Source organism: Somniosus microcephalus, chromosome 12 (genome assembly GCF_052327205.1).
Source record: "Somniosus microcephalus isolate GS21.2 chromosome 12, FLI_Smic_1.0, whole genome shotgun sequence".
In the NCBI taxonomy this organism is placed as follows: domain Eukaryota; kingdom Metazoa; phylum Chordata; class Chondrichthyes; order Squaliformes; family Somniosidae; genus Somniosus; species Somniosus microcephalus.
Genome location: NC_140998.1, coordinates 163,258,641 through 163,364,284, shown reverse-complemented (window position 1 = coordinate 163,364,284; position 105,644 = coordinate 163,258,641). Strand labels below are relative to the sequence as shown.

At 49.5% G+C, this 105,644-nt stretch overlaps 1 protein-coding gene across 1 annotated transcript; it reads left to right on the top strand.

Annotated features, from left to right (window-relative positions):
* The first annotated feature begins 19,420 nt into the window (after positions 1-19,420).
* Positions 19,421-74,789, top strand: LOC147109672 (pleckstrin homology domain-containing family D member 1-like). The gene is made up of 6 exons (XM_086003758.1): positions 19,421-19,752; positions 28,423-28,516; positions 58,554-58,643; positions 69,440-69,516; positions 72,666-72,757; positions 74,657-74,789. Exons 1-6 carry the CDS (start codon positions 19,604-19,606, stop codon positions 74,761-74,763), a joined length of 609 nt encoding a protein of 202 aa, XP_085859884.1. The 5' UTR covers positions 19,421-19,603; the 3' UTR covers positions 74,764-74,789.
* Positions 74,790-105,644: the final 30,855 nt, after the last annotated feature.

Sequence of the window (105,644 nt, the reverse complement as noted above, 5' to 3'; positions counted from 1 at the left end):
CAGATATTGCGGGGCATCAGGGATGGGGAGAGTTACCTGGACACTGATCCAGGAGGCAGTCACACCCCTTGGGTTAGGTAGTGATTAGGGACAGGAGGGTATGACTGCGAGTCAGGCAGGTAAGCAGTGCTGGAGGAACCTCTGCCTTTGCCCTTATCCAACAGGGATGAGGTTCTTGCTGCCTGTGGATGAGGGCAAAGTCTACAAGGTGGATGAGCAAACTGACCATGGCACTGTGGTACAGGAGGCTATTCAAGTGGCAGGAGTGAAAAGGAATGTGGTGGTGGTAAGGGACAGTATAGTCAGGGGATAGATACTGTTCTCTGCAGCTGTGAACGGGAGTTATGAAGGTTATGTTGCCTGCCCGATGCCGGGGTTAAGGACATCTCGTGGCTACAGAAGAATTTGGAGTGGGGGGGGAGGATCCAGTTGTGGTCCATGTAGGACCAGCGACATAGATAGAATGAGGAATGAGGTTCTGTTCAGAGAGTTTGAGGAGCTAGGATTGAAATTAAAACGCAGAACCTCACAGGTAATAATCTCTGGATTGTTACCTGAGCCACACGCAAATTGGCACAGGGACAAACGGATCAGAAGGTTAAATGAGTGGCTGAAGGAATGATGTGGGAGAAAGGGGTTCTGATTCATGGGGCACTGGCAGCAGAAAAAGGGAAAGAGGGAGTTGTTCAATTGGGATGGGTTCCACTTGGGACCAGTGCCCTGGCGAATCGAATAACTAGGGCGGTAGATAGGGCTTTAAACTAATGAATTGGGCATGGGAGGATTCAGGAAAAGGTCAATTCAAAAGCAGTAAGAGAAAAATCAAGGCTGTAGAGCAGAGTGGCGATTTGGGTAAAAATAATCATCGTGGGTCAGGAAGGGACAGCGAAATTAACAAAGGTAATAAGGCATTAGAGATTAAGGTGACATAAGGGAAAATAGGAAAACAGCTAAAGGCACTATATCTACGCGAAGCATTCACAACAAAATAGATGAATTAATAGCACAGATAGAAATAAATGGGTTTGATCTAATAGCCATTGCAGAGACGTGGTTACAGAGTGACCAAGGTTGGGAACTAAATATTCCAGGATACTTGACTTTTAGAAGAGATGGGCAGAATGGAAAAGGAGGAGGGGTAGCCCTGATAATAAAGGATGGGATAAAGACAGTCAAGAGAAGGCATCGTAGCTCGGAAAATCAAGATGTAGAATCAGTTAGGGTGGAGCTAAGAAACAACAAGGGGCAGAAAACACTGGTGAGTAGTTTATAGGTCCCCAACAATAGTAGTGTTGGGTAGAGTATAAATCAGGAAATTAGAGGTGCATGTAACAAGGGTAATACAGTAATCCATGGAGGGCTTTAATCTTCTTACAGACTGGGCAAAACAAATTTGCAGTAATCGTGTGGAGGACGAGTTTATGGAATGTATTCAAGATCGTTTTCTAGATCAGTATGTCGAGGAACCAACTAGAGGACAGGCTATTTTAGATCTAGCATTGTACAATGAGAAAGGGTTAATTAATAACCTATTGCATTTGAGTGATTTAGTGATGTCCAAAACTAGGGTCATAAATCTGAACAAAGCATACTATAGGAAACTTTGTGCTATCCGGCACCCACGGGACCGAGCTGCTGCCGTTGCCTAAAAAGTGCCGTACTCTCCAGAGTTAATGTTGAGAGATACGGAGATTCTTATCTCCATATTTGACAACAAACACTGCTGCTTAGCAACAGCTTCTAAACACTCGGGTGTGGCCCTAAAGCTCTGTAGCTGAAGCTGTTGCTATAGCTACAGACCTTGCACAGCTTGACTGTTCAAACAAAGCCAAAAAAAAAGAATAAAAAACGGCGGCTGATTTTTGCCGGTGGCTCCAGATTGCCGGATAGCTCACCTCCGGATAGCACAAAGTTTCCTGTACATAGGTATGATGATGGCTAATGTAGATTGGGGAACTAGATTAAAAGATACGACGGTAGATAAGCAATGGCAAACATTTAAAGAATTAGTTCATAATTCGCAACGAATATACATTTCCCTAAGGAATAAAAACCCCATGAGAAAAGCAGTCCAACCGTGGCTAACGAGAGAAATTGAAGATAGTATTAGATTAAAGGAAGAGGCTTATAATGTTACCAAAAAGAGTAGTAAGCCTGAGGATTGGGAGGATTTTAGAATTCAGCAAAGACCAAGAAATTGATGGAGAGAGAAAATAGAACGAGAGTAAACTAGCAAGAGACATAAAAACAGATTGTAAAAGCTTTTATAGCTATGTAAAAAGGAAGAGATTAGCAAAAGCAAACATGGGTCCCTTAGAAGCAGAGACAGGAGAAATTATAATGGGGAGTAAGAAAATGGCAGAGACATTAAACTAATACTTGATATGTCTTCATGGTAGAAGACACAAAAAACATTCCAGAAATAGTGGGCAACCAAGGGTGTAGCGAGAATGAGCAACTTAAAGAAATTAGTTTTAAAAAAATTAAAAAAAATTACTGTAGAATTTAATGGGACTAAAAGTCGACCAATCCTCTGCCACCTGATGGCCTACTTCCTAGGGTTTTGAAAGAGCTGGCTACAGATATAGTGTGGATGTGTCAGTTTTGATCTTCCAGAATTCCCTAGATTCTGGAATGGTCCCCGTGGATTGGAAGGTAGCAAATGTAACCCCGCTATTCAAGAAAGGAGGGAGAGAGAAAACTGGGATATTTAGGCCAGTTAGCCTGACATAAGTGGTAGGGAAAATGCTAGAATCTATTAGGGACGTGGTAACAGGACACTTAGAAAATCATAATATGATTGGGCAGAGTCGACACGGATTTATGAAAGGCAAATCGTGCCTGACAAATCTGTTTGTTTTTTGAGGTTGTAACTAGCAGGGTAGATAAGGGGGAACCAGTGGAGGGGGGGAAGCATTTGATAAGGTGTCACACAAGAGGTTATTACACAAAATTGGGGCTCATGGGATTGGGGTAATATACTAGCATGGATTGAGAATTGGTTAACAGACAGAAAAGAGAGCAGGAATAAATGGGTCATTTTCGGGTTGCCGGGCTGTAACTAGTGGGATACTGGAAGGATTAGTGCTTCGGCCTCAGCTATTTACAATCTGTATTAACAACTTAGATGAGGGGACTGAGTGTACTGTGTCCAAGTTTGCTGACAATACAAAGTTAGATAGGAAAGTAAGCTGTGAGGATGACGCAGAGGCTTCAAGGGGATATAGACAGGTTAAGCGAGTGGGCAAGAACATGGCAGATGGAATATAATGTGGAGAAAGGTGACATCCACTTTGGTAGGGAAAAGAGAAAAGCAAAATATTTTTTAAATGGTGAGACTGGGAAATGTTGGTATTCAGAGAGACCAGGGTGTCCTTGTACACGAATCACAGAAATTTAACATGCAGGTTCAGCAAGCAATTGGTATACTTCAATCCCTTTGTAATAAAGGTTAAGAGTAGGTAAGTCTTACTACAGTTATTTAGGGCCTTGGTGAGACCACACCTGGAGTACTGTGCACAATTTTGGTCTCCTTGCCTAAGGAAGGATATACTTGCCTTAGAGGGAGTGCAACATAGGTTTACTAGACTGATTCCTGGAATGGAGAGATTGAGTAGACTAGGCCTATATTCCCTAGAGTTTAGAAAAATGAGAGGTGATCTAATTGAAACATAAAATTCTTAAGGGGCTTGACAGGGTAGATACTGGAAGGATGTTTCCCCTGGCTGGGGAGTCTAGAACCAGGGGTCACAGTCTCAGAATAAGGGGTCAGCCATTTAGGACCGATGAGAAATTTCTTCACTCAAAGGGTTGTGAATCTTTGGAATTCTCAGCCCCATAGGGCTGTGGAGGCTCAGTCGTTGAGTATATTCAAGACCGAGATCGATAGATTTTTGGATACTAAGGAATATGGGGATAGTGCAGGACGGTGGAGTTGAGGTAGAAGATCAGCCATGATCTTATTGAATGGCGGAGCAGGCTTGAAGGGCTGAATTCCCTACCCCTGCACCTATTTCTTATGTAATTCAACCTAGCACTCATCTCTTCCTCCAACCCAGCTAAACTGGGACTCTTCCCATCCCCCCACTCCTCAGAATTAATGCTCCCTCTCCCTCCTCCAGCACGATTTCCAGCTTCTCTCTCTCATTCTCTTTCTCCACCCCGCCCCCCCCACAAAAGTTTTGATGTCTTTCACTCCCATTCTTTGCCATCCGTTTCCTGCATTCTGCCTTTCCTCTCCTTCATTGCCATCTATGCCCCCTTTCATTGCCCTGCGACCTGCTCCTACCTGAGTTCATTGGTTAATGACCCGGAATAGTTCCTCTCCCTCCCGTGTTCCTACCTACGGAGGCCGCGATCCTGGCCATTAGTGCTAGGAGCATTTCGGAGAGGAGATGGGGATCTGTTCTGGCGCACTTGCTGCAGGACTGAAGGAGAGGGACTGCCTGTTCTGATTTATGACAGAAAATGCTGGGACTTCCCTCCCTAAACCTCTCTACCCCTCTCTCCTCCTTTTCAGACGGTCCTTAAAACCTACCCCATTAACCAAGGTTTCGATCACCTGTCCGAACAGTTCCTTTATGGCTCGGTGTCAATTTCTATCTGCTTACGCTCCTGTGAAGTACCTTGAGGCCTTTTACTAAGTCCGAGGCACCATATAAATGCAAGTTGCTGTTGTCTGCGGGACCCCAAAACACTGGTTGTTGTGTGAAATGCTAACGATTGGCATGTATAAGAATCTCTCGGGATCAACTTCCAGCATCGAGAAGGCATTTTCCAAAATTTCTTCCAAATTGAGGGCAACCCTGCTGCTGAATGGATAGGCATCACCAGTCCTGCTGTCTGAGCTTGAATCACTATCTAAGACCCCACTTGAACACAGTCTACTTTCAGTCCCTTTGTAAGCCAGCCTGGTTTAAATTATGCAAATGAATGCAACCTGCAGGACTAGCTTGGTAAGGGTACTGTACTGGGTTTTGCTTACTCCGTGGGTGAATAGACGTGAGTTGTATGAAGACCCTACCAGATCAGTGATCTTTATTTTTTTTTAACTGTATTCATGCCTTGATTAAATGCACCAACGGGCAGAGTGGGATCTCTGAGGCTTCTCGTCAAAGCTGGTCGCTGGGACATGTGAAAGAGCAGCCAGTAGATGGCGCCTCAGTGGAAGATGAAATCTGTCCCACGTTCTGTGGTGCAGCATCAGTGTTTCTGCAAGGCTGCACTCCCCTAATTATCCCCCTTTTAATGTAACGTTTCCAACATTACACCAGTGACGACACTTCAAAAGTACTTCATTGGCTGTAAAGCAGTTTGGGACGTCAGGTCATGAAAGGTGCTATATAAATGCATTTTTCTCTTCTTTCTTTAATAAAAGTCTTCCTTGCAGCTCCATGGGGACCTCAGTTCAGCTGTCCTAACTGTGGATATCTCCAGTGCTGCAGGCAGTGTGTCTCTGTGGTTGGCCTACTAAGCACTATACATAACTGGCCACTATTTATCCCTCAACCAACATCACTAAAACAGGATTATCTGGCCATTATCACATTGCTGTTTGTGGGAGCTTGCTGTGCACAAATCGGCTGCCGCGATCCCTACATTATAACAGCGGCTGAACTTCAAAATTACTTTATTGGCTATAAGTGCTTTGGGACAGCCTGGGGTCGTGAAAGGCACTACAGGAAACCTTTTTTTTATCCGGGACCGGCATGGTGCCAGTTGATCAAAAAGTCCGGATTACAGAGAGGTATACTTACTAAGGTACGAGAGCCCCATACACGGCCACAGATCCAGGCGTCCCTGTTGCATAGCAACAGGTGCAGAAACCCTGGTTACACGGCCACAGATCCAGGAACCCCGGTTACACGGCCACTAATATGAAGTAAAACTTACCTGAACCTACTCCTGAATTTTGCTGGTTAAGAGATTTCTGGTTATTTAGGTGCCAGTAAAAAGAGAGTTTCCTGTACATCAATACAAATCTTTCTTTATAATCAGTGGAGAATGGACTCCCTTTCCACCCTCCATAATGACACGTGGACATGTCTTAGTGTGATGTTTATCCGTCCCTTCACGCCGGGTGCTGAATGTATTCTACATTAATTAACAAAATCCAGTGGTCAAGAAATTACAGCTAGTGTTGAGCAATTTGGTCTAAAGTGGGGGAGTTAAAATATGTTGCAGACCAGTCCAGTTCCTATTGTATCCCAGAAACATGATCGATAACTGCTGACAACTGTGCAGTCCCCCAAACACTCGGGGTGTTAAACTGAGATGACCTTGCTGAACGAAATTCTGATTCCCTATAATCTATCGAACCTGCCACAGTTAACGTTGGATTGAACGAGCACTGCTGACAACATCCTCCATCACACTACATCCTCATTCTTTCAAGGTCACTTCTATTCTTTACACACTGGTATCTACCCGTTCAACTGCATCTGCTGTTGCTCTGAGGTTCTTTAACGTGCGAAGATCTTGCAAGTTATCAACAAGTAGGTAAGATTCTGTGCGCTTAAACTCTTACAGTGACTGCTTATAACAGGGAGTGGCCCTGGTCATTATCTGAATCTGAGAGAGTCCTTGATGCTTGTGCCAGAGGTGAAGAATAGTTATCTGGTAATCTGACCCCTGGATGTTTAACCTATTGTAAAATAAAGCTTTCAACTGAACATCTTTATTATGTAACACCTATTTCCAATGTGGTGTTAAGTTTAAGAGTACGGAGCACGGTTGCATTTTTTCTTCATTGTTCTTGATGTCCTTCTGTATGTATTGTTCCCAGTTTAGTGGGTAGGAGGGAGCGTGTCGCCCAGCCTCTTATAGGGGATTCATACAAATGGTCCATGGTTACACCGTTACTTCTGTTCTTTTTCATCACTCTCCTGTGGCTTCTACTCTGCTTCTTGCGACAGTGGACTAGCCAATATTGCAAGCTGTTGCATAGGGAATTGGAATAAATCAATCTGACCTAGTGAGTTGGACTGTCAGCAGAACTGTTGATCTCCAGGTCGGGGTAGAAATCAGCCAGGGCTCCTGCTCCTAACTGCTGTCTAGTGCCCCCTGGTGGAGAGTGGAAATCTACAACAACAACTTGCATTTCATGAAGAGAAACATCCAAAAGTGCTCCAGAGTCCTAATCAAAATTAAAATGGGAGGCTGAGCCAAGGAAGGAGCCATTAGGAGGAGTGATCAAAAGCTTGGTCAAAGAGGTGGGTTTTTAAGGATGGTCTTGATGGAGGAGAGAGGGGTAGCGGGCTTTAGGGAGGGTATTCTAGAGCAGAGGGGCCTAAGCAGCTGCTGTCAATGGTGGAGCAAAGGGAGGGGGAAACGAGGTTGGAATCAGGAACAGTGTTTGGGAAGTGGGGTGGGATGGAGAGCCAGAGGAGATGACGGAGAAAGGGAGGTGCAGGACAACAAAGGGATTTAAACAGGAGGGCAAGAATTTTAACATTTGAGGCTTTGGGGGATCGGGAGCCAAGGCAGATCAGCGATGGCGGGGTGAGTGGGACTTGGTGTGGGTTAGGATACGAGCAACAGAGTTTTGGATGAGCTGAAGTTTGCAGAAGGTGACGGATGGGAGGCCGGCCAGGAGAACATTGGAATAGTCGAGTCTGGTGAGGATAGGCTGGTCTGCATTGTAATGTCTTGGTCAAAGAGGCACGACTCTCTGCCTCACACACAGGTGGTCACCTGGGAGAGGTAACAATAGAGTTATTGGCGCTTGTGGAATTATACCTGAGCCTGGATCAGCACATGTAGGAGTGGCAGGGAAAAGTGGGGAATTATCCCCAGTGTGTCCTGGTTATCTCAGGAATACACGGTAAGGGAATTATTCAGCAATTCCGAAGCAGAATTCTAGGAGGATTTGGAGAGATCCCATATCACTAAAATGGATTATTTGTTATTATCACATTGCTGTTTGTGGGAGCTTGCTGTGCACAAATTGGTTGCTGCATTTCCCACACTACAACAGTGACTACACTTCAAAAGTACTTAATTGGTTGTAAAGCGCTTTGCGACGTCCTGAGGTTGGGAAAGGCGCTATAGAAATGCCAGTCTTTTATTGTGCACTTTTGTGTGAACACAAATCCCGTATTGGCTGCTTTGTAGGTTAGCAGTGGGATGATCCTCAGATAAATCTTACTGCACAATTTAAACTGCTCATTGTAGTTCAGGTAGTGGGAACTGTCTCCAGATTATTACGATAGCAAAATACTGCAGATGTTGGAAATCCAAAATAAGGATCAAATCGAGGAACAGCACCTCATCTTCCAATTAGGCACTTTACAGCCTTCCGGACTCAATATTGAGTTCAACAATTTCGGATCATAACCTCGGCCCCCATTACATTTTTACTTATTTTTTATCCACACCTTTGTTTTGACCTTTTTCCCCCCCCCCTTTTTTATTCTCTCCCACATGGCAGCTGTCTCCCATTCTGCCAGCACATTTCACACCTAATCTAGAGCCGTCTTTTGTCTCCACTAGTCCTATCACCATCTCATCTAGTTTTGAATACCTCTTAATGTCTCTTCACTTCTCTTTTGTTCTCTCCCAGCCTGGCCTTCAGTCTTGACAAAGGGTTTGACCCGAAACGTTGACTCTATTTTCTCTCCACGGATGTTGCCTGGCCTGCTGAGTTTTTCCAGCTTTTTCTGTTGTCTCCAGATTATTGTTGTCTTTGGAGTGTAGTCCGTTCCAGGTTGTCCGAAGAGGAAGAGGAGCCATAAGGATGGCTGGTTAGTGTGGGACACGGTCGTGCAGCAGAAATCGCTGACTAGCTACAGGTGTTGTTACAACGACCCCATTTTAGCCGTAGAAAACTCCTGACACACAATCCAGGTAAATGTATTGCACGTGTGTATATTTACTTAACAAACATCTCCCCATTCCGTGACCAAGGAAGTAAAGCAGCCACACCCATCAATAAACACTCGCACACTCTGCTTTTCATCTTACCGTTTTGGCAATAAACGCACAAAGGTTACAAGTTCACATGCACCTTACGTGCGAATGAGGATTGAGATCACATGACTGAAGACTTTTTAAATTTACTAATCAGAAATGCAATTACCCACATCTGGATTCCAAATTAGGCACATGTGGTTGAGACAACACTGGTGTAGGTGATGGAACTGCCCACTACCATTGTTGGGTTAGAGCAGAGTTTGGTTTGCTCAGCCTGTGGTGTGAGAGGCTTGGGATTGTTTGCTACTCCCAGTGAATGATACAAACAGTCCTTCAATCCTCAGCAGTAATGGCCCTCACCGCCATGCCCACAGTGCACAGGATTCACTTCCAAGTCACTGGATTACATTGTGTGAGCCAGCTCTTCTGTTGCGTCACTGGGAGCAAGATAAAAATGATGGCATATTACAAAATAACATATCGGATTGTACTTTGAGGGTGTAGCACATCTTGGGCTAGAGAAAAGGTTGGAACGCGCCTTCGACGTTGCTGTTTTCGTGCAATGTAGCCTTCTGCAGCCCATGTGTGTCTGAAATGTAGCACACTCACAATCTACGTGTTACAGATGTCATTCTTCTTTGGCTTTTGTATTCATTTTCAAAAAAAAGTGGTGAGGTAATTGTGCACCATTTGCAAAGCAGGAATGTGGTAACACAATTGTTGATCAAAAGGATTAAATGGGGCCTCATGCCACAGCCTGCAGATCTGAAGCTACTAATTAACCGAACCTGCTCTAAGCAAGTCAGGGAGTCGAGCACAAGAAGCAGCATAAAATCAGAGGAGTTCTCCCCAGGTGTCCTGGCCAACATTTATCCCTCAACCAACATTACTAAAACACTGCTGTCGGATTGTTGTAAAAAACCAACTGCTGCACTCGTATCTTTTAGGGAAGGAAGCCTGCCATCCTTACCCGGTCTGGCCTATCTGTGACTCCAACCCCACACCAACGTGGTCACCCTCCTCTCTGCTGTGGGTCCACATTGTCCCAACACTGGACAGACTGCCATCGGAAGGGGCCCATCAAGCCCCTCAGTCATATCAAATCACTACCAGCGGTTCAAGAAGAAGACCCACCACCACATTCTCAGGGCAACTAATGGTGGGCAATAAATGCCAGCCTTGCCAGCGATGCCGCCATCCCGAGAATGCTAGCAATGCTGGAGGTCCCTTTATTCTGCCAAATACTTTGGGACATTCATTCACGATATTTCTTTGCTGTCTGTATATGTTGCATTTTGTTGCTTCTCTTGTCCAGCAGGTGGTGTACCAGTTTACCACCTTCCCTCACTAGGCCTTCCCCACAAAAGGCATCGCCTGCAGGGCTAAAAAAATCAATAAAATCTGGTGTAGCCACTCATCATTCAGTACCCCCTTCCACTCAAGAGAAACAAGGCTTTAGGCAGTCATTGCATAAATGCTGCAACAGTCAGTGTTGGGACCGTGTGGACCCACAGCACAGAGGAGAGTGACCACAGTCTGTCCAGTGATGGGACCGTGTGGACCCACAGTCTGTCCAGTGATGGGACCGTGTGGACCCACAGCACAGAGGAGAGTGACCACAGTCTGTCCAGTGATGGAACCGTGTGGACCCACAGTCTGTCCAGTGATGGGACCGTGTGGACCCACAGTCTGTCCAGTGATGGGACCATGTGGACCCACAGTCTGTCCAGTGATGGGACCGTGTGGACCCACAGCACAGAGGAGAGTGACCACAGTCTGTCCAGTGATGGGACCGTGTGGACCCACAGTCTGTCCAGTGATGGGACCGTGTGGACCCACAGCACAGAGGAGAGTGACCACAGTCCGTCCAGTGATGGGACCGTGTGGACCCACAGTCTGTCCAGTGATGGGACCGTGTGGACCCACAGTCTGTCCAGTGATGGGACCGTGTGGACCCACAGTCTGTCCAGTGATGGGACCGTGTGACCCACAGACTGTCCAGTGATGGGACCGTGTGGACCCACAGCACAGAGGAGAGTGACCACAGTCTGTCCAGTGATGGGACCGTGTGGACCCACAGTCTGTCCAATGATGGGACCGTGTGGACCCACAGCACAGAGGAGAGTGACCACAGTCTGTCCAGTGATGGGACCGTGTGGACCCACAGTCTGTCCAGTGATGGGACCGTGTGGACCCACAGCACAGAGGAGAGTGACCACAGTCCGTCCAGTGATGGGACCGTGTGGACCCACAGTCTGTCCAGTGATGGGACCGTGTGGACCCACAGTCTGTCCAGTGATGGGACCGTGTGGACCCACAGTCTGTCCAGTGATGGGACCGTGTGACCCACAGACTGTCCAGTGATGGGACCGTGTGGACCCACAGCACAGAGGAGAGTGACCACAGTCTGTCCAGTGATGGGATCGTGTGGACCCACAGCACAGAGAGCGACCACAGTCTGCCCAGTGATGGGACCGTGTGGACCCACAGCACAGAGGAGAGCGACCACAGTCTGTCCAGTGATGGGATCGTGTGGACCCACAGCACAGAGGAGAGTGACCACAGTCTGTCCAGTGATGGGATCGTGTGGACCCACAGCACAGAGAACGACCACAGTCTGTCCAGTGATGGGATCGTGTGGACCCACAGCACAGAGAGCGACCACAGTCTGTCCAGTGATGGGATCGTGTGGACCCACAGCACAGAGAGCGACCACAGTCTGTCCAATGATGGGATCGTGTGGACCCACAGTCTGTCCAGTGATGGGATCGTGTGGACCCACAGCACAGAGAGCGACCACAGTCTGTCCAGTGATGAGATTGTGTGGACCCACAGCACAGAGGAGAGCGACCACAGTCTGTCCAGTGATGGGATCATGTGGACCCACAGCACAGAGGAGAGCGACCACAGTCTGTCCAATGATGGGATCGCGTGGACCCACAGCACAGAGAGCGACCACAGTCTGTCCAGTGATGGGATCGTGTGGACCCACAGCACAGAGAGCGACCACAGTCTGTCCAGTGATGGGATCGTGTGGACCCACAGCACAGAGAGCGACCACAGTCTGTCCAATGATGGGATCGTGTGGACCCACAGTCTGTCCAGTGATGGGATCGTGTGGACCCACAGCACAGAGAGCGACCACAGTCTGTCCAGTGATGAGATCGTGTGGACCCACAGCACAGAGGAGAGCGACCACAGTCTGTCCAGTGATGGGATCATGTGGACCCACAGCACAGAGAGCGACCACAGTTTGTCCAGTGATGGGATCGTGTGGACCCACAGCACAGAGGAGAGTTTTTTTAAATTCATTGATGGGATGTGGGCGTCGCTGGCTGGCTAGGCCTGCATTTAGTGCCAATCCCTAATTGCCTTTGAGAAGATGGTGGTGAGCCGCCTTCTTGAACCGCTGCAGTCCATATGGTGTAGGTACACCCACAATGCTGTTAGGAAGGGAGTCCCAGGATTTTGGCCCAGTGACAGTGAAGGAACGGCGATACAGGTCCAAGTCAGGATGGTGTGTAAATGTAAGAAGTCACACAACACCAGGTTATAGTCCAACAGCTTTATTTGAAATCACAAGCTTTCGGAGCGCTGCTCCTTCGTCTGATGAAGGAGCAGCGCTCCAAAAGCTTGTGATTTCAAATACAGCTGTTGGACTATAACCTGGTGTTGTGTGACTTCTTACATTTGTCCACCCCAGTCCAACTCCGGCATCTCCACACCATGGCTAGGATGGTGTGTGGCTTGGAGGGGAACTTGTAGATGGTGATGTTACCATGCGCCTGCTGCCCTTGTCCTTCTAAGTGGTAGAGGTCGCGGGTTTGGAAGGTGCTGTTGAAGGAGCTTTGGCGAGTTGCTGCAGTGCATCTTGTAGATGGTGCACACTGCAGCCACAGTGCGCCAGTGGTGGAGGGAGTGAATGTTGAATGTGGATGGTGTGCCAATCAAGCGGGCTGCTTTATCCTGAATGGTGTCGAGCTTCTTGAGTGTTGTTGGAGCTGCACTCATCCAGGCAAGTGGAGAGTATTCCATCACACTCCTGACTTGTGCCTTGTAGATGGTGGAAAGGCTTTGGGGAGTCAGGAGGTGAGACACTCGCCGCAGAATTCCCAGCCTCTGGCCTGCTCTTGTAGCCACAGTATTTATATGGCTGGTCCAGTTCAGTTTCTGATCAATGGTAACCCCCAGGATGTTGATAGTGGGGGATTCAGCGATGGTAATGCCATTGAATGTCAAGGGGAGATGGTTAGAGTCTCGCTTGTTGGAGATGGTCATTGCCTGGCACTTGTGTGGTGTGAATGTTACTTGCCACTTGTCAGCCCAAGTCTGAATGTTGTCCAGGTCTTGCTGCATATGGACACGGACTGCGTCAGTATCTGATGAGTCTCGAATGGTGCTGAACAGTGCAATCATCAGCGAACATCCCCACTTCTGACCTTATGATGGAGGGAAGGTCATTGATGAAACAGCTGAAGATGGTTGGGCCTAGGACACTGCCCTGAGGAACTCCTGCAGTGATGTCATGTGATTGAGATGAATGACCTCCAACAACCACAGCCAACTTCCTTTGTGCTAGGTATGATTCCAACCAATGGAGAGTTTTCCCCTTGATTCCCATTGACTTCAGTTTTGTTAGGGCTCCTTGATGCCACACTTGATCAAATGCTGCCTTGATGTCAAGGGCAGTCACTCTCACCTCACCTCTTGAGTTCAGCTCTTTTGTCCATGTTTGGACCAAGGCTGTAATGAGGTCAGGAGCTGAGTGGCCCTGGCGGAACCCAAACTGGGCGTCAGTTAGCAGGTTATTGCTGAGTAAGTGCCGCTTGATAGCACTGTCGACGACACCTTCCATCACTTTGCTGCTGATTGAGAGTAGACTGATGGGATGGTAATTGGCCGGGTCGGATTTGTCCTGCTTTTTGTAGACAGGACATACTTGGGCAATTTTCCACATTGCTGGGTAGATGCCAGTGTTGTAGCTGTACTGGAACAGCTTGGCTAGGGGCACAGCTAGTTCTGGAGCACAAGTCTTCAGTACTATTGCTGGATTGTTGTCAGGGCCCATAGCCTTTGCAGTATCCCGTGTCTTCAGCCGTTTCTTGACATCACGTGGAGTGAATTGAATGGGCTGAAGACTGGCATCTGTGATGCTGGGGACCTCAGGAGGAGGCCGAGATGGATCATCCACTCGGCACTTCTGGCTGAAGATAGTTGCAAATGCTTCAGCCTTGTCTTTTGCACTCACGTGCTGGGCTCCACCATCATTGAGGATGATGGGGATATTTTTGGAGCCTCCTCCTGTTAACTGTTTAATTGTCCACCACCACTCACGTCTGGATGTGGCAGGACTGCAGAGCTTTGATTTGATCCGATGGTTGTGAGATCGCTTAGCTCTGTCTATCGCATGTTGCTTCCGTTGTTTGGCATGCAAGTAGTCTTTGGCATGCAAGTAGTCCTGTGTTGTAGCCTCACCAGGTTGACACCTCATTTTTCGGTATGCCTGGTGCTGTTCCCGGCATGCTCTCCTGCACTCTTCGTTAAGGGTTGATCTCCCGGCTTGATGGTAATGGTAGAGTGAGGGATATGCCGGGCCATGAGGTTACAGATTGTGGTTGAATTTGGTGTCTCTACCATCATTGAATACAATTCTGCTGCTGCTGATGGCCCACAGCGCCTCATGGATGCCCAGTTTTGAGTTGCCAGATCTGTTCAAAATCTGTCCCATTTAGCACGGTGGTAGTGCCACACAACACAGTGGAGGGTATCCTCAACATGAAGACGGGACTTCGTCTCCACAAGGACTGTGCGGTGGTCACTTCCACCAATGCTGTCATGGACAGATGCATCTGCAACAGGTAGACCACAGTCTGTCCAGTGATGGGATCATGTGGACCCACAGCACAGAGGAGAGTGACCACAGTCTGTCCAGTGATGGGATCGTGTGGACCCACAGCACAGAGAGCAACCACAGTCTGTCCAGTGATGGGACTGTGTGGACCCACAGCACAGAGGAGAGTGACCACAGTCTGTCCAGTGATGGGACCGTGTGGACCCACAGCACAGAGGAGAGTGACCACAGTCTGTCCAGTGATGGGATCGTGTGGACCCACAGCACAGAGGAGAGCGACCACAGTCTGTCCAGTGATGGGATCGTGTGGACCCACAGCACAGAGAGCAACCACAGTCTGTCCAGTGATGGGACCGTGTGGACCCACAGCACAGAGGAGAGCCTTTTAATCTTGAAAAAATCAGGAATTTTGGAATGATACTGGGCTAAAAGTATGATGATATGAGGAGGGGTTGCCACTAGGCTTGTATTCTCTTGAATATAGAAGATTATGGGGTGATCCAATTGAAGTGTTTAAGATGATTAAAGGATTTGATAGGATTGATAGAGAGAAACTATTTGGATTTCCAAAAGGCATTCAATAGGGTGCCACATAAAAGGTTACTGCACAAGATAAGAGCAGGGTGTCGGGGGTAATATATTAGATTGGATAAAGGATTAGCTAACTAACAGAAAACAGAGAGCTGGGATAAATGGGTAATTTTCAGGATGGCAATCTGTAACTAGTGGGGTGCCACAGGGATCAGTGCTGGGGACTCAACTATTTTCAATCTATATTAATGACTTGGATGAAGGGACCGAGTGTAATGTAGCCAAATTTGCTGACGATACAAAGGTAGGTGGGAAAGCAAGTTGTGAGGAGGACATAAAGAGTCTGCAAAGGGATACAGATAGATTAAGTGAGTGGGCAAGAATTTGGCAGATGGAGTACAAATGTGGGAAAATGTGATGTTATCCACTTTGGTAAGAAGAATAGAAAAGAAAAATATTATTTAAATGGAGAAAGACTACAGAATGCGGCGGTACAGAAGGATTTGGGTGTCCTCATACATGAAACACAAAACGTTAGCATGCAGGTGCCGCAAGTAATTAGGAAGGCAAATGGAATGTTGGCCTTTATTTCAAGGGGGATGGAGTATAAAAGTAGGGAAGGCTTGCTACAACTGTACAGGGTGCTGGTGAGACCACAGCTAGAGCACTGTGTACAGTTTTGGTCCCCTTATTTAAGGAGGGATATACTTGCATTGGAGGCAGTTGAGAGAAGGTTCACGAGGTTGATTCCTGGGATGGAAGGGTTGTCTTATGAAGAAAGGTTGAGCAGGTTGGGCCTATAACCATTGGAGTTTAGAAGAATGAGAGGGGATCTTATTGGAACATATAAGATTCTGAAGGGGTTGAACAGGGTAGATGCTGAGAGGATGTTTCCCCTCGTTGGGGAATCTAGAACGAGGGGGCATAGTCTCAGAATAAGGGGTCGCCCATTTAAGACAGAGATGAGGAGGAATTTCTTCTCTCAGAGGGTCGTGAATCTTTGGAATTCTTTACCCCAGAGAGCTGTTGAAGCTGAGTCATTGAATATATTCAAGGCTGAGAGAGACAGATTTTTGAGCAACAGGGGAGTCAAGGGTTATGGGGAGTGGGCGGGGAACATAGAAGATAGGAGCAGGAGTAGGCCATTCGGCCCCTCGAGCCTGCTCCACCATTCAATGAGATCATGGCTGATCATCCAAATTCAGTACCCTGTCCCTGCTTTCTCCCCATATCCCTTGATCCCTTTAGCCTTAAGAAATATATCCAACTCCTTCTTGAATATATTTAATGAATTGGCCTCTACTGCCTTCTATGGTAGAGAATTCCACAGGTTCACCACTCTCTGGGTGAAGAAATTCCTCCTCATTTCTGTCCTAAATGGCTTACCCCTTATCCTTAGACTGTGACCCCTGGTTCTGGACTCCCCGACCATCGGGAACATCCTTCCTGCATCTAGTCTGTCCAGTCCTGTCAGAATTTTATAAGTTTCAATGAGATCCCCTCTCATTCTTCTAAACTCCAGCGAGTACAAGCCCAATCGACCCAATCTCTCCTCATACGTCATACGTCATTCCTGCCATCCCAGGTATCAGCCTGGTGAATCTTCGCTGAACTCCCTCCATGGTAAGAACATCCTTCCTCAGATAAGGTGACCAAAACTGCACACAATACTCAAGATGTGGTCTCACCAAGGCCCTGTACAACTGCAGCAAGACATCCTTCTTCCTGTACTCAAACCCTCTCGCTACGAACGCCAAAGATGTGCGGGTTAGGTTGATTGGCTATGATAAATTGACCCTTAGTGTTAGGGGGATTAAATACGTGGGGTTACGGGGATAGGGTGGGATATGTGTTGGTGCAGGGGTTACGGGGATCGGGTGGGATATGTGTCGGTGCAGGCTTGATGGGCCGAAATGGCCTCTATCTGCACTGTGGGGTTTCTGTGATTTCTGTGAACATACCATTTGCCTTCTTAACCGCCTGCTGCATCTGCATGCTTACCTTCAGCGACTGGTGCACAAGGACACCCAGGTCTCGTTGCACTTCCCCTTCTCCCAATCTATTGCCATTCAGATAATAATCTGCCTTCCTGTTTTTGACACCAAAGTGGATAACCTCGCATTTATCCATTTTATATTGCATCTGCCATGCTTCTGCCCAACCTGTCCAAATCATCCTGGAGTTTCTCGGCATCCTCCTCACAGCACACACGCCTACCCAGCTTTGTGTCGTCTGCAAACTTGGAGATATTACATCTAGTTCCCTCGTCTAGATCATTAATATATATTGTGATTGGTGGGGTCCAAGGACCGATCCCTGCGGTACCCCACTAGTCACTGCCTGCCACTCGGAAAAAGACCCGTTTATTCCAACTCTTTGCTTCCTGTCTGCCAACCAGTTCTCTATCCAAGTCAGTACCTTGCCCCCAATCCCAAAGCGTAGTTGAGGGCAAAATTGGATCAGCCATGATCTCATTAAATGGCGGAGCAGGCTCGAGGGGCCGAATGGCCTACTCTTATTTCTTATGTTCTTATTTCCTCTGGCGGGGGAGTCCAGAACAAGGGGCACAATCTTAAAAATAGAGCTAGACCGTTCAGGGGTGATGTCAGGAAGCACTTCTTCACACAAAGGGGAGTGGAAATCTGGAACTCTCTCTCAAAAAGCTGTTGAGGCTGGGGGTCACTTGAAAATTTCAAATTGAGAGTGACAGATTGTTGTTGGGTAAGGGTTACAGAACCAAGGCGGGTCGATGGAGTTGAGATACAGATCAGTCACATAGAAACATAGAAGATAGGAGCAGGAGTAGGCCATTCGGCCCTTCGAGCCTGCTCCGCCATTCAATGAGATCATGGCTGATCATCCAAATTCAGTACCCTGTCCCTGCCTTCTCCCCATATCCCTTGATCCCTTTAGCCTTAAGAAATATATCCAACTCTTTTTTGAATATATTTAATGAACTGGCCTCCACCACCCTCTGTGGCAGAGAATTCCACAGGTTCACCACTCTCTGGGTGAAGAAATTCCTCCTCATCTCAGTCCTAAATGGCTTACCCCTTATCCTTAGACTATGACCCCTGGTTCTGGACTCCCCGGCCATCAGAAACATCCTTCCTGCATCTAGTCTGTCCAGGCCTGACAGAATTTTATAGGTTTCGATGAGATCCCCTCTCAATCTTCTAAACTCCAGTGAGTATAAGCCCAATCGACACAATCTCTCCTCATACGTCATTCCTGCCATCCCAGGTATCAGCCTGGTGAATCTTCGCTGCACTCCTTCCATGGCAAGAATGTCCTTCCTCAGGTAAGGCGACCAAAACTGCACACAGTACTCAAGGTGCGGTCTCACCAAGGCCCTGTACAACTGTAGCAAGACATCCTTGTTCCTGTACTCGAACCCTCGTGCTACGAAGGCCAACATACCATTTGCCTTCTTAACCGCCTGCTGCACCTGCATGCTTACCTTCAGCGACTGGTGCACAAGAACACCCAGGTCTCTTTGCACTTCCCCTTCTCCCAATCTATTGCCATTCAAATAATAATCTGCCTTCCTGTTTTTGCCACCAAAGTGGATAACCTCACATTTATCCACATTATAGTGCATTTGCCATGTTTCTGCCCAATCTGTCCAGATCGTACTGGAGTTTCACGACATCCTCCTCACAGCTCACCCTCCCACCCAGCTTTGTGTCGTCTGCAAATTTGGAGATATTACATCCAATTCCCTCGTCCAGATCATTAATATATATTGTGAACAGCTGGGGTCCTAGGACCGATCCTTGCGGTACCCCACTAGTCACTGCCTGCCACTCGGAAAATGACCCGTTTATTCCAACTCTTTGCTTTCTGTCCGCCAACCAGTTCTCTATCCAAGTCAATACCTTGCCCCCAATCCCATGTGCCTTAATTTTGCACGCTAATCTCTTATGTGGGACCTTATTGAAAGCCTTCTGAAAGTCCAAATACACCACATCCACTGGTTCTCCCTTATCTATTTTACCACGATCCAATTGAACGGCGGAACAGGCTGGAGGGGCTGAATGACCTCCTCCTGTTCCGATGACGGGGGGTATTCATCTATTTAAATAAAAGCCGCCGGGGATTCAGAGCAAGAGGAAGTAAGGAGGGAGATGGGTTGGAGCCGGGCGGTTGACAGGCTTCCTGCAACTGAGCAGCGAGGGCGTCAGTATCAGGCGGGACTCTGTACCTCCCTCTGTCCAGCCTTTCGGTCCATGTTTACAGGTTACCTCTTCCTCCTCCTGCGGAGCGGCACTGATCTCCACATCCCTCGCCCAAGCCGAGCCGAGCCCGGCTATGTTCAGTTCCAAGTCCTCCGCGATCTTGCCATCCTACTTCAGCGAGTGTAGCGAGGCTGACAAGCTGGATATCAGCACCAAAGTGCAACTGCACGGAATCCTGTGGAAGAGACCGTTCGGGAGACAGTCTGCTAAATGGTCCAAAAGGTGACTTGTTCTGTTCTGTCGTTTACTCTCCTCTCGCCACCCACACACACACAGGCTGAGTGTTTGCAGCATTTTCTGGTTTATTTTCTCTCTTATCTTGCCTTGTTTTTGATTTTTGTTATGTTTTATGTATTTGTTGTTGATGTGTGGGTGCCGGGTGTGTGTGTTTGTCTGTTAGCGGTCAAACTACCCGGTGATTCAGTGCGGCTGAAATCTGCGTTGCTTTGCAGTCGGCATTGGGCGATCTGAGATTTATTTGCCTGGCTCGCCCGGGTTGATTCTGTGTTCAGAGTGTTCTGCCTTTCAAACAATTTACTGCCCCAGAGTTCGCCTATAGCAGAGTTTATTATTTTTTGCGGGGGGTGGGGGGGGACGAGATAGTAAGACCCAACTCCCCTTTTCAGTTATTTTTTTTGTTGTAATCAAATGATTTCCGCACAAGTTTGAATGTAAACGCCCGATAACCGGCTCGATCCGCGGCTCCAGGGCGACGACTTGCCTCAATCCTTCCAGTCAGTCACTCCGTCACCAGCGGAGACCAGCCGGCTGACAAACAACGCCCCTTTTAAAAATAAAAATACGCTGCATGATGTGCGAACTAATTCTACAGCAACTAGATCACAAGCTGAAAGTTAATAGTGTTCCAAAGTTATTCATTTTACAGCTGTAGATATGTCGGGTCAACGCCCGCAACACCCATTTAAAGAGAATGGTTATTAGTGTTAAAGTGTCTGCATGTTTCTACAACAAATAACAGAGATATTTCACGTGTTATTAATGTGGTTAACACAGAGTCCACATAGAGCTGAATGACTGGTAGCCCCGCTAGCTACAAGTGAGACCGAGTGTGAAATGTGTATCTGAACTACGGAGTTGAATTGTTGGACTGCTCAGTATTAGTTAAGGAGGTGTGAAATTTCTCTCCTGTTTTATTAAGGCGATAAATCTTTTATAGTGGAATCTGCTAGACCATCTTGTAGTGATCCCTGGTTGTAGCGATCATCTGGTAGTGATCCCTGCTTGTAGAGATCACTTTTTTTTCGTTCCTGGGATCTGGGCGTCTCTGGCAAGGCCACCATTTATTGCCCGTCCCTAATTGCCCTTGAGAAGGCGGTGGTGAGCCACCTTCTTGAACCGCTGCAGTCCGTGTGGTGAAGGTACTCCCACAGTGCTGTTAGGGAGGGAGTTCCAGGATTTTGACCCAGCGACGATGAAGGATCGACGATATACTTCCAAGCCAGGATGGTGCGAGACTTGGAGGGGAACTGGAGGTGATGGTGTTCCCATGCATCTGCTGCCCTTGTCCTTCTAGGTGGTAGAGGTCGCGGGTTTGGGAGATGCTGTCGAAGAAGCCTTGGCGAGTTGCTGCAGTGCATCTTGTAGATGGTACACACTGCAGCCACTGTGCGCCAGTGGTGGAGGGAGTGAATGTTTAAGGGGCTGGATGGGGTGCCAATCAAGCGGGCTGCTTTGTCCTGGATGGTGTTGAGCTTCTTGAGTGTTGTTGGAGCTGCACTCATCCAGGCAAGTGGCGAGTATTCCATCACACTCCTGACGTGCCTTGTAGATGGTGGAAATGCTTTGGGGAGTCGGGTGGTCAGTCACTCGCAGCAGAATACCCAGCCTCTGACCTGCTTTTATAGCCACAGTGTTTGTGGCTGGTCCAGTTAAGTTTCTGGTCAATGGTGACCCCCAGGATGTTGATGGTGGGGGACTTGGCGATTGTAATGCGGTGGTTAAACTCTCTCTTGTTGGAGGTATTCATTGCCTGACACTTGAGTGGTGCGAATGTTACCTGCCACGTGTCAGCCCAAGCCTGAATGTCGTTTAGGTCTTGTTGCATGCGGGCATGGACTGCTTCATTATCTGAGGAGTTGTGAATGGCACTGAACACTGCACAGTAATCAGCAAACATTCCCACTTCTGACCTTATGATGGCGGGAAGGTCATTGATGAAGCAGCTGAAGATGGTTGGGCCTAGGAAACTGCCCTGAGGAGCTCCTGCAGCGATGTCCTGGGGCTGTGATGATTGACCTCCAACCACCACAACCATCTTCCTTTGTGCTAGGTATGACTCCAGCCAGGGGAGATTTTTCCCCCCCGATTCCCATTGACTTCAATTTTACTCTGGCTCCTTGAGGCCAGATTCGGTCAAATGCTGCCTTGATGTCAAGGGCAGTCACTCTCACTTCACCTCTGGAATTCAGCTCCTTTGTCCATGTTTGGACTAAGGCTGTAATGAGGTCTGGAGCCGAGTGGTCTTGGCAGAACCCAAACTGAGCATCAGTGAGCAGGTTATTGGTGAGTAAGTGCTGCTTGATAGCACTGTCGACAACACCCTCCATCACTTTGCTGATGATTGAGAGTAGACTTATGGGGTGGTAATTGACTGGATTGGATTTGTCCTGCTTTTTGTGGACAGGACATGCCAGTGTTGTAGCTGTACTGCAACAGCTTGACTAGAGGTGTGGCTAGTTCTGGAGTCTTCAGCAGGGATGTTGTCGGGGTCCATAGCCTTTGCTGTATCCAGTGTGCTCAGCCATTTCTTTATCACGTGGAGTGAATCGAATTGGCTGAAGACTGTCTTCTGTGATGGTGGGGACCTCTGGAGTAGGCCGATATGGATCATCCACTCGGTACTTCTGGCTGAAGATAGTTGCAAATTCTCCAGCCTTGTCTTCTACACTCACGTGCTGGCCTCCACCATCATCGAGGATATTCATGGAGCCTCCTCTTAGTTTTATAATTGTCCACCACCATTCACGACTGGATGTGGCAGGACTGCAGAGCTTTGATCTGATATGTTGGTTGTGGGATCAATTAGCTCTTTCTATACCCTGCTGCTTCCGCTGTTTAGCATGTAGTCCTGTTTTGCAGCTTTCCCAGGTTGGCACCTCATTTTTAGGTACGCCTGGTGTTGCTCCTGGCCATGCTCTTCTGCACTCCTCACTGAACCAGGGTTGGTCCCCTGGCTTGATGGTAATGGTAGAGTGAGGGATATGCCAGGCCATGAGGTTACAGGTTGTGGTGGAATACAATTCTGCTGCTGATGGCCAGTTTTGAGCTGCTAGATCTGTTCTGATTCTATCCCATTTAGCACGGTGGTAGTGCCACAAGATCCTGCAAATCCATTGGCAGGATGGGCGCACCAACGTCAGTGTTCTTTCTCAGGCTAACATCCCCAGCATCGAAGCTTTGACCATGCTCAATCAGCTCCGATGGACGGGTCACATTGTCCGCATGCCTGATACGAGACTCCCAAAACAAGCACTCTACTCGGAGCTCCGACACGGCAAGAGAGCCCCAGGTGGGCAGAGGAAACGCTTCAAGGACACCCTCAAAGCCTCCTTGAAAAAGTGTAACATCCCCATCGACACCTGGGAATCCCTGGCCCAAGACCGCACAAAGTGGAGGAGAAGCATCCGGGAAGGCGCCGAACACCTCGAGTCTCTTCGCCAGGAGCAAGCAGAAGCCAAGCGCAAGGAGCGCACGTCAACCCAAGCACCCCACCCACCGTCTGCCCCACCTGTAGGTCCCACTTTAGACTCATCAGTCACCTGCAAACTCATTTTTAATGTGGAAGCAAGTCATCCTCGGTTCCAAGGGACTGCCTAAGAAGAAGTTCCACACAACACAATGAAGGGTGTCCTCAGTGTGAAGACGGGACTTGGTCTCCACAAGGACTGTGCGGTGGTCACTGCTACTAATACTGTCGTGGACTGATGCATCTGTGACAGGTAGTTAGGTGAGAACGAGGTCAAGTAGGTTTTTCCCTTGTTGGTTCTCTCGCCACAGACCCAGCCTGGCAGTTATGTCCTTCAGGACTTGGCCAGCTCGGTCAGTTGTGGTGCTACTGAGCCACTCTTGGCGATGGACATTGAAGTCCCCCACCCAGAGTACATTCTGTGCCCTTGCTACCCTCAGTACTTCTTCCAAGTGGTGTTCAACATGGAGGAGTACTGATTCATCAGCTGAGGGAGGGCAGTAGGTGGTAATCAGCAGGAGGTTTCCTTGCCCACGCTTGACCTGAAGCCATGAGACTTCATGGGGTCCGGAGTCAAGGTTGAGGACTCCCAGGGCCACTCCTTCCCGACTGTATACCACTGTGCCATCACCTCTGGTGGGACTGGATATATTCTGGGATGTTGATGGAAGAGTTTGGGACATTGCTGAAAGGTATGATTCTGTTAGTATGACTGTCAGGCTGTTGCTTGACTAGTCTGTGGGACAGCTCTCCCAATTTTGGCACAAATCCCCAGATGTCAGTGAGGAGGACTTTGCAGGGTCGACTGGGCTGGGTGTGCTGTTGTCGTGTCCGAAACTGGTGCCGAGGTCGATCTGTCCGGTTTTATTCTTATTATATTTTTTCGTAGCTGTTTGGTACAACTGAGTGACTTGCTAGGCCATTTCAGAGGGCAGTTAAAAGTCAACCACATTGCTGTGGGTCTGGAGTCACATAGCGGCCAGACCAGGTAAGGACGGCAGATTTCCTTCCCTAAAAGACATTAGTGAACCAGATGTTTTTTTTTACAACAATCTGATAGTTTCATGGTTACCATTACTGATGCAAGCTTTTTAAATTCCAGATTGATTTATTAACTGAATTTAAATTTCCAGCTGCCGTGGTGGGATTTGAACTCGCGTTTAACTGGATTATTGGTCTAGGCCTCTGGATTACTAGCCCAGTGACATAACCACCATGCCAATGTACTTTTGTAGTGATCCCTGGTTTAGTGAACATCTTGTAGAGATCACTGGTTGTAAAGATCATTTTGTCGCAATTCGTGGTTGTCGCTATCCCCCGGTTGTAGCGCTTCCCCCCCCACCCCCCAGTTGTAGCGATTTCCACCCCCCCCCCCCCGCCCCGGTTGCTGCGATCTCCCCGGTTGCCGCGATCCCCAGTTGTAGTGATCATCTTATACCGATCTCCGGTTGTAGTGATCACCTTTATAGCGATCCCTGGTTGTAGCGATCATCTTGTCACGCTACCCGGTTGCCACAATCCCCGGTTGTAGTGATCATCTTATCGCGATCGCCCTGTTGTCGCGATGGCCTGGCTGCAGTGATGCCCGGTTGCAGTGATGCCCGGTTGCAGTGATGATCTTGCAGTGATGCCCGGTTCCAGTAATTATCTTGCAGTGATCCCCGGTTCCAGTGATCCCCGGTTGCAGTGATCCCCGGTTCCAGTGATCCCCGGTTGCAGTGATCCCCGGTTCCAGTAATTATCTTGCAGTGATCCCTGGATGCAGTGATCCTCTTGCATTGATCCCCGGTTCCAGTAATCCTCTTGCAGTGATCCCTGGATGCAGTGATCCTCTTGCATTGATCCCCGGTTCCAGTAATTATCTTGCAGTAATCCCTGGTTGCAGTGATAACAACAACAACTTGTATTTATATAGCACTTTTAACGTACAAAAACGTTCCAAGGCACTTCACAGGAGTTTTATAAGATAAAAAACTTGACACTGAGCTGCATAAGGAGAAATTAGGGCAGGTGACCAAAAGCTTGGTCAAAGAGGTAGGTTTTAAGGAGCATCTTAAAGGAGGAAAGAGAGGTAGAGAGGCAGAGAGCTTAGGACCTAGGCAACAGAAGGCACGGCCACCAATGGTTGAGCGATTATAATCAGGGATGCTCAAAAGGGCAGAATTAGAGGAGCGCAGATATCTGGGGGGGTGGGGGGGGGGTGGAATTGTGGGGCTGGAGGAGATTACAGAGATAGGGAGGGAGAGGCCATGGAGGGATTTGAAAACGAGGATAAGAATTTTGAAATCGAGGCGCTGCTTAACCAGGAGCCAATGTGGGTCAGCGAGCACAGGGGTGATGGGCGAATGGGACTTGGTGCGAGTTAGGACACGGGCAGCCGCGTTTTGGATGACCTCAAGTTTACGCAGGGTGGAATGTGGGAGGCCGGCCAGGAGTCCATTGGAATAGTCAAGTCTAGAGGTAACAAAGGCATGGATGAGGGTTTCAGCAGCAGATGAGTTGAGGCAAAGGCGGAGACGGACAATGTTACGGAGGTGGAAATAGGCGGTCTTAGTTATGCCGCGGATATGTGGCCAGAAGCTCATTTCAGGGTCGAATATGACACCAAGGTTGTGAACAGTGTGGTTCAGCCTCAGACAGACGTTACGGAGAGGGATGGAGTCAGTGGTTAGGGAACGGAGTTTGTGGCGGGGACCGAAAACAATGGCTTCGGTCTTCCCAATATTTAACTGGAGAAAATTTCTGCTCATCCAGAACTGGATGTTGGACAAGCAGTCTGACAATTTAGAGACAGTGGAGGGGTTGAGAGAAGTGGTGGTGAGGTAGAGCTGGGTGTCGTCAGCATACATGTGGAAACTGACACTGTGTTTTTGGATGATGTCGCCAAGGGGCAGCATATAGATGAGAAATAGGAGGGGCCAAGGATAGATCCTTGGGAGACACCAGAGGTAACTATGCGGGAGCAGGAAGAGAAGCCGTTGCAGGTGATTCTCTGGCGATGATTAGATAGATAAGAATGGAACCAGGCGAGTGCAGTCCCACCCAGCTCGACGACGGTGGAGAGGCGTTGGAGGAGGATGGAGTGGTCAACCGTGTCAAAGACTGCAGACAAGCCAAGAAGGATGAGGAGGGCTAGTTTACCTTTGTCACAGTCACAAAGGATGTTATTTGTGACTTTGAGAGCCGTTTCGATACTGTGGCAGGGGCGGAAACCTGATTGGAGGGATTCAAACATGGAGTTGCGGGAAAGATGGGCACGGATTTGGGAGGCGACAACACGTTCAAGGACTTTGGAGAGGAAAGGGAGGTTGGAGATGGGGCAATAGTTTGCAAGGACGGAGGGGTTAAGGGTTGTTTTTCTGAGGAGAGGTGATGTCAGCAGATTTGAGGGAGAGGGGAACAGTACCTGAGGAGAGAGAACCGTTAACAATGTCAGCTAACATGGGAGCCAGCAAAGGAAGTTGGGTGGTCAGCAGTTTGGTGGGAATAGGGTCGAGGGAGCAGGAAGTGGGTCTCGTGGACAAGATGAGTGCAGAGAGGTCATGATGGGAGATCGGAGAGAAACTGGAGAAAGATGCGAGTTCAGGGCTAGGGCAGGGGGGGAACCTTAAAGGAGGTTTGGCCTGGTGGGCTAGGGGAAGGAAGAGAAGTGGCAGAGACAGCTGAACGGATGGTCTCAATCTTAGAGACAAAGAAGTCCATAAGCTCCTCGCACTTGTAATTGGAGGTAAGGGTGGAGGAGACGGAGGTGAGGGGTTTAAGAAGACATCTAGCAGTAGAGAATAGAAGCCGGGGTTTATCTTTGCATTCCAGAATGATTCTAGAATAGTGAGCAATTTTGGCAGACGAGAGCAGGACCCGATACTGCCCTATGTGGTCCAGCCAAATCTGGTGATGAATGACTAAACAAGTTGTCCGCCATATCCGTTCAAGTTTGTGTCCCTTGGGCTTGAGGGAGCGAAGATGAGGGCCGTACCAGGGAGAACGGCCAGTGTGAGAGAGTAATTGTTTTAATAGGGACTAGGGCATCAAAGGTGGTGGTGAGGGTATGGTTGAGCAGATCGGTAGCTGATCCCTGGTTATAGCGATCATCTTGTACTGATCATCTGCTCTGCGGGGTTGTTGAGCATCTGGGCAGTTCAGCTCTTTACTGTGACATTTAGCAGAATGCTGGTTTGAGACTGAACAAATGCAGCACAAAAAGGCTGTGATAGGAGGAGGAGCTCTGGATCAAAATAATCAGCTGTTTAAGGTTCCAGTGAGCACTTAGCAACACAGTTTAGCGGTAGTGTATACAGCACTGGATCACCCCTAGTGATCGGTCTGCTATAGTAACCATTTAACTTTCTGGCCAAATTAGTTGCCAATGCTGGATTTCACGGAGTTTTAAATGGGTTGATGTCCAATAAAATAGCTGTTCTGAGCACTTTCATAGGAACATAGGAACAGGAGGGGAGGCCCGTCAGCCCCTCGAGCCTGACACTCAATTCGATCATGACTGATCTGTATCTTAACTCCACCTACCCTGCCTTGGTTCCTAACCCATAATACCCTTACCCAACAAAAAAAATCAAACTCCGTTTTGAAATTTTCAAGTGACCCCCAGGTTCAACAGCTTTTTGGGGAAAGAGTTCCAGATTTCACTACCCTTTGTGTGAAAAAGTGCTTCCTGACTTCAGCCCTGAACGGCCTGGCTCTAATTTTAAGGTGAGGCCCCCTTGTTCTGGGCTCCCCCACCAGAGGAAATAGTTTCTCTCCATCTCCCCTATCAAATCCTTTAATCATCTTAAACCCCTCAATTAGGTCATCCCTTAATCTTCTATTCTCAAGGGATTACAAGCCTAGTCTGTGTAACCTGTCCTCATAATTTAACCATTTTAGCCCCGGTATCATTCTGGGGAATCTGTGCTGCACCCCCTCCAAGGTCAGTATAACCTTCCTGAGGTGCGGTGGAACTATGTGTTGAGGTTTTGTTACTGATATCACGTGGGTGAGTTTAATCCACACACATTATGGGTTTCATTGTATACCATCCAGCATAGACAGAATTTCAGCCGAGATATCATCTGATCGAACACAATTGGATATTGTTTAAGTGCCATTAGGAACTGGTTTGGTTTCGTTCGGTACAATGTGATATAGTCTCAGTCTGATCTGGCACACTCAACCCTTTTCCTCTTTTCCAGGTTCTTCCTCATCAAGGACAGCTTTTTACTTTATTATGCAGAAAATGAAAAAAAAAACTTTGAGAGCAACAGATACTTCAACATACACCCCAAGGTCAGTAGCCGCCGCTCACATCGATTTATTCGCTGGATAAAGGAAAACTGCAGGCTCCCAACAACTTGGGTGTCAGCCGTGGCTCTGTGGTAGCACTCTCGTCTCTTAGTCAGAAGATCGGGGGTTCACTCCAGAGGCCTGAGCACACAATCTAGGCTGACACTTACAGTGCAGTACTCATAGAGTCATAGAGTTTTACAGCACAGAAAGAGACCCTTCGGCCCATCGTGTCTGCACCGCCCATCCATCCCTGTCCAGTCTAATCCCATTTTCCAGCATTTGGTCCATAGCCTTGTATGCAATGGCATTTCAAGTGCTCATCCAAATGCTTCTTGAATGTTGTGAGGGTTCCTGCCTCTACCACCCTTTTAGGCATTGAGTTCCACATTCCAACCACCCTCTGGGTGAAAAGGTTCCTCCTCAAATCCCCTCTAAATCTCCTGCCCCTTACCCTGAATCTATGCCCCCTTGTTATTGACCCCCCTACTAAGGGGAAAAGTTCCTCTTTGTCTACCCTATCTATGCCCCTCATCATTTTGTACACCTCAATCAGGTCCCCCCTCAGCCTTCTTTGCTCCAAGGAAAACAACCCCAGCCTGTTTAGTCTTTCTTCATAGCTGAGGCGCTCCATCCCAGGTAACATCCTGGTGAATTTTCTCTGCACCCTCTCCAAAGCAATCACATCCTTCCTATAGTGAGGTGACCAGAACTGCACACAGTACTCCAGCTGTGGCCTCACCAGCGTTTTGTACAGCTCCATCATAACCTCCCTGCTCTTATATTCTATGCCTCGGCTAATGAAGGCAAGTATCCCATATGCCTTTTTAACCACCTTATCTACCTGTTCCGCTGCCTTCAGGGATCTATGTACATGTACACCAAGGTCCCTCTGACCCTCTGTACTTCCTAGGGTCCTACCACTCATTGTGTATTCCCTTGCCTTATTTGTCCGTCCAAAATGCATCACCTCGCACTTTTCAGGGTTAAATTCCATTTGCCACTTTTCCGCCCATCTGACCAACCCGTTTATATCGTCCTGTAGCCTGAGGCATTCCTCCTCGCAATTTACCACCCCACCAATTTTCGTGTCATCTGCGAACTTACTGATCATACCTTTTACATTCTCATCCAAATCATTTATGTAGATCACAAACAACAAGGGACCCAGCACCGATCCCTGAGGTACCCCACTGGACACAGGCTTCCAGTCACAAAAGCAACCTTCGACCATCACCCTCTGCCTCCTGCCACTCAGCCAGTTTAGGATCCAACGCGCCAAGGCACCCTGGATCCCATGGGCTCTTACCTTCTTGACCAGTCTCCTATGCGGGACTTTGTCAAAAGCTTTACTGAAGTCCATGTAAACCACACCCACAGCATTTCCCTCATCCACCCCCCTAGTCACCCCCTCGAAAAATTCAATCAGATTTGTCAGACATGATTTACCCTTGACAAAGCCATGCTGACTATCCCCGATTAATCCTTGCCTCTCCAAGTGGAGACTAATTTTGTCCCTCAGAATTTTTTCCAATAATTTCCCTACCACAGATGTTAGGCTCACTGGCCTGTAATTCCCTGGTTTATCCCTGCTACCCTTCTTGTATAATGGTACTACATTAGCTGTTCTCCAGTCCTCTGGTACATCCCCTGTGGCCAGAGAGGTTCTGAAAATTTGTGTCAGAGCCCCTGCAATCTCCTCCTTTGCCTCCCACAGCAGCCTGGGATACATCTCGTCCGGGCCTGGGGATTTATCCACTTTTTGGCCTGCTAAAACCGCTAGCACCTCCTCCCTCTCGATGCTAATATGTTCAAGTATGTCACAGTCCCCTTGCCCGATTTCTATGTCTGCATCGTCTTTCTCCATAGTGAACACAGATGCAAAAAATTCATTTAAAACCCCGCCTACATCATCTGGCTCTACACACAGATTGCCACTTTGGTCCCTAATGGGCCCTACCCTTTCCCTGGTTATCCTCTTGCCCTTAATATACTTATAAAACATCTTAGGATTTTCCTTTATTTTGCTCGCCAGTGTTATTTCATGGCCCCTCCTCGCCCTCCTAATTTCTTTTTTAAGTATGCCCCTGCACTTTTTATACTCCTCTAGGGCTTCTTCCGTCTTTAGTCTTTTGTAACTGCCAAAAGCCCCCCTTTTATTTCTAATGCATTTTTGTATATCCCTTGTCATCCAAGGTTCCCTTTGCTTGTTGGTCCCACCCTTGACCTTTACAGGAACATGTTGGCGTTGTACTCTCTCTATTTCCCTTCTGAAAGTCTCCCACTGTTTTGATGTGGATTTTCCTATAAGTAGCTGCTCCCAGTCCACTTTGGCCAGATCCTGCCTTATCATATTAAAATCGGCCTTCCCCCAATTTAGAACCCTTATTTCCGGGCCGTCTTTGTCTTTTTCCATGACCACCTTAAATCTCACCGAATTATGGTCACTGTCGCCAAAATGCTCTCCTACTGATACTTCCACCACTTGCCCGGCTACATTCCCCAGAATTAGGTCCAGTACCGCCCCCTCTCTTGTAGGACTTTCTACATGTTGGCTCAAAAAGCTCTCCTGGATGCACTTTAAGAATTCTGCACCCTCTAAGCCTTTCACACTCTGACTATCCCAATTTATATTGGGGAAGTTGAAATCCCCCACTATTATTACCCTATTATTTTCACACTTCTCTGAGATTTGCCTACATATCTGTTCCTCTATCTCCCACTGACTGTTTGGGGGCCTATAGTACACTCCCAGCAAAGTGCTTGCCCCCTTTTTGTTTTTAAGTTCTACCCATAAGGCCTCATTAGAGGAACCCGCTAATATATCATCCCTCCTTACAGCAGTAATTGACTCCTTAATTAATATTGCAACACCCCCTCCCCTTTTACACCCCCCTCTGTCTCGCCTGAAGATTCTATACCCCGGAATATTGAGCTGCCAGTCCTGACCCTCCCTCAACCATGTCTCCGTGATAGCAACAATATCGTACTCCCATGTGTTCAACAACTTCAGTTCATCCACCTTATTTGCAAGACTCCTTGCATTAAAATAAATGCCTTCCAGCCCTGCCATATTCCCTTTTGCCTTCACATATTTGCTCTGCCTTCCCAGCTGACTTGTTTTTTCCTCTGTATTTGGCTGTAAATCACCCCCTACTATAGCTACACTCTGTACCCCATCCCCCTGCCAAGTTAGTTTAAACCCCCCCCAGCAGTGCTAGCAAACCTCCCCGCAAGGATATTGGTTCCCCTCTGGTTCAGGTGTAAACCGTCCGACTTGTACAAGTCCCACCTTTCCCAGAAGCAGACCCAGTGATCCAGGAAACTAAAGCCCTCCCCCCTGCACCATCCCTTTAGCCACGCATTCATCTGTTCTATCTTCCTATTCCTATACCCACTAGCACGTGACACCAGGAGTAATCCAGAGATTACAACCTTTGAGGTCCTGCTCTTTAAACCTTCACCTAGCTCCCTAAATTCTTGCTGCAGGACCTCATCCCTCTTTTTACCTATGTCGTTGGTACCAATGTGGACCACAACCTCTGGCTGTTCACCCTCCCCCTCCAGAATGCCCTGCAGCCGCTCAGTGATATCCTTGACCCTGGCACCAGGGAGGCAACAAACCATCCTGGATTCACGTCTACGGCCACAGAAACGCCTATCTGTTCCCCTTACTATAGAATCCCCTACCACTATTGCTCTCCCACTCTTTTTCCCCCCTTCCTGGGCAGCAGGAGCACCCCCAGTGCCAGGAAGTTGGCTGCTGCTGCCTTCCCCTGGTGAGTCATCCCCCTCAACAGTATCCAAAGCGGTATACTTGTTTGAGAGGGGAATGGTCACAGGGGTCTCCTGCACTACCTGCCTGCTTCTATTGCTCCGCCTGGTGGTCACCCATTTCCTGTCTTCCTGTGCAGCCCTTCCCTGCGGTGTGACCAACTCACTAAACGTGCTATCCACGACCCTCTCAGCATCGTGAATGCTCAACAACCCATCCACCCGCAGCTCCAGCGCCTCAATGCGGTCTGCTAGTAGCTGCAGATGGATGCATCTCTGGCACACGTGGTCATCAGGGGCACCGGGGTCCCTGAATTCCCACATAGAGCAAGAGGAGCATATCACGGGGCTGGGCTCACCTGGCATGACCTTCCCTTTAATTAATTTACTATCACCAATTAAAAATACCTCTAAGGCGCTTGTATAGTCTACCAACAGTCCCTGCTACACCAGAAAAGACCCTAGTAACTATAAACTACAGAGTTAAAGTTTAAAAAAGAGAAATACTCACCAACCAATCACTTACCTGCTCCCTGGTGACGTCACTCCCTCCGTATTGCCCCTCCGACAGTGCAGTACTGAGGGAGAGCTGCACTGTTTGCTGGGGCAGAACTGAGGGAGCGCTGCACTGTCGGTGGGGCAGTACTGAGGGCGCGCTGCAGTGTTGGACGGGCAGTACTGAGGGAGTGCTGCACTGTCGGAGGGTCAGTACTGAGGGAGTGCTGCACTGTCGGTGGGGCAGTACTGAGGGCGCGCTGCAGTGTTGGACGGGTGTGGTAAACCACTGTTTGTATTCCTGTTTGTCCTGTTTGTATTCCACTGTGTACATGCCTGGACATGCCTTGGCTGACTCCTCCCACAGGTCCTAGTATAAAGGTGACTGCTCCCCAGCCCTTCGTATCCTGGACCGGTCGACCACTCGAGGCAGACCTCCATTCTGTTGTTAATAAAAGCCTTTAGTTACTCTTCTAACTCTCAGTCTTTTATGAGTAATTGATAGCGCATCAACGGGCAGTACTGAGGGAGTGCTGCACTGTCGGTGGGGCAGTACTGAGGGCGCGCTGCAGTGTTGGACGGGCAGTACTGAGGGAGAGCTGCACTGTCGGAGGGGCAATACGGAGGGAGTGCTGCACTGTCGGTGGGGCAGTACTGAGGGCGCGCTGCACTGTCGGAGTGTCAGTACTGAGGGAGAGCTGCACTGTCGGAGGGGCAATACGGAGGGAGTGCTGCACTGTTGGAGGGGCAGTACTGAGGGCGCGCTGCACTGTCGGAGGGGCAGTACTGAGGGAGTGCTGCACTGTTGGAGGGTCAGTACTGAGGGAGCGCTGCACTGTCGGAGGGGCAATACGGAGGGAGTGCTGCACTGTTGGAGGGTCAGTACTGAGGGAGCGCTGCACTGTCGGAGGGTCAGTACTGAGGGAGAGCTGCACTGTCGGAGGGGCAATACGGAGGGAGTGCTGCACTGTCGGAGGGGCAGTACTGAGGGAGTGCTGCACTACCTGAGGTGCCGTCTTTCGGATGCAACGTTAAACCGAGGCTCTGTCTGCCCTCTCGAGTAAAAGCTCCCATGACACTATTTCAAAGAAAAGCAGGGGAGTTCTACCCGGTATCCTTCAACCAACATCCCTAAACAGATTATCTGGTCACTATCACGTTATTTGTGGGACCTTATTGCGTGCTAATTGGCTGCCACGTTTCATACATTACAGCTTCAAAAAGTACTTAATTGGTTGTGAAGTGCTTTTGGATGTCCAGTAACTCACCGAGGTTACTCTGCCAGCCCCTCGTGGCTGCATCGCCTCTGCAGCTGACAAGGTCACATGCAGCAATGTAGTGGGACCTTTACCACCTCCCAAACCCGCGACCTCTATCACCTGGAAGGACAAGGGCAGCAGGCGCATGGGAACACCACCACCTCCAAGTTCCCCTCCAAGACTCCCACAATCCTGACTTGGAAGTATATCGGCCGATCCTTCATCGTCGCTGGGTCAAAATCCTGGAACTTCCTCCCTAACAGCACTGTGGGAATACCTTCACCACACGGACTGCAGCGGTTCAAGAAGGCGGCTCACCACCACCTTCTCAAGGGCAACTAGGGATGGGCAATAAATGCTGGCCTTGCCAATGACGCCCAGATCCAGAGAATGAATTAAAAAAATATTAGCACATAAACCAATGTACGATTCTGAATTTTTTTTAATTTATAAAATGGTTTGGCTGTTGACTGTTTTCCCATGTCGGTTTGCAATTAATTTCTTTATTTGCAATGACTGGCTTTCTGAAATAAGGTTTTACCAGGAAACACCTTAGCTGTCGGCAGACATTGCAAAGAATCCTGGGAGTTTTGCACCCGTGAGTTATTTTTCCTTTTTAGTCATCACCTCATCACCATTAACTCTCTCATTCAATGACACAACTGGTACAAAACTTCTCATTTAAAATCCTTCCATGTTGAAACTATAGTTTTCCAGGGTATTTTCAGTTCCACAGTAGACAGAAGTGTGACCCTATCATCAGACAGCCATTGAGAGTCTCTCTGGTGGCTGCTCCCGTCAGTCAGACATGTTCTCCATCATTCTTCTTCTTAACTGCGTCACTGACTCTGAATCAATGCCAGCACTAGACCCAACAACAACTTGTATTTATATAGCGCCTTTAATGTATTGAAACGCCCCATGGCGCTTCACAGGAGTGTTACCCAACAACATTTGACACCGAGCCACATAAGGAGATATTAGCACAGATGACTAAAAGCTTGGTCAAGAGGTAGATTTTAAGGAGTGTCTTAAAGGAGGAGAGAGAGGCGGAGAGGTTTAAGGAGAGAATTCCTGAGTTTGGGGCCGAGGCAGCTGAAGGCACGGCCACCAATGGTGGAGCGATTGAAAATCGGGCATGCATAGGTGGCCAGAGTTGGAGGAGTACAGATATTTTGCCGGGTTGTTGGACTGGAGGAGGTCACAGAAATAGGGAGGAGCGAGGCCGTGGAGGGATTTGAAAACAAGAATGAGAATTTTAAAATCAATGTGTTGCTGGACTGGGAGCCAATGTAGGTCAGCGAGTACAAGGGGTGATGGGTGAACGGGACTTGGTGCGTGTTAGGATATGGCAGCAGAGTTTTGAATGAGCTGAAGTTTACAGAGGGTGGAAGATGGGAAGCCGGCCAGGAGAGCGTTGGAATAGTTGAGTCTGGAGATAATCGAGACCTGGATGAGGCCCGTCCTGTACAGTAAATGCACAGAGTTTGCAGCCTCCAGTTTTTCTCGATGTAGCTTGGTCTGTTCACTCAGGCGGTTTTTTTTTTTTAATTAAACTTGTCGAGGGGGAAGAATTCCTCTGCTCACTATCTGTAGTGAAAATGTGTGTGATTGTGAAGAGTTTCCCTGTTCTAGTGAGATTATAAATAGATTTTAAAAGAACCTGTTCATGATTTTTCAGGGAATACCTGTACTGAACAGAGGGAATCCTTGCTAATCCATTGACAGCGTGGTTGCACATGAGAGAGAAAGACTTGCATTTATATAGCGCCTTTCACATCCTCGGGACGTCCCAAAGTGCTTTACAACTAATGAAGTGCTTCTGTAGTGTAGTCACTGTGGTAATGTAGGAAACGTGGCAGCCAATTTGCGCACAGCAAGATCCCACAAACCGCAATGAGATCATGATAATCTGTTTTAGTGATGTTGGTTGAAGCATAAATATTGGCCAGGACACTGGGGAGAACTCTCCTGTTCTGCTTTGAATACTGCCACGGGATCTTTTCCATCTACCCGTGAGGGTAAGGACGGCACCTCCAACAGTGCAGCACTCCCTCAGCACTGCACTGGGAGTGTCGGCTGAGATTTTGTGTTGAAGTTTCTGGAATGGGGCTTGAACCCACGACCTTCTGACTCCGGCGAGCGTGCTCTACCCTGAGCCACAGTTGACACCTAAAAAGCAACCAGAAGAATTCTAGCTTTTTGCTCCTCTTTGCCTCAGTTTTAGCCCAACCTGTCCTGAAGGAGCAAACTCATGCTGGGCGATGGTTCCACGGGTTCTGTCAGCTCTCCACCATTTTACCCAAGTGACCAGTCTCCACGTATGAGCGTCCCAAGGTTGTCTACAGGTTATTTGACCATTTGAAATGCTGAATTCTAGCTCACAGTTTAGTTCTATTCAATGGTGAGGTGATTTGTAATATTATGGAATTAGATTCCAAAACAAGAAGCCACAAGCATTGCTCGTTTTTACTAATGGGAAGCAAGCGCTGGAAAGTGGAAATGGGGCGGGGTAGGGGACTGGGGCTGGGGTTGGGACTGGGGCCGGGGACTGGGGTGGGGGGTTGGAGGTCGGGGTTGGGGTTGGGGCCGGGGTCGGAGTCAGGTTTGGGGCCAGGTATGGGGCCGTGGCCTGTACAACAGACCAGGAAATATCCTATTTAATTTAGGATTCTGGTAGATTCTCCACTTGCCACCTGGAATAAAAATGGAGCTTGCTGATCAACCGGCCATTGTAGAAACCACCCAGTGTTCATATCTGCTTTCAGGTGACACGTTATTACGGGTTTCGGCACAGAGCCACAGGGTAGCAACATTCGGACGCACTGGCAGTCGCCATGTTTTTCCGCAGTGCTCTGTTCGGTGGTAATTCCTCGATCTAAAGTGGACCCTCTGGCGTTTCCCAGCCAGAGATGGGAACGAGTCAAATCGCCTCCTAATGTCTGCTGACAAAGAGGCCAGAGAGCAGGGCACTGGCCCAAACCCTGATCCACTGACTGCTGACACGTCTTTGAAGGTGGCAGGACAAGTTGAGAAGACTGTTAAACAGGCATATGGGCTCCTTGGCTTTAGTAATAGAGGAATAGGGTACAAAAACAAGAAAGTTATGCTAAACCTTTATAAAACACTAGTTAGTCCTCAGCTGGAGCATTGTGTCCAATTCTGGGCACCACACTTTGAGAAGGATGTCAAGGCCTTGGAGAGGGCGCAGAGGAGATTTGCTGGATTGGTACCAGGGATGAAACACTTCAGTTACATGGAGAGACTAGAAAACCTGGGATTGTTCTCCGTTAGAATGGAGAAGATTAAGAAGAGGTTTGATCGAGGTGTTCAAGATGATGAAGGGTTTTGATGGAGTAGATAGGGAGAAATGGTTTCCAGTGGCAGGAGGGCCAGTAACCAGAGGACGCGGAGTTCAGATTATTGGCAACGAACTACAGGGGAGATGAGATTTTTTTTACACGGTGAGTTGTGACCTGGAATGCACTGCCTGAAAGGGTGGTGGAAGCAGATTCAGTAGGAACTTTTAAAAGGGAATTGGATAAATACTTATGAACATACAAATAATGATGGACAAGTAAAGACCCTCTGGTCCATCGAGCCAGTCCCACATAATTGTGATACCTTGTGTATCACAATATATACACTCCACCCCACCCAAAACCATGTGATCTCCTGGGAGAGGCAAAAAAACAGATTAAAAACCTGGGCCAATTTGTGGGAAAAACATCTGGGAAATTCCTCCCTGACCCATCTGGGCAATCGAAACTAGTCCAGGATCACTTCGACCCTGAATTCTTTTGCAGCACCTACCTTCTGTAAGAGGTGATCTCCGCCCCACCCAGAAGCAGATCCAGCTCTCGCTTGAAGGAATTCAGCAAATCAGCGTCCACCCCACGAGCCGGCAGCCTGTTCACTATTCTCTGGGAAAAGATCCACCTCCTGGCATCTAACCTAGGTCTGGCCTTATACAACTTAAATTTGTGACCCCTGGTCCTCCCTAACCTATTTAATTGGAACAAACTGTCAACTGGAACACAATCAATTCCCTTCATCATCTTATAAACCTCAATCAGATCACCTCTATAGTCTACGCTTCTCTAAAGCATAGATTCCCAGCTCTTTTAGCCTATCTTGATAACTCAGATGCTTAGTTTGCAGGGCTGTGGGGAAAGAGTGGGACTAATTGGATAGCTCTTGAGAGCTGGCACAGGCATGATGGGCTGAATGACCACCTCCTGTGCAGTAAAATTCTAAGACTGGCAGCGGGCATTTCACAAAGCACCTTGTTGCCATGGCGCTGCCTGCTGCACAACAGCCAGGAGCTCAGCTGGTTGAGGGGAGCAAGGCGGATTAAGTAGACGATAGCGTATTTGGTGCTGGTAGTCTATTTGTGACAGGACAGACCCTGCAGTAAGCCTTGGCTGGCATTATCACTAAAAGATAAAATTGCCTCCCACTCTAAAACCAAGACATAAATTTCGATATCACATTGGGATCAATGCCGCAATTACTTTAAGCCACCAGTAATGGAGGCTCTGTTGTTCTGCCCCTCAATTCCCCACTGTGAACCATCAAGAGTCGTTAACTTGAACAACCTTGAATTGTTTCCACCAGGCAGCCTCATGTGACCTATCCTACAAAATGCACCACTACTTCAGTTATTAGTTGTGACTAAAAATACAGCACTGACCCAAAATAACACCCAGGCAAATGTGTAATATTGAGTGCCGTACTTAAAGGAGCCTTGTCATCTCTGGAAGATTGAGGCTGGGCCAGGACATCACAGGGATTATAACTCACCGTCAGAGTAGTCTCCCAGACTAGTTTTGATCGCCTGAAGGGGTAGGAGAGGAAATTCCCAGACTTTTTCTCCCTAATTTATCTGTTTCTTTGCCTCTCCCAGGAGATTGCATGGCTCTGGGTGGGGTGGAGAGTGTCTGTACACGTGACGCATAAGAAAGAAAGGACTTGCATTTCTATAGCGCCTTTCATGACCTCAGGACGCCCCAAAGCGCTTTACAGCCAATGAAATACTTTTGAAATGTTGCCACTGTTGCAATGTAGGAAACGTGGTAGCCAATTTGTGTACAGCGGAAAATATACGCGATTCGCACAGGCGCAAATTGGCGTATTTTTTAAATCGCAAGATTTAGGCACTCCATTCGGAATCACTGGGCCGCATCGAATCAATTGGCGGGCTAGATGCGGCCTTGGGCCGTATTTTGCCCATCACTGGTGTACACAGAGGTGGCATTGCCCCTGCGGACACTTAGAATGCTGCTGTGGCAGACCGAGGGGGAGCGTCATCCCATCAGCCTGGGTTGACCCAGGCCACAGATGAAAGGAGGGATGTGTTTAAACCACTGCCCCACCCATTCCCCTATCTCAGTCTTTGTTTTTACCCTTGAAGTTCAACAAGTTCAGAGGAGCTCCAAGCTCAGTGGGTCGACCGGTTTTGTTTTATTCAGTGCATGAGCTAACAAACTAACAATGATAAGTAATAAATCTGCTCAGAAATCAACAATAGCTTTACTATTGTAATATTAAACCTAAACCATGAATTATAAACCTAAGCACAATTTTACATAAAATAATTAAACTCGTGCTAGCCCCATCATCCATGTTTTCCCTTCATTCGCTCTGTGTCCTTTTTGACATAGAATTACATAGAATCTAGAGCACTGAAACAGGCCATTCGGCCCAACAGGCCCATGCCAGTGTTTATACTGCACACGAGCCTCCTCCCACGCTACTTCATCTCACTTGATCAGCATTAGCCTTGGGTTGTGGCTAATATCCTCCCTGGCTTTTGCCAATTCTGCGACTGCATCTAAAGCCATATGACTACCATGTGACGCAGTCCATAACCTGTTATTCTTAATAATTAACACACATTCATAGAGATTTCAATCCCTAACGTGTCATGGAAGTAGAACAGCAGATTGTGATTTAATCAGATGTAATGAGAGGGCAATGATGGGCCCTGGACAATGTATTAATACGCCGCAGGTTATAGGGCAATGATGGGCCCTGGACAATGTATTAATACACCGAAGGTTAGAGGGCAATGATGGGCCCTGGACAATGTATTAATACACCGCAGGCTCTAGGGCAATGATGGGCCCTGGACAATGTATTAATATACCGCAGGTTAGAGGGCAATGATGGGCCCTGGACAATGTATTAATACGCCTCAGGCTAGAGGGCAATGATGGGCCCTGGACAATGTATTAGTACACTGCAGGTTAGAGGGCAATGATGGGCCCTGGACAATGTATTAGAGGGGAACGCTATTATTGTAACTGATACATTTCTACCTAAAGTGAAGATATGATGCATTAAATGTGAGTCTGCTGAACATCATCAGCAAAAATGCAGCAGTTTAAAAAAAAATCAAAATTAATTATCTTCATAAACGAATCAATCTCCTGATGACTGCCTTTGAAATGAGTGAGTCAATATGTTAATCAATAGATGGCTTAAATCAGGTCACTGTGACGTCTGACTGCAGCAGAAGACTAAGAGGTCAACCAACATTAGTCCGTCTCGCTGATGCTCTACTGAGCAAAATCTCCAGAGATGAAAAGCTTATTCATTTTTTTGTTGTTTAATATGATTTTCTATAAATAGATAAATGTAGTCACATCACAGAATCACAGAAACCCCACAGTGCAGATAGAGGCCATTTCGGCCCATCGAGCCTGCACCGACACATATCCCACCCGATCCCCGTAACCCCTACACCAACACATATCCCACCCTATCCCCGTAACCCCGCGTATTTAATCCCCCTAACGTTTTTTGGTATAGTCTTCATCTCTTCGACCTCGTGTTTGTGACTGCTCTTTCACTGATCCCTTCAAAGCTGCTGTACTGCCACATTCAGAACCAATACTCTTTGTCTACGTAGGAACACACAATATCGTAAAATTATTTTTATAAACAGGAAAACATCAGGTCCAACAAGACTGTCCCTTTTTCACAGATCAACCCCACACACAGACCATCTTCCCCTATCCCTCAACCCCACCTCCTCCCCATATCCCTCAACCCCACCTCCCCACCTTCACCCCTATCCCTCAACCCCACCTCCTCCCCATATCCATCAACCCCACCTCCCCACCTTCACCCATACCCCTCAACCCCACCTCCTCCCCATATCCCTCAACCCCACCTCCCCACCCTATCCTTCAACCCCACCTCCCCACCCTATCCTTCAACCCCACCTCCACACCCTATCCCTCAACCTCACCTCCCCACCCTACCCCTCAACCCCACCCTACCCCTCAACCCCACCTCCTCCCCATATCCATCAACCCCACCTCCCCACCATCACCCATACCCCTCAACCCCACCTCCTCCCCATATCCCTCAACCCCACCTCCCCACCCTATCCTTCAACCCCACCTCCACACCCTATCCCTCAACCTCACCTCCCCACCCTACCCCTCAACCCCACCCTACCCCTCAACCCCACCTCCTCCCCATATCCCTCAACCCCATATCCCTCAACCCCACCTCCCCACCCTACCCCTCAACCCCACCCTATCCCTCAACCTCACCTCCCCACCCTACCCCTCAACCCCACATCCCCATACCCCTCAACCCCACCTCCCCACCCTATCCCTCAACCCCACCTCCTCCCTAAAACCCTTAACCCCACCTCCCCACCCTACCCCACCTCCCCACCCTACCCCTCAACCCCACCTCCTCCCTAAAACCCTTAACCCCACCTCCCCACCCTACCCCACCTCCCCACCCTACCCCTCAACCCCACCTCCTCCCCTATCCCTCAACCCCACCCTATCCCTCAACCCCACCTCCCCACCCTATCTCTCAACCCCACCTCCCCACCCTACCCCTCAACCCCACCTCCCCACCCTACCCCTCAACCCCACCTCCCCACCCTACCCCTCAACCCCACCTCCCCACCCTACCCCTCAACCCCATCTCCCCACCCTATCCCTCAACCCCACCTCCCCACCCTATCTCTCAACACCACCTCCCCACCCTATCCCTCAACCTCACCTCCCCACCCTACCCCTCAACCCCACCTTACCCCTCAACCCCACCTACCCACCCTATCCCTCAACCCCACCTCCCCACCCTATCTCTCAACCTCACCTCCCCACCCTACCCCTCAACCCCACCTACCCACCGTATCCCTCAACCCCATCTCCCCACCATATCCCTCAACCTCACCTCCCCATATCCCTCAACCCCACCTATCCACTTTCACCATATCCCTCAATCCCACCTCCCTACCTTCTGCCCCTACCCCTCAACCCCACCTACCCACCATATCCCTCAACCTCACCTCCTTCCCATATCCCTCAACCCCACCAACCCACTTTCACCATATCCCTCAATCCCACCTCCCTACCTTCTCCCCCTATCCCACCATCTCACCATATCCATCAACCCTATACACACCATCTCACCATATGCCAATATGGTTTCCGCTTGTGGGGGAATCCAATACTAGGGGCCATAAATATAAGATGGTCATGAATAAATCCAATAGGGAATTCAGGGGAAACTGAATGGTTAGAATGTGGAACTCGCTACCACAGGGAGTGGTTGAGCTGAACAGCATAGATGCATTTAAGGGGAATCTAGATTAACACATGAAGGAGACAGGAATAGAAGGATATGCTGATAGGGTGAGGTGAAGTAAATAGAGTGGGAGGAGGCTCGTGTGGCGCATAAACACCAGCACAGACCAGTTGGGCTGAATGGCCTGTTTCTGTGCTGTAAATACATCGTAATTCTGCCTGGTCCTGGTGGCCAATAAGTATTCAACTATGTGAAAAAGTGGGACAGTGTATGTTGGAGCACCAAAATGCACAGCGCGGTAATGTTCAGTGGCCAACATCACGAGTTCCTTATCGTGGCAGAGCTGCTGTTGGAACCAGCACAGGGAGCAGCTGTAGGCTCCCAGGCACGTCTTGACCAAGGCCATTCTTGGGCCAAGCTTGGAAACCCAGTGCCAGTTTCGGAGCTGCACTCGTGGAGGCTATTGGGGAAAATTAGCCCCAGTGCCTCGGTGCATAGCCTGGGCCAACCAAGCAGAACTGCGGAGTAAATGGAGTGATGCGTAGCCTCACACACCCAACCCCTCAAACCCCTTGCCATCAGAAGGAGCAGTTTCTGACTTTAGTGCTATTGGAACTGGGCTGTCAGGTGCTGGTTTCATTGAGCATAGTGTGGGGGCATGGCCATCAAAACAAAGGGCTGGATTTTGTCAATGGCGGCGTGCTGGTGGGCGGGACTGCTGGTTTCCGGGTTTCAGTCCTGCCCCCAGCAACGTCTGACCAACCCATGCTATTTTCCCTTGATTGACCTTGTTAAGCCCGCTCTGCGGGCTTAGCCGGCCATAGAAACATAGAAACATAGACGATAGGAGCAGGAGTAGGCCATTCGGCCCCTCGAGCCTGCTCCGCCATTTAATGAGATCATGGCTGATCATCCAAATTCAGTACCCTGTCCCTGCTTTCTCCCCATATCCCTTGATCCCTTTAGCCTTAAGAAATATATCTAACTCCTTCTTGAATATATTTAATGAATTGGCCTCAACTGCCTTGTGTGGTAGAGAATTCCACAGGTTCACCACTCTCTGGGTGAAGAAATTCCTCCTCATCTCTGTCCTAAATGGCTTACCCCTTATCCTTAGACTGTGACCCCTGGTTCTGGACTCCCCTGCCATCAGGAACATCCTTCCTGCATTTAGTCTGTCTAGTCCTGTTAGAAATTTATAAGTTTCAATGAGATCCTCTCATTCTTCTAAACTCCAGCGAGTATAAGCCCAATCGACCCAATCTCTCCTCATACGTCATTCCTGCCATCCCAGGCATCAGTCTGGTGAATCTTCGCTGCACTCCCTCCATGGCAAGAACATCCTTCCTCAGATAAGGTGACCAAAACTGCACACAATACTCAAGATGTGGTCTCACCAAGGCCCTGTACAACTGTAGCAAGACATCCTTAAGGGAAAGCCAGTGACAGATGATGTCAGCGTATGAAGCTTCATCTGTCGAAAATTTTTTGACAGATGAATTGCCCACGTTTGACAGCTTTGAGAAGCACACTGACAATCTCGGTTCTAAGGTGAGCCCTTGCACAGAAGGCTGATCAAAACCTCTCTCCTCAGCAGAAAGCAGATGGCTGCTGCATCTGAGAATTCAGCAGCCATTCTGTCATCTCTGCCGTTGAGATGAGGCACCTCCAGATCCTCAAAGGTTGAAGCCTGCAGGAAGAAGCAAAGGTAAGGAAACTTTTTCCAACACTTTACACTCATCTCTCCTACTTACCTGTCCACACTTGCACCCATCACTCACCTCTACAGTGGACATTTCGAACCCTCTCACCCCCGCAGACCCACTGCTCGCCTCGCTGACCCTGGCGGGGTTTCCCGACGTCGGGAAGCCCGCATTATCCTGGGAAGACGGTTCGGAGGCGGGTTGGGAGCAGAGTTGGGACCCGCTCCCAATTTTTCCCATTTTCCCACCAGTCCCGCCTCCAAACCCGCCTCCTCAGGGCTGGTAAAATCCAGCCAAAAGAGTTTTAGTTGGTTGCTGAGTATAACGGGCGCTTAGTGACCACTGACTACTTTAAGCTGCACCACCGACACAGTCAATGCAGATTAATGCCAGGGAAAACTCAGACCGAGACCCCAGTGATGTAGTACAAACTGCAAAGAGCTGTAACCCAGCTGGAGACTAAACAAAGAGGAACAGTCATCGACCTTGAGAATAATCTAAGGCTCAGCTACAATCATGTCCTTCAGGGGAACGCCTGCAGTGCACACGTTCAAGGTCAGACCATCTCCTCTTTGCCTCCAATAGGAAAACACGCACCAGATAAAAGGAAACAACTACGCTGGAAAGTCAGGTTAAAGAGCAAAACAACAGACCTCAAGTTTTGACCCTGAACCAATTCACCAACTAAAAATACCAGTGAGGAGCCCAGGACTTGTCCTCTCCCACTCCTACTGTGATTTAATGGATTTGGACACAGTTTGTGCAAATATGTTCTACCGCTATTGTGGACTCTGTAGAGGGAATGAGCCGCCCTTAGTCCCCTCATCCCGGGGTCATACCTGCTGTAGTTGCTGCGTTCTGCACAGAGCTGAACTCGGGTTCTGTCTAGGTCTTGGTGCAGAGTTTACGGTTGGCACTGAGTCCAGTCGCTCCGGAAGGTCACCAGAGCCCAGGTGCAGGTTAGGGAGCACAGCACGAGGATGGGAATGGTGCTGATTTGTGCCAATAGGTTTCAGGCCAAGCGGTGCCAATAGAGGGGGGAGGGGGCGGTGGTACTGGAGCACAGTATTTATTGGGTGCGATGGTGGGGGAGGGAGATATTGGGTATTTAGTCCTTGTGGGAGGGTGGTGGAGCATAGGAACAATAGAAGGCCATTCAGCCCTTCGAGCCTAGACCACCATTCATATTTTTCTTTATTCATTCTCGGGGTGTGGGTGTCGCTGGCAAGGCCACCATTTATTGCCCATCCCTAATTGCCCTTGAGAAAGTGGTGGTAAGCCGCCTTCTTGAACCGCTGCAGTCCATGTGGTGATGGTACTCCCTCAGTGCTGTTAGGGAGGGAGTTCCAGGATTTTGACCCAGTGACGATGAAGGATCGGCGATATACTTCCAAGTCAGGATAGTGTGTGACTTGGAGGGGAACTTGGAGGTGGTGGTGTTCCCATGCGCCTGCTGCCCTTGTACTTCTAGGTGGTAGAGGTCGCGGGTTTGGGAGGACCTGTTAAAGAAGCCTTGACTGATCGTTACGTCAACTCCATTTTCTCACCTTTGCTCCATATTTCTTGATACCCTTACCCAACAAAAGTCTATCGATCTCAATAAGTTAGATTAATTGCAATAAAAGAAATTTCAATCGGTTGATGGACATCAGTTCTGTCTGTTGCTCACTCGGTCTCTGGTTATAACTTTGCTTCTAACAACAGCAACTTGCATTTATACAGTGCCTTTAACGTAGTAAATGTCTCAAGGCGTTTCAAGGAGCATTACCAAACATAATTTGACACTGAGCCACAGAAGGAGATATTTGGACAGATGACCAAAAGCTTGGTCAAACAGGTAGGTTTTAAGGAGCGTCTTAAAGGAGGAAGGAGGGAGTTGCAGAGGTTTAGGGAGGGAATTCCAGAGCTTAGGGCCTAGGCAGCTGAAGGCATGGCCACCAAAGGTTGAGCGATTAAAATCAGGGATGCTCAAGAGGCCTGAATTGGAGGAGCGCAGATATCGCGGAGGGTTGTAGGGTTGGAGGAGTTTGCAGAGATTGGGGGTGGTGGAGGGTGGAGGGGGGTGGGGGAGGCGAGGGATTTGAAAACAGGGAAGAGAATTTTAAAATCGAGGTGTTGCTTAACCGGGAGCCAAAGTAGGTCAGCGAGCTCAGGGGTGATGGGTGAAAGGGACTTGGTGCGAGTTACGACATAGGCAGCAGATTTTTGGATGACCTCAAGTTTACTGGACAGGGTGTATTTGAATAGTCAAGTCTAGAGGTAACAAAGGCATGGATGAGGGTTTTAGCAGCAGATGAGCTGAGGCAGGGGCGGAAAAGGGGGATGTTACGGAGGTGGAAATAGGCGGCCTTGGTGATGGCGCGCATATGTGGTCGGAAGCTCATCTTGGGGTCAGATATGACACCAAGGTTGCGAACAGTCTGGTTCAGCATCAGACAGTTGCCAGGGAGAGGGATGGAATTGATGGGTAGGGAATAGAGTTTGTGGCGGGGAACAGAAATAATGACTTCAGTCTTCCCAATATTCAGTTGGAGGAAACGGGTTGATCTGAGCTTCGATCAGACACGGGCAGGGTGGGGGAATCGAACACGCAATCTTTGGTTTACAGGACCGACCACTGATCACTTGCCAACGTGCGCCTGGTGTGGGGCTGACAACTAACTTCCTCAAAATAGTCGAATTTCAGGCTAGAAATTCATTATAGCCAAGAAATGGGCAGTGTTTAGACTAAAAATGGTTAAGCTGCGCCACCTGAAAATCGTCTAGGATGCACGCAAAATTGCAAGATCCGTGCTCACTCCTCATTAAAATGATTGCAGTCATGATTCCAGTCTAAAAACCCAAGCTCATTGGCATTACACTTAAAAGCTGGACCAATATCGGGAGCCGTCTAATTGCAAGTAATGTTTGCCACAGGCTTTTTTTAACTATGTAAAGGGGAGGTTCATTGATGCTGCAGCACTACATTCTCAGGATTGTTGGGTGTGCAGCTGCCCCAACAATCATAAGAAGACAGACAAGGAGAAGAAGCACTTATTTACAAATCCTCATGGCAGATCACCACCCCGGGGAGAGAGCCCGGAGGTTTTCAGATGAAGCTTTGGAGGCATTGGTTTTAGTGGTGGAGAGAAGGCAGGCGGTCCTGTACTCGCCAACTGGCAGGAGGCCCTCACCACAAGTCTGCCACACTATGTGGAGGGAGGTGGCACACCACATCATGGATAGCACTGTGGTCCCCAGGTCCCACACCCAGAGCAGGAAGAAGTTTAACGACCTCACACGGGTGGTCAGGGTGAGTGAAGGCTTCAACAAATGCTATATACCACCACCTGTACCACAAGCTTCACACACTGCTCAATGCAGCACACTCCCAGCACTCACTCACCAACAATCTCTACCTAGCAACACTCACACCCACATCTCACACCTTGCACACAATGACAATTATTCAACTATGGGAGGCACAACACCCAAACACATTGCTCCACACGCACTCACACACTTTCTTTTCTCTTGCAGGCCAAGTTGGCTCACAACCGACATGAGCAGGAGTGGACAGGCAGCGGCCAAGCCCAGATTAAAGAGCTGAGCCAGCTGGAGATGAGCATGCTGGAGGTCATTGGGCGCCAGGCCGTCAGTACCGTGGCGACCAGCGACGTTGATCCCCTTGAGGACAACAACATTATGTTCATCCCTACTCCTTCTTCTGACATCCCACTTCCCCCTCAGCCCACAATCTTTTCTCACTTTCAAGCTACTCCTGCTGTATGCAGCATTTCCCCCTTCCCGCCACCCCCCTCCCCTCACCATACCCCGACTCTTGTGCCTTTATGCTCTCAGATAATCAGCAAGCACCTGAGCAGCCAGTCCCTGAGGGCACGGTAGAGAGCGAGGTGGGAGAAGAGGAGGAGGAAGAAGACACCGTGTCACTGCATGTCTCACCCGCAGGCACCAGCTCAGATACTGGCACTACGGCCTAGAAATTCACTATAGCCCCGTTTGGGGCGCCAGCCTCGCCAGGGCGCTAAAAGTAGCGCCCCGGAAGCAGTCGCGACCGCCCGCCGGAAATTCAGTTTGCGCACCCCAGAGGGAAGCGCGGCGCTACTGGAGGCGCCCCGCATCCCTTTTGGGGCGCTGCAGCTGAATATCGCTGTGCAACGTGCCGCAGCGCCACACGCTGCAGCACAGTGTGCTGCGGTACTGCAGGCCTTCCTCCCTTTCTTAAAGGGGATGTGAGACAGGGATTGTTATGACGGGGATGTGAGACAGGGATTGTATGATGGGGATGTGAGACAGGGATTGTATGATGGGGATGTGAGACAGGGATTGTATGATGGGGATGTGAGACAGGGATGGTATGATGGGGATGTGAGACAGGGATTGTATGATGGGGATGTGAGACAGGGATTGTATGATGGGGATGTGAGACAGGGATTGTATGATGGGGATGTGAGACAGGGATGGTATGATGGGGATGTGAGACCGGGATTGCATTATGGGGATGAGACACAGGAATGGTATGATGGGGATGTGAGACAGGGATTGTATGATGGGGATGTGAGACACGGATGGTATGTGTAAAGTCCGCGCCTCAATAATTCACGGACATCGGGAGAACAGTTTAACAGGTACTTTACTGAACAGGAGGGCAACGTCAGACTGAAATACAGAAGCCTGCTAGGGCCTTTTATACAGGGGTGGTCACTGCCGGTACTGCAGTCTAAAACCAGTTCTTCCCTTAAAGGTACATACACAACAATTCCTCCCCTTTTAGATAAACAGTACATAACATTCATTTAACAACTAAATAATAACTGATTACAACTTTCTGGATATTATATACATCAACTGAAATAATCATTTATAAGTTCAGTCTTTGAGGAGGCTTCCTGATCCTGACTGGATAGCGCCTTTCTCGAGTATCCTGTTCTTGCGGCGAAACTGATTCAGGTTCATGGTCACTGGTTGGTTCGTCAGCTTCCAATACCACTGCTTCTGAGGTAGACGCAATCTGTACTTCAGGTTGATTACCAGGTGCACCTTCTCGTGGCACGGGTTTGGCTTGTTCCTGTGACTCTAGAATCTGGTCAGCATGGCGCCTCACAATGCTCTCTCCAATGTCCACTGTGTACATTAGTGGTCCCTGCTGTGTGCATATCGTTCCTGGCTGCCATTTTTCTGTTCGGTAGTCGCGGGCCAAGACTGGTTGCCCTACCTTGAAGCTTCGGGTTGTCTTCTCATTTATGTGCTGGAATTGCTTATCCTCAACATCTCGTCTTATGTTTGGTTTGAGCAAATCTAGGCGACATCTTAGCCTTCGGTTGAAGAACAGTACGGCTGGAGCTTGGTTGGTTACTGCATGTGTCGCATTCCGGTAAGCAAACAAGAAACTATCCACCTTGTGTTGTAGTGGTATGTCGTCATTATACATTGCCTTTATGGCCTTTTTAAAGGTCTGAACAAACCTCTCAGCCAATCCATTTGTGGCTGGATGATATGGGGCAGATGTGTAATGTTTCACCCCATTATTCTTCAGGAACCTCCGGAAATCCTCAGACACAAACTGTGGCCCATTGTCAGAGCAAATCTGTTCTGGCAACCCATTCCTGGTGAAGATGGTCCTTAGGACTGCAATAGTTTTCTCCGTGGTGGTGGAGGACATTTTAATGACCTCTGGCCATTTCGAATGGGCGTCCACAGCGATTAGAAACATTGAGTCCATAAATGGACCAGCAAAATCAATATGTACCCATTGCCATGGAGATGAGGGCCACTCCCATGGATGTAGTGGGGCCTGTGGTGGAGCGTTTTGGACCTTCTGGCATCCTGTGCATCTCTTGGTCATATCCTCGATTTCTTTATCGATCCCCGGCCACCACACAAATGCCCTGGCTAGGCTCTTCATTTTTACCCCTCCCAGATGACCCTCATGAAGCTCATTGAGCACTCTATCTCTCAACTTGGGTGGAATTAACACTCGGGATCCACACATCAAGGTTCCCCGGCACACTGACAGCTGTTCTCTCCTTGGCGAGAATGCTGGCAACAGTGAGTCGCCATATGCTGGCCATCCCTTCACCGTCAAATCGTAGACCCGAGAGTGTGTCGGGTCATTTCGGGTTTCCTTCTCTATACTCGAGTTTGTAACAGGCAAACATTCGACTATGGTCGCATGGAATATCTCAACAGGGTCCACTGCCGGTGTTTCTTCTACCATAGGCAACGGTAGGCGCGACAGCCCATCAGCGTTTCCATGCTGTTTCGTACCCTTGTACTCTATGTCATACTGATGTGCCCCTAGAAAAAGTGACCATCTTTGCAGCCGTTGCGCCGTCATCACCGGAACGCCCTTCTTTGGGTTAAAAATGGAGACCAGGGGCTGATGATCAGTCAGTAGGGTGAATTTCTGCCCGTGCAGATAGTGATTGAACTTCTTCACCCCCACACCAGGCTGAGGGCCTCCCTGTCAATCTGGGCGTAGTTACGCTCGGCTGAGGTTAGCGAGCGTGACGCAAAGGCTATTGGCCTCTCTGAACCGTCACGGAATCTGTGTGACAGTACCGCTCCAATGCCGTAGGGTGACGCATCACATGCCAACCGAATCGGTAGTGTTGGGTTGTAGTGGGCCAATACTTCTTTTGAAGTGATTAGGCATTTACATTCCTGAAAGGCACGCTTACACTCATCACTCCATTTCCATGTCACTCCAGTTTGCAGCAGGGCGTTCAGTGGGTGCAGAATTGTAGATAAATTCGGCAAGAACTTATGGTAGTAGTTCACCAACCCGAGGAATGACCTCAGTTGCGGCACATTTTCCGGTGCTGGAGCCTTGACTACAGCCTCAATCTTGTCCGGCGACTTATGTAACCCTTCCTCATCAATCATGTGGCCACAATACGAGATTTGTCTCCTGAAGAACTCGCATTTGGGGCAGTTGGCTCGTAGCCCATATTCCTGCAATCTCGTGAGCACCTGCTCCAGGTTGGCAAGGTGTTCACTGTCATTTTCGCCCGTAACCAGGATGTCGTCCAAATAACACTGGGTCCCCGGGATCCCTTGCAGGACTTGTTCCACTGCCCTCTGCCAAATAGCCGGGGCCGATGCTACCCCGAATACCAGTCGATTGTACTGGTAAAGGCCTTTGTGAGTGTTTATCGTGAGGTATTTTCTAGATGCTTCTTCCACCTCCATTTGTAGATACGCTTGGGCCAGATCAATCTTTGTAAAGCGTTTCCCTCCAGATAGTGAGGCGAAAATATCTTCTATCCGCGGAAGTGGATACTGTACTGTGTGCAGGATTGGGTTCACAGTCACCTTGAAGTCCCCACAGATGCGAACCTTCTTTGGCTCCCCAGGCGTGCTGCTCAGTGCTTTCTTCATTACAGGAACGATGGGTGTGGCCCACTCGCTCCAGTCCACCTTGGACAGCACACCCGAACGCTCCAGACTCTCCAGTTCAGCTTCAACGGCTGGGCGGATCGCGTATGACACCGGTCTGGCCTTGAAAAATTTTGGGTTTGCGTTATCCTCAATCTTTATGGTTGCCTTTACTCCTTTTAGAGTCCCAAGTCCTTGTTGGAACACCTCTTCCGCGTCAGATTGAATTTGTGACAGACGTCCAGGTGCGACGTCATCATCCTTTTTGTCAGTCACAGTTAGCACCAGAATGGAATGCCAATCCAATTGTATTTTTCGGATCCATTCACATCCCAATAATGGTGGTCCTCCATCTCGTAGTATATACATATATAGTTTCTGTGTTTCCTTGCCGTTCTATTTAACTGGCACCCTTATTTTTCCTCTGGGGTAGACCTTTTGCCCCGTGTATGTCTTCAATACAATGGACGTGTCCTTTAAGGGTATGTGTGAGAATAGCCGCTCATAGTCTCGTCGATTCATGACAGTTAGGGCTGATCCTGTGTCCAATTCCATCTTTACTGGGGACCCTGCTATCATGAGGGTGACCCAAATGGTTCGGTGATCTTCCTTTGCGATCACGTTGTGTAACTTTAGACAACTTAGTCTCCTGCTCCCGGAGTCCTTATCACTCTCCTGATCTTCCGAACTACTGTCTGTTAGTTTCTTTACTTTCCTGTACTGTTCCTTAGTAGTTCTTGTCGTGTTGGTTTTCTTTCCCAACCTGCAGACTCTTGCTATATGTCCCATTTTTCCGCATTGCCTGCATGTTTTGTCTTTAAACCAGCAGTCCTTCTGCTCATGGGTTGTTCTGCCGCAGCGACAGCACTTTTCTGCTCCATACGCCATTTCGTTAGCGCGGTATTCTTGTGGTTTCTGTTGTATTTCCGCAGCTCCCCGTGCTGCTGCTTCATAGGATACTGCCACGCTGAAAACCTGTTCTAGCGTCAGGTCCTTTTTTGAAAGTAGTCGTTTCTGGGTTCCTTCACTCTGGAGCCCGCAGACAAACTTATCCCGCAAGGTGTCTGCCAGTCCTGCTCCGAACTGGCAGTGCTTCGATAACTTGCGTAGTTCCGTAAGATAGTCAGCATTGCTCTCATCTTTGTGCTGGTTTCTTTTATGGAACTTGAATCTTTCTGCTATCAGCAGCGGTGTAGGGTTTAGGTGTTCCTGTAAGGTATTAACAATCTCCTCAAAACTTTTCTCCATTGGTTTAGCTGGGGTAATTAAATTCCGCAATAGGACGTACGTACTCGCGCCCATCAAATTCAATAATACCGACGCCCTCTTTCCATCGGCCACCTCATTTGCCTTGCAGTACACTTCAATTCTTTCCACATACGTGGTCCAGTCTTCTACCTTGTTGTCGAAAGCAGTGATACTGCCACTTTCCGGCATCTTGGGTGATTTAAAATGGCGCCTCCCGCGCTTTTCCTGCTTCCCCTTGCTGCCGCGCTGCTCCTAGCATTCTACGGGGTAATGGCGGCGACCCGCGGCTTCGGCGCATCACGCTTTCCTTCCCCCCCCCCTGTTTATTTTCTCTCCGCTGCCCGGTTCTTGAGCACTGACCGCGCCCTGTGCGCTCCACCCTCTCTCTTGTTTTATTTTCCCGGCGACGCTGCACGGCCCGTTTTATAGAGCCGCTCGATCGAGCTTGAGCCCGCCGCAGTCCGGAAGGGTCAGCGCACTACCTGCTACCAGCACGATTTGCTGGAACACCTTAACTGGGGAGCCAAGCACAGCTCCCCACAGTCTCTCCCGCAATTCTCTGAACACCGATGAATTCTTTGGGCGGTTGCCCGCGGTCGACGCCCGTTGCTCAGACTGCGACCTCCAAGAACCCTCCTCTCAGGGCGAGATCCCCGTGAGATGATGCCACACTGCAGGTGAGTTCGAACTTACTCGTCGCCACTGTAAAGTCCGCGCCTCAATAATACAACGGACTTCGGGAGAACAGTTTAACAGGTACTTTACTGAACGGGAGGGCAACGTCAGACTGAAATACAGAAGCCTGCTAGGGCCTTTTATACAGGGGTGGTCACTGCCGGTACTGCAGCCTAAAACCAGTTCTTCCCTTAAAGGTACATACACAACAGTATGATAGGGATGTGAGACAGGGATGATATGATGGGGATGTGAGACAGGGATTGTATGATGGGGATGTGAGACAGGGATGGTATGCTGGGGATGTGAGACAGGGATGGTATGATGTGGATGTGAGACAGGGATTGTATGATGGGGATGTGAGACAGGGATTGTATGATGGGGATGTGAGACAGGGATTGTGTGATGGGGATGTGAGACAGGGATGGTGTGATGGGGATGTGAGACAGGGATTGTATGATGGGGATGTGAGACAGGGATTGTATGATGGGGATGTGAGACAGGGATTGTATGATGGGGATGTGAGACAGGGATTGTATGATGGGGATGTGAGACAGGGATTGTATGATGGGGATGTGAGACAGGGATTGTATGATGGGGATGTGAGACAGGGATTGTATGATGGGGATGTGAGACAGGGATTGTATGATGGGGATGTGAGACAGGGATTGTGTGATGGGGATGTGAGACAGGGATTGTGTGATGGGGATGTGAGACAGGGATTGTATGATGGGGATGTGAGACAGGGATTGTGTGATGGGGATGTGAGACAGGGATTGTATGATGGGGATGTGAGACAGGGATTGTATGATGGGGATGTGAGACAGGGATTGTATGATGGGGATGTGAGACAGGGATTGTATGATGGGGATGTGAGACAGGGATTGTGTGATGGGGATGTGAGACAGGGATTGTGTGATGGGGATGTGTGACAGGGATTGTGTGATGGGGATGTGAGACAGGGATTGTGTGATGGGGATGTGAGACAGGGATTGTATGCTGGGGATGTGAGACAGGGATTGTATGCTGGGGATGTGAGACAGGGATTGTATGATGGGGATGTGAGACAGGGATTGTGTGATGGGGATGTGAGACAGGGATTGTATGATGGGGATGTGTGACAGGGATTGTATGATGGGGATGTGAGACAGGGATTGTATGATGGGGATGTGAGACAGGGATGGTATGATGGGGATGTGAGACAGGGATTGTATGATGGGGATGTGAGACAGGGATTGTATGATGGGGATGTGAGACAGGGATTGTATGATGGGGATGTGAGACAGGGATTGTATGATGGGGATGTGAGACAGGGATTGTGTGATGGGGATGTGAGACAGGGATTGTGTGATGGGGATGTGTGACAGGGATTGTGTGATGGGGATGTGTGACAGGGATTGTATGATGGGGATGTGAGACAGGGATTGTATGATGGGGATGTGAGACAGGGATTGTGTGATGGGGATGTGTGACAGGGATTGTATGATGGGGATGTGAGACAGGGATTGTGTGATGGGGATGTGAGACAGGGATTGTATGATGGGGATGTGAGACAGGGATTGTATGATGGGGATGTGAGACAGGGATTGTATGATGGGGATGTGAGACAGGGATTGTATGATGGGGATGTGAGACAGGGATTGTGTGATGGGGATGTGAGACAGGGATTGTGTGATGGGGATGTGAGACAGGGATTGTATGATGGGGATGTGTGACAGAGATTGTATGATGGGGATGTGAGACAGGGATTGTATGATGGGGATGTGAGATAGGGATTGTATGATGGGGATGTGAGACAGGGATTGTATGATGGGGATGTGAGACAGGGATCGTATGATGGGGATGTGAGACAGGGATCGTATGATGGGGATGTGAGACAGGGATTGTATGATGGGGATGTGAGACAGGGATCGTATGATGGGGATGTGGTGAGCTACAGGGATCTGGGGTTTCATTCATGTGAATCGGAGTCTGATGAGCCGCTCACGGACAGCCCGCCCGGAAGGCCGATTGTCTGGCTTCTTCCGCCCTCCCTCCTGTTCTTCCTCCTCCTCGTCCTCTTCCTCCTCATCTTCCTCCTCCTGTCCCTCGTCCTCCTCCTGAGGTGGTCCTGCAATCTCTGCTGTCAAGGGCTGGGCCCTCATCGTGGCCAAGTTGTGAAGCATGCAGCAGACTACAATGAAATGAGACACCTGCTCCGTCGAGTACTGCAGGACTCTTCCTGAGCGGTCAAGACAGGGGAACTGTTGCTTCAGTAGGCCAATGGTCTGCTCGATGATGCCCTTGGTGGCAGCATGCCTCTCATTATATGAGTGCTGGCCATGAGTGTTGGGGTTGCGGAGGGGAGTCATGAACCAGGTGGAGAGCGGATAGCCCTTGTCTACGAGCAGCCACCCTCGAGCATGACATGGTGGCTGGGAGAGCGCTGGCACACCGGTCTGGCACAGGATGAAGGCATTGTGGCTGCTGCCAGGATAGCAGGACAAAGTCTTGACAAAGGGTTCACCTGAAACGTCGACTCTATTTTCTCTCCACGGCTGTTGCCTGGCCTGCTGAGTTTTTCCAGCATTATCTGTTGTTATTTCGGATTTCCAGCATCTGCAGTATTTTGCGATCGTACTAGTGCATGCTCATCCTGCTTCTCTCTGGTGATCGGGAAGCCAATGTAGTTCCTTCTCCTGGTGTAGAGAGCCTCTGTGAACTCCTGGGTGCTGCAATGGATGGCAAACTGTGACATGTTAGCTATGTCTCCTGTTGCAGACTGGAAGGATCCACTGGTTAAGAAATTGAGGGCCATGGTGACCTTGATTGCCACTGAGAGTGCTATGGTCATCCTGTGGTCTGAGGCTCGAGGTCTGGTTGCAGGAGGTGGCAGAGTTCTGTGTCCACCTCCTTGGTGAAGCGAAGCCTCCTAATAGACTGCTCCTTGCTTAATTGGAGGTAGGAGAAGTAATGTCGGAATACCCTCGGAGAGTAAGGCCTCCTGTTGAGAGACCTCATGCCCCTTCTCCTCCCTGCGCACATGTTCCCGTCTTTCTTGGAGATACTCAGCAGGTCAGGCAGCATCTGTGGAGAGAGAAACAGAGTCAACGTTTCAGGTCGATGACCCTTCGTCAGAACTGGAAAAAGCTGGAGATGGAACAGGTTTTTAAGCAAGTGTAGGGGGAGGGAAAGGGGGGAGGGGAGGAAAGAACAAAAGGGAAGGTCTGTGATAGGATGGAAGGCCGGAGAGATTCAGAGACAAAAGGGATGATGGTGCAAGGGAAAAGGAGATGGTAATGGGACAAGTTAAGAAACAAAAGATGGCTCGAGATGAAGTGTAAATGGCTCTGGCAGAATGAAAGACAGCTGCCATGTGGGAGAAAGAAAAAAATAAATGGAAAAAAAAGAATAGGGGCAGAGGTTATGGTCTGAAATTGTTGAACTCGATGTTGAGTCCAGAAGGCTGTAAAGTGTCTAATCAAAAGATGAGGTGCTGTTCCTCAAGCTTACGTTGAGTTTCATTGGAACAGTGCAAGAGGTCGAGGACGGTGAGGTCTGAGTGGGAGCGGAGCGGAGAATTAAAGTGACAGGCGACCGGAAGCTCGGGGTCCCCCTTATGGACTGAACGGAGGTGTTCCATAAAGCGGTCGCCCAATCTGCGTTTGGTCTCCCCAATGTAGAGGAGACCACATCATGAGCAGCGAATACAGTATACTAAATTGCAAGAAGTACAAGTAAATCGCTGTTTCACCTGGAAGAGGTGTTTGGGGCCTTGGACAGTGGGAAGGGTGGAGGTGAAAGGGCAGGTGTTGGGGGTGATTGAGGAGTGGACTAGGGTGTCGCAGAGGGAGCGGTCCCTACAGAATGTTGAAAGGGGAGGTGAGGGGAAGATGTGTTTGGTGGTGGGATCACGCTGGAGGTGACAGAAATGGCGGAGGATGATCCGTTGAATGTGGAGGCTGGTGGTGTGAAAGGTGAGGACAAGGGGAACCCTATTGTGGTTCCCGGAGGGAGGGGAAGGGGTGAGAGCAGAAGAGTGGGAAATAGAACGGACATGGTCAAGGGCCGTGTCAACCACAGTAGAGGGGAATCCTCGGTTGAGGAAAAAGGAAGACATATCGGAAGCACTGGTATGGGAGGTGGCATCGTCAGAGCAGATGCGGCGGAGACGGAGAAACTGGGAGAATGGAATAGAGTCCTTACAGGAAGTGGGGTGAGAGGAAGTATAGTCCAGGTAGCTGTGGGAGTCAGTGGGGTTTTAGTGAATGTTTGTCAATAGCCTATCCCCAGAGATGGAGACGGAGAAGTCGAGGAAGGGAAGGGAAGAGTCGGATATGGACCATGTGAAGGTGAGAGAAGGGTAGAAATTGGAGGCAAAGTGAATTAAATTTTCTAGTTCAGGGCGAGAGCAGGAAACGGCACCAATACAGTCATCAATGTACCGGAAAAAGAGGTGAGGGAGGGGACCTGAGCTCCCTCCCTGATACCAAATAACCTTGAAATAACTGAAGAAAACTTTTGCAGTTGCATGAAGTAGCACACAGCCACTCAAACTGTCGGGTGCGAGTGATTGGTGATGTAGCGTTGCTGGAGCCGGCTTCCTGCTGCTGCACGCCACCTCAACCTGTCATTGCCTTCTCCAGCCAGTAAGTTCAATGGCTAAAACTAAGTTGGGAGATTGGGTGTCAAGTGAGCGTTGCACACTCACTGACGGCATGATCTCTGTGATTGCGATGTCCCCGGCGATCGAGTTTGGGGGCAGTGCTACCGGCAAGATGGATATGGCGTGCGATGCTGGAACCACCATCAGCTGGCGGTAGAGCTCTGAACGGTGTTTTAGCGCCATCTCGTGGTGTTATCGTGTGGCGCTGAACACGTAATTTCTCCCCCAAGGTTCCAGAAGCCTACGCAGCGAATGAGAAGCAGCCGGCAATTGCTGACCGATATTTCTTTTCTTTTTTTTGGCAGGGTGTGATACCGCTGGGTGGATGCATCGTCGAGGCAAAGGAAGAACCCAACATGCCCTTTGTGATGAAAATTTCGCACGAGGATTTCCACGTAAGTCAGAGCTGCCATCTGGGCAATGAGCAAGGGGGCTATGTGAAGTTGCCTCGAGTGTCCTCTTCGCTTCATAACAGGCCGGGGAAAGTCAAACTAGATCAATGGAATAGGCCAAGGCACAGGGCGCTGGATTCAAAGTTGAAAGGGCAACTTTAGGGCAGGCATAGAGGGCGGTTGAGGGTAGGACAAGGGTCTCCATTGAGAAACAGCCAGCAAGTGTCACAGTAGGGCTGGTGTTCCGAAAGGATGAGATTGAAAGGCTGTCAAAGCTCTCGCCATCCAGAGACTGTGTACAATTATTCCACCATGGCCTCCACCCCTTCTCCTCCCCAATATTAGCCAATGCCGTACCGTGTCTCTAAATATAATCTGGCCTATCGATCAGACACCACTAAATGTCCATCTTAAAATCAATTTGAGGTTTATTTATGACGGCCTCCAAGTAAACCAACAGAGCAGCAACATTGGTCGTAGCAGCGAGAGGACAAGGCAGTACATTCCGCCCTGAAACCCCCTTACCCTAGACAGGACTCCGCGACAGTTATCTCCATCCTGGGAGCTGTGACAGTCCTGCTTTCTTCCTCCTGTGGAGGACTCGCCCGCACTCCCAGTCTAGGTGCAAACCCTTTCTGATCGCAGGCACGCAACTCCACCACATCTCGCCGGGCGTGTTCCCCTTTTGTTCCTGTACTCTTTGGTTCAAAGGAAGTGTCCAGACAGATGTTTCCCTTCCGGTAGCTCCTATCAATGGGAACCAACACCTCATAGCTGGTCAGTCATTCATTCCCTTGGTTAACTCCTGCTCCTGTCGGCCCAAGTCAACAGACTTGCTTGTGTCTCTCACTATTTCTCTCTTCATTTGGGTGAAAAAGCCATTTGTTCCAGAAGTTTCCCTTCAAATGCAATTGCAATATTGATTTGTTGTTTTAATACGCTATGGTCCTCTCGCCCTGTCTGCAGCCTTTGAGATGATTGACCACTCCATCCTCCTCCAACGCCTCTCCACCATCGTTCAGCTGGGTGGGACTGCACCCGCCTGGTTCCATTCTTATCTATCTAATCGTAGCCAGAGAATCACCTGCAATGGCTTCTCTTCCCGCTCCTGCACAGTTACCTCTGGTGTCCCCCAAGGATTTATCATTGCCCCCCTCTTATTTCTCATCAACATCTCGGCGACATCGAAAACACAGCGTCAGTTTCCGCATGTACGCTGACAACACCCAGCTGTACCTCATCACCAGCTCTCTCAACCCCTCCACGGCCTCTATCTGGATGAGCAGAAATTTCCTCCAACTAAATATTGGGAAAACTGAAGCCATTGTTTTCGGTCCCTGCCACAAACTCTGTTTCCTAGCCATTGACTCCATCCCTCTCCCTGGCAACTGTCTGAGGCTGAACCAGACTTTCCGCAACCTTGATGTCATAATTGACCCCGTGTTGAGCTTCCGACCAAATATCCACGCCATCACTAAGACCGCCTACTTCCACCTCCGTAACATCGCCCGTCTCCGCCCCTGCCTCAGCTCATCTGCTGCTGAAACCCTCATCCATGCCTTTGTTACCTCTACACTTGATTATTCCAACGCACTCCTGGCCGGCCTCCCACGTTCTACCCTCCATGAACTTGAGGTCGTCCAAAACGCTGCTGCCCGTATCCTAACTCGCACCAAGCCCCGTTCACCCATCACCCCCTGTGCTCCTGACCTACTCCAGTTAAGCAATGCCTCAATGCTAAAATTCTCATCCTTGTTTTCAAATCCCTCTATGGCCTCCTCCCTCCCTATCTCTGTAACCTCCTTCAGCCCTACAACCCCCGAGATATCTGCGCTGCTCCAATTCTGGCCTCTTGAGCACCCCCGGTTCTAATCGCTCCACTCGAGTGTATGGTAGCATAGAGGCTTGGACTAATGATCCAGAAACCTGAGTTCACATTCCACCACGACAGCTGGGGAATTTAAATTCAATTAATTAATAAATCTGGAATAAAAAGCTAGTATCAGTAATAGTGACCATGAAACTATCAGATTGTCGTAAAAACCCGTCTGGTTCACTAATGTCATTTAGGGAAGGAAATCTGCCGCCTTTACCCGGTCTGGCCTATATGTGACTCCAGACCCACAGCAATGTGGTTAACTCTTAACTGCCCTCTGAAATGGCCTAGCAAGCCATTCGGTTGTACCAAACTGCTACAAAATCGTGGAACTCCCACCACCACCTTCTCTCAGGACAATTCAGAAATGCCAGAAATGCCCACTTCCCATGAACGAATTAAAAAAAACATTGGTGGCCATGCTTTCAGCTCTGGAATTCCCTCCACCCCTCTACCTCTCTTTCCTCCTTTAAGACGCTCCTTAAAACTTTTCTGTTTCACTCCTCTGTGCTGTTCCTCGGGCAATTAATGCCGTGTGATTGCTTACCATTTTCAGGGCCTCAATTCCAGTCCTTCCTGTCCAGCCCTTTCTTCTGCCTGTTGGAATAATCCTTATCCTGTAAATAACTAATTCGAAAAGCTAGAGACAATAATGTGTTTGACAATTAACATCATTGAATATTGTTTGAAAACATTCCTCTTAAGACTACATACAGAGTAGTACACAGAGTGCTACACCTCGAAACTCACATGTAAAGAACTCCCCAGGAATCGCGAGTGATTGCCTGTTCATCATACGTCTCCTTGAAGGTAGCCAAAGTCTTAACTGAGTTAAAGTTTTGTATCTCTCTTTATAGTATTTTAAAAACAAGCATACATTATCCAATTCTTGCTGAGTTTAACTGTGTTGAGCAGTTTATGACCCTAAGGCCATCGAATAGATTGCTGAACACACACCACAGGAGCCTCATCCTTATCAATATCCTGTTCCATTGTCATCTCTGCAGTCTTTGCCCTTTCCGAAGTATAGCAATTGTCCTGTAGTGTCATTGTGATCTGCCAGCATACAGGCCAAACCAATTTTGATTTACTCATGTGGTTTAGCCATTATTGCAACATTAGCTGTTCTCTGTCTTTGTTCCGTGTTAAAACAATGTAAAATCATATCTATATCCTTTCTGTCATAAATCTCATCATCGAGAAACTACCTATGAAATAACACTGGACGGCCAGCTGGTGGCGCCGTCCAAGGAGTATAAATACACAGGCGTTGGCCCCAGCTTGCCAGGGACATTTTGTAAAGACAAGGAGCTAGTGGATACAACTAGACCTCCATGTTCTGAAACAAGTTGATTAAAGCCTTGCTTTATGCTCAAACCAAGTGCGTAGTGAGTTTTATTACATCACTTACACTCCTGGGATTCCCTCCTCTGCCCCACTGTTTTTGGGGCCCTCCTCCCTCTTCTGTTCAGCCCTTCTCCGCTGAATGACCGAATTCAAAAGCGATGAATTAACTAACGTGTGGCGAAGTAAATGGAGTCACTGCCATCTCATCACAGGATTTCTACCTGACTGAATGGGACCCAGTTACTTCATTTAATGGTGTGTGTGTGGCCAACTCAACGCACTCGAAATACATTCATTAAATCATGCGTAGCACGCCGAACTGAATCCAGCAAATTAATTACATTATGTGTTGGTGAGCCAGTGGAATCTCCAGAATCATAATGAGTGAATTGAATTGGGCGAAATAGTCAAGTAATTATATTATGGATCCATAAATTAATGGAATCCAGTGAATTAATTAACATAAGTGAAGTCAATCAAATATGCCTCAGTGACTAGAATCCAAATTTTTTCTGCCCTGTCCAGCTCACCATGGTTACTGGCTACTTCGGTAAGCTCCCTAAATACTCACTACCTATACGTCCTCCCTTCCCTCTCTACTGCTCATTACACCTCCTTATTCACTACTCAACAACAACTTGTATTTATATAGCGTCTTTAACATAGTAAAACGTCCCAAGGCGCTGCACAGGAGTATTATAAGACAAAAAATTTGACACCGAGCCACATAAGGATAAATTAGGGCCGGTGACCAAAAGCTTGGTCAAAGAGGTAGGTTTTAAGGAGCGTCTTAAAGGAGGAAAGAGAGGTAGTGAGACGGAGAGGTTTAGGGAGGGAATTCCAGAGCTTAGGGCCTAGGCAACAGAAGGCACGGCCACCAATGGTTGAGCAGTTATAATCAGGGATGCTCAAGAGGGCAGAATTAGAGGAGCGCAGAGACCTCGGGGGGGGGGGGGGGTTGTGGGGCGGAAGGAGATTACAGAGATAGGGAGGGGCGAGGCCATGGAAGGATTTGAAAACAAGAATTTTGAAATCGAGGCGCTGCTTAACTGGGAGCCAATGTAGGTCAGTGAGCACAGGGGTGATGGGCGAATGGGACTTGGTGCGAGTTAGGACACGGCCAGACGAGTTTTGGATATCCTCCAATTTTTTCATCTGCCAACGACACTCTACTGTCCCGAAGCTGCTCCCTGACCCCACAAGACTTGACCAAGCTACAAAAATGGCCACCAGCTTCACAAGAGCTTCACAAAAGCTGACACAACCGCCCTCCAAAGCAGCTTGCCCGAAAAGCAGCCCTGAAGAGAGAACTTGGCCTAAAAATTCGCTGAAGCCCAAAAATGGGCGGTGCCATCGTGGGGCGAGGTTAACCCGTACCCGTAAAAAGAGCGCAGGCAGCATCAAAATAACCGTGCTGCCTGCTGATTTAAACAAGCGCAGTGCAGAACCTACCGTGCAACGCGCTGCTCCAGGCGGTATGCTCAGCAGGAGGCCGAAGGTCGGGTCTAAACCGGTATGATTTGGACAGGTTGGGTGATTGGGCAGAAGCATGGCAGATGCAATATAACGTGGATAAATGCGAGGTAATCCACTTTGGTGTCAAAAACAAGAAGGCAGATTATTATCTGAATGGCAATAGATTGGAAAAAGGGGAAGTGCAACGAGACCTGGGCGTCCTTGTGCACCAGTCGCTGAAGGTAAGCATGCAGGTGCAGCAGGCGGTTAAGAAGGCAAATGGTATGTTGGCCTTCGTAGCGAGAGGGTTTGAGTACAGGAACAAGGATGTCTTGCTGCAGTTATACAGGGCCTTGGTGAGACCACATCTTGAGTATTGTGTGCAGTTTTGGTCGCCTTATCTGAGGAAGGATGTTCTTGCCATGGAAGGAGTTCAGCGAAGATTCACCAGGCTGATACCTGGAATGGTAGTAATGACGTATGAGGAGAGATTGGGTCGATTGGGCTTGTACTCGCTGGAGTTTAGAAGAATGAGAGGGGATCTCATTGAAACTTATAAAATTCTAACAGGACTAGACAGACTAGATGCAGGAAGGATGTTCCCGATGGTTGGGGAGTCCAGAACCAGGGGTCACAGTCTAAGGATAAGGGGTAAGCCATTTAGGACAGAGATGAGGAGGAATTTCTTCACCCAGAGAGTGGTGAACCTGTGGAATTCTCTACCACAGAAGGCAGTAGAGGCCAATTCATTAAATATATTCAAGAAGGAGTTGGATATATTTCTTAAGGCTAAAGGGATTAAGGGATATGGGGAGAAAGCAGGGACAGGGTACTGAATTTGGATGATCAGCCATGATCGCATTGAATGGCGGAGCAGGCTCGAGGGGCCGAATGGCCTACTCCTGCACCTATCTTCTATGTTTCTATGTAAACTATCTGTGTGGTGTTATCAGGAAATCGCGATTGATGAAAGTGAAGTGGAATGTTTCTGGTTATGTTTCTGGTGTTTTGTAGGTTGACGGAGAGGGTGTGCAAGATAAATCAAAGCCGAAAAATACACTAATCTGTCAGATTTTAAAGAATGCAACCCACAGTTTAGCTGAAATCTATGTTTAATTCAACTGCTGACACACTCAAATATTTAGATGGCTAATCTGTCAAGTACAATTATTAATCAAAAATGTCATCACTAACTGATTAAATGACTGCAATTTGGGTGGAATCATTCTAGCAGTTTGAGGCTCCAAATAGTTGAAGTTATGAAAACTCATGCAACATGCGTCGTACAATTCCTGATTACACCATCTCATGCAAAACAATGTCAAAATTATTTGAAACAGTGATCAGTTAAGAATGTAAACCTGTCACAGAGCCTGGGTCCGGAGGGGCTGCACATACTCTGCATTGTTATTGAGGACTGAGAGATCTATAGATCTCTGCCGCTCTCTCCGGGTCTATGTGCTGGCAACGGCTGCACGCGCGGCCCTGCTTTGGCGAGGGCATTAAAAGGAACGGCAATGTCCAAAATCACCCAGCGTTGCACGCCGATTGACGTCACGATCTTGATCATTAAAATATTTGAGGCGCGCGCAGGCAACGGCAGCGCTGACGACCTGCCCAATATGGCGACCACCGCGTTCCACGCCGAAAGTGGGCAGAAGCGAGGTGGCCGCCATTTTTTCTTCAAAACCGGCCTTAATGGTTGGCACTAAAGGTCCCAATTTCTAGGTCCATGTATTTATATAGCGCCTTATCACCTTGCCCCAGAACATCCCAAGAAGCTTTACAACCACTGACGTACTTTTGAAGTGTAGTCACTGTTTTAATGTAGGAAATGCAGCAGCCAATTTGCGCACAGACAGCAAATGAGTAAATGACTTGTAAAAAAAAATAAGCATTTTTGATAATTTATATATTTATATAGCGCCTTTAATGTATTAAAATGCCCCAAGGTACTTCACAGGAGTGATTATCAAGCAAAATTTGACACCAAGCCACATAAGGAGATATTAGGACAGGTGACCAAAAGCTTGGTCAAACAGGTAGGTTTTAAGGAGCGTCTTGAAGGAGGAAAGAGAGGTGGAGAGGCAGAGAGGTTTAGGGAGCGAATTCCAGAGCTTAGGGCCCAGGCCGCCAATAGTGGGGCAATTAATATTGGGGATGCTCAAAAGACAGGAGTTGGAAGAACACAGATATCGCGGAGGGTTGTGGGGCTGGAGGAGATTACAGAGATAGGGAGGGGCGAGGCCATGGAGGGATTTGAAAACAAGGATGAAAATTTAAAAAATCGAGGCGCTGCCGGACCAGGAGCCAATGTAGGTCAGCGAACACAGGGGTGATGGGTGAACGGGACTTAGTGCGAGTTAGGGTACAGGCAGCCGAGTTTTAGATGAGCTGAAATTTATGGAGGGTGGAAGATGGGAGGTCGGCCAGGTGTGCGATGGAATAGGACATAAATAACCATAGTGCAAAATAAAATGATCTGAAATGCACATAAACGTGTTTTGCAGGAGTGGGGTCGGGGCTGATGGACCTGACTGGCCATCTCCAGTCTGGAGTTGGCAATCTATTGTGCTGTTGCTGATTATTAATGTCACTCCACACATTTCTGCCCCTAGATGAGCTTTCTAACCGGGATGGTGCAGGCTCTCTCCTGGTTACTGCTTAGAAACACAGGGGCCCGCAGACAAACTGAAAACTGCTTTCACACTTGGAAAACATAACTGAACACTGCAACCAATGTTCCCTCGAATTATTTTGGCCCGCGCGGCCCCTTTAACGGGCTGCGAGGGCCATTCAAAATTCCATGCATGCGCGGTTTTTCTATTTAAAAACCGGCGCACTGGCTGCGTGGGATATGCCGAGCGCTTAAAGGGAACATTGACTGTAACCCACCCACAAACAGCCAATCACCCCCCACCATACATCACAGTACTGTACTACACACGAATAAACCCTATATAGGGGGATCTCAGTGTAATTTTTTCCCTCACACCCGAGGAAGGATTATACAGGAAACTCTTTGGTATCCGGCACCGACGGGACTGGCGTGGTGCCGGCTTATCAAAAAAGTCCGGATTACAGAGAGGTATAGTTAAAAGGTATGAGAGCTCCGTACACAGCAACAAATCCAGGCTTCCCTGTTGCTTAGCAACATGTGCAGGAACTCCGGCCACAGACCAAGCATCCCTGTTGCTTAGCAACAAGTGCACGAGCCCCAGTTACACAACCACAGATCCAGGAACGGCCACTAATGAAGTAAAACTTACCTGAACCTACTCCTGAATTTTGCCGGTTAACTGAGATTTCCGGTTATTTAGGTGCCGGTAAATCAAGAGTTTCCTGTGTTGTCCTTGGAGGGGATGCAGTGCAGATTCACCAGAATGATACCGGGGCTAAAAGGGTTAAATTACAAGGCCAGGTTACGTAGACTAGGCTTGTATTCCCTTAAATATAGAAAATTAAGGGGTGATCTAATTGAGGTGTTTAAGATGATTGAAGGATTCGCTAGAATAGATAAGAGAGAGACTATTTCCTCTGGTGGGGGAGTCCAGAACAAGGGGGTCTAACCTTAAAATAGAGCTCGGCCGTTCAGGGGTGATGTCAGGAAGCACTTCTTCACACAAAGGGTAGTGGAAAACTCTCCCCCAAAAAGCTGTTGAGGCTGGGGGTCAATTGAAAATTTCAAAACTGGGATTGATAGAACTTTGTTAGTTTAGGGTTACGGAACCAATGTGGGTAGCTGGAGTTAAGATACAGATCAGCCATGATGCAATTGAGTGGCGGAACAGGCTCGAGGGGCTGAATGGCCTCCTCCTGTTCCTAAATTAAGTGAAACATCACCACTCCAAGCCCATTCCTTTATTTTATTTCCAAACCCTGACAATTCCTGAAGTAACAGGAAGGCTTGAAAAACGCCAGTTAATGTAGACACAGCCAGAACATCCTCGATATCGCATAAAACACCAGGTGCAACTAGTGTTGGGGGAAATAAATCTTCACATAAGACAACTCTTCCCCATCCCACCTGGAGCCATATAGTCTCCTGAGAAATCCCCAGGGCCTGATAATCTACATCCCAGGGTACTTAAGGAAGTGGCCCTAGAAATAGTAGATGCATTGCTGGTCATCTTCCAGAACTCGATAGACTCTGGAACAGTACCCATGGATTGGAGGGTAGCTAATGTTACCCCATTATTCAAAAAAGGTGGTAGAGAAAAAGCGGGGAATTATAGACCGGTAAGCCTGACATCGGTAGTGGGGAAAATGCTAGAGTCCATTATAAAAGATGTAATAGCAGAGCACTTGAAAAGCAGTGACAGGATCGGACAAAGTCAACATGGATTTACAAAAGGTAAATCATGCTTGACTAATCTACTGGAATTTTTTGAGGATGTAACTGGTAAAATAGATAAGGGAGAACCAGTGGATGTGGTGTATTTCGACTTTCAGAAGGCTTTCGATAAGGTCCCACATAAGAGATTAGCGTGCAAAATTAAGGCACATGGGATTGGGGGCAAGGTATTGACTTGGCGGACAGAAAGCAAAGAGTTGGAATAAACGGGTCGTTTTCTGAGTGGCAGGCAGTGACTAGTGGGGTACCGCAAGGATCGGTCCTAGGACCCCAGCTGTTCACAATATATATTAATGACCTGGACGAGGGAATTGGATGTAATATCTCCAAATTTGCAGATGACACAAAGCTGGGTGGGAGGGTATGCTGTGAGGAGGATGTCGTGAAACTCCAGTACGATTTGGACAGGTTGGGTGATTGGGCAGAAACATGGCAAATGCACTATAATGTGGATAAATGTGAGGTTATCCACTTTGGTGGCAAAAACAGGAAGGCAGATTATTATTTGAATGGCAATAGATTGGGAGAAGGGGAAGTGCAAAGAGACCTGGGTGTTCTTGTGCACCAGTCGCTGAAGGTAAGCATGCAGGTGCAGCAGGCGGTTAAGAAGGCAAATGGTATGTTGGCCTTCGTAGCACGAGGGTTCGAGTACAGGAACAAGGATGTCTTGCTACAGTTGTACAGGGCCTTGGTGAGACCGCACCTTGAGTATTGTGTGCAGTTTTGGTCGCCTTACCTGAGGAAGGACGTTCTTGCCATGGAGGGAGTGCAGCGAAGATTCACCAGGCTGATACCTGGGATGGCAGGAATGACATATGAGGAGAGATTGTGTCGATTGGGCTTATACTCACTGGAGTTTAGAAGATTGAGAGGGGATCTCATCGAAACCTATAAAATTCTGTCAGGCCTGGACAGACTAGATGCAGGAAGGATGTTTCTGATGGCCGGGGAGTCCAGAACCAGGGGTCATAGTCTAAGGATGAGGGGTAAGCCATTTAGGACTGAAATGAGGAGGAATTTCTTCACCCAGAGAGTGGTGAACCTGTGGAATTCTCTGCCACAGAGGGCGGTGGAGGCCAGTTCATTAAATATATTCAAGAAAGAGTTGGATATATTTCTTAAGGCTAAAGGGATCAAGGGATATGGGGAGAAGGCAGGGACAGGGTACTGAATTTGGATGATCAGCCATGATCTCATTGAATGGCGGAGCAGGCTCGAGGGGTCGAATGGCCTACTCCTGCTCCTATCGTCTATGTTTCTATGTTTCTGGGAGATACAAAGAAACAGCTAAAAACCCAGGAAAATCAGGGAAATTCTGCTCTGACCCACTTAGGCGGTCGAAACTAGTCCAGGAGATCACCTTGGCCCTGATCAGCATTACCAGGTATCCTTTTATACCTTTTGTAAGAGGTGATCTCCTCCCCCAGCCAGAAACCGGTCCAGCTCTCGCTTGAAAGAATTCAGCGAATCAGTGTCCACCGCACGAGCCCGCAGCCTGTTCGAGGTCCACTATTCTCTGGGAAAAGAACCACCTCCTGACATCTAACCTAGATCTGGCCTTACACAACTTAAAATTGTGACCACTGGTCCTCCCTAACCTATTTAATTGGAACACACGGTGAATTCGAACACTATCTATTCCCTTCATCTTATAAACCTCGATCAGATCACGTCTCCGCTCCCCTGAAGTAGAGTCCCAACTTTTTTTAGCCTATCTTGATAACCAAGATACAGTATTAATGTGAACTCTCTGCGTTTTCTTTCCAGGGGAATATTTTATTAGCTGCCGAGACTGAATTTGACCAACAGCACTGGTTGGAGATGCTGCAGGAATCTGGAAAGGTGTAAGTACAGAGAAGGATCATTGGGAGCTGATGAAACATTGCACAGACTGTGAAAACGGGTCAGCAGAATAAATTTAAACAAATGAACTAATTTTCACAAAAAAAAGAAGGCACAGAGGGGCTTTCGGCCAAGATTGCAATTTAATAATCTTTGCTTCTAAAGTTCCTGGCAGTTACCCAGCTCCCTGGAGGGCCACAGTGACCTCATTCAGAGAGCTGATGGATTGTTGCTTCTTGCTGGCAGCGTCAGTATGTCAGTAGCAAGGTGAAAGTAAAGAGAAAACAGAAAGAGCTTGCATTTATATAGCGCCTTTCACAACCTCAGACTCGTCTAAAAGCACTTTGCAGCCAATGAAGTACTATTCGGAGTGCAGTCACTGTTGTAATGTGGGAAACGCAGCAGCCAATTCGCGCACAGCAAGGTCCCACAAACAGCAACATGATAATGACCAGATAATCTGTTCTTAGTGATTGAGGGATAAATATTGGGCAGGACACTGGGGAGAACTCCCCTGCTCCTCTTCAAATATTGCCATGGGATCTTTTACACCCTAAGAGAGCAGACGGGGCCTCGGTTTAACGTCTCATCCAAAAGACGGCACCTCCGACAGTGCAGCACTCCCTCAGCACTGCACTAGGAGTGTCAGCCTAGATTTTGTGCTCAAGTGTCTGGAGTGAGCACAGTATTTGGGGGGGGTGAATCGCTGATCGTGACAGCAAGGAGAAACCATTGCAGAGGGTTTGCTTGAGGAGCTGGGGGTGGGGGGAGGGCACTCCTGCTCCTCCTTTCCCACAAGGAATGTTTTAAAAAGCACTTGCCTTCTGCAGCTGGCTGCTCCCGGCTCTATTTCACTCCCGGGTCTCCCGAGCGATGGGAAACCCGTCCAGCAGCAGTTAAATTTAAATCAGGCTCCCAACCGCACTGTGGGAGCCTGGTTTAAGTATTATAATGAAGTGTCCCGACTCTCCAAGACGGGACACAAGCCTTTCTACACGCTGCCCTAAAAATGGCGGCAGACGTGTACGCAGTGGGTTGGGAGACCTCCTCCCGCCCTTCGTGGGGGGTTAATAGCAAGGCCAATGTGTTTATGATTTTGTCATACAGATGGACCAGAGCTGTTCTTCCCTCTTAGCCTTGACCGCCCCAATATGACACCAGCTATCCTGCGGTCTCTGGAACACAATTGCATCATTTACTACTGGTCTGGTTTCAGTTGTGTGCAGTCAGCCCATGATCGCTCGAAACTGCATTGACTCTGCCTGAACCCATTTCAGCTTCATGATCCTTGAGATGCTTCTCTCATCGGCCTGGGATGGATTTAAATTCAGGTCCCATAAGAACATAGAACATAAGAAATAGGAGCAGGAGTCGGCCATTCGGCCCCTCAAGCCCTCTCCACCATTCAATAAGATCATGGCTGAACTTCGACCTCATCTCCACTTTCCCACCCAATCCCCATATCCCTCAATTCCCCAATTGCCCAAAAATCTATTGATCTCAGTCTTGAATATACTCAGCAATTGAGCCTCCACAGCCCTCTGGGGCAGAGAATTCCAAAGATTCACAACCCTCTGAGTGAAGAAATTCCTCCTCATCTGAGTCTTAAATAGCTGACCCCTTATCCTGAGACTATGGGAGAAAAATTCAGTTGGTTTGCGCCTCCCGTTAGCGCCTTAAGAGGGCGCAATGCAACTAGCGCCTGGGCGCGGTGATGTTTGCGCGCTCGCAAAATTAATTAGACATTTTGCGGCGGCGCTAAACACTACTGCCACGTCACGATCTGCCGGTGCAGGAAATCGTCAGTCGAGTGCGCAACGCCCCGGTAGTGCCCCGGAACGGATATTGAGTGGCGCCTCCTGCCTTACCACCTGCCACTAGCAACGACAGGTTGAGGGGAGCGCTATTTAAAAGCGACCGCTTCCTGCCTTTTTTTGTTGGTGACATTTTTGCACCACGCATTCTGAGAGAGAGAGAGAGAGAGACTTCTGGAGAGATTCAACACTGTGTGAAGGAGTTTTGGGTACTGAGCAGCACTTTGCAGGTTCATTTTGATTTGCCCTTCCTTGTATCGATTTAGAAGAGACTGTGGGGGCTGCACTCTGAGCTTTTTCCCTGGGCCTCTCCATTGTTCTTTCCAGCAGATTTGATGTACAGGTCTCTCCAGGCCAAGATTCAAAGCTGCAATGAGCAGGATGTGGATGGAGAGCAAAATCAATCCTTCCCTTTAAGATAAAAACAGAAAATGCTGGAGAAACTCAGCAGGTCAGGCAGCATCTGTGAAGAGAAAATCAGAGTTAACATTTCAGGTCGATGACCTTTCGTCAGAACTCCCCTTTAAGAACTGGCCGGCGCCAGCGTGTCTGTGTTCCATTGCTGACTGACATCACATGAGCTTCGCCAGCACTCTGAGGAAGCACCTCGCGCCTCAGTCTTTGCGCCTTAAGACAGGTGTGAAGCATCTGATTTAGCGCTCCAATCACCTCCAGGGGCGATAAAAGCCAAGTTTGCCGTTGGAGGCGATAATTAGCGCCAGGCACTAAACTTTGCGCACGGCCGATAATGGTGCCTCAAACGGGGTGATACTGAATTTTTCCCCCATATCCCCTAGTTCTAGACACTCCAGCCAGGGGAAACAACCTCTCAGTATCTACCCTGTCAATCCCCCTCAGAATTTTGTATGTTTCAATGAGATCACCTCTCATTCTTCTAAACTCCAGAGAGTATAGGCCCATTCTACACAATCTCTCATCATAGGACAGCCCTCTCATCCCAGGATTGAGGTTGAGGCTCCTCCGATTCGGGTGCGGTCCAATTTCTAGGCCATTGTTTTATAAAGGCGGGGAGGATATACCTTGTGCAATGTATTATTCCGCTGCTGAGTTGGATCTGTGTTTGAGTCGGCCTATCTCTTTAAATCCATAGAATATATTTGGTTAAAAACAAATCGCGGCAGTCAAGTAGAGTTTAATTGCTGTTGGTGAGAGAAATGTGCTTGTCAGTTTCTAAACGCACAGCGTGAAATGGCCTTTTCAGTTTTTTTCTAATATGTCTGATTCTTTGATATGTGACAAGAGACTGTGACGCACTGTTTGATACGGGCTGGACTGGATTCTGTCACGCTGATCTTGCTTTACTCTTCTCTCCACAGAACGTGGCAGAACGCCCAGCTCGGGGAAGCGATGATCGGAAGCCTTGAAGCACAAGGCTTGCAGCTTGCGAAGGAGAAGCAGGAGTACTTAGGTCAGCCCGGAATTAGAAAGCAGGCTTGAGAGGCCACGGGGTTTGAGAGCGTTGAGTCGGCTGAAAAATTGCCGACACTGGAAAAAAATATGTTCTGTGTCGCAGAGAAATTGATGTCGGCTGTGCTCCGCACCTGCTTCTAATTGCTAAATATAATTGGGCAACGTGCAGTGCGCTCCCCATGGGCACTGAGTAAATTAGAAAGCGCACAGCTTGCTGCCGCATAATCACAACACACAAACCCGAGCTGGCAGCTGCTTTGCTCAAGTCTCTTGACACCCTCTTCTTCAAATTGGTTTCTCACCCCCGTGTATTTTTAGAGAATTTAATTGCACTCTTGGTTCAGCCTTGGTTTGGGATTCCCCCCAGACACCGGACCCCCAGAGTAGGGTGTCAATGCTCCAGGATTACCCTGGAGCCTCCAGGGAAAAAAGATTAATCTCCAGGACATTGCTGGAAGCAACCTGGGAGAAAAATCATAGGGTGCATCACAAAAACATTTCTTTGATCACTTTTATTTATTAGTTAGAAAGCTATTGGAGGTGTGGCAAATAAAGGCTGTTTGACTGACAGTCAAGAATCACCCAATTGGATAACGAAGGGTCTGTTCGCGTTCCGATTGGCTGGGAAGGCGGGGCTCCGCGAGGATGGACATGTCGGGCGACCAATGGGGAGAGTGGGGGGGGGGCAGGGCAGTTGGTGGCAGCAGGTGATGTGATGACACCTCCAAGAATATATTCGACCAGAGTGGGCAACCCTCCTGCCCCAGAGGATGAGCAGGCCTGGCTCCAGCTGGCAGCACAGAGACCATCCTTCCTCCATCATCGCCTTTCCCTTCCACCTCTCCGCACAAGAAGCATTTTCAGCTAATCCTCCCGCACCATAGTACCCTACGTTCTGTGTGGAAACTAAGTGGGCATCAGACGTGGGATTGTTAACTTTTCCACTTTCACTTTACATTTTCCTGTCTGTTCTAATTACTTTTTTTGTTCCTGTTGGAAGCAGATTCAATAATAACTTTCAAAAGGGAATCGGTTAAATACATGAAGGGGGATAATTTGCAGGGCTGTGGGGAAAGAGTAGGGGAGTGGGTCTAATTGGAGAGCTCTTTCAAATAGCCGGCACAGGCACGATGGGCCCAATGGCCTCCCCTGTGCTGTGAGATTCGACGATTAAAGGTTTTTTTATCCATGGGTTTTCCTTCTTTCGAACTCCCTCCCTCGAGGGGAGCAACTTTCAGAAGAAATTGGGTTTTTGAGGGCTGATAGCCGGTTTCCCAGCCACCATTGGCACTGTAAGGGTAAATGAGCAAGGTCTTGTTGATAACCCCTTGCATGCCAGTGGCATCTAGCAGGGCCCCGCAGATGGCTTTAGTATATTTTTTACATTCATTCTTGGGATGTGGTCATCACTGGCAAGGCTGGCATTTGTTGCCCATCCCTAGTACAAGTGAGTGTCTTGCTCGGCCACTGCAGAGGGCGGTTAAGAGTCAAACACGTTGGTGAGGGACTGGAGTCACATATAGGCCGGACCGGGTAAGGACGGCAGATTTCCTTCCCTAAAAAACATCAGTGACCCAGTCGGGTTTTTACGACAATCTGACAGCTTCATAGTCACTTTTACAGATACCAACTTTTTATTTCTAGCTTTTTTAAACTGAATTCAAAATCTCAATCAGCCGTGGGGGCTTTGAACGGGATTACTAGACCAGTAGCATGACCACTACTCTACTGTACGCTAAACATTAAAGTTTGCCATTTAAAAAGAAAATGGAGATGTGGTTTATATTGCTGTTGGCCGTGTGGTCTCTGCTGATATCCACTGTGGGTGGGACAAGGACCCAAGCTTGGCCTTGGGACTCTTTGTTAACTAACCGTTGTATGTGGATGTGGTTTTCAGACAAACTCATGGAGGAGACGGAAGAACTTTGCCTGCAACGAGAGCAGAAAGAGGTGAGTGGAGCCAATACACAGAGGAGCTGTGCAACGTGCCCCTGTAACTATTAACTCAGTACTTGCCCTCTGGCAGAGTCAATCTTCTCTCGTACTCCCTCGGTCACTCTTCCTCTTCCACACTCTCTCCCTCTTCCACACTCTCTCCCTCTTCCACACTCTCTCCCTCTTCCACACTCTCTCCCTCTTCCACACTCTCTCCCTCTTCCACACTCTCTCCCTCTTCCACACTCTCTCCCTCTTCCACACGCTCTCCCTCTTCCACACTCTCCCTCTTCCACACACTCTCCCTCTTCCACTCGCTCTCTCTTCCACACTCTCTCTCTTCCACTCACTCCCTCTTCCACACTCTCTTCCTCTTCCACACTCTCTTCCTCTTCCACACTCTCTTCCTCTTCCACACTCTCTCCCTCTTCCACACTCTCTTCCTCTTCCACACTCTCTTCCTCTTCCACACTCTCTCCCTCTTCCACACTCTCTTCCTCTTCCACACTCTCTCCCTCTTCCACACTCTCTCCCTCTTCCACTCTCTCCATTTTCCACTTTCTCCCTCTTCCACTTTCTCCCTCTTCCACTCTCTTACCCTCTTCCACACTCTCTCCCTCTTCCACACTCTCTCCCTCTTCCACTCTCTCCCTCTTCCACTCTCTTACCCTCTTCCACACTCTCTCCCTCTTCCACACTCTCTCCCTCTTCCACTCTCTCCCTCTTCCACACTTTCTCCCTCTTCCACTCTCTCCCTCTTCCACTTTCTCCCTCTTCCACTCTCTCTCCCTCTTCCACACTCTCTCCCTCTTCCACACTCTCTCCCTCTTCCACTTTCTCCCTCTTCCACACTCTCTCCCTCTTCCACTGACTCCCTCTTCCACACTCTCTCCCTCTTGCACACTCTCTCCCTCTTCCACGCTGACTCCCTCTTCCACTCTCCCGCTCTTCCACATTCTCTCCCCCTTCCACACTCTCTCCCTCTTCCACCCTCTCCCTCTTCCACTCTCTCCCCCTTCCACACTCTCTCCCTCTTCCACACTCTCTCCCTCTTCCACACTCTCTCCCTCTTCCACACTCTCTCCCTCTTCCACACTCTCTCTCTCTTCCACACTCCCTCCCTCTTCCACGCTGACCCGCTCTTCCACATTCTCCCCCTCTTCCACAGTCTCTCCCTCTTCCACAGTCTCTCCCTCTTCCACACTCTCTCCCTCTTCCACACTCTCCCCCTCTTCCACACTCGCTCCCTCTTCCGCTCTCTCCCTCTTCCACTCTCTCCCTCTTCCACACTCTCTCTCTCTTCCACACTCCCTCCCTCTTCCACGCTCTCTCCCTCTTCTACACTCTCCCGCTCTTCCACACTCTCTCCCTCTTCCATACTCTCTCTCTCTTCCACACTCTCTCCCTCTTCCACTCTCCTGCTCTTCCACACTCTCCCTCCTCCACACTCAATTCAATTGAATTCAAATTGCTTTAGTGGCATGACAAGGTACATCTTATGTTGCCAAAGCACCGAAAAAAAACATTTATGGTTGAACACACAAACGCAGATCTATCCATACAGTGTATAAACAGATATATCCCTGTGTGCATAAATATACACTCATATAATATGTATATACTCTTTTCTTAGATTTAATGGTTGTCCCTCTGCTTATGGCAAGCTGTAACATAGTTTGTCGCTAAAGTTACGCAATTTCTCTGTTCTCCTAATAGGTATGGGAGTTTATGATCGTCATTCAATTTTTTGAATTCAGGGCATATTTTTATGAATTTTGGGTAGAAATTCCCCCTTATGCCCTGATATTTTCCACAAGCTGTGAGGAAGTGCATCTCTGTCCCCACCACTCCCTGACTGCAGTGATAGCATACCCTGTCCTCTCTTGGCAGCCAGGTCTGTCTGTGTCTGCCTTTTTCGATGGCCAGGCTATGCTCACTAAGTCTGTACATAGTCAAGGTTTTTCTCAATTTGCTATCTTTTACCGTGGTCAGGTATTCAACCATGTTGTATTGTTTGTTTAGGGCCAAGTAGCAATCGAGTTTGTTTTGGGTTTTTGTTGTTTCTGTCCAATATGTCAGATATTTTTCCTTTTGTTTAGTGACAATTGCGTTGGGTCGAATTCTCTCTCCTCCACACTCTCTCCCTGTTCCACTCTCTCCCTCTTCCGCACTCTCCCTCTTCCAGACTCTCTCCCTCGTCCACTCTCTCCCTCTTCCATACTCTCTCCCTCTTCCACACTCTCTCCCTCTTCTACTCTCTCCCTCTTCCACACTCTCTCCCTCTTCCACTCTCTCCGTCTTCCTCTCTCTTCCTCTTCCACTCTCTCTCCCTCTTCCACTCTCTCTCCTCCACACTCTCTCCCTCTTCCACTCTCTCCCTCTTCCACTCTATCCCTCTTCCACTCTCTCCCTCTTCCACACTCTCTCCCTCTTCCACACTCTCTCCCTCTTCCACACTCTCTCCATCTTCCACACTCTCTCCATCTTCCACTCTCCCACTCTTCCACACTCTCTCCCTCTTCCACACTCTCTCTCTCTTCCACACTCCCTTCCTCTTCCACACTCTCTCCATCTTCCACTCTCCCACTCTTCCACACTCTCTCCCTCTTCCACACTCTCTCTCTCTTCCACACTCCCTCCCTCTTCCACACTTCCCCCTCTTCCACGCTCTCTCCCTCTTCCACACACTCCAGCTCTTCCACACTCTCTCCCTCTTCCACACTCTCTCCCTCTTCCACACTCTCTCCCTCTTCCACACTCTCTCCCTCTTCCACACTCTCTCCCTCTTCCACACTCTCCCTCTTCCACACTCTCTCCCTCTTCCATAAAAGATAAGAACATAAGAAATAGGAGCAGGAGTAGGCCATACGGCCCCTCGCGCCTGCTCCGCCATTCAATCGGATCATGGCTGATCTGAATCTAGACTCACGTCCACTTCCCTGCCCTCTCCCCGTAAACCCTAATTCCCTTATCTGCTAGGAAAATGTCTATCTCTATTTTAAATGTATTTAATGTTGCAGATTCCACAGCTCTCTGGGGTAGCAAATTCCATAGATTTACTACCCTCTGAGTGAAGAAGTTTCTCCTCATCTCAGTTTTGAAAGGGCAGCCCCTTATTCTAAGATTATGCCCCCTAGTTCTAGTCTCACCCATCAGTGGAAACATCCTCACCGCATGCACCCGATCAAGCCCCCTCACAATCTTATATGTTTCGATAAGATCGCCTCTCATTCTTCTGAACTCCAATGAGTAGAGTCCCAACCTACTCAACCTTTCCTCATACGTCAACCCCCTCATCTCTGGAATCAACCGAGTGAACCTTCTCTGAACCGCCTCAAGAGCAAGTATATCTTTTCTTAAATATGGAAACCAAAACTGCACGCAGTATTCCAGGTGTGGCCTCACCAATACCCTGTATAACTGCAGCAAGACTTCCCTGTTTTTATACTCCAGCCCCCTTGCAATAAAAGCCAAAATTCCATTGGCCTTCCTGATCACCTGCTGCACCTGCATACTAACTTTTTGTGTTTCATGCACCAGGACCCCCAGATCCCTTTGTACTGTAGCACTTTGCAGTTTCTCTCCATTTAGATAATAACTTGCTCTTTGATTTTTCTGCCAAAGTGCATAACCTCACACTTTCCAACATTATATTGCATCTGCCAAATCTCTGCCCACTCACTTAGCCTGTCTATGTCCTTTTGCAGGTTTTTTATGTCCTCCTCACTCACTGCTTTCCCTCCCATCTTTGTATCATCGGCAAACTTGGATATGTTGCACTCGGTCCTTTCCTCCAAATCGTTAATATAGATTGTAAAGAGTTGGGGTCCCAGCACTGACCCCTGCGGAACACCACTAGTTACTGATTGCCAGCCCGAGAACGAACCATTTATCCCAACTCTTTGTTTTCTGTTAGATAGCCAATCTTCCACCCATGCCAGTATATTACCCCCAATCCCGTGATTTTTTATCTTGATCAGTAATCTTTTGTGTGGAACCTTGTCAAATGCCTTTTGGAAGTCCAAATACACTACATCCACTGGTTCCCCTTTATCCACCCTGTATGTTACATCCTCAAAGAATTCGAGCAAATTTGTCAAACATGACTTCCCCTTCTTAAAACCATGCTGACTCTGTCCTATTAAATTATGTTTATCCAAATGCTCTGTTACTGTTTCCTTAATAATGGACTCCAACATTTTGCCAACCACAGATGTTAGGCTAACTGGTCTATAGTTTCCAGCTTTTTGTCTACTTCCCTTCTTAAATAAGGGTGTTACATTAGCAGTTTTCCAATCTGCCGGGACCTTTCCTGAGTCCAGGGAGTTCTGGAAAATGATCACCAATGCATCCACAATCCCTACCGCCACTTCTCTCAAGACCCTAGGATGTAGGCCATCAGGTCCGGGGGATTTATCCGCCTTAAGTCCCATTATTTTACTGAGTACCATCTCCTTAGTGATTTTAATCGTCTTTAGCTCCTCCCCCCCCCCCCCCCATTGCCCCCTGTTTGTCCAGTGTTGGGATATTTTTAGTGTCCTCTACTGTAAAGACTGATACAAAATATTTGTTCAGCGTCTTTGCCATCTCCATGTTCCCCACCACTAGTTTCCTGGTCCCATCCTCTAAGGGACCAACGTTCACTTTAGCCACCCTTTTTCTTTTTATATAGCTGTAGAAACTCTTGCTATCTGTTTTTATATTTTTTGCTAGTTTACTTTCATAATCTATCTTCTCTTTCTTAATTAATCTTTTAGTTATTGTTTGCTGGCTTTAAATGCTTCCCAATGTTCTATCCTCCCACTAGATTTGGCTACTTTATATGCCCTTGTTTTCAGTCGAATACTATCCTTTATTACTTTACTCAGCCACGGATGGCTGTCTTTTCTTTTACTCCCCTTTTTCCTCAGTGGAATATATTTATCTTGAAAGATGTGAAATATCTCCTTGAATGTAGACTACTGCTCTTGTACCGTCTTACACTTTAATCTGTTTTCCCAGTCCACTTTAGTCAATTTTACTCTCATACCTTCATAGTCTCCTTTATTTAAGCTTAGTACGCTGGTTTGAGATCCAACTCTCTCACCCTCAAACTGAATTTGGAATTCAACCATATTATGGTCACTCATTCCAAGGGGATCCTTTACTAGGACATTTTTTATTAATCCTGTCTCATTACACAGGATCAGATCTAAGATTGCCTGCCCCCTGGTTGGTTCAGTTACATACTGCTCAAGGAACCCGTCCCTAATACATTCTATGAACCCTTCCTCAATGCTACCATGCCCAATTTGATTAGTCCAGTCAATATGAAAGTTAAAATCCCCATGATTATAGCTGTTCCCTTATTACAAGCCCCAACTATTTCCTGATTTATACTCCGACCAACAGAGTTGCAACTGTTAGGAGGCCTATAGACTATGCCCACTAGTGACTTTTTCCCCTTATTATTCCTTATCTCCACCCAAACTGTTTCACTATCCTGATCCTTTGACCCAATATCATTTCTGACTATTGCAGTGATTCCATCCTTGATTAACATAGCAACCCCACCTCCCTTTCCTTCCTGTCTGTCCTTCCTAATTGTCAAATACCCTTGTATGTTTAGTTCCCAGTCATGATTATCTTGCAGCCATGTTTCCGTAATGGCCACCAGATCATACCCACGTGCAGTTATTTGTACCGTCAACTCGTCAATTTTGTTACGAATGCTGCGTGCATTCAGATAAAGAACTTTCAAATATGTTTTCTGACAATTTATTCCTGCTTTTACCCCTTTTACTACTTTACCTTTATCATTGTACATTCTGTCCCTTCCTGACACGCTCTGGTTTTTAATTCCCCCACTGTTACCTTGCTCTATTGCCTTCTCCGCTGCCATTTTTATTTTTCGCTCTCTTAAAACCTCCCCCCACTAATTAGTTTAAAGCCCTCTCTACAGCCCTAGTTATTGGATTCGCCAGGATTCTAGTCCCAGCACTGGCCAAGTGAAGTCCGTCCCAACGGAATAGCTCTCTCCTGTCCCAGTACTGATGCCAGTGTCCCAGGAAGCAAAACCCATTTCTCCCACACCAGTCTTTGAGCCACGCATTTATCTCTCTAATTTTATTTACCCTAGCCAAATTTGCACGTGGCTCAGGTAGTAATCCAGAGATTATTACCCTTGTGGTTCTGCTTTTTAATTTGGCCCCTAGCTGCTCAAACTCCCTCAGCAGAACCTCCTTCCTTGTCCTACCTATGTCATTGGTACCAACATGGACCACGACAACTGGATCCTCCCCCTCCCACTCCAAGTTTCTCTCCAGCCCAGAGGAGATGTCCTTAACCCTGGCACCGGGCAGGCAACACAGCCTTCGGGACTCTCGCTCTCGGCTGCAAAGAACTCTATCTATCCCCCTGACGATACTATCCCTACCACTACACCATTTCTTTTAACTCCCCCCAACTTGAATGGCCCCCCGCTCCACGGTGCTGTGGCCAGGTTGCTCATCCTCCCCGCAGTCCCTGTTCCCATCCTCACAGGGAGTAAGAGCCTCAAACCTGTTGGACAAGAGCAAGGGCTGCGGCTCCTCCAACACTACCTCCTGGATCCCCATACCTGCCTCACTTCTAGTCACACCATCCTGACCCTGGCCACGGGCTACATCTGAATTAATTATTCTAATTGGTGTGACTACCTCCTGATACACAGAGTCCAGGTAACTCTCCCCCTCTCTGATGTGTCTCAGTGTTTGAAGCTCGGACTCCAACTCTTCAACGCAGAGCCGGAATTCCTCGAGCAGCCAACACTTACTGCAAATGTGATCACTGTGAGCATCAATGGTGTCCACCAGCTCCCACATATTGCAGCAGCAACACATCACCTGATCTCCCATTTTATGTAATTAATTAAATTTATTAACAGTATTTTTAAATACCCTCTGCTCCGATTCTAGATGATGAATATCGCACCTTAGAAACTATAAACCACAGAGTTTAAGATTAAAAAAGAGAGAAATACTTACCAACCAATCACTTACCCGCTTTCTGGTGACGTCACACTTGGATTACTTTTTACCTCTCTCCTTCCCTCCGAGTTCGGAGACTGGTAAACCTACCTGGTCTCTGGGGCCTTTTATAGCCCCGCTCTGCCGCTCGAGATTCCCGCCGACGCTGTGTCTCTGGGGCCTTTTATAGCCCCCGCTCTGCCGCTCGAGATTCCCGCCGACGCTGTGAGGCCTTACCTGGTCTCTGGGGCCTTTTATAGCCCCGCTCTGCCGCTCGAGATTCCCAGCCGACGCTGTGAGGCCTTACCTGGTCTCTGGAGCCTTTTATAGCCCCGCTCTGCCGCTCGAGATTCCCGCCGACGCTGTGAGGCCTTACCTGGTCTCTGGGGCCTTTTATAGCCCGCTCTGCCGCTCGAGATTCCCGCCGACGCTGTGAGGCCTTACCTGGTCTCTGGGGCCTTTTATAGCCCCGCTCTGCTGCTCGAGATTCCCGCCGACGCTGTGAGGCCTTACCTGGTCTCTGGGGCCTTTTATAGCCCCGCTCTGCCGCTCGAGATTCCCGCCGACGCTGTGAGGCCTTACCTGGTCTCTGGGGGCCTTTTATAGCCCTGCTCTGCCGCTCGAGATTCCCGCCGACGGCTGTGAGGCCTTATCTGGTTTCTGGGGCCTTTTATAGCCCCAGTCTGCCGCTCGAGATTCCCGCCGACGCTGTGAGGCCTTACCTGGCCTCTGGGGCCTTTTATACCCCACTCTGCCGCACGAGATTCCCGCCGACGCTGTGAGGCCTTACCTGGTCTCTGGGGCCTTTTATAGCCCCGCTCTGCCGCTCAAGATTCCCACCGACGCTGTGAGGCCTTACCTGCTCTCTGGGGCCTTTTATACCCCACTCTGCCGCTCCAGATTCCCGCCGACGCTGTGAGGCCTTACTTGGTCTCTGGGGCCTTTTATAGCCCCGCTCTGCCGTTCAAGATTCCCCGCCGACGCTGTGAGGCCTTACCTGGTCTCTGGGGCCTTTTATAGCCCCGCTCTGCCGCTCGAGATTCCCGCTGACGCTTCCAGTCTCTCCCTCTTCCACTCTCTCCTTCTTCCAGTCTCTCCTCTTCCACACCTCTCCTCCTCTTCCACAATCTACCTCTTCCACACTCGCTCCCTCTCCCACTCTCTCCCTCTTCCACTCTCTCCCTCTTCCACTCTCTCCCTCTTCCACATTTTCCCTCTTCCACTCTCTCCCTCTTCCACTCTCTCTCCCTCTTCCACATTTCCCTCTTCACTCTCTCCCTCTTCCACTCTCCCCTCTTCCACTCTCCCCCTCTTCCACTCTCTCCCTCTTCCACTCTCTCCCTCTTCCACTCTCTCCCTCTTCCCACTCTCTCTCCCTCTTCCACACCCTCTCCCTCTTCCACACCCTCTCCTCTTCCACACTCCTCCCTCTTCACACTCTCACCTCTCCACTCTCTCCCTCTTCCACACTCTCTCCCTCTTCCACTCTCTCCCTCTTCCACTCTCTCCCTCTTCCACACTCTCTCCCTCTTCCACACTCCTCCCTCTTCCACACTCTCTCCCTCTTCCACACTCTCTCCCTCTTCCACACTCACCACCCTCTCCCTCTTCCACACTCTCTCCCTCTTCACTCTCTCTCCCTCTTCCACTCTCTCTCCCTCTTCCACACTTTCCATCTTCACTCTCTCCCTCTTCACACTCTCTCCCTCTTCCACACTCTCTCCCTCTTCCACACTCTCTCCCTCTTCCACACTCTCTCCCTCTTCCACACTCTCTCCCTCTTCCACACTCTCCCTCTTCCACACTCCCTCTCACTCTCCCTCTTCCACACTCTCTCCTCTTCCACACTCTCCCTCTTCCACTCTCTCCCTCTCCTCTCCACTCTCTCCCTCTTCCACACTCTCTCCCTCTTCCACTCTCTCCCTCTTCCACTCTCTCCCTCTTCCACTCTCTCTCCCTCTTCCACACTCCTCTCCCTCTTCCCACTCTCTCCCTCTTCCACACTCTCCCTCTTCCACCTCTCTCCCTCTTCCACACTCTCTCCCTCTTCCACACTCTCTCCCTCTTCCACACTCTCTCCCTCTTCCACTCTCTCCCTCTTCCACTCTCTCCCTCTTCCACTCTCCCTCTTCCACACTCTCTCCCTCTTCCACACTCTCTCCCTCTTCCACACTCTCTCTCCCTCTTCCACACTCTCTCCACTCTTCCACACCTCTCTCCCTCTTCCACACTCTCTCCCTCTTCCACACTCTCTCCCTCTTCCACACTCTCTCCCACTTCCACACTCTCTCCCCTCTTCACACTCTCTCCCTCTTCCACACTCTCTCCCTCTTCCACACTCTCTCCCTCTTCCACACTCCCTCCCTCTCACTTCCCACACTCTCTCCCTCTTCCACTCTCTCTCCCTCTTCCACACTCTCTCCCTCTTCCACTCTCTCCCTCTTCCACTCTCTCCCTCTTCACACTCTCTCCCTCTCTTCCACTCTCTCTCCCTCTTCCACTCTCTCTCCCTCTTCCACTCTCTCCCTCTTCCACACTCTCACTCTCCCACTCTCTCTCCCCTCTTCCAACTCTCTCCCTCTTCCACACTCTCACTCTCCCTCTTCCACTCTCCCCCTCATCCACTCTCCCCCTCTTCCACTCTCTCTCCCTCTTCCACTCTCTCCCTCTTCCACTCTCTCCCTCTTCCACTCTCCCCCTCTTCCACACTCTCACTCTCCACACTCTCTCCCCCTCTTCCACTCTCTCCCTCTTCCACACTCTCCCTCTTCCACACTCTCCCTCTTCCACTCTCTCCCTCTTCCACACTCTCCCTCTTCCACACTCTCCCTCTTCCACTCTCTCCCTCTTCCACACTCTTCCCCCTCTTCCACTCTCTCCCTCTTCCACTCTCTCCCTCTTCCACACTCTCCCTCTTCCACTCTCTCCCTCTTCCACACTCTCCCTCTTCCACACTCTCCCTCTTCCACTCTCTCCCTCTTCCACACTCTCTCCCTCTCCCACTCTCTCCCTCTCCCACTCTCTCCCTCTTCCACAGTCTCTCCCTCTTCCACACTCTCCCTCTCCCACTCTCTCCCCCTTCCACTCTCTCTCCCTCTTCCACACTCTCCCTCTCCCACTCTCTCCCTCTTCCACTCTCTCCCTCTTCCACACTCTCTCCCTCTTCCACACTCTCCCTCTTCCACTCTCTCCCTCTTCCACACTCTCTCCCTCTTCCACACTCTCCCCCTCTTCCACTCTCTCCCTCTTCCACTCTCTCCCTCTTCCACTCTCTCCCTCTTCCACACTCTCCCTCTTCCACTCTCTCCCTCTTCCATCTCCCTCTTCCACATTCTCCCTCTTCCACTCTCTCCCTCTTCCACACTCTCTCCCTCTTCCACACTCTCCCCCTCTTCCACACTCTATTCCCTCTTCCACTCTCTCCCTCTTCCACACTCTCTCCCTCTTCCACTTTCTCCCTCTTCCACATTCTCCCTCTCTTCCACTCTCTCCCTCTTCCTCTCTCTCCCTCTTCCACACTCTCCCTCTTCCACATTCTCTCCCTCTTCCACACTCTCTCCCTCTTCCACATTCTCCCTCTTCCACTCTCTCCCTCTTCCACACTCTCTCCCTCTTCCACACTCTCTCCCTCTTCCACTCCATCCTTCTTCCACACTCCCCCTCTTCCACACTCTCTCCCTCTTCCACATTCTCCCTCTTCCACTCTCTCCCTCTTCCACACTCTCTCCCTCTTCCACACTCTCTCCCTCTTCCACTCCCTCCTTCTTCCACACTCGCTCCCTCTTCCACACTCTCTCCCTCTCCCACTTTCTCCCTCTTCCACTCAATTTCAATTCAATTGAATTCAAATCGCTTTATTGGCATGACAAGGTACATCTTATGTTGCCAAAGCATCGAAAAACATTTATGGTTGAACACATAAACGCAGATCTATCCATACAGTGTATAAACAGATATATCCCTGAGTGTATAAATATACATTCATATAATTTGTATATACTCTTTTCTTAGATTTAATGGTTGTCCCTCTGTTTATGGCAAGCTGTAACATAGTGTGCCGCTAAGGTTGCACAATTTCTCTGTTCCCCTAGTAGGTATGGGAGTTTTTGGTCGTCATTCAAATTTCTGAATTCAGGGCAAAATTTTGTGAATTTTGGGTAGAAATTCTCCCTGATGCCCTGATATTTTCCACAACCTGTGAGGAAGTGCATCTCTGTTACCACCACTCCCTGACTGCAGTGATAGCATATCCTGTCCTCTCTTGGCAGCCGGGTCTGCCTGTGTCTGCCTTTTTCGATGGCCAGACTATGTTCACTAAGTCTGTACATTGTCAAGGTTTTTCTCAGTTTGCTATCCTTTACCATGGTCAGGTATTCAGCCATGTTGTATTGTCTGTTTAGGGCCAAGTAGCAATTGAGTTTGTTTTGGGTTTTTGTTGTTTCTGCCCAATATGACAGATATTTTTCCTTTTGCTTAGTGACAATTGTGTTGGGTCAAGTTCTCTGTGCTACGATGTCACTGTCCTGGGGCTGGTTATTGTTGGTAGTGTTAGTAGTTACTTCACTGAGTCCCAGGACTAGTTGACTGAGGGTATTCATCTTTATGGTCCTCTCTTGGCATTTCAGGGCTTCGTAATGATAGCAGTGGGGGTTGCTCATTTTTAGGTGTTTCCAAAATTTGGTGGCTCTTTTTTGGATAGTAATTATTAATGGATATTGGCCTAGTTCTGCTCTGCATGCATTGTTTATGGTTTTCCTTTGGGTCCGGAGGATACTTTTACAGAATTCTGCATGTAGGATCTCAATTGGGTGTTTGTCCCATTTTGCGAATTCTTGTTGTGTTAGCGGTCCCCACACCTCACTGCCATAGAGTGCAATTGGTTGAATTACTGATTTAAACATTTTGAGCCAAATGCTAATTGGAATTTCTGTTTGGATTGATTTTTTAATGGCATAGAAAGCCCTTCTTGCTTTCTCTTTCAGTTCATTCACAGCCAGATGAAAATTTCCCGTAGAACTGATTTTTAAGCCCACGTATGTGTAGTTAGTGGTTTGTTCAATTTTAGTTCTTCCTAGTGTGAAATTTATTCTGGGTCCCTGATGTCTGGATCTTTGCTGGAACACAAGGACTTTGGTTTTTTGGGGGTTTATTGTCAGGGCCCAGGTCTGACAGAATGACTCTAGCAGATCCAGGTTCTGCTGTAGACCCTCCTTAGTTGGTGACAGCAGAACCAGGTCATCTGCATAGAGGAGGAATTTAACCTTGGATTCATATAGGGTGAGGCCGGGTGCTGTAGATTGTTCAAGTAGTTTTGCCAATTCATTTATGTAAATATTAAAGAGTTTCGGTGAGATGGGCGAGCCCTGCATCACACCATGCCCCTGTGGGAAGTATTTTGTTTGTTTGTCTCCAATTTTAACTGCACATTTATTGTTTGTATACATTGATTTAATTACATCATATGTTTTTCCCCCTACACCACTTTCAATATGTTTCAAGAATAGACCGTCGTGCCAGATGGAATCGAAAGCCTTCTGGAAATCTATAAAGCAGGCAAAAATTTTGCTTTTGTTTTGATGAACATGTTTGTCAATTAGGCTCTGCAGGTTGAAGATATGATCTGATGTTCTATAGTTTGGTAGGAATCTAATTTGGCTTTTACTCAAGACGTGCTCCTCAAGGAAGTTTATAAGTCTTTTGTTTATGATACTACAGAATACCTTCCCCAGGTTACTGTTTACACAGATGCCTCGATAGTTATTTGGGTCAACTTTGTCTCCACTTTTGTATATGGGCGTTATGAGTCCTTTGTTCCTGATATCAGGGAAGTAACCGACACTCAGAACCTAGTTGAAGAGTTTCAGGATAGCCAATTTCATTTTATCGTCCGTGTGTTTAATCATCTTGCTTAGGATGTCGTCTGCATCGCAAGCTTTTCCTGGTCGCAGGTCCTTGAGTTTTTCAATTAGCTCTTTTTCAGTTATTATGGGGTCTAGCGGGTTTTGGTTATCTTTTATGGCCAATTCAAGCTTTTCCAGTTTTTCGCACATTTGGTATTGCTCTGGGCTTAGTGTGTTTTTCTGGTATAATTTTTCAAAATGGTTTTCCCATGTGTCTCCATTTTGAATGGCCAATTCATCGTGTTGTTTTTTGACTAATGTATTCCAGTTGTCCCAGAAACAATTGGAATCAATGGATTCCTCAAAGGAGCTGAGTGTATTCTTAATATACTGCCCATTCTTGGTTCTCAGTGTGTTTTTGTATTGTGTTAGTGCCTGACAATAAGTAAGGCGTAATTCCTCGTTTTCTGGCTGTCTGTGTTTTTGGTTTGATATTTTTCTGAGTTTTTTCCTCATGTTCTGGCAATCGGAGTCAAACCATTTTTCGTAGTTTTTTGTTTTGGGTTTATTCTTGCGAACTTTCAAGTTTGACATTGATGCCAAATTATCAAAAATATTATTTAGGTTATTCACTGCCCAGTTTACACCTTCTTTATTGTGTGTGCATGTGTTTTCCAGAAATGTGTCCAAGAGAGCTTGAGTTGATTGATTGCTAATTGCTTTCTGGTATTTTCCCGTGCTGTTTTTGGCCCATCTGTAGGATTTTTTAATGTTGTACAGCTTACTGGGTTGTGTTTCTGTGTTGGTTGTTTCTGTCCTTTTAAGATAGGCAGTAATTTGACTGTGATCTGACAGTGTTGTTTGTGGTTTGACTGTGAATGCTCTGAAAGAGGATGGGTCCAGATCTGTAATCATATAGTCTACGGTGCTGAAGCCAAGAGCTGAGCAATAGGTGGATCTTCCTAGGTAGTCTCCCATGAACCTACCATTGACAATGTACTCTTCCCTCTTCCACACTCTCTCCCTCTTCCACTCACCCCCTCTTCCACTCTCTCCCTCTTCCACACTCTCCCTCTTTCTCTCTCTGCCTCTTCCACTCTCTCCCTCTTCCACATTCTCTCCCTCTTCCACCCTCTCCCTCTTCCACCCTCTCTCTCTTCCACCCTCCCCCTCTTCCACTCTCTCCCTCTTCCACACTCTCTCCCTCTTCCACATGCTCCCTCTTCCACTCACTCCCTCTGCCACTCTCACTCCCTCTTCCACTCTCTCCCTCTTCCACTCTCTCCCTCTTCCACACTCTCTCCCTCTTCCACACTCTCTCCCTCTTCCACACTCTCTCCCTCTTCCACACTCTCTCCCTCTTCCACACTCTCTCCCTCTTCCACTCTCCCCCTCTTCCACTCTCTCCCTCTTCGACTCTCTCCCTCCATCTTCCACACTCTCTCGCCCTCTTCCACACTCTCTCCCTCTTCCACACTCTCTCCCTCTTCCACACTCTCTCCCACTTCCACACTCTCTCCCTCTTCCACACTCTCTCCCTCTTCCTCTCTCTGCCTCTTCCACTCTCTCCCTCTTTCACTCGCCCCCTCTTCCACCCTCCCCCTCTTCCACTCTCTCCCTCTTCCACTCTCTCCCTCTTCCACTCTCTCCCTCTTCCACTCTCACTCCCTCTTCCACTCTCTCCCTCCTTCACTCTCCCCCTCTTCCACCCTCCCCCTCTTCCACTCTCCCCCTCTTCCACCCTCCCCGTCTTCCACTCTCTCCCTCTGCCACTCTCTCCCTCTTCCATTCTCTCCCTCTTCCACTCTCTCCCTCTTCCACTCTCTCCCTCTTCCACTCTCTCCCTCTTCCACTCTCTCCCTCTTCCACACACTCTCCCTCTTCCACACTCTCTCCCTCTTCCTCTCTCTCCCTCTTCCACGCTCTCTCCCTCTTCCAGTCTCTACCTCTTTCACTCCCTCACTCTTCTAGTCGCTCCCTCTTTCACTCCCTCCCTCTTCCACACTCTCTCCCTCTTCCACACTCTCTCCCTCTTTCACACTCTCTCCCTCTTCCACTCTCTCTCTCTCTCTTCCACACTCCCCCTCTTCTACTCTCTCCCTCTTCCACTCTCTCCTTCCGCACTCTCTCTCTTCCACACTCTCTCCTTCTTCCACTCTCTCCCTCTACCACACTCCCTCTTCCACATACACCCTCTTCCACACTCTCCCTCACTTCCACTCTCTCCCTCTTCCACTCTCTCCCTCTTCCACTCTCTCCCTCTTCCACTCTCTCCCTCTTCCACACTCTCCCTCTTCCACTCTCTCCCTCTACCACACTCCCTCTTCCACATTCAATTCAATTCAATTCAATTCAAATCGCTTGATTGGCATGACAAGTTACATCTTATGTTGCCAAATCATCGAAAAACATTCATGTTTGTACACAAAAATACAGAACTATCCATACAGTGTATAAACAGATATATCCCTGAGTGTATAAATATACATTCATATAATTTATATATACTCTTTTCTTATATTTAGTGGTTGTCCCTCTGTTTATGGCAAGCTGTAACTTAGTGTGCCGCTAGTGTTACACAATTTCTCTCTTCCCCTAGTAGGTATGGGAGTTTTCGGTCGTCATTCAAATTTCTGAATTCCGGGCATATTTTTGTGAATTTTGGGTAGAAATTCTCCCTTATGCCCTGATATTTTCGACAAGCTGTGAGGAAGTGCATCTCTGTCTCCACCACTCCCTGACTGCAGTGAGAGCATATCCTGTCCTCTCTTGGTAGCCGGGTCTGCCTGTGTCTACCTTTTTCGATCGCCAGGCTATGTTCACTAAGCCTGTACATTGTCAAGGTTTTTCTCAGTTTGCTATCCTTTACCATGGTCAGGTAATCAGCCATGTTGTATTGTCTGTTTAGGGCCAAGTAGCAATTGAGTTTGCTTTGGGTTTTTGTTGTTTCTGCCCAATATGACAGATATTTTTCCTTTTGCTTAGCGACGATTGTGTTGGGTCGAATTCTTTGTGTTACGCTGTCACTGTCCTGGGGCTGGTTATTGTTAGTAGTTACTTCACTGAGTCCCAGGACTAGTTGACTGAGGGTATTCATCTTTATGGTCCTCTCTTGGCATTTCAGGGCTTCGTAATGATAGCATCGGGGGTTGCTCATTTCTAGGTGTTTCCAAAATTTGGTGCCTCTTTTTTGGATAGTGATTATTAATGGATATTGGCCTAGTTCTGCCCTGCATGCATTGTTTACGGTTTTCCTTTGAGTCCGGAGGATACTTTTACAGAATTCTGCATGTAGGATCTCAATTGGGTGTTTGTCCCATTTTGCGAATTCTTGTTGTGTTAGCGGTCCCCACACCTCACTGCCATAGAGTGCAATTGGTTCAATTACCGATTTGAAAATTTTGAGCCAAATGCTAATTGGGATTTCTATTTGGATTGATTTTTTAATGGCATAAAAAGTCCTTCTTGCTTTCCCTTTCAGTTCATTCACAGCCAGATGGAAATTTCCCGCAGAACTGATTTTTAAGCCCAAGTATGTGTAGTTAGTGGTCTTCCACACTCTCCCTCACTTCCACACTCTCCCTCTTCCACACTCTCCCTCGTCCAATCTCTCCCTCTTCCACACTCTCTCTCTTCCACACTCTCTCCCTCTTGCACTCTCTCTCTCCCTCTTCCACTCTCTCTCTTCCACACTCTCCCTCTTCCACTCTCTCTCCCTCTTCCACTCTCTCCCTCTTCCACACTCTCTCCCTCTTCCACACTCTCTCCCTCTTCCACTCTCTCTCTCCCTCTTCCACTCTCTCCCTCTTCCACTCTCTCCCTCTTCCACACTCTCTCCCTCTTCCACTCTCTCTCCCTCTTCCACTCTCTCCCTCTTCCACACTCTCTCTCTCTTCCACACTCTCTCCCTCTTCCACTCTCTCCCTCTTCCACACTCTCTCCCTCTTCCGCTCTCTCCCTCTTCCACTCTCTCCCTCTTCCTCTCTCTCCCTCTTCCGCTCTCTCCCTCTTCCTCTCTCTCCCTCTTCCGCTCACTCCCTCTTCCTCTCTCTCCCTCTTCCGCTCACTCCCTCTTCCTCTCTCTCCCTCTTCCACTCTCTCCCTCTGCCACTCTCACTCCCTCTTCCACACTCTCTCCCTCTTCCACTCTCTCCCTCTTCCACACTCTCTCCCTGTTTCACTCGGTCCCTCTTCCACTTTCTACCTCGTCCACACTTTCTCCCTCTTCCACCCTCCCCCACTTCCACTCTCTGCCTCTTCCACTCACTGCCTCTTCCACTCTCTGCCTCTTCCACACTCTCCCTCTTTCACTCTCTCCCTCTTCCACTCTCTCCCTCTACCACTCTCCACCTTCCACATTCTCCCTCTTCCACACTCTCCCTCTCTTCCACACTGTCCCTCTTCCACACTCTCTCCTTCTTCCGCACTCTCCCTCTTCCACACTCTCTCCCTCTTCCACTCTCTCCCTCTTCCACTCTCTCCCTCTTCCACTCTCCCTCTCTTCCACACTCTCCCTCTTCCACACTCTCTCCCTCTTCCACACTCTCCCTCTTCCACACTGTCCCTCTTCCACACTCTCTCCTTCTTCCGCACTCTCCCTCTTCCACACTCTCTCCCTCTTCCACTCTCTCCCTCTTCCACTCTCTCCCTCTTCCACACTCTCTCCCTCTTCCACTCTCTCCCTCTTCCACACTCTCCCTCTTCCACTCTCTCCCTCTTCCACACTCTCTCCCTCTTCCACACTCTCTCCCTCTTCCACACTCTCTCCCTCTTCCACACTCTCTCCCTCTTCCACACTCTCTCCCTCTTCCACACTCTCTCCCTCTTCCACACTCTCTCCCTCTTCCACACTCTCTCCCTCTTCCACACTCTCTCCCTCTTCCACACTCTCTCCCTCTTCCAAACTCTCTCCCTCCTCCACTATCTCCCTCTTCCACACTCACTCCCTCTTCCACCCTCCCCCTCTTCCACACTCTCCCTCTTCCACACTCTCTCGCCCTCTTCCACACTTTCTCCCTCTTCCACTCTCTCCCTCTTCCACTCTCTCCCTCCATCTTCCACACTCTCTCGCCCTCTTCCACACTCTCTCCCTCTTCCACACTCTCTCCCTCTTCCACACTCTCTCCCACTTCCACACCCTCCCCTGTTCCACTCTCTCCCTCTTCCACACTCTCTCCCTCTTCCACTCTCCCCCTCTTCCACTCTCACTCCCTCTTCCACTCTCTCCCTCTTCCACTCTCTCCCTCTTCCACTCTCTCCCTCTTCCACACTCTCCCTCTTCCACTCTCTCCCTCTTCCACTCTCTCCCTTTTCCACACTCTCTCCCTCTTCCTCTCTCTCCCTCTTCCACGCTCCCTCCCTCTTCCAGTCTCTACCTCTTTCACGCCCTCACTCTTCGAGTCGCTCCCTCTTTCACTCCCTCCCTCTTCCACACTCTCTCCCTCTTCCACACTCTCTCCCTCTTTCACACTCTCTCCCTCTTCCACTCTCTCCCCCTCTTCCACACTCTATTCCCTCTTCCACACTCTCTCCCTCTTCCACACTCTCTCCCTCTTCCACTTTCTCCCTCTTCCACATTCTCCCTCTCTTCCACGCTCTCCCTCTTCCTCTCTCTCCCTCTTCCACACTCTCCCTCTTCCACACTCTCCCTCTTCCACATTCTCTCCCTCTTCCACTCTCTCCCTCTTCCACACTCTCTCCCTCTTCCACACTCTCTCCCTCTTCCACTCCCTCCTTCTTCCACACTCTCTCCCTCTTCCGCTCTCTCCCTCTTCCACTCTCTCCCTCTTCCTCTCTCTCCCTCTTCCGCTCTCTCCCTCTTCCTCTCTCTCCCTCTTCCGCTCACTCCCTCTTCCTCTCTCTCCCTCTTCCGCTCACTCCCTCTTCCTCTCTCTCCCTCTTCCACTCTCTCCCTCTGCCACTCTCACTCCCTCTTCCACACTCTCTCCCTCTTCCACTCTCTCCCTCTTCCACACTCTCTCCCTGTTTCACTCGGTCCCTCTTCCACTTTCTACCTCGTCCACACTTTCTCCCTCTTCCACCCTCCCCCACTTCCACTCTCTGCCTCTTCCACTCACTGCCTCTTCCACTCTCTGCCTCTTCCACACTCTCCCTCTTTCACTCTCTCCCTCTTCCACTCTCTCCCTCTACCACTCTCCACCTTCCACATTCTCCCTCTTCCACACTCTCCCTCTCTTCCACACTGTCCCTCTTCCACACTCTCTCCTTCTTCCGCACTCTCCCTCTTCCACACTCTCTCCCTCTTCCACTCTCTCCCTCTTCCACTCTCTCCCTCTTCCACACTCTCTCCCTCTTCCACTCTCCCTCTCTTCCACACTCTCCCTCTTCCACTCTCTCCCTCTTTTCCACTCTCTCCCTCTTCCACACTCTCTCCCTCTTCCACTCTCTCCCTCTTCCACACTCTCCCTCTTCCACACTCTCTCCCTCTTCCACACTCTCTCCCTCTTCCACACTCTCTCCCTCTTCCACACTCTCTCCCTCTTCCACACTCTCTCCCTCTTCCAAACTCTCTCCCTCCTCCACTATCTCCCTCTTCCACACTCACTCCCTCTTCCACCCTCCCCCTCTTCCACACTCTCCCTCTTCCACACTCTCTCGCCCTCTTCCACACTTTCTCCCTCTTCCACTCTCTCCCTCTTCCACTCTCTCCCTCCATCTTCCACACTCTCTCGCCCTCTTCCACACTCTCTCCCTCTTCCACACTCTCTCCCTCTTCCACACTCTCTCCCACTTCCACACCCTCCCCTGTTCCACTCTCTCCCTCTTCCACACTCTCTCCCTCTTCCACTCTCCCCCTCTTCCACTCTCTCCCTCTTCCACTCTCACTCCCTCTTCCACTCTCTCCCTCTTCCACTCTCTCCCTCTTCCACACTCTCTCCCTCTTCCAATCTCTCCCTCTTCCACTCTCTCCCTTTTCCACACTCTCTCCCTCTTCCTCTCTCTCCCTCTTCCACGCTCCCTCCCTCTTCCAGTCTCTACCTCTTTCACGCCCTCACTCTTCGAGTCGCTCCCTCTTTCACTCCCTCCCTCTTCCACACTCTCTCCCTCTTCCACACTCTCTCCCTCTTTCACACTCTCTCCCTCTTCCACTCTCTTCCTTTTCCACTCTCTCTCTCTCACTTCCACACTCTCCCTCTTGCACTCTCTCCTTCTTCCACACTCTCTCCTTCTTCCACACTCTCTCCTTCTTCCACTCTCTCCCTCTTCCACTCTCTCCCTCTTCCACACTCTCCCTCTTCCACACTCTCTCCCTCTTCCACACTCTCTCCCTCTTCCTCTCTCTCCCTCTTCCACGCTCTCTCCCTCTTCCAGTCTCTACCTCTTTCACGCCCTCACTCTTCGAGTCGCTCCCTCTTTCACTCCCTCCCTCTTCCACACTCTCTCCCTCTTCCACACTCTCTCCCTCTTTCACACTCTCTCCCTCTTCCACTCTCTCCCTTTTCCACTCTCTCTCTCTCACTTCCACACTCCCCCTCTTCCACTCCCTCCCTCTTCCACTCTCTCCTTCCGCACTCTCTCTCTTCCACACTCTCCCTCACTTCCACACTCTCCCTCTTCCACTCTCTCCCTCTTCCACTCTCTCCCTCTTCCACACTCTCTCCCTCTTCCACACTCTCTCCCTCTTCCACACTCTCCCTCTTCCACACTCTCTCCCCTTCCACACTCTATCCCTCTTCCACACTCTCTCCCTCTTCCACTCTCTCCCTCTTCCACACTCTCCCTCTTCCACACTCTCCCTCTTCCACACTCTCTCCCTCTTCCACACTCTCGCCCTCTTCCACACTCTCGCCCTCTTCCACACTCTCTCCCTCTTCCACTCTCTCCCTCTTCCACTCTCTCCCTCTTCCACTCTCTCCCTCTTCCACACTCTCTCCCTCTTCCACTCTCTCCCTATTCCACTCTCTCCCTCTTCCACATTCTCTCCCTCTTCCACACTCTCTCCCTCTTGCACACTCTCTCCCTCTTCCACATTCTCTCCCTCTTCCACATTCTCTCCCTCTTGCACACTCTCTCCCTCTTGCACACTCTCTCCCTCTTGCACACTCTCTCCCTCTTCCACATTCTCTCCCTCTTCCACATTCTCTCCCTCTTCCACACTCTCTCCCTCTTCCACACTCTCTCCCTCTTCCACACTCTCTCCCTCTTCCACACTCTCTCCCTCTTCCACTCTCTCCCTCTTCCACACTCTCTCCCTCTTCCACTCTCTCCCTCTTGCACACTCTCTCCCTCTTCCACACTCTCTGCCTCTTCCACTCTCTCCCTCTTCCACACTCTCTCCCTCTTCCACACTCTCTCCCTCTTCCACACTCTCTCCTCTTCCACACTCTCTCCCTCTTCCACCTCTCTCCCTCTTCCACACTCTCTCCCTCTTCCACACTCTCTCCCTCTTCCACTCTCTCTCCCACTTCCACTCTCTCTCCCTCTTCCACTCTCTCTCCCTCTTCCACACTCTCTCCCTCTTCCACTCTCTCTCCCTCTTCCACACTGTCTCCCTCTTCCACTCTCTCCCTCTTCCACACTCTCTCCCTCTTCCACTCTCTCTCCCTCTTCAACACTCTCTCCCTCTTCAACACTCTCTCCCTCTTCCACTCTCTCTCCCACTTCCACTCTCTCTCCCTCTTCCACTCTCTCTCCCTCTTCCACACACTCTCCCTCTTCCACACTCTCTCCCTCTTCCACTCTCTCTCCCTCTTCCACACTGTCTCCCTCTTCCACTCTCTCTCCCTCTTCCACTCTCTCTCCCTCTTCCACACTCTCTCCCTCTTCCACACTCTCTCCCTCTTCCACACTCTCTCCGTCTTCGACACTCTCCCTCTTCCACTCTCTCCCTCTTCCACACTCTCTCCCTCTTCGACACTCTCCCTCTTCCAATCTCTCCCTCTTCGACACTCTCTCCCTCTTCCACTCTCTCTCCCTCTTCCACCCTCTCTCCCTCTTCCACTCTCTCTCCCTCTTCCACTCTCTCTCCTTCTTCCACTCTCTCTCCCTCTTCCACACTCTATCCCTCTTCCACACTCTCTCCCTCTTCCACTCTCTCTCCCTCTTCCACACTCTCTCCCTCTTCCACTCTCTCTCCCTCTTCCACTCTCTCTCCCTCTTCCACACTCTCTCCCTCTTCCACACTCTCTCCCTCTTCCACTCTCTCTCCCTCTTCCACTCTCTCTCCCTCTTCAACACTCTCTCCCTCTTCCACTCTCTCTCCCACTTCCACTCTCTCTCCCACTTCCACTCTCTCTCCCTCTTCCACTCTCTCTCCCTCTTCCACACACTCTCCCTCTTCCACACTCTCTCCCTCTTCCACTCTCTCTCCCTCTTCCACACTGTCTCCCTCTTCCACTCTCTCTCCCTCTTCCACTCTCTCTCCCTCTTCCACACTCTCTCCCTCTTCCACACTCTCGCCCTCTTCCACTCTCTCTCCCTCTTCAACACTCTCTCCCTCTTCAACACTCTCTCCCTCTTCCACTCTCTCTCCCACTTCCACTCTCTCTCCCTCTTCCACTCTCTCTCCCTCTTCCACACACTCTCCCTCTTCCACACTCTCTCCCTCTTCCACTCTCTCTCCCTCTTCCACACTGTCTCCCTCTTCCACTCTCTCTCCCTCTTCCACTCTCTCTCCCTCTTCCACACTCTCTCCCTCTTCCACACTCTCTCCCTCTTCCACACTCTCTCCGTCTTCGACACTCTCCCTCTTCCACTCTCTCCCTCTTCCACACTCTCTCCCTCTTCGACACTCTCCCTCTTCCACTCTCTCCCTCTTCGACACTCTCTCCCTCTTCCACTCTCTCTCCCTCTTCCCCCTCTCTCCCTCTTCCACTCTCTCTCCCTCTTCCACTCTCTCTCCCTCTTCCACTCTCTCTCCCTCTTCCACACTCTCTCCCTCTTCCACACTCTCTCCCTCTTCCACTCTCTCTCCCTCTTCCACACTCTCTCCCTCTTCCACTCTCTCTCCCTCATCCACTCTCTCTCCCTCTTCCACACTCTCTCCCTCTTCCACACTCTCTCCCTCTTCCACTCTCTCTCCCTCTTCCACTCTCTCTCCCTCTTCAACACTCTCTCCCTCTTCCCCTCTCTCTCCCACTTCCACTCTCTCTCCCTCTTCCACTCTCTCTCCCTCTTCCACACACTCTCCCTCTTCCACACTCTCTCCCTCTTCCACTCTCTCTCCCTCTTCCACACTGTCTCCCTCTTCCACTCTCTCTCCCTCTTCCACTCTCCCTCTTCCACTCTCTCTCCCTCTTCCACACTCTCTCCCTCTTCCACACTCTCGCCCTCTTCCACACTCTCTCCCTCTTCGACACTCTCCCTCTTCCACTCTCTCCCTCTTCCACACTCTCTCCCTCTTCGACACTCTCCCTCTTCCACTCTATCCCTCTTCAACACTCTCTCCCTCTTCCACTCTCTCTCCCTCTTCCACACTCTCTCACTCTTCCACTCTCTCTCCCTCTTCCACTCTCTCTCCCTCTTCCACTCTCTCTCCCTCTTCCACACTCTCTCCCTCTTCCACACTCTCTCCCTCTTCCACTCTCTCTCCCTCTTCCACACTCTCTCCCTCTTCCACTCTCTCTCCCTCTTCCACTCTCTCTCCCTCTTCCACACTCTCTCCCTCTTCCACACTCTCTCCCTCTTCCACTCTCTCTCCCTCTTCCACTCTCTCTCCCTCTTCCACTCTCTCTCCCTCTTCCACTCTCTCTCCCTCTTCCACACTCTCTCCCTCTTCCACACTCTCTCCCTCTTCCACACTCTCTCCCTCTTTGACACTCTCCCTCTTCCACTATCTCCCTCTTCCACACTCTCCCCCTCTTCCACTCTCTCCCTCTTCCACTCTCTCCCTCTTCCACTCTCTCCCTCTTCCACTCTCTCCCTCTTCCACTCTCTCCCTCTTCCACACTCTCCCTCTCTTCCACACTCTCCCTCTTCCACTCTCTCCCTCCTCCACACTCTCCCTCTTCCACTCTCTCCCTCTTCCACATTCTCTCCCTCTTCCACACTCTCTCCCTCTTCCACTCTCTCCCTCTTCCAAACTCTCTCCCTCTTCCACTTTCTCCCTCTTCCAGACACTCTCCCTCTTCCTCTCTCTCCCTCTCCCACATTCTCTCCCTCTTCCACACTCTCTCCCTCTTCCACACTCTCCCTCTTCCACACTCTCTCCCTCTTCCACATTCTCTCCCTCTTCCACACTCTCTCCCTCTTCCACTCTCTCCCTCTTCCACACTCTCCCCCTCTTCCACTCTCTCCCTCTTCCACACTCTCTCCCTCTTCCTCTCTCTCCCTCTTCCACACTCTCTCGCTCTTCCACTCTCCCTCTTCCACACTCTCTCCCTATTCAACTCTCTCCCTTTTCCACACTCGCTCCCTCTTCCACTCTCCCTCTTCCACACTCTCTCCCTCTTCCACTCTCTTCCTCTTCCACACTCTCTCCCTCTTCCACTCTTCCCACTTCCACTCTCTGCCTCTTCCACACTCTCTCCCCCTTCCACTCTCTCCCTCTTCCACACTCTCTCCCTCTTCCACTCTCTCCCACTTCCACTCTCTCCCTCTTCCACACACTCTCCCTCTTCCACACTCTCTCCCTCTTCCACTCTCTCCCTCTTCCACACTCTCTCCCTCTTCCACTCTCTCCCTCTTGCACACTCTCTCCCTCTTCCACACACTCTCACTCTTCCACACTCTCTCCCTCTTCCACACTCTCTCCCTCTTCCACACACTCTCCCTCTTCCACACTCTCTCCTTCTTCCACTCTCTCCCTCTTCCACACTTTCTCCCTCTTCCACACTTTCTCCCTCTTCCACATTCTCTCCCTCTTCCACACTCTCTCCCTCTTCCAATCTCTGCCTCTTCCACTCTCTGCCTCTTCCACACTTTCTCCCTCTTCCACACTCTCTCCCTCTTCCACACTTTCTCCCTCTTCCACACTCTCTCCCTCTTCCAATCTCTGCCTCTTCCACTCTCTGCCTCTTCCACACTTTCTCCCTCTTCCACTCTCTCTCCCTCTTCCACTCTCTCCCTCTTCCACACTTTCTCCCTCTTCCACACTCTCTCCCTCTTCCACACTTTCTCCCTCTTCCACACTCTCTCCCTCTTCCAATCTCTGCCTCTTCCACTCTCTGCCTCTTCCACTCTCTCCCTCTTCCACTCTCTCCCTCTTCCACTCTCTCCCTCTTCCACACTCTCTCCCTCTTCCACACTCTCTCCCTCTTCCACACTCTCTCCCTCTTCCACTCTCTCCCTCTTCCACTCTCTCCCTCTTCCACTCTCTCCCTCTTCCACACTCTCTCCCTCTTCCACTCTCTCCCTCTCCAACTCTCCCTCTTCCACACTCTCTCCCTCTTCCACTCTCTCCCTCTTCCACTCTCTCCCTCTTCCACACTCTCTCCCTCTTCCACTCTCTCTCCCTCTTCCACTCTCTCTCCCTCTTCCACACTCTCTCCCTCTTCCACACTCTCTCCCTCTTCCACTCTCTCTCCCTCTTCCACACTCTCTCCCTCTTCCACTCTCTCTCCCTCTTCCACTCTCTCTCCCTCTTCCACACTCTCTCCCTCTTCCACTCTCTCTCCCTCTTCCACTCTCTCTCCCTCTTCCACACTCTCTCCCTCTTTGACACTTTCCCTCTTCCACTATCTCCCTCTTCCACACTCTCCCTCTCTTCCACACTCTCCCTCTTCCACTCTCTCCCTCTTCCACTCTCTCCCTCTTCCACTCTCTCCCTCTTCCACTCTCTCCCTCTTCCACACTCTCCCTCTCTTCCACACTCTCCCTCTTCCACTCTCTCCCTCCTCCACACTCTCCCTCTTCCACTCTCTCCCTCTTCCACATTCTCTCCCTCTTCCACACTCTCTCCCTCTTCCACTTTCTCCCTCTTCCAGACACCCTCTTCCTCTCTCTCCCTCTCCCACATTCTCTGCCTCTTCCACACTCTCTCCCTCTTCCACTCTCACTCCCTCTTCCACTCTCTCTCCCTCTTCCACTCTCTCTCCCTCTTCCACACTCTCTCCCTCTTCCACACTCTCTCCCTCTTCCACACTCTCTCCCTCTTCCACACTCTCTCCCTCTTCCACACTCTCTCCCTCTTCCACTCTCTCTCCCTCTTTGACACTCTCCATCTTCCACTCTCTCCCTCTTCCACACTCTCTCCCTCTTCCACACTCTCTCCCTCTTCCACTCTCTCTCCCTCTTCCACACTGTCTCCCTCTTCCACTCTCTCTCCCTCTTCACACTCTCTCCCTCTTTGACACTCTCCCTCTTCCACTATCTCCCTCTTGCACACTCTCTCCCTCTTCCACACTCTCTCCCTCTTCCACACTCTCTCCCTCTTCGACACTCTCCCTCTTCCTCTCTCTCCCTCTTCCACATTCTCTCCCTCTTCCACACTCTCTCCCTCTTCCACTCTCCCTCTTCCACACTCTCTCCCTCTTCCACTCTCTCCCTCTTCCACACTCTCTCCCTCTTCCACACTCTCTCCCTCTTCCACACTCTCTCCCTCTTCCACTCTCTCCCTCTTCCACACTCTCTCCCTCTTCCACTCTCTCCCTCTTGCACACTCTCTCCCTCTTCCACACTCTCTGCCTCTTCCACTCTCTCCCTCTTCCACACTCTCTCCCTCTTCCACACTCTCTCCCTCTTCCACACTCTCTCCCTCTTCCACACTCTCTCCCTCTTCCACACTCTCTCCCTCTTCCACACTCTCTCCCTCTTCCACTCTCTCTCCCTATTCCACTCTCTCTCCCTCTCCACTCTCTCTCCCTCTTCCACACTCTCTCCCTCTTCCACACTCTCTCCCTCTTCCACACTCTCTCCCTCTTCCACACTCTCTCCCTCTTCGACACTCTCCCTCTTCCACTCTCTCCCTCTTCCACACTCTCTCCCTCTTCGACACTCTCCCTCTTCCACTCTCTCTCCCTCTTCCACTCTCTCTCCCACTTCCACTCTCTCTCCCTCTTCCACTCTCTCTCCTCTTCCACACTCTCTCCCTCTTCCACACTCTCTCCCTCTTCCACTCTCTCTCCCTCTTCCACACTCTCTCCCTCTTCCACTCTCTCTCCTCTTCAACACTCTCTCCCTCTTCCCACTCTCTCTCCACTTCCACTCTCTCTCCCTCTTCCACTCTCTCTCCTCTTCCACACACTCTCCCTCTTCCACACTCTCTCCCTCTTCCACTCTCTCTCCCTCTTCCACACTGTCTCCCTCTTCCACTCTCTCTCCCTCTTCCACTCTCTCTCCCTCTTCCACACTCTCTCCCTCTTCCACACTCTCTCCCTCTTCCACACTCTCTCCCTCTTCCACACTCTCTCCCTCTTCCACACTCTCTCCCTCTTCGACACTCTCCCTCTTCCACTCTCTCCGCTTCCACACACTCTCCCTCTTCGACACTCTCCCTCTTCCACTCTCTCCCTCTTCGACACTCTCTCCCTCTTCCACTCTCTCTCCCTCTTCCACACTCTCTCCCTCTTCCACTCTCTCTCCCTCTTCCACTCTCTCTCCCTCTTCCACTCTCTCTCCCTCTTCCACACTCTCTCCCTCTTCCACACTCTCTCCCTCTTCCACACTCTCTCCCTCTTCCACTCTCTCTCCCTCTTCCACACTCTCTCCCTCTTCCACTCTCTCTCCCTCTTCCACTCTCTCTCCCTCTTCCACTCTCTCTCCCTCTTCCACTCTCGCTCCCTCTTCCACTCTCTCTCCCTCTTCCACTCTCTCTCCCTCTTCCACACTCTCTCCCTCTTCCACACTCTCTCCCTCTTGACACTCTCCCTCTTCCACTATCTCCCTCTCCACACTCTCCCTCTCTTCCACACTCTCCCTCTTCCACTCTCTCCCTCTTCCACTCTCTCCCTCTTCCACTCTCTCCCTCTTCCACTCTCTCCCTCTTCACACTCTCCCTCTCTTCCACACTCTCCCTCTTCCACTCTCTCCCTCCTCCACACCCTCCCTCTTCCACTCTCTCCCTCTTCACATTCTCTCCCTCTTCCACACTCTCTCCCTCTTCCACTCTCTCCCTCTTCCAAACTCTCTCCTCTTCCACTTTCTCCCTCTTCCAGACACTCTCCCTCTTCCTCTCTCTCCCTCTCCACATTCTCTCCCTCTTCCACACTCTCTCCCTCTTCCACACTCTCCCTCTTCCACACTCTCTCCCTCTTCCACTTGCTCTCCCTCTGTCCACACTCTCTCCTCTTCCACACTCTCCCTCTTCCACACTCTCTCCCTCTCCACTCTCTCCCTCTTCCACACTCTCTCCCTCTTCCTCTCTCTCCCTCTTCCCACACTCTCTCGCTCTTCCACTCTCCCTCTTCCACACTCTCTCCCTTTTCCACTCTCTCCCTTTCCACTCGCTCTCCCTCTTCCACTCTCCCTCTTCCACACTCTCCCTCTTCCACTCTCTCCCTCTTCCTCACTCTCCCCACTTCCACACTCTCCCACATCCACTCTCTCCCTCTTGCACACACCTCCCTCTTCCACACTCTCCCTCTTCCACACTCTCTCCCCCTTCCACTCTCTCCCTCTTCCTCACTCTCAACCCTCTCCACTCTCTCCCACTTCCACTCCTCCCTCTTCCACACACTCTCCCTCTCAACCACACTCTCTCCCTCTTCCACTCTCTCCCCTTCCACACTCTCTCCCCTCCACACTCCCCTCAACACAACTCCCACCCACTCCACACACTCTCACTCTCCACACTCTCTCCTCTCCAACACTCTCCCCTTCCACACCTCTCCATCTTCCACACACATCCCCTCCACACTCTCTCCTTCTTCCACTCTCTCCCTCTTCCACACTTCTCCCTCTTCCACATTCTATCCCTCTTCCACACCTCTCCCTCTCCCACTCCCCCCACCCCACACCACCCTGCCTCTTCCACTCTCTGCCTCTCCACTCACTCCAAACCACACTCTCCCTCTCCACTCTCCTCCCTCTCAACACTCCTCCCACTTCCACACTCTCCCCTCTCACACTCTCTCCCCTCCCACCAACTCCCAACCACACACCCCTCTTCCACTCTCCCCTCTTCCACTCTCTCCAACTCCACCCTCAACCCCCCAACCTCCCTCTCCACTCCTCCCTCTCCACCTCTCCCTCTTCCACTCTCATCCCTCTCCACTCTCTCCCTCCAACTCCTCACCACACTCACCCCTCCACTCTCCTCTTCCACTCTCTCCCTCTCACACTCTCTCCCACTCCAACACTCTCCCTCTCCACTCTCTCTTCCTCTTCCACACTCTCCCTCTTCCACAACTCTCTCCCCTCAACCCACTCCCACTCCCCAACCACACTCTCTCCCTCTTCCACTCCCTCAACCCACCACACTCTCTCCCCTCACTCCCCATCCACTCACTCCCTCTTCCACCTCTCTCTCCCTCTTCCACTCTCTCTCCCTCTTCCACTCTCTCTCCCTCTCCAACCTCTCCCTCTTCCACACTCTCTCCCTCTTCCACACTCTCTCCCTCTTCCACACTCTCCCCTCTTGACACTCCCCCACACTAACCCCCTCTTCCACACTCTCCCTCCTTCCACACTCTCCCCTCTTCACACTCTCCCTCTTCCACTCTCTCCCTCTCTCATCTCCTCTTCCACAACTCTCCCCTCTCTCCACACTCCCTCTCCCTACTCTCCTCATCCACACTCTCCCACTCCACTCTCTCCCTCACCACTCTCTCCCACACCACACTCCCACCACTTCCACTCCACAACCAACCCCCAACCAACCCCCCAAACACTCCCAACTCCACACCCACTCACACTCCTCCCTCCACACTCTCACTCCCTCTTCCACCTCTCTCCCTCTTCCAACTCTCTCCCTCTTCCACACCTCTCCCTCTTCACACTCTCCTCTTCCACCCACACTCTCCCCTCTTCCCACACTCTCCCTCTTCCACTCTCCTCCTCTTCCACCTCTCCCTCTTCCACTCTCTCCCTCTCTCCACTCTCTCCCTCTTCCACTCTCCTCCCTCTTCCACTCTCTCCCTCTTCCAAACTCTCCCTCTTCCACTTTCTCCCTCTTCCAACACCCTCTTCCTCTCTCTCCCTCTCCCACATTCTCTCCCTCTTCACACTCTCTACCTCCCTCTCCACCTCACTCCCTCTTCCACTCTCTCTCCCTCTCCACTCTCCTCCCTCTTCCACACCTCTCCCTCTTCCACACTCTCTCCCTCTTCCACACTCTCTCCCTCTTCCACACTCTCTCCCTCTTCCACTCTCCCTCTTCCACACTGTCTCCCTCTTCCACTCTCTCTCCCTCTTCCACACTCTCCCTCTTCCACACTCTCTCCCTCTCCACACTCTCTCCCTCTTTGACACTCTCCATCTTCCACTCTCTCCCTCTTCCACACTCTCTCCCTCTTCCACACTCTCTCCCTCTTCCACTCTCTCTCCCTCTTCCACACTCTCTCCCTCTTCCACTCTCTCTCCCTCTTCCACACTCTCTCCTCTTGACACTCTCCCTCTTCCACTATCTCCCTCTTCACACTCTCTCCCTCTTCCACACTCTCTCCCTCTTCCACACTCTCTCCCTCTTCGACACTCTCCCTCTCCTCTCTCCCCTCTTCCACATTCTCTCCCTCTTCCACACTTCTCCCTCTTCCACTCCTCCTCTTCCACACTCTCTCCCTCTTCCACACTCTCTCCCTCTTCCACACTCTCTCCCTCTTCCACACTCTCTCCCTCTTCACTCTCTCCCTCTTCCACACTCTCTCCCTCTTCCACTCTCTCCCTCTTCACACTCTCTCCCTCTTCCACACTCTCCCTCTTCACTCTCTCCCTCTTCCACACTCTCTCCCTCTTCCACACTCTCTCCCTCTTCCACACTCTCTCCCTCTTCACACTCTCTCCCTCTTCCACTCTCTCTCCCTATTCCACACTCTCTCCCTCTTCCACACTCTCTCCCTCTTCCACACTCTCTCCCTCTTCCACACTCTCTCCTCTTCCACACTCTCTCCCTCTTCCACACTCTCTCCCTCTTCCACACTCTCCCTCTTCCACTCTCTCCCTCTTCCACACTCTCTCCCTCTTCACACTCTCTCCTCTTCCACTCTCTCTCCCTCTTCCACTCTCTCTCCCTCTCCACTCTCTCCCTCTTCCACTCTCTCTCCCTCTTCCACACTCTCTCCCTCTTCCA

Excerpts from the sequence above, each read along its gene's own strand:
- LOC147109672 (XM_086003758.1), top strand. The coding sequence starts at position 19,604 with ATGTTCAGTTCCAAGTCCTCCGCGATCTTGCCATCCTACTTCAGCGAG. Across the intron at positions 28,517-58,553 it reads ACTTCAACATACACCCCAAG|GGTGTGATACCGCTGGGTGG; the intron begins GTCAGTAGCCGC and ends TTTTTTTGGCAG. Across the intron at positions 72,758-74,656 it reads GGAGAAGCAGGAGTACTTAG|ACAAACTCATGGAGGAGACG; the intron begins GTCAGCCCGGAA and ends TGTGGTTTTCAG.